We start from the raw sequence: 122,434 nt of genomic DNA, 5'->3' as shown, positions 1-122,434 counted from the left end.
AAGCTCAGCGTTCAACACCACAGTGCCCGCAAAGCTCATCACTAAGCTAAGGACCCTGGGACTAAACACCTCCCTCTGCAACTGGATCCTGGACTTCCTGACGGGCCACCCCATGTGGTAAGTGTAGGCAACAACACATCTGTCACGCTGATCCTTAACACTGGGACCCCACAGGAGTGTGTACTTAGTCCCCTCCTGTATTCCCTGTTCACCCACGACTGTGTGGCCAAACACGACTATAACACCATCATTAAGTTTTCTGACGACACAACAGTGGTAGGCCTGATCACCGACAATGATGAGACGGCCTATAGGGAGGTCAGAGAACTGTTAGTGTGGTGCCAGGACAACAACCTCTCCCTCAATGTGAGCAAGACAAAGGAGCTGATCGTGGACTACAGGAAAAGGCGGGCCGAACAGGCCCCAATTAACATTGACGGAGCTGTAATGGAGCTTCAAGTTCCTTGCTGTCCACATCACCAACGAACTATCATGTTCTAAACATACCAAGACAGTCGTGTAGAGGGCACAACAAAACCTTTTCCCCCTCAGGAGACTGAAAAGATTTGGCATGGGTCCCCAGATCCTCAAAAGGTTCTACAGCTATATAATAGGCGGTGTCAGAGGAAAGCCCATAAAATTGTCAGAGACTCCAGTCACCCAAGTTATAGACTGTTTTCTTTGCTACCGCACGGCAAGCGGTAACGAAGCGCCAAGTCTTGGACCAAAAGGCTCCTCAAGAGCTTCTACCCCAAAGCCATCAGACTGCTGAACAATTCATAAAAATCGCCACCGGACAATTTATATTGACCCCACCTCTTCTACACTGCTGCTACTCATTGTTTGTTTGTTACCTATGCATAGTCACTTCGCCCCAACCTACATGTTCAGATTTCCTCAACTAGCCTGTACCCCTGCACTCTTAGCGGTGCCCCCCTGTATATAGCCTTGTTATTATTATTCATATTGTATTACTTTTTATTTTAGCCTAGCCTTGGTAAATATTTTCTTCTTCTTGAAATAAGCATTTCACGGTGAAGTCTACACTTGTTGTATTCGGCGCATGCGGCAAATACATTTTCCTTTGTTAACTTTGCACCTGGTGCAGATGCAGAGTAAAACTGGCCCTGGAAGTTTACTTGTTTACCAAAAAAGTGTCAGGTGACCGCTTTGTTGTTGTTGTTATTGTTTGAATCCTAGATTGCCCACTTACCACAGAATGTTGGCCAAATTCAATTGGTCTGGCTATAGGCCTATAGTCAGGTAACCGTGGTCAGTGGTACGAAATAAAATACAATCCAAAAAATGCAGACAACAATCATATTTGACATAGTTTTATTTATTTTCAACAAAATTGTAATAAATGTGGCTGCATTTCTCTTATGTTCAAAAAAGATGATGACTTCGAGATGCATTATAAATTATTTCATCAAACTCTTTTGTAGAAAAAGAAAAGATAATTGCACTAAAGCATCTATCGTATGATAATATGACAATAGTAAGATAAGGTATCTGTGTTTTTTTTAAATATATTTTCATCATAATTCCCACCTTTTTCTTCATTATTTTCCTTGCACACATCTATCACACCTTTTCCCAATCTTCTCTCTCCTACTGATCTGACTTACAATGCTGTAGACAGTTCTTAACAAGGTCCAACTTCAAACGAAGTACAACATTAAAAGGCTTTATAAAGCATACATAAAGTACTCATAAGCACTACAAACTGTAGATGCTTATAAAGCCTTTACAAGTTTTAGTTTGTTTGAAGTGAGACCATTAACAGAAAATGCAACCAAAAACAAGAAAAACAAACACAAGAAGCTTTCCCTAAATAGAAAAACAGAAAAATCTCCAAGAGGTGGACATCTTGAATATCTCACTTCTCTAGGACATATTTACACCAGTAAACACTCCAGTTGTTCAACTGAAGTACAATGCATATGGCATAATATCATTCAACATAGTTTTATTTTTTTCTTCCGAAAAATAATTACACAACCATTGTGCAGACAAACTCTCTGTTGAATCACAAAAACATCAGTTGTATCACAACCATTGTGCCAAATGTGTTGTACATCAGTTGTGCAACTTGAGTATGTACGGGGCCAGACAGGGGTAGGACATCTGCATAGATCCACAAGGTTCAGATCATGTTTGGGGGAGTTTGTGGGAGGTTATTTCTACAGAGAGGGGGTTACATCCGCTGCTGTCTTTTGGGGGAATAGTGTAAAGGTGAGGGAAACAATAAATTAATGTTGTTCATTGATGGCTATAAAGAACAGTTCATTCGATGAGTGTCTGTGAGAAAATCAACTGTTACGAGAACCTAAGGGGAAAATAATGTGAATAGGCTAAAGCACATAGACTTTCAGGGTGAAGTTTTCCCTAGGTAAAGATCTAGGATCAGTTCCCCTCCCCCAATTCTAACACCTTCCATTAGTGGGTCAAATGCAGAACTGACCCAAGACCAGGGTCTTGAGGAAACTTCACCCTAATCGTCAGATTGATGTCTTCATGCCCGAGTACGATTGACTTCAGAGTTATTCCGGCAGTACTGATTATATGTACGTGTAGAAAAAACAAAGGTGCCATAATATGCGCTACTCAGTTGAACGGGAAGGATAAGACAGGGATGTCAAGGTCAAAGGTGAAAGCATAAGGAGCCTATCAGATTTCTTCCCCTATGTGCCATATCAATGAGTACCGGTTAGCAGCAGTTACACCAACGGAATGAAATGCAGTATGTAGAGCCAGCCCTTGAGAACTCCTTACCCTCACACAAATGCCTACTAGCTAAGGCCTTAGCTCTGTGTAAAGATACAAGGTGATTATCTTGGTCACAATGATAATTAGGTCAAATAGAGACAAAGAGGAGAGGGTATGTATGTATGTATGATCCATCCTGGGTTCAAATTGTGTCTGTTTTCTGTCAAGAGTGTTGAGCATTTGATTGAGCTTGTCTGGAGATGAGATGGGCAAGATTTTCAGATATACTTTTGGGACAATCCCGTTGGTTACATTGTGCCAGGCAAGCTCAATTGAGTGCAGGTAAAATATTTCAAAGAGAACAAATACTATTTGAACCCAGGTCTTGTGACACCTCTCCCACTGTGTGAAGAGAACTGGCACTAATGTACTGGTATGATGTACCAGAGCCTTATATTGAGAAATATATGAGTCAAATATAAAAGCCAAACATACGGTTCTTGGATGTCCTGCTTTAGAAAAACAGAGTCAATCTAAGCCAACAGGTCACTTGATTTGAGGTAAATTGAGCTTCGTTAATCCGACGTCCCCTTTGGGCCCATCACATACAAACACATGGACACAGGATAATGAGAGAGAAACTTATTGGCTCAAATAATATGAACTCGGAAGTACACTGAAGCCCATCGGTGGGAAAGTTTTGAATCGAAGTGACAAGACCTCCACTTCTACCCTATTCACACTACTGAGCCGAGCTAAAACGAGATGAGCTGTACTGTACTTCACTGGCCTGGTTACATGCAACCGTGTAAAGAAAATAATCCAAGCGAGCACAATACGGTTCAGGTCGGCAAAACATTTTAAAAAGGTATACTACACCTGCTCTTCACTGGCTCTGTATTAGAGTTATATGTACTGCCATGAGAGAACCCTGTTATGACTGATATGTTCTATGTATCCACCAGGACAGGGGGGATCAATTAGTGTTTACTCTTTCTGTTTACATTTACATTTACATTTTAGTCATTTAGCAGACGCTCTTATCCAGAGCGACTTACAGTAGTGAATGCATACATTTCATACAATTTCATACATTTTTTTTTTCTGTGCTGGCCCCCCGTGGGAATCGAACCCACAACCCTGGCGTTGCAAACACCATGCTCTACCAACTGAGCTACAGGGAATGCCTGTTTGTGAGTGTTTGAGTTAAGAATATTGTTAGCATATCCAAGAGCAGCTAAATGTTACTGGTTAAGAGAGGGGTGGATAAAAACACACAGGTTGGTGTTACCTTTTTCAATATTCTCTGCCTCTTATATGTTCTAAGACAACCCACTCACATTCCAACAAACTCCACAAACAACTGAACCAGGAGGACAAAAAAAAAAACGATATAGTACATCCTGAAGAAACAAGAGACTGAAAAGGTGAACTCGGGTTTAGATTGACACGGTGATATGATATTGATCCTTTGGTCTGAGATGTGTTCGCCTCACCACATGACTAAAATTCCCAGCATCCTTTGCTCCAGGTAAATTGCCCTCACTTCCTGTGGCCCAATGAGGATTCGACAGTACATACCAGGGACCTTCCAGGGTTCACTCTGAACAGAGAGCCAGAACTGGTCAGAACCGGTTTTGCAACTCACTCATTCCCAGATAAAACCTAGAGTTTTTTTTTGCAAATTTTTTCCATTATTCCTCACCGGAGGAGCTTTCCTCCAGGGGGAAAATGACTGCCACACCAACGACCCCAGTGGAATTGTGGGATGCGGTGGTAATGGTGACTACGGTGTGCAGGAGAACAAAGACCAGCAGGCACAGCTTCAGCCGGCCGCTGCTGCTGCACAGTCTGGTGGGTGTTGCGGCCGAGGTGACTGATGTCGACGCCCCCTGTTGGTGATGGCAGGAGGGAGTTGGAGTCCTTTTCAGCGTCCCACGAGAACGGTTGTCCGGTTTAGAGTCCCACCGGACGTCGCAGCACTCTGCCTGGCTGTTGGGCTGCCCATGGCTCCCCAGTAGCCCTTTGGGGGACAAAGAGAGTAGTGGGTAAACACTGATATAAGCCATAGATGCTCATGTCTCTCTGCATCCCTCTCATGCATCCCTGTGTGTCTGTATCATCCATGCCTGTGTCTGATGATGATGACAAACCCAATTTCCCCAATACCAATAAAGTGTATTCATTCATTCAGATGACCCACAATAAGCTAAATAAATGACCTAGTTCCAGCCATTCTTGCAGTGTGGTAATGCAGTGTTTTGTTGAATTGTATCACCAAAAAAAGGCAGATGACCATGTGCATGAGAGCATAAAACCAGTCAGTATGCACGTTTATCCCAGTCTTCATATGACTCAACTATCAGTATCATTATGTCATATGCTGTATCAGAACCTAACAATAATGACCCTTTATTGAACTCTAAATGAAAAAATACGTAAGGGACATTTTGTAGCGACCCCATACTGCAGCACGGTAAATATAATCTACACTGCTGCCCTCCAGGACACTTACAGAGCCCGATGTCACAGGAAGGCCAAAAAGATCATCAAGGACAACAACCACCTGAGCCACTGTCTGTTCACCCTGATACCATCTAGAAGGCGAGATCAGTACAGGTGCATCAAAGCTGGGACCAAGAGACAGAATCTATTTTTCAATCTCAAGGCCATCAGATTGTTAAACAGCCGTCACTAACACAGAGAGGCTGCTGCCTACATACAGACTTATAGATAGATCACTAGTCACTTTAATAATTCCACTTTAATCATTTTTACATATCTTGAATTACTTATCCCATATGTACAGTTGAAGTCAGAAGTTTACATACACTTAGATTGGAGTCATTAAAACTCGTTTTTCAACCACTCCACAAATTTCTTGTTAACAAACTATAGTTTTGGCAAGTCGGTAGGACATCTACTTTGTGCATGACACAAATAATTTTTCCAACAATTGTTTACAGACAGATTATTTCACTTATAATTCACTGTATCACAATTCTGGTGGGTCAGAAGTTTACATACACTAAGTTGACTGTGCCTTTAAACAGCTTGGAAAATTACAGAAAATGATGTCATGGCTTTTCTGATAGGCTAATTGACATCATTTGAGTCAATTGGAGGTGTACCTGTGGATGTATCTCAAGGTCTATCTTCAAACTCAGTGCCTCTTTGCTTGACATCATGGGAAAATCAAAGGAAATCAGCCAAGACCTCAAAATAACAATTGTAGACCTCCACAAGACTGGTTCATCCTTGGGAGCAATTTCCAAATGCCTGAAGGTACCACGTTCATCTGTACAAACAATAGTATACAAGTATAAACACCATGGGACCGCGCAGCCGTCATACCGCTCAGGAAGGAGACACGTTCTGTCTCCTAGAGATGAACGTACTTTGGTGTGAAAGGTGCAAATCAATCCCAGAACAGCAGCAAAGGAACTTGTGAAGATGCCGGAGGACACAGGTACAAAAGTATCTAAATCCACAGTAAAACAAGTCCTATATTGACATAACCTGAAAGGAAGCTCAGCAAGGAAGAAGCCACTGCTACAAAACCCCAACACAAAAGCCAGACTAAGGTTTGCAAATGCACATGGGGACAAAGATTGTTATTTTTGGAGAAATGTCCTCTGGTCTGATGAAACAAAAATATAACTGTTTGGCCAGAATGACCATCGTTATGTTTGGAGGAAAAAGGGGGAGGCTTACAAGCCGAAGAACACCATCCCAACCGTGAAGCACGGGGGTGGCAGCATCATGTTGTGGGGTGCTTTGCTGCAGGAGGAACTGGTGCACTTCACAAAATAGATGACATCATGAGGAAAGAAAATTATGTGGATATATTGAAGCAACTTCTCAAGACATCAGTCAGGAAGTTAAAGCTAGGTCGCAAATGGGTCTTCCAAATGGACAATGACCCCAAGCATACTTCCAAAGTTGTGGCAAAATGGCTTAGTCAATGTATTGGAGTGGCCATCACAAAGCCCTGACCTCAATCCCATTGACAATTTGTGGGCAGAACTGAAAAAAGCGTGTGCGAGCAAGGAGGCCTAAAAACCTGACTCAGTTACACCAGCTCTGTCAGGAGGAATGGGCCAAAATTCACCCAACTAATTGTGGGAAGCTTGTGAAAGGCTACCTGAAACGTTTGACCCAAGTTAAACAATTTAAAGGCAATGTTACCAAATACTAATTGAGTGTATGTAAACTTCTGACGCACTGGGAATGTGATGAAAGAAATAAAAGCTGAAATAAATCATTCTCTCTACTATTACTCTGACATTTCACATTCTTAAAATTAAGTGGTGATCCTAACTGACCTATGACAGGGAATTTCTACTAGGATTAAATGTCAGGAATTGTGTATTTGGCTAAGGTGTATGTAAACTTCCATCTTCAACTGTATATACTCTATTTTTATACCATCTATTGCATCTTGCCTATGCCGCTCGGTCATCGCTCATCCATATAATTATATTTATATATTCTTATTCCATCCCTGAGATTTGTGTGTATTAGGTAGTTGTTGTGGAATTGTTAGATTACTTGCTTGATATTACTGCACTCTCGGAACTAGAAGCGGAAGCATTTCGCAACACTCGCAATAACATCTGCTAACCATGTGTATGTGACCAATAAAATGTGATTTGATTTGATGTCACGACTTGTGTAATCTCTCTTCAAATCAACTGCCAGTTTACACTAAAGGAAGACATCAAATGAGCATCAGAAAATGAGGATCTCAAAAGGCAAAGCCTACCATTTAATCGCTGACGCACAAGTAATAGAAAAATATCAAAGGCTGTTCTTATTACGGTATTGAAATACTTAACATTTTTGGGGCTGGGGGAGGAAATGACAGAGCACCCCACTGAGATCAAATCAGGACAGGGCAGGTCATGTTATTCTGGTTCTGTCTTGATCACTGTGGAATATTAAAATACTACCCTGGAGTTGTACCCCATCACAGTGACTGTCTCAGCAATACACTTTACACTGAGCGGGAAGTGTCATTGATTTTACTAATGCTGCCTTATATGTCCACTAGATGTCACCAGTGACAAGTACTAGAATTCATTATTGGCTTGAGTACCAGAGTTCAAAACCATACAACTTTATCGATACCACTGAAAAGTAATTATACAAGGGATCATCAGGGGCACAAGAGCACAATTAAATATATCCTGCAACATACAATTCCATCTAAATTCCTGTCAGTGGACATAGGAGTGCAAATAAATTCCTACAATTAGTACATTTCAAAATTAATTGACCCAAGCCCATCTATCCTAGATCCATGGTGCATCTCTGCTAAACAGCATAGCCCTAAAGTAGATATATACCCACCTGTATAAGCTGTGGCTACAAATCACACTTGATCGATTGACTGACTGATTGATCAGTCCATACCACCACACCCACCTGTACATATGAAGCTGGGGCTTCCTCCGTGGATGAGATCGTCGTTGTCCGGTAGTATGAAGGGACACCTCTGCTGAACCTCCAGGCAGTACTGGAGACAAGGTACTGTCCTTCCACAATGCCTCTGTGTGGTGGGGAAATACTGTGCACACAGCCACGGTTTGTAGGCAACCTGAGAGGTAGAAGATAGAGCATGTTAGTTAAACCAAATGAAACCCATATGTAAATTCAAACAACTTAAAGGGGAAGTTCAGTTTTAGCACATCATAAATAAGCAAACTATTACTTTGACATCAAGACTAAGCTATGTCTGTTCAAAAACCAAGATCTCAGTTGTCTTCTGTTTGGCTCTGAATGTTAGTAAATAACATCCATCCTATCTTCAAAACCAGAGATTTTTCAGTACACATACAGTGGGGAGAATAATTATTTGATACACTGCCGATTTTGCAGGTTTCCCTACTTACAAAGCATGTAGAGGTCTGTAATTTTTATCATAGGTACACTTCAACTGTGAGAGACGGAATCTAAAACAAAAATCCAGAAAATCACATTGTATGATTTTTAAGTAATTAATTTGCATTTAGTTTTACCACCCATGACCAGCTTTGAAACCAGATTGCATAGCGGAGAAGGTACGGTGGGATTCGAAATGGTCGGTAATCTGTTTGTTAACTTGGCTTTCGAAGACCTTAGAAAGACAGGGTAGGATAGATATAGGTCTGTAGCAGTTTGGGTCTAGAGTGTCACCCCTTTGAAGAGGGGGATGACCACAGCAGCTTTCCAATCTCAGACGATACGAAAGAGAGGTTGAACAGGCTAGTAATAGGGGTTGCAACAATTTCGGCAGATAATTTTAGAAAGAGAGGGTCCAGATTGTCTAGCCCGGCTGATTTGTATGGGTCCAGATTTTGCAGCTCTTTCAGAACATCAGCTATCTGGATTTGGGTGAAGGAGAAATGGTGGGGGCTTTGGCGGGTTGCTGTGCCGGGCAGTTGACCGGGGTAGGGGTAGCCAGGTGGAAAGCATGGCCAGCCGTAGAGAAATGCTTATTGAAATTCTCAATTATAGTGGATTTATCGGTGGTAACAGTGTTTCCTAGCCTCAGAGCAGTGGGCAGCTGGGAGGAGGTGCTCTTATTCTCCATGGACTTTACAGTGTCCCAGAACTTTTTTGAGTTAGTACTACAGGATGCAAATTTCTGTTTGAAAAAGCTAGCCTTAGCTTTTCTAACTGCCTGTGTATATTTGTTCCTAACTTCCCTGAAAAGTTGCATATCGCAGGGGCTATTCGATGCTAATGCAGAACAGGATGTTTTTGTGCTGGTCAAGGACAGACAGGTCTTGAGTGAACCAAGGACTATATCTATTCCTAGTTCTACATTTTTTGAGTGGGGCATGCTTATTTAAGATGTTGAGGAAGGCACTTTTAAAGAATAGCCAGGCATCATCTACTGACGGGATGAGGTCAATGCCATTCCAGGATTCCCCGGCCAGGTCGATTAGAAAGGCCTGCTTGCAGAAGTGTTTTAGGGAGCGTTTGACAGTGATGAGGCGTGGTTGTTTGGTCGCAGACCCATTACGGATGCAGGCAATGAGGCAGTGATCGCTGAGATCTTGATTGAAAACAGCAGAGGTGTATTTGGAGGGCGAGTTAGTTAGGATGACATCTATGAGGGTGCCCGTGTTTACGGATTTGGGTTTGTACCTGGTAGGTTCATTGATAATTTGTGTGAGATTGAGGGCATCAAGCTTAGATTGTAGGATGGCCGGAGTGTTAAGCATGTCCCAGTTTAGGTCACCTAGTAGCACAAGCTCAGAAGATAGATGGGGGGCAATCAATTCACATATGGTTTCGAGGGCACAGCTGGGGGCAGAGGGAGGTCTATAGCAAGCGGCAACAGTGAGAGACTTGTTTCTGGAAAGGTGAATATTTAGAAGTAGAAGCTCGAATTGTTTGGGTACAGACTTGGATAGTAATACAGAACTCTGCAGGCTATCTTTGCAGTAGATTGCAACACTGCCCCCTTTGGCAATTCTATCTTGGCGGAAAATGTTATAGTTAGCGATGGAGATTGCAGGCTTTTTGTTTGTTTTCCTAAGCCAGGATTCAGACACGGCTAAGACATCCGGGTTGGCAGAGTGTACTAAAGCAGTGAGTAAAACAAACTTAGGGAATAGGCTTCTAATGTTAACATGCATGAAACCAAGGCTTTTACGGTTACAGAAGTCAACAAATGAGAGCACCTGGGGAGTGGGAGTGGAGCTAGGCACTGCAGGTCCTGGATTAACCTCCACATCACCAGAGGAACAGAGGAGAAGTAGGATAAGGGTACGGCTAAAGGCTATAAGAACTGGCCGTCTAGCACGTTTGGGACAGAGAGTAAAAGGAGCAGGTTTCTGGGCACGATAGCATAGATTCAAGGCATAGTGTACAGACAAAGGTAAGGTAGGATGTGAGTACATTGGAGGTAAACCCAGGCATTGAGTAATGATGAGAGAGATATAGTCTCTAGAGATGTTTAAACCAGGTGATGTCATCGAATTTGTAGGAGGTGGAAGAACATGGTTGGTTAAGGCATATTGAGCAGGGCTAGAGGCTCTACAGTGAAATAAGACAGTAATCACTAACCAGGACAGTAATGGACGAGGCATATTGATATTAGAGAGAGGCATGCGTAGCCAAGTGAACATATGGGTCCAGTGATTGGTTGGGCTGACTGGGGACACGGCGATTCAGACAGTTAGCAGGCCGATGTTAACAAGCTAACAGTTAGTAGGCCGGGGCTAAACAAGCTAGCAATTAGCAGACCGGGGCTGGCAAGCTAGCAGTTAGCAGACCGGGTTAGCAAGCAAGCAGTTGGCAGACCGGGGCTAGCAGTTAGCAGACCGGGGCAGGCAAGCTAGCAGTTAGCAGACCGTGGCTAGCAAGTTAGCCTTTGGGGGACGTCGCGATGGGGGTAAGTCTGTTTTTGCCTCTTCGTGCGGTGACGTCTGTAGACCAGTTGTGGAATTAGTAGGGTTCCAAGTAGCTCTAGATAGCTAGCAGGCCGGTTAGCAGAATGGGCCTTCAGCGGACGTCGCGCCTGAGGGGCCTGTTGGAATCCTCGGCCAGATTATGTCGGTATTCCAGTCGTAGAGGATCAGTGGGGTTCCATGCCCCGTACCGGCAGTAGAACGGTACAGATATTGTAGCCCAGGAGTGGGCTTCGGTGGTAGCACAGGAGCCCTGGCCGAGCTAGCTTCAGGCTAATTGGGGCTTGCTCCGGGATGGAAACGCTAGCCAGGAGTAGTCACCCGGGATTGTGGTTAGCTAGTTGCGAAGATCCAGATGAAAATGTTCAGAGTTTGTGGTAGGAATCCGGGGATGTGGGGGGGGGAAAAAATAAAAATAATAATAGGTCCGTTATGCTCTGGTTTGAGTCACGTTGTTCGAACTGGCGAGAGCTTTCCGAGCTAAAGGTTAGTTGATGACCGCTAGCAATGGTTTGCTGACTGATAGCTGGTAGGTAGTTAGCTGGCTAGCTTCAGTTGAGGGATTCCAGATCTGAAGTAAATAGAAATACTTTAGAAAAAAACAGATCCACACCATATTGGGTGATGTGATTCTACTGATGATTCTACTAATTACTGTTCAGCAGGAGAGTATTTAGAAGTTGAGGTTTAGGAAAATATTATTAAAAAGATATGCGAAGAAAAAGATGTAAAAATGTACATACAAGGGACACGACAGGACAAAGATGTCTGACTGCTACGCCATTTTGGAAATATTGTAATGTAATCCACCCATGACATGTGACTAAATCATATTTGTTGTAATTAGGAGTGCTTTGATTTAATTAAAGTATCTCGAGGAGAACAAGGAGTTGTGGCAGTGTGCCATAGCTGAGCTATTTTGGTAAGTACAGAGGCAAGGTTCCTCTCATACTACTTGTACTTATGTCCTTCGTCTTATACTACTTTCATACTTACATGATACCTAAAAGGAGTATATGAAAACAATATGAAAAGAATAGCAGAAGGTATAGAGTTACAAAATTCCAGTAACTTTCCCAAATTTTCCCAGTTTTCCCATAATACTGGTTGGAGATGATTGGTATTAGGAAGGAAAAAGCAGGAAGTAGCTTATGGCAATCCTCCTTCTGGAAAACTGGGACATTTTTGGAAAGTTACTGGAATTTTACAACCCAAGGAAGGCTGGGTGTGGTTGCTGCCACATCACTTTCAAATGTCCAATTATGCAGTATCAGAACCTAAGGAAAGGAAGAAAATTATTTTGAATTCAATGATTCTACTAATTACTGTTCAGTACATTGTATTTGGAATCACCTGGGCCTGTGTTCATAAAGCTTTCCGTTCTTCAGTTCTCCTACTCTTGCTGCTATTACCTATATACAACCAGCAGAGGAGAATGTCTCTTCCTAATTTATCCTCAGGATGAGGTTCTCTGATACCCAGCCAAGCCCCATAAAGTATGACGTTTACATTTGACATTACATTTTACATTTTAGTCATTTAGCAGACGCTCTTATCCAGAGCGACTTACAGTAGTGAATGCATACAAGTATACGTTAAGGACAGTAGGCCTATAACGTGACTCTCAGATGAGGTTAAAATTCAGTTAGAAGCATTCGATTTTGCAATGGCATAGGCCTACATTATTTTGGATTTGTGTGCCCTTGAGAACTTTTCACGCTGAAACATAATGAAATGTTACGCAGTAGAGGTCGACCGATTCTGATTTTTCAGCGCCTATACCGATTATTGGAGGACCAAATATATATATATATATATATATATACATATATACATATATACACACACACACACTTACAACAATACTGAATGAACACATTTTAACTTAATATAATACATCAATAAAATCAATTTAGTATCAAATAAATAATGAAACATGTTGAATTTGGTTTAAATAATGAAAAAACAGTGTTGGAGAAGAAAGTAAAAGTGCAATATGTGCCATGTAAAAAAGCTGATGTTTAAGTTCCTTGCTCAGAACATGAGAACATATGAAAGCTGGTGGTTCCTTTTAACTATGAGTCTTCAATATTACCAGGTAAGAAGTTTTAGGTTGTAGTTATTATAGGACTATTTCTCTCTATACCACTTGTATTTCATATACCTTTGACTATTGGATGTTCTAATAGGTACTTTAGTATTGCCAGCCTAATCTCGGGAGTTGATAGGCTTGAAGTCATAAACAGCGCAATGCTTGAAGCACAGCGAAGAGCTGCTGGCAAATGCACGAAAGTGCTGTTTGAATGAATGCTTATGAGCCTGCTGCTGCCTACCACCGCTCAGTCAGACTGCTCTATCAAATCATAGACTTAATTATAATAACACACAGAAATCCGAGCTTTAGGTCATTAATATGGTCAAATCCGGAAACAAAACGTTTATTCTTTCAGTGAAATACGGAACCATTACATATTTTATCTAACGGGTGGCATCCATGAGTCTAAATATTGCTGTTACATTACACAACCTTCAACATTATGTCATAATTATGTAAAATTCTGGCAAATTAATTACGGTCTTTGTTAGGAAGAAATGGTCTTCACATAGTTCGCAACGAGCCAGGCGGCCCAAACTGCTGCATATACCCTGACTCTGCTTGCACAGAACGCAAGAAAAGTGACACAATTTCCCGAGTTAAAAGAAATTAATGTTAGCAGGCAATATTAACTAAATATGCAGGTTTAAAAATATATACTTGTGTTTTGATTTTAAGAAAGGCATTGATGTTTATGGTTAGGTACATTGGTGCAACGACAGCTTGTTAAATCACCCGTTTGGCGAAGTAGGCTATGATTCAAGGACAAATTAACAGGCACCGCATCGATTATATGCAACGCAGGACAAGCTAGATAAACTAGTAATATCAACCATGTGTAGTTAACTAGCGATTATGTTAAGATTCATTGTTTTTATATGATAAGTTTAATGCTAGCTAGCTAGCTAGCACCTTACCATGGCTCCTTGCTACACTCGCATAACAGGTAGTCAGCCTGCCACGCAGTCTCCTCATGGAGTGCAATGCAATCGGACATAATCGGTGTCCAAAAATGCAGATTACCGATTGTTATGGAAACTTGAAATCGCCCCTAATTAAATCGGCCATTCCGATTAACCGGTCGACCTCTATTTCGCAGGCATAGTTACACTGTTACATAGTGCATTTTCCCGGATCTCCAAGATCCATGATTCGTACAGGGTTTAAGTATGTTTATTTCAAAGTTCAAGTAAATTGTTAAAAGCTTAATAATGACATAACACTGTGATAAATGTAAGGGAAGAAAGGTAGTGTTTTATGTCACGATATGTGAAGACTAAGCATTAACTCATGAATTATGGACTTTCCAGGCTACAAAAGACATCAATTTGTCTGCAAGACATCAATTAATGTAGGCCTAATCAATGGCTGAATGTCATTGGGCACACTTTTTGGTGTTTTGTAAGAGATGTCTATTTCCATTCTTCAAATGGCGTGAGTAGGCTGGCTATACAAGCAGTTTGGATGATGGAATGTTGGAGTGGACGAACACGCACAGGTAGCCTACTTTTTGAAGTGATTTATTTGACAATCAGATGAAAATATCATGACTGGCTGTGTTCATGCCACTTTAAAAAGGTAATATTTTTTATTTAAATGACGTCTATTATTAAATTCATAAATAGAGACCCCCCCCGGATGTCATTGCGTAATTCGCACACTGCCCAAATGGATCCAATCAAAAAGGGATAGTTAGGCCGAGGCCTGTTGCCTTCCTGTAGCATACATTAGGTAATTCTAGCAACATTGAAGAATACAAACATGGTGGTGCTAGCACAGATAGTACAATGAGACATATTTCAGCATCCAGTTGGCGGTTCCACTCACTGCCAAATATGGTAGTGAGAGGAAGCCCACTGGCAGGCAGTGGATTTTGGCCAACATTCTGCAAATTCTCATCAATTAAACATTTGATCTCAATAAAGTTCTGTTTCAAAACACTATAATCTGTTATAAACAGAGTGGACTATGTATTATAGACTTTACCCTTTGCAAAAGAGTTTTTTACATGTTTTTTTAAAGCAAGCTGTTTAGGAGCACAAACGCAAATTGAGTTATTGTAAACGCGCATTTCACAGTAGGCGTTCGCTAACGGAAATATGTAGATCCATACTAGAACGCGCCAATGGGATATTGCTAGCGAGTGCTTGGCTCTGCCAACCATGACTCATTTGTCCCATTGGAAACAACAACCTGTGGCCTATCTTGGTTAAGTTATAAAAAATCTTTGGTGCAAGTGCAGTATTCAAGCCTCTGTCATAGTCAGTTGATCACATCCGTGCAGGACAATTAGGTCACTGCAGACAGAGAAAAGTGAATCAAAGTATGAGAAGTCCCTAACAGCCAACAATCAAAAATTGTAATTGATTGAAATACAAAAGGCAATGTATATTTGACTCTTACGTTTACAATAGTACATACATACATTTTCATATTGGTAGTCCTAGCGGGAATTGAACCGACAACCCTGGCATTACAATTACCATTCACAACCAACTGAGCCACACAAGACCATTCATAGTGCTGCTACTGCCAATGTACTGTACAACCGACTCCGCCCTTAAACAAATCAATGGCCCCCATCCCCCAGTGCAATCTCCCTTTCTCCCAGTATACCTTCACACAAAAATGCATAATGTACCTATCAGGGACTGACGATTAAAAAAAAAGATATCACATACACATAATTAGCAGATGTTATTGCGGGTGTAGCAAAATGCTTGTGTTCCTAGTTCCAAAAGTGCAGTGGTATCTAACAATTCACAACAATACACAAACATCTAAAAGTATCACATCCAGCCGTGATTGGGAGTCCCATAGGGCAGCGCATGACTGGCCCAGTGTCGTCCGGGGTAGGCCGTCATTGTAAATAATAATTTTTCTTAACTGACTTGCCTAGTTGAATAAAGGTTACATTTAAAATATATATTTTTTAAAAGAATGGAATTAAGAAATGTATAAATATTAGGATGAGGAATGTTGAAGTGGCATTGACTAAAATACAGTAGAATAAAGTATATACATATGAAATTAGTAAAGCAGCATGCAAAGTCCAAGATCAGCTCTTTTGTTTTGTTGACGTTGAGGGAGAGGTTATTTTCCTGGCACCACTCCTCCAGGGACCTCCCCTCCTCCCTCTCGTCATTGCTGGTAATCAGACTGTTCAGTTTGTGGTTCAGTGGATCGGTCTATCTAAGCCCACACAATAGTAAAGGTCAAGGGATCAGAGCTGGCAACATTTCCTAGGAGTTGTAGTGTAAATTAGTCTTTGAGCATGCTAAACAGCGATAATGATGATATCGACCCGAACGGCCCGCGTCATTGGCTGAGAGCCAAGGTCAGAATTTAAGTGCCACTTTTTCCAATGGCTTCAGCATGGCCATGCTCCATTCAGAGGAGAAACAACAAAGAGTGAAAAAGGCATTGTATTATACATCAAGATGGAAGGATGGACTAAAGAAGTTTTTAAAAAAAATAGTTTTTCTTAACTGACTTGCCTAGAGAACAACTGGTGCAATGATATTTGTCATGTTCAGGAGTGTGCAAAACACTAAATGTTGCAGATAGAAATGCCACAAATAAAGCAGACATTATTCCTTACCCTACATATACTGTATGAGAGGCATGTCTGTTCTCATAATGTATTTCTAACTGAACATTCCATAACATTGTGCCATGCTGAATTCGGGCCTGGAGTAACCTGAACACAACTCTAACTTATAAAAGGGATAAAGAATCCTTTACCAGAGAAGAAAACATAATCACCACTCATTGTCCATCTGTGACGTAAACGCTACAGCACTCGTTTACATTACCAAACACAGGAGTTTATGAGCACAAACTGCATTTGAATGAGAAGCACATGCACACATGCACGTACCCACCCACGCACACGTGCACACACACACATACACTCACACACTCACTCATCTATTCACACACCCTCATCCTTTCACACACACCCTCAGGAACACGGTTAGATGCCTGTTTTAACTGTGAATAAATATACACCAGTTTTCCCAAGGACATCACTGTTTCAGCACCACGGACAGCATCTATCCGTTTTACATTAGACATCCACCAGACTGACTGTAAAGCGGCACTGTCCATTTCAGCATCATAGACAGCTTCGGCCAGGCCTCCCACAAAACTGTCTGTAGTGTTCATAGAGAGTATCTGTGCCATTATGGCATCTGTGACATCATGGGCAGTACCATTGTGGCTATCTTCATTTAAGGTAGTCCATTTATTTCTTACTTTGTGTTTGAAAAAGTGTAAAGCTAATATTGGTGAATCACAGGAACCTACAGGGCTGGAGTCCTGAACCAAATATTGTGTGTCATTCAATTATTGTAACCATTTGATGGTGGTCCTCTGTAGCCCATTAGGTAGAGCATGGCGCTTGCAACGTCAGGATAGTGGGTTTGATTCCTGGGACCAACAAAATGTATGCACATATGACTGTAGGTCGCTTTGGATAAAAGTGTCTGCTAAATTCCATGTATTATTATATTATGACGGTAATATAGCTTAAAGCCATACGCTTTAGTCCCGCAGCCGCTATTTTGAAACGAAAGCAAGGCTGAGGTAGGAAATCCTAGGGGAGAAGTCAAAACCACAATTGTGTGGGCTTCTCATTTTTCAAGTTTGAAGTTTTAATGTCACGTGCACATAGTTACAACTGTTGCCGGCTATAACATCGACTTATATCGATAAATGGGCAGATGAAGATGTCAGACTGCCCAAGGCAGTCCAACTAAAAGGTTACAGTAACTGGATCGGGAGTTACATTCACGATGTGCAAGGTAAGATATATACGTGTTTCTGCAGCCAGTTTGTTGCTAGCTCAGTAGCTAGCTATAGCTAACGTAACGTTGTAGGTTGAAAAAGGTGTAAAGTTTATATTTTAACATAACTTCATTGACAATATTACTGAATACTTTCAGGTATTGCTACATACAACCTTTGTAGTTAAATAGTTCATGTTCACTGTTGTTGTGGCTGTGCTTGTCATCTTGACTCGTCCAATGGTTTCACAGTCAGGAGAAGTGAGGCAGGCAGGTGTAATGTGAGGGCAAGGTCATTTCGCTCAATGCGAAAGAATGAGAATCCTTACATAATTCAGATAGTTTGCTGGTCAGTTAGGTAGGTGGGGGTGTCAATTGAGTGTGGCAATTTCTACTTGCAAGTGTGGTGGTATGCATTCTAGTCGTGCGCTGGGATGCCATGAACCACGGAATCCACATATAGAAGGTACTGCATGTATGTTAAACCTACCCAATTCCCATTTTAATTTGAATCCAGAAAAATGGAATATTAAAATAATCAATAGTCACTGAAAATGTAGCAGAAATGACATCAACTTTATATTCAGCCTGTTTCAGTTTGCAACATTATTTCAAATCTGCATGCTAAAGGCCCTGCTGAAATGTAAATGGTTTATGGATCTTCAATTATATTTAATAGACCCACATTGAATAATTTTGGCCCTACCAGTTACAATTAAAAAATATATATTTTTTAAACCTAGCACTACTGAAAATCAATGCAATAATCAAACATTTCAGCAAAGTAGCCTTTTTTGCATTGTTCTGCTTTTGGTTTCTGCTTTGTTATAGCTTATAGAATTGTATGGACAATCCATATCATTATATGTTCTTCTTTCTGTGTCCCTTATGGTGTATTAAAATAAATATTAGGTTGACTTGTCTAACTCAATTCTGTTTTTACTTTGTTTCCAGGAAAATGTCTCCCCTGAAAGTCCATTCATCATGGAGTCTAAATGGAACTGCAAAGTGCAACCATGTCGTCGGTTTACTGTACACCGTAGCTCATTACATTAAAATGGGCTACACATCTGTTCTACCAAAAGAGAGCAAAACATCCTTGCCTCAGACATGGCACATTCCCACGCATACATCAGGTCTGCAGTAAAAACCTGTAAATACAGTTCAAATATTGAAAGTAAAGCCACCAAAGAAAGACAATGCACTTGCCAACAAAGTCCGGAGGACTTGTGAGTGGATTTTGCCAAACCTCTATTGTCCAGTTCCTACACCATTACCCAGTAAAGAGTTTGCAAGAAACGTCCTGCAAAACCTTGCTGCAATTGGAAACAACTGCCAGATGTAGACCTTGCTGGCCTCAAACTCAGAGCAACAGTATGTGCCTTCTGAGTATGGTGAGCGGCCCTTTGGATCTGGTCTGACCTACAAAATACACAACAACCCCCACCCATGGCCTCCTGGAGATCAAGTGCCGAGACCAGGGCAGTTTTACTGGTTGCAAGTACCTGACCCAAAGAGCAGATGGAACCTTCAGCCTGAAGCGAAATCACGAGTAGCCCTACCAGGTCACAATTGTATTCATCACATGCTTTGTAACAACAGGTGTAGACAACAACAATGCAGAGAGAAAGAAAATAGATAAATAATAGACACGTAATAACACATAAGAATAAAAGTAATAACAAATACACCACAATGATTAACTATAACTTGGCTATATACATGGGGTACCAGTACCGAGTCGATGTGCAGGGGAATGTGTTAATTGAGGTAGATACTCTATGTACATGTAACTAGGCATAAAGTGACTAGGAAACAGGATAGATAATAAACAGCACCAAAAAAATGTAGTGCAGAAAGGGTCAATGCAGATAGTCCAGGCAGATTTTTGTTAAACCAAAATCCATCTGGCCCTGCAGCCTTGTGAATGTTGACCTGTTTAAAGGTATTACTCATCCAGAACACCTGGTGCTCTCATGCATGGTTTAGTGTTACTTGCATCGAAGCAAGCTTAGAAGGCATCTAGATCGTCTGGGCAGGTCATGGCTGGGTTTCCCTTTGCAATCAGTGATAGTTTGCAAGCCCTGCCACATCCGACAAGCGCCTGAGCCAGTGTAGTAGGATTCGATCTTAGTCCTGTATTGATGCTTTGCCTGTTTGATGGCTCGTCAGAGGTCGTAGCGGGATTTCTTATAAGCGTCAGGATTAATGTCCTGCTTCTTGAAAGCGGCAGCTCTAGCCTTTAGATCAGTGCGGATATTTCCTGTAATCCATGTCTTCTGGTTGCGATATGTATGTACGGTCACTGTGGGGATGTTGTTGTCGATGCACTTATTAATGAAGCCGGTGACTGATGTGGTAAACTCCTCAATTCCATCAGATTAATAAATGCAACAATTTCAAAGATTTTCCTGAGTTACAGTTCATATAAGGAAATCAGTCAGTTGAAATGAATTCATTAGGACCTAATGAGTACCTATCTGGGAATACAGATATGCATCTGTTGGTCATAGATACCTTTAAAAAAGGTAGGGGCGTGGATCAGAAAACAAGTCATTATCTGGAGTGACCACCATTTTCCCCATGCAGTGCAACACATCTCCTTCGCATAGAGTTGGTTAGGTTGTTGATTGTGGCCTGTTGTCCCACTCCTCTTCAATGGCTGTGTGAAGATGCTGGATATTGGTGGGAACTGGAACACACTGTTGTACCACACACTGTTGTAGATCCAGGGCATCCCAGACATGCTCAATGGGTGACATATATGGTGAGTGTGCAGGCCATTGAAGAACATGGGACATTTTCAGTTTCTAGGAACTGTGTACAGATCCTTGTGACATGGGGCCATGCATTATCATTCTGAAACATGAGGTGATGGCGGTGGAGGAATGGCATGTGTAACCTTTATTTAACTAGGCAAGTCAGTTAAGAACAAATTCTTATTTACAACGACAGACTACCCGTAACAATGGGTTAACTGTCTTGTTCAGGGGCAGAAAAGCAGATTTTTATCTTGTCAGTTCGGGGATTCGACCCAGCAACCTTTCGGTTAATGGCCCAACACTTTAACCACTAGACTGACTACATGCCGCCACATGACAATGGGCCTCAGGATCTTGTCATGGTATCTCTGTGCATCTTGCCCATCGATAAAATGCAATTGTGTTCATTGTGCAAAGCTTATGCCTGCCCATATCATAACCCCACTGCCGCCATGGGCACTCTGTTCACAACGTTGGCATCAGCAAACCGCTCGCCCGGTGCAGTTGATACCGTGATTCATCCGTGAATAACACACTTCTCCAGCGTGCCAGTGGCCATTGAAGGTGACCATTTGCCCACTGAAGTCGGTTACGACGCCGAATTGCAGTCAGGTCAAGACCACGGTGAGGACAACGAGACAGTTTCTGATGGTTTGTTGCGCAGAAATTCTTTGGTTGCGCAAACCCAAAGTTTTATCAGCTGTCTGGGTGGCTGGTCTCAGATGATCACACAGGTGAAGAAGCCGGATTTGGAGGTCCTGGGCTGGCGTGGTTACACGTCATGTGCGGTTATGAGGCCAGTTGGACGTACTGCCAAATTCTCTAAAACTACATTAAAGGCAACTTATAGTAGAGAAATTAACATTAAATTATCTGGCAACAGCTCTGGTGGACATTCCTGCAGTCAGCATGACAATTGCATGTTCCCTCAAAACTTGAGACATCTGTGGCATTGTGTTGTGTGACAAAACTGCACATTTCAGAGTGGCCTTTAATTGTCCCCAACACAAGATGCACTTGTGTAATGATAATGCTGTTTAATCAGATTCTTGATATGCCACACCTGTCAGGTGGATGGATTATCTTGGCAACGGAGAAATGCTCACTAACAGGGATGTAAACACATTTTTGCACAATATTTTTTTGCTTTTTGTACATATGGACAATTTCTGGGATGTTTTATTTCAGCTCATGAAACATGGGACCAACACTTTACATGTTGCGTTTATATTTTTGTTCAATGCATATTTCCTGAGCTTTCTTAAATCTGCTAGATATAGGACAGACACTTCAAAACCTTATTCCTTATGATTTATTTTTTGACTGTCTTTTTTGCCATTTATGAATGTGTTATTCAATGCGTTGTTATGGGCAAATTCAATATTTTATCAAATACTTGAAAAAAGAATGTGATACCTAAAGTGGTACTACATTTTTGATATCAAATAGCTAAATGATGAGGGGTTGAGGGTAGCTGAAGGATGGGACTAAAAATAAACAAAAGATAACTAATGTAAAAATACACTGTGTCCGTAAAATGTATATAGTATGTAAAGCTGGAAGTAGAAGCCTAAGTGTTGTTGTCCATTAGTTTACTCAAATTAGGGGAAGGGTGGTAAGGTTTAAAATAATTGCCAAGAAACTGAAGATATCGTACAACGCTGTGTACTACTCCCTTCACAGAACAGCGCAAACTGGCTCTAACCAGAATAGAAAGAGGAGTGGGAGGCCCCGGTGCACAACTGAGCAAGAGGACAAGAATATTATAGTGTCTAGTTTGAGAAACAAATGCCTCACAAGTCTAAACTTGCAGCTTCATTAAATAGTACCTGCAAAAAAAGAGGCGACTCCGGGATGCTGGCCTTCTAGGCAGAGTTGCAAAGAAAAAGTAATATCTCAGATTGGCCAATAAAAATAAAAGATTAAGATGGGCAAAAGAACACAGACAATGGACAGAGGAACTCTGCCTAGAAGGCCAGCATCCTGGAGTCGCCTCTTCACTGTTGACGTTGAGACTGGTATTTTGCGGGTACTATTTAATGAAGCTTCCAGTTGAGGACTTGTTTCTTTGTGTGACAGAGACCAGAAAAATATATCAGTTTACTCATCCAGTGCTAAGCTTTAGGAATGTTGCTACTTATCCATAGGATATAATGTATTTGTCATTTTCGGGAACTATCGCTTTAACAAATGTGTGATGAACATGAATTAATATATTTGATGATGTCATTAGAAAGAATGGAGGGTTTTCTCTTTATTTCACCATTAAATGTCTGTACTTTTCCATTGAAATTTAAATAATAATAAAAAAGATAGAACCTTACAGCTGAACCCAGATTGACATTTCAGGGATTGAAGGGGGTGGTCTGGCATTTGCACATGAGTTGAGTTTTCAATTGCTAGTAATCAATAAAATGTGATAAGTTTGTTCTAACCTTATGTTCTATCTGCGATTGTACCCCCCTAAAAAAATAAAGATTTACAAATGCAATTTCGGTACCTTTAAGGTGAGGACTTTAATGGGTTATGAAAGAATTCACAAAAAAACTGTTCTGAGATCTTGGATGTGAAAACTTTGATGCTCAATATCTCAGAACAATGCTTTGCGCATATCACATAACTATGCTTTGCGCAGATAGAACCTTATATTCCCATGGTCTCGCAATGCCAAAGACAACACCTCGGTCATGTTCCCAGCATAGAAATACATGGGTGGTTAATCGGTGGACTGGCAGCCATAAGTGTACCCATGAGGGTGCAGTCAAATTGCCATGGTCTGAGGGGATTTTCCCATAGAATTATATTTATATGGTTCCCATTCATTATGTGGAGAAATAACTCTGGCGGTGCACCTGTGTGTGTGTGTGTGTGTGTGTGTGTGTGTGTGTGTGTGTGTGTGTGTGTGTGTGTGTGTGTGTGATTGCATAATGGCGTGAGTAGCCTATGGGTTTCAGTATCGTTTCCAGCAACCTTTTCCAAGCGTTGATGACCATCACCGTTACCAATACAAATTCTGACCAATCAGGATCCAGATGGGATTAGTCACTATATGCACTGCTTGAACTGCCAGAGAGAGGGAGATAAAGAGGGGGGGGGGGGGGGTAAAACATGGCCAATGTAGCACCTCTACTACGTTTAAAGCCTTGCAAGTGAAGTTCCCATTTTACGCTATGCACACACACACACACACACGAACTGATACACTATACACTGCATTTGGAAAGTATTCAGACCCCTTGACTATAAAAAAAAAGTTATGTTGCAGCCTTATTCTAAAATGTATTAAAATTGTTTTATTCCTCATCAATTTACACACAATACCCCATAATAACAAGCAAAAAGAGGTTTTAAGAAATTATTGCTAATTTATTAAATATAAAAAACTTAAATATCAAATTTACATAAGTATTCAGACCCTTTACGCAGTACTTTGTTGAAGCACCTTTGGCAGCAATTACAGCCTCGAGTCTTCTTGGGTATGACTCTACAAGCTTGGCACACCAGTATTTGGGGAGTTTCTCCCATTCTCCTCTGTAGATCCTCTCAAGCTATGTCCGGTTGGATGGGGAGTGTCACTGGACAGCTGTTTTCAGGTCTCTCCAGAGAGGTTCGATCCGGTTCAAGTCTGGGCTCTGGCTGGGCCATTCAAGGACACTTCTGTGTTTTTTTTGGGCTGTGTGCTTGGAGTCGTTGTCCTGTTGGAAGGTGAACCTTCACCCCAGTCAGGTCCTGAGCGCTCTGGAGCAGGTTTTCATCAAGGATCTCTGTACTTTGCTCCGTTCATATTTGTCTCGATCCTGACTAGTCTCCTAGTCCCTGCCGCTGAAAAACATCCCCACAGCGTGGTACTGCCACCACCATGCTTCACCGTAAGGGCTGGTGGCAGGTTTCCTCCAGAAGTGACGCTTGGCATTCAGGCCAAATCAATCAATCTTGGTTTCATCAGACCAGAGAATCTTGTTTCTCATGGTCTGAGAGTCGTTAGGTGCCTTTTGGCAAACTCCAAGCTGGCTGTCATGTGCCTTTTACTGAGGAGTGTTACCAAACATTTTTTGGGTTCTCTTCCTCAGAGCTGTTCCCCGTCACAACCCTGTCTTGGAGCTCTACGAACAATTCCTTCGACCTCAAGGCTTGGTTTTTGTTCTGACATGCAATGTCAACTGTGGGACCTTATATAGACAGTTGTGTGCCTTTCCAAATAATTTACAATCAATTGTGGAAACATCTCAAGGATGATCAATGGAAACAAGATGCACCTGAGCTCAATTTTGAGTCTCATAGCAAAGTCTGTGTACTTATGTTAATGTTAATGTTCTGTTTTTTATTTTTAATACATTTGGCAAAATTTCTCTTTTTGCTTTGTCATCATGGGGTATTGTGTGTAGATTTATTTGTATTTATTTAATCTATTTTAGAATCAGGCCATAATGTAACAAAATGTGGAAAAAGTGAATACTTTCCGAAGGCACGGTATATGCAAAACTATGTGGACACCCCTTTAAACTAGTGGATTCGGCTATTTCAGCCACACCTGTTGCTGATAGGAGTATAAAATCGAGCACACAACAATGCAATCTCCATAGACAAACGTTGGCAGTCGTCATAGGATGCCACCTTTCCAACAAGTGAGTTCATCAAATTTCTGCCTTGCTAGAGCTTCCCCGGTCAACTGTAAGTGCTGATATTGTGAAGTGGAAATGTCTAAGAGCAACAGCGGCTCAGCCGTCTGTTCTTGGTAGTCTGACTGATGGATCTGGGTTTGGCGGATGCCAGGAGAACGCTACCTGCCCGAATGCATAGTACCAACTGTAAAGTGTGGTGGAGGAATAATGGTCTGGGGCTGTTTTTCATGGTTCGGGCTAGGCCCTTTAGATCCAATGAAGGGAAATCTTAATGCTACAGCATACAACGACAATCTTGACAATTCTGTGCTTCCAACTTTGTGGCAACAGTTTGGGGAAGGCCCTTTCCTGTTTAAGCATGGCAATGCCCCCATGCACAAAGCGAGGTCCATAGAGAAATTGTCTGTCGAGATCGGTGTGGAAGAACTTTACTGGCCTGCATACAGCCCTGACCTCAGCCCCATCGAACACATTTGGGATGAATTGGAATGCCGACTGCGAGCCAGACCTAATGCTGTTGTGGCTGAATGGAATCAAGTCCCCGCAGCAATGTTCCAACATCTAGTGGAAAGCCTTCCCAGAAGAGTGGAGGCTGTTCTAGCAGCAAAGGGGGGACCAACTCCATATTATTGCCCATGATTTTGGAATGAAATGTTCGACGAGCAGGTGTCCACATACCTTTGGCCATATGTACATACACAAACACATACACATACATTGAGTTGCACCCCCCCCCCTTTCCCTCAGAACAGCCTCAATTCATCGAGGCATGGACTCTACAAGGTGTCGAAAGTGTTCCACAGGGATGCTGGCCCATGTTGACTCCAATGCTTCCCACAGTTGTGTCAAGTTGGCTGGATGTCCTTTGGGTGGTGGAACATTCTTTTCACATTGTTGAGTGTGAAAAGCCAGAAGGGTTGCAGTTCTTGATACAAACCCCATTCAAAGGCACTTCAATATTTTGTTTTGCCCAGTCACCCTCTGAACGGCACACATACATAATAATCCATGTGTCAAATGTCTCAAGGCTTGAAATGTAACTAAAATAATTACCTAAAAGTAATTATTTACCACGAGAGGGCCATAAACAATAACTAGTAATGCTACATACTCCAAGAAAGGCTCAAATCTCACCTTTCTGGTAAAGATAGTTATAAATTGCTGAGGTGTAGTCACAAGCTGAGGACACAAGCTCAAGTACAGTACACAGTACAAATATGATACAAATATGAAAATATGAAATATTTTATATGATGCATTTCCTATGCAACAAAACTGTATAAGGCTTGAAATTACTTCAATTTTTTCTAAATATTTGTATAATTCATTTATTAAACGACTAACTATAAGATTTCAGCTTCCTTATAACTGTAAAATACATATTTGTAAATTTAGTGTTTCAGAAAATGTGCATATTTTTTAAAGGTCTCTCTTGATCAAAACATCTGCTCCCATCGATGTGAACGTCTCATAGAGATGTAGCTTGGCTTCCTGAACTCATTGGAAACTAGCCTTTCATCTCAAATTAATCTTGTCCGTCTATGACAAACATAATTAATTTTTAGAATACTGGCTATAAATCGATCTCTGAATGTGCGACAGCGACTCTCTCCTGCTGGGTTATGATGTAAGGATTCCAGGCATACAGTGGGGAGAACAAGTATTTGATACACTGCCGATTTTGCAGGTTTTCCTACTTACAAAGCATGTAGAGGTCTGTAATTTTTATCATAGGTACACTTCATCTGTGAGAGACGGGATCTAAAACAAAAATCCAGAAAATCACATTGTATGATTTTTAAGTAATTAATTTGCATTTTATTGCATGACATAAGTATTTGATCACCTACCAACCAGTAAGAATTCCAGCTCTCACAGACCTGTTAGTTTTTCTTTACGAAGCCCTCCTGTTCTCCACTCATTACCTGTATTAACTGCACCTGTTTGAACTCGTTACCTGAATAAAAGACACCTGTCCACACATTCAATCAAACAGACTCCAACCTCTCCACAATGGCCAAGACCAGAGAGCTGTGTAAGGACATCAGGGATAAAATTGTAGACCTGCACAAGGCTGGGATGGGCTAGAGGACAATAGGCAAGCAGCTTGGTGAGAAGGCAACAACTGTTGGCGCAATTATTCAAAAATGGAAGAAGTTCAAGATGACGGTCAATCACCCTCGGTCTGGGACTCCATGCAAGATCTCACCTCGTGGGGCATCAATGATCATGAGGAAGGTGAGGGATCAGCCCAGAACTACACGGAAGGACCTGGTCAATGACCTGAAGAGAGCTGGGACCACAGTCTCAAAGAAAACCATTAGTAACACACTACGCCGTCATGGATTAAAATCCTGCAGCGCAAGCAAGGTCCCCCCGCTCAAGGCAGCGCATGTCCAGGCCCATCTGAAGTTTGCCAATGACCATCTGGATGATCCAGAGGAGGAATGGGAGAAGGTCATGTGGTCTGATGAGACAAATAGAGCTTTTTGGTCTAAACTCCACTCGCCGTGTTTGGAGGAAGAAGGATGAGTACAACCTCAAGATTACCATCCCAACCGTGAAGCATGTAGGTGGAAACATCATTCTTTGGGGATGCTTTTCTCCAAAGGGGACAGGACGACTGCACTGTATTGAAGATGGGTCGTGGCTGGGTCTTCCAGCATGACAACGACCCGAAACACACAGCCAGGGCAACTAAGGAGTGGCTCCGTAAGAAGCATCTCAAGGCCCTGGAGTGGCCTAGCCAGTCTCCAGACCTGAACCCAGTAGAAAATCTTTGGAGGGAGCTGAAAGTCCGTATTGCCCAGCGACAGCCCCGAAACCTGAAGGATCTGGAGAAGGTCTGTATGGAGGAGTGGGCCAAAATCCCTGCTGCAGTGTGTGCAAACCTGGTCAAGAACTACAGGAAACGTATGATCTCTGTAATTACAAAGGTTTCTGTACCAAATATTAAGTTCTGCTTTTCTGATGTATCAAATACTTATGTCATGCAATAAAATGCAAATTAATTACTTAAAAATCATACAATGTGATTTTATGGATTTTTGTTTTAGATTCCGTCTCACAGTTGAAGTGTACCTATGGTAAAAATTACAGACCTCTACGTGCTTTGTAAGTAGGAAAACCTGCAAAATTGGCAGTGTATCAAATACTTGTTCTCCCCACTGTATGTGTTGTTAGAGGCTGTGAAGTAGGGTTCAGCCAGGAGTTGATGGACAGTCAGAAGGGTGAATGAAATGGTAGAAGTGGCGTAGATCGATTTATAAATGAAAAAGTCAGTCGGGAATCGGTACCAGAACCGCGCAGGTTACCTAAACAGGGGATTTACATCAGAGGTTAAAAATCCTTCCTTAACCTGTCTCCTGCCCTTCATCTACACTGATTGAAGTGGATTTAACAAGTGACATCAATAAGAGATCATAGCTTTCACCTGGATTCACCTGGTCGGTCTATGTCATGGAAAGTGTTCTTAATACTCAGTGTATTTACACATAACATGCGGTTGTAAAGGTGTTTTTAAACTCAAACTCTCTCACACAGGCAATCCATTGTGTTGAAAAAGCAGTTTGATCAATGACGAACACACACAGGACGCAAACACTATACACAATAGTAAACAAGTGTTTTTGGAGATAATATTTTTCTGTACTCCACACATTTGCATTTAGATTATAAAGAAGAACTGATGACTCACTCTCTCTCTCTCTGCCTCTCTCTACCTCCTTCTCTCACTCATCTCCATCTCACGTGCATGCCTTCCTCTCCTTTTCGCCTGGACCTAACGTGTATCCCGAGATCATTTCGCATGCAGTGCTGCTCTTCCTCCTCTCCTCACCTTTTCTGTTCTGTTCTTCTCTGCCCGGGAAAGAGAGGAAGGGCGCACACCACATCAGGGGGAGGGAATTGAGAGTTGCACACTGACACCTTCTATTGTGTGAATGCCATGAATACTATTGAGGAATATGCTATACAAAATGTCAACGTAACATGTTGGTCCTCATCTTTTGACTAAAAGTGTCTGAAGAGAGGTCAATTACTACACAACAGAGTCTGGCTTTATAACCTTGGTAATTATGATTTGTTAGGTGGCTATGCAAGGCTAAGCTATGCACTATAGGCCTACGTATAAAAACATGTTGAAGTGAAATCCTACAAAAACTGGGTAATACAAGCTAGAGAATACAGGCAGCAATGCAGAATCCAATAAAACTATTAGATTACCCAATAAAACTATTAGATTACCCAATGACACAGAGGTATAGTATTAGTTTGATGTGCTAGATAATACTAATGCAAAGTGACTGTTGCAAGGCACTGGCTAACGCTATGCTAACTGTGGAATGAAGTTTAGCTCTGGGTAGGTTGGCTGAGTTGGTGCTCACAGTTCAGCAAGTAAAGTATTGAGATAGTTTTTGTAGAAATTAGGTCCAATTCTGTTGCCTGGTATAAATCCTGTTGGGGCTAGGGGGCAGTATTTGCACGGCCGGATAAAAAATGTACCCGATTTAAACAGGTTACTACTCTTGCCCAGAAACGAGAATATGCATATAATTAGTAGATTTGGATAGAAAACACTGTAAAGTTTCTAAAACTGTTTGAGTGGTGTCTGTGAGTATAAGAGAACTCATATGGCAGGCCAAAACCTGAGAAGATGTCATACAGGAAGTGCCCTATCTGACAATTTGTTGTCCTTCTGTTGCATCTCTATCGAAAATACAGCATCTGTGCTGTAACGTGACATTTTCTAAGGCTTCCATTGGCTCTCTAAAGACGCCAGAAAGTGGAATGGGGTGTCTGCTGTCTCTGGGCGAAGAACAGCAGGAGAGTTTGTAAGTGGTCAGCCTGGGGACAGTGAGACTGAGATGCGCATTCACGAGACTACTCAATTTTTTTCTTTCAGACTTTGAATGAATACAACGTTGCCAGGTTGGAATATTATTGCTATTTTAGGAGAAAAATAGCATAAAAATTGATTTTAAACAGCGTTTGACATGCTTCTAAGTACGGTAATGGAATATTTTGAAAAAAATGTTATCACGAAATGCGCTTGCGCGTCACCCTTCGGATAGTGACCTGAACGCATGAACAAAACGGAGCTATTTGAATATAACTATGGATTATTTGGAACCAAAACAACATTTGTTGGTGAAGTAGAAGTCTTGGGAATGCATTCTGACGAAGAACAGCAAAGGTAATCCAATTTTTCTAATAGTAATTCTGAGTTTAGTGAGCCCCAAATTTGGTGGGTGTCAAAATGGCTAGCCGTGATGGCCGAGCTATGTACTCAGAATATTGCAAAATATGCTTTCGCCGAAAAGCTATTTTAAAATCTGACATATCGAGTGCATAGAGGAGTTCTGTATGTATAATTCTTAAAATAATTGTTATGTTTTTTGTGAACGTTTATCATGAGTAATTTAGTAAATTCACCGAAAATATTCGGTGGGTATGCTAGTTCTGAACATCACATGCTAATGTAAAAAGCTGGTTTTTGATATAAATATGAACTTGATTGAACAAAACATGCATGTATTGTATAACATAATGTCCTAGGAGTGTCATCTGATGAAGATCATCAAAGGTTAGTGGTGCATTTAGCTGTGGTTTTGGTTTTTGTGACATATATGCTTGCTTTGAAAATGGCTGTGTGATTATTTTTGGAAGGGTACTCTCCTGACATAATCTAATGTTTTGCTTTCGCTGTAAAGCCTTTTTGAAATCGGACAATGTGGTTAGATCAACGAGAGTCTTGTCTTTAAAATGGTGTAAAATAGTCATATGTTTGAGAAATTGAAGTTATAGCATTTTTGAGGTATTTATATTTTGCGCCACGCGATTCCACTGGCTGTTGACTAGGGTGGGACGCAAGCATCCCACCTCACCCAGACAGGATAAATAAAGAATGATTCAAAAGCTGTGATCTGCTATACAGTACATCATCGCCATTCCACATCCTAACATCACAGTAACATGCAATCCCAAATTAACCCCTGACCCCATATCCCTATATCCCCTAACCACGTATGCAGATCTGTGAGGACTGGGTAGACATGAGCAATATGGTGGAAGGTCTACAACACCTGTTGTATTCGGCGTATGTGACAAATAACATTTTATTTTATTTGAAAATATACCTAACCTATCAGATATCAAGGTGGAACTACTTCCATATTGCCTATACCCATACTATCCTCTCCAATTTACACCACTAGGAGCTAAGGGCTGATTTTGGATTGGGCAGCATAGCACGTATGTTTGTAATTATCTCTCCATCAAGCTGAGGCATGTACTTCATCGTGTCAAGTCCATTTATCCACCAAATGAGGCACAACTGAATCAGATGCGCTTCTCTTCAGTCTGAGGCTGTGGGGTGGTGTAGCAAAGCAAAGCGTATGCCCCTGATTTGGGGAGCCAGCCAAAATTCCCTGCCACACGCTGCTAGCATTAAATCTATCGGCTCCTTGAGGTAATGCCACCCGCCACAAAAAAAATAAATAAAATATTAATCACATTGTCGGTTATTGTCAGGATGACTTTCATTATGGTGCAGTCATGAAGTGCCTCTCTCCTCTGTTGGCTTGACCTGTCCTTATCAAATCAAATCAAAGTTTATTTGTCACATGCGCTGAATACAACAGGTGTAGACCTTACAGTGAAATTTTTACTTACAGGCTCTAACATATAGTGCAAAAAAGGTATTAGGTGAACAATAGGTAGGTAAAGAAATAAAACAACAGTAAAAAGACAGGCTATATACAGTAGCGATGGTACATACAGACACCGGTTAGTCAGGCTGATTGAGGTAGTATGTACATGTAGATATGGTTAAAGTGACTATGCAAATATGATGAACAGAGAGTAGCAGTAGTGTAAAAGAGGGGTTGGCGGGTGGTGGGTGGGACACAATGCAGATAGCCCGGTTAGCCAATGTGCGGGAGCACTGGTTGGTCGGGCCAATTGAGGTAGTATGTACATGAATGTGTAGTTAAAGTGACTATGCATATATGATAAACAGAGAGTAGCAGCAGTGTAAAAAGAGGGGTTGGGGTGGGGCGCACACAATGCAAATAGTCCAGGTAGCCATTTGATTACCTGTTCAGGAGTCTTATGGCTTGGGGGTAAAAACTGTTGAGAAGCCTTTTTGTCCTAGACTTGGCACTCCGGTACCGCTTGCCATGCGGTAGTAGAGAGAATAGTCTATGACTGGGCTGGCTGGGGTCTTTGACAATTCTTAGGGCCTTCCTCTGACACCGCCTGGTGTAGAGGTCCTGGATGGCAGGAAGCTTAGCCCCAGTGATGTACTGGCACATCCTGCCCTGCCCTGCCCTGCTCATGCTCCCCTCCCCGATCTCCTCAGTCTACACATCCTGGAAGCCCACTGGAGCTTTCACTGGGGGAAAGATATAGTGCATCACAAATGACACACTATTCTCTACAGATGCAGGATCTTAATTTGATCATTCTTTTGTTGCTGAGAAATTTCCTACACAGCAGGAAATGCAAAGGTGTAGTGCATTCGAGGTTTAAAAAGGCTTCTAAAGTTTGTAATTTCCACTTTAAAATGTCCGACTTGATTTGCCCTATGAAAAATATATCAACCCCTACAACAAATGTCCATTAATTATCATCCACATAATAATTCACATATCCTATTGCTGCAGTATTAGTTTCCTGCTGTAGCAAACTGGTTCAAATGAAGATCATACATCTGCATATAATGCACTGGGCCCTGGTCCAAAGTAGTTCAAGTCCTCTGAATGAGGTATAAATTACGTGATGAATAGGCTTACAGTGCCTTCAGAAATTATTCATACCCCTTGACTTATTCCACATTTTGTTGTGTTACAACCTGAATTCAATATGGATTAAATAAAAAAAATTCTCACACATCTACACACAATATCCCATATTGACGAAGTGAAAACGTGGTTTTAGAATTTTTTGCAAATGTATTGAAAATGTAATACAGAAATATCTAATTTACCTTTTGTAAGTATTCACACTCGAGTCAATACTTTGTAGAAGCAGTTTGGGCAGCGATTACAGCTATGAGTCTTTCTGGAAAAGTCTCTAAGAGCTTTCCACACCTATATTCTGCAACATTTGCCCATTATTCTTTTCAAAATTCTTCAAGCTCTGTCAAATTGGTTGTTGATCATTGCTAGACAACCATTTCAGGTCTTGCCATAGATTTTCAAATAGATTTAAGTCATAACTGAAAATCGGCCACTCAGAAACATTCACGGTCTTCTTGGTAAGCAAGTCCAGTGTAGATTATTCCAGGTTATTGTCTGATGGAAAGCACACTGAACCAGGTTTTCCTCTAGGATTTTGCCTGTGCTTAGCTCCATTCAACTTCTTTTTTATCCTGGAAATACTCCCCAGTCTTTCACAATTGCAAGCACACCCATAACATGATACAGCCACCACTACGCTTGAAAATACAGAGAGTGGTACTCAGTAATGTGTTGTATTGTATTTGCCCAAAACATTACACTTTGTATTCAGGACAAAAAGCGAATTGCTTTGCCACATTTTTGACAGTATTACTTTAGTGCCTTGTTGCAAACAGGAGGCATGTTTTGGAATATTTGTATTCTGTACAGGCTTCCTTCTTTTCACTCTGTCATTTAGGTTAGAATTGTGGAGTAACTACAATGTTGTTGATCCATCATCAGTTTTCTCCTATCCTATCAATCTCCTATCCTATCATCCTATTCTACCATTAAACTCTGTAAATGTTTTAAAGTCACCATTGGCCTCATGGTGAAATCCCTGAGTGGTTTCCTTCCTCTCCGGCATTTTAGTTAGGAAGGACACATGTATCCTAGTAGTGACTAGGTGTATTGATGCACCATCCAAAGTGTAATTAATAACTTCACCACGCTCAAAAGGATATTCAATGTCTGTTTTTTTATTTGTATCTGTAACCCTCTCACCAGGCTCGAATTTGACTCTCACGATATTACCTTACATAGAATATCTCAACCGCATGGGATGTTAGGTGAGAAGGACATCTCCAATAACAATCCCTATTGTAAACTATCTAGGGTGATGACAACTAGGGTATTAACTTCAGATAGAATGATTATAGATTTTTGTTATTGTATAAGGATATGCTTTCCCATGCGTTAAATTAAATTGAAACAGTAAATGACTCCACCTGTAAGGAGTGCGTACTGGTGGCAGAGAAGTCAGATGCAGGAGAGCAAAAACTGTGTTTCCAAACGGCGCAGTTTAATAACAAAAAACCCCACCGGAAAACAGAACAATCAAATAATGGATACATAACCCGACGCACAACAGGACAGACGTGCACAAGCACTTACAATAAACAATCACCGACAAGGACATGAGGGGGAACAGAGTGTCAAATACACAACATGTAATTGATGGGATTGGAATGATCAGTCTATAAATTTAATGGTAGGTTTATTTGAACAGTGAGAGACAGAATAACAACAACAAAATCCAGTAAAACGCATGTCAAAAATGTTATAAATTGATTTGCATTTTAATGAGGGAAATAAGTATTTGACCCCCTCTCAATCAGAAAGATTTCTGGCTCCCAGGTGTCTTTTATACAGGTAACGAGCTGAGATTAGGAGCACACTCTTAAAGGGAGTGCTCCTAATCTCAGCTTGTTACCTGTATAAAAGACACCTGTCCACAGAAGCAATCAATCAATCAGATTCCAAACTCTCCACCATGGCCAAGACCAAAGATCTCTCCAAGGATGTCAGGGACAAGATTGTAGACCAACACAAGGCTGGAATGGGCTACAAGACCATTGCCAAGCAGCTTGGTGAGAAGGTGACAACAGTTGGTGCGATTATTCGCAAATGGAAGAAACACAAAAGAACTGTCAATCTCCCTCAGCCTGGGGCTCCATGCAAGATCTCACCTTGTGGAGTTGCAATGATCATGAGAACGGTGAGGAATCATCCCAGAACGACACGGGAGGATCTTGTCAATTATCTCAAGGCAGCTGGGACCATAGTCACCAAGAAAACAATTGGTAACACACTACACCGTGAAGGACTGAAATCCTGCAGCGCCCGCAAGGTCCCCCTGCTCAAGAAAGCACATATACATGCCCGTCTGAAGTTTGCCAATGAACATCTGAATGATTCAGAGGACAACTGGGTGAAAGTGTTGTGGTCAGATGAGACCAAAATGGAGCTCTTTGGCATCAACTCAACTCGCCGTGTTTGGAGGAGGAGGAATGCTGCCTATGACCCCAAGAACACCATCCCCACCGTCAAACATGGAGGTGGAAACATTATGCTTTGGGGGTGTTTTTCTGCTAAGGGGAAAGGACAACTTCACCGCATCAAAGGGACGATGGACGGGGCCATGTACCGTCAAATCTTGGGTGAGAACCACCTTCCCTCAGCCAACAAAGGAGTGGCTCAAGAAGAAGTACATTAAGGTCCTGGAGTGGCCTAGCCAGTCTCCAGACCTTAATCCTATAGAAAATCTGTGGAAGGAGCTGAAGGTTTGAGTTGCCAAACATTAGCCTCGAAACCTTAATGACTTGGAGAAGATCTGCAAAGAGGAGTGGGACAAAATCCCTCCTGAGATGTGTGCAAACCTGGTGGCCAATTACAAGAAACATCTGACCTCTGATTGCCAACAAGGGTTTTGCCACCAAGTACTAAGTCATGTTTTGCAGAGGGGTTTTTCTGGATTTTTTGTTGTTGTTGTTATTCTGTCTCTCACTGTTCAAATAAACCTACCATTAAAATTATAGACTGATCATTTCTTTGTCAGTGGGCAAACGTACAAAATCAGCAGGGGATCAAATACTTTTTTCCCTCACTGTATCTCGTGTAATGATCTGTAATGACCAGGACATTCTCTGTGTTACTTGAGTCAGGCTCAATGGACAGGAAATCCATACACACAAGGTCCATAGGTCCATCACTTTGCATATGACCAAGCGGAGCAACTATCTTTGGAAGTGTTTTCCTCTGTACACAGCGAGCACAGGACTTCTACTTCCATCTTCATGCGTGGCCAGTAGAACCGGTCTCTGACAAGTCCATACGTCTTTTCAAATCCTAAATGACCTGAGTCATCATTCAGCAACTTGAGAACCATAGTTCTGAACTTCTCTGGAAGTAGTACCTGACCAAGACGAGTTTTGTTTGCCGGATGTGTGATCCTGTACATAACTCCATTTTTAGCTTATCCCTCTCTCTCAGGAGCAAAGAGGTGAATGGATATTTGGTCTTTGTCACCCTGGTAATATAATGTTTATTAACCTGTTAGGGCTAGGGGGCAGTATTGACACGGCTGGATAAAAAACGTACCCGATTTAATCTGGTTACTACTCCTGCCCAGTAACTAGAATATGCATATAATTATTGGCTTTGGATAGAAAACACCCTAAAGTTTCTAAAACTGTTTGAATGGTGTCTGTGACAATAACAGAACTCATATGGCAGGCTAAAACCTGAGAAGATTTCATGCAGGAAATGGCCTCTCTGACAAGGTGTCGTTCTTCTTGTCTCTGTTTATTGAAGAGTGAGGATTTTAGCTGTAACGTGACACTTCCTACGGCTACCATAGGCTCTCAGAAGGCGGCAAAATGCTGAATCGTGGCTTTGCAGGCTCTGGCTGAAAAAAAGTAGCGCGTTTGGGTAGTGGCTGGTTACAGTACTGTGAGACTCAGGCTCGTGCCCGCGTCGACCGAAAGCTTTGTTTTCTTTCCTCTGTTTAGCTAAATGGAGATTCCCGGTCGGAATATTATCGCTTTTTTACGAGAAAAATGGCATAAAAATGGATTTTAAACAGCGGTTGACATGCTTCGAAGTACGGTAATGGAATATTTAGATTTTTTTTGTCACGAATTGCGCCATCCGCGCGACCTTGATTTACCATTTCGGATAGTTTCTGGAACGCACGAACAAAACGCCGCTATTCGGATATAACGATGGATTATTTTGGACCAAACCAACATTTGTTATTGAAGTAGCAGTCCTGGGAGTGCATTCTGATGACGACAACAAAAGGTAATCAAACTTTTGTAATAGTAAATCTGATTTTGGTGAAGGCTAAACTTGCCGGGTGTCTAAATAGCTAGCCCGTGATGGCTGGGCTATGTACTTAGAATATTGCAAAATGTGCTTTCACCAAAAAGCTATTTTAAAATCGAACATATCAAGTGCATAGAGGAGTTCTGTATCTATAATTCTTAAAATAATTGTTATGCTTTTTGTGAACGTTTATCGTGAGTAATTTAGTAAATTGTTATTAAATTCCCCGGAAGTTTGTGGGGGGTATGCTAGTTCTGAACGTCACATGCCAATGTAAAAAGCTGTTTTTTGATATAAATATGAACTTGATTGAACAAAACATGCATGTATTGTATAACATAATGTCCTAGGGTTGTCATCTGATGATCATCAAAGGTTCGTGCTGCATTTAGCTGTGGTTTGGGTTTTTGTGACATTATATGCTAGCTTGAAAAATGGGTGTCTGATTATTTCTGGCTGGGTACTCTGCTGACATAATCTAATGTTTTGCTTTCGTTGTAAAGCCTTTTTGAAATCGGACAGTGTGGTTAGATTAACGAGAGTCTTGTCTTTAAATAGCTGTAAAATAGTCATATGTTTGAGAAATTGAAGTAATAGCATTTCTAAGGTATTTGAAAATCGCGCCACTGGATTAGACTGGCTGTTGCGTAGGTGGGACGAATTCGTCCCGCCTAGCCCAGAGAGGTTAACCTCTTACATCTAGACGTTCCGCTAGCAGAACACCTGCTCCAATAGCCAATGATGGGCGTGGCGCGAATTACAAATTCCTCAAAAATACAAAAACTTCCATTTTTCAAACATATGACTATTTTACACCATTTTAAAGACAAGACTCTCCTTTATCTAGATTTCCTCACAAGATCCACAGCAAGCACAGCTATCAATGCAGACGATACTCCTTATCAGTAACCGATAACCCATGGAAACATGAACTCGTTAATCTTCCCCAAGCAATTCTCTCTCGATGTCGCACGATGCTAGGCTAACCTCAAGGCTGTCAAATACCTCCACGGTGAGATGGTAACTCCTGAACATATTATGGCTTGCCATAACAAAGGGGTTGAATACTTATTGACTCAAGACATTTGAACAATTCATTTTTGTATTAATTTGTAAAAAAAATTGAAAAACATTATACCACTTTGACATTATGGGGTATTGTGTGTAGGCCAGTGTCAAACAATCTACATTTTAATAAATTTGAAATTCAGGCAGTAACACAACAACATTTGGGAAAAAACGTCAAGAATTTTGGATACTTAATGAAGGCACTATATGTTGAAAAGGCAATAGAGAAAACAATACATGTTTGACTTTGTAGGTGAGCTGTGTGTGTGTGTGTGTGTGTGTGTGTGTGTGTGTGTGTGTGTGTGTGTGTGTGTGTGTGTGTGTGTGTGCAACCAAGCTGTGTCTGTATGACTGACTGTGTGTCTTGTGTCTGTGCGTGGAAAGAGAAATGTGTCTGAGGGGAATTGAGTTATGTGTATGGCTGCAGGATGCAGACTTCTCAGACAGATTAGATCAGTCAGTGTAAATGTGCTGGCTTTCTCTCTTATTACAGGGAACACGCGCACATGCGTACACACACACATACCAGCTGGAATACATTGCAGACATTACATTGCATCGACCATTGGTTGTGTAACATCATCGTCTACGCAGTCGGGCATCAGATTGCTATATTGTGTGATTTTAAACACATATATAGGCATTGTGAGATCTGGCATGAGTCTGCAATTTAGTCAGCCTGGAACTTGGCCTTCATAACTAATTTCAGCATTACATCATGAAGTGAAAGAAAATGTACACCCTGCAACCATGCACATCTGTGGAGGGATAAATCTTCTAGGGATACTGAAGTAATAATGGCAGTAAATCATATTGTTATTTTACTGTAGTCTCTTGATTGCTGTCTTTTGGGAACAGGTCTCTCTTGTAATACAATGTAGGTTTAATCTCAATGGGATCCACCTGTATAAATGATAAAAATAATCTAAATGAAAAACAGTCCATTAAACAGAACATCATCAGCTGAGCAAGTGCTGCTCTTCTCTGGAAATTCCTCCTCCTTCACTCTTCCATAAAGAAATTGGATATTTTTTATCTCCTTTTAAAATCTGTCTCTTCCAAACAAAACACGGGTCTCCATCAGCGAAAACACGGCCAACAGAGTTAGGTCCTTTTCCTACAGTGTCATGCCCTGACCATAGAGAGCCCTTGTTTCTCTGTGGTGTAGTAGGTCAGGGCGTGACGAGGGGGTGTTCTAGTTTAACATTTCTATGTTGGTGTTTTGGTTTGGTTACCAATTGGAGGCAGCTGGTAGTCTAATTGCCTCTAATTGGGGATCATATTTAGGTAGCTATTTTCCCACCTCTGTTTGTGGGATATTGTTTTGTGTTTGTGCATGTGCACCACGTAGTCACATTTCGGTGGTCATTTATTGATTTATTTGCTTTTGCTTAAAGTTTCACTTTGTAATAAATATGTGGAACTCAACATCCGCTGCGCCTTGGTCCCGTTCTTACGACAACCGTGACATACAGAGAACCACACTTCAAAGGAAGCCTGCTGCCTTTGAGTGACAGCTCCTGTAGCTGAGGTGCCTTGACTGCCACCATCTCTTCAAAAGCAACCTTTCTTTCCCTATTCTGTTTAACACTCTCATTCAGCCTCCGCTCCTTTCACATACCTGTCGTCTGCCTGACTGATGGAGAAGAAATGAATGGAACAGAGGAAATGTGGCAGTCAGCAAAAAACGAGTGCACGGAACACTGTGAAATTCAGTTGGTTAAATACACCAAAAGGCACATACTGTATATCAGGTGGGTGTGATTACAACCATGTAAAAATATTTGTATTTTCGCAAAACAATTGCATCCTTCTGCAACCAGTACACAACCACATCAAGTCACAATAAACACCAACAAGATCTTGATGGCATCTAGGGGTGGCAGGTAGCCTAGTGGTTAGTGCATTGGACCAGTAACCGAAAAGTTGCTAGATTGAATCCCCAAGCTGACAAGGTAAAAATCTGTGGTTCTGTCCCTGAACGAGGCAGTTAACCCACTGTTCCTAGGCCGTTATTGTAAATAGAATTTGTTCTTAATTAACTGACTTGCCTAGTTAAAAAAAATAAAATGACATTCAAAATCTTTCATTGTGCATTCATTTTGCTGGGAGACATCTTTCGCCACACAACCATTGATCCAAAATATAAGTTTACTGTGAAATATAATGAAAACATTGGTTTAATCACCAAAACACAACATAATGATACATTCTCAATGTGGTAGTTTTAAGAATCAGTTAAACCATTAGCAAAAACATGAAAGATAGTCCTACGTGCTAGTCCTACGTGCAGAATTGCCCTTTTAAGTGCTGAAAATAATATGCGACAGTACTGTAAATTACAGTACTTTACACATTAGGCTATTCACTTGCACTACCCATCAAAATTGACAGAAAATCTAATTTTCATCTTTTCTATCCCATGTGTGGTCAAAGGTGTGATCATTGAATACCTCTTCCACAATCATGTATTGTTTTTTTACACTAAAGTATTGTAAATGGTCCTTTGTGTCTCAGTTTTAAGTAAATGGCACTAGCAACACCATGGATGTGGGTTTGATTCCCACTGGGGTGAAAATGTATGGACTTACTGTTGTCACTTTGGATAAAAGCATCTGCTATGTAAATTACAGTACTCTATTGGCCAATGGAGTTTTAGTAAAGCAGTGTAAAAAGACACCAGCAACTTCATTTTGGATACATGCTTACTGTAAGTCAGTGGTTCCCAAACTTTTTCGGTTCCTGTACCACCAACTAACTACCGAGTGACTTCTCACAAGGTGGAGTGTGGGTGAAGGGCAACCCCGTCTACGACCAGTGCCAGGGGTATAGGGTGAAGTTGCCTCCAGATGCTAATTTTGGGTCAGTTTTGTATTTTCCACACTAATGGTTACGGTTAGGATTCGGGGAATGGGAACTGATCCTAGATTTGACTTCAGCAGTGCCAAAAGTGAGTCTTTTGATTGCCTACACCTGTCGACAGAGGTGGGTAAAATCAGAATTTGGACAACGGACGCATGTTCAAACCAGGTATGAACTGGGCTCTAGACAGGCCAACACAAACACACACCACTCTCTGCCTGTCAGCAAGGCTGATGAGAGAGCTGGGACATCAAGCACAAGATCAGACTGTTTGTACTACTATACTGGCTCAGAAAGTAGAGTACACCCATGTTTGAAACCCAGTCGCTCACTTTGGTGCCGTGACCCTGATGGCTCTATGCAAAGGAGGTCAAAGGCAGGTAAAGTATAACAGAGGTTGAACCATGCTCACTTGATGAGTACCGATTCCTGAGACCAGAAGACTCACGTTAACTCCCCGAGCTAATGTCTAGGCTTTAGCTCAGTGGGCTTAAATGGTTTTGTTGCACACAGGAAACCTAGGTTTGAACCAGTCAGTACGGGGGGAGCCCCAGTGAGTGAGCGACAGTTGAGGCCTCCCTGTTGGATCTCTGTAGAGAGCCTGCACGTGACCAGCATCACAAAGAAAACACAGCAGCAACCCCCCAGTCCTACACACACCATGTGCCTAGACAGCCAGCCCTGCAATCTGCAGAGTATAGAGGCTAATGTCACCAGATATGCTAAATGCTTAAGGTCTACAATATACAGACCGATGAAACACCTCAAATACAGGACGTAGGGTGGTAACTGCCAGAATTTGTATCTATATGGTATCTATATGATTCTTATTATTCAACCCTCTTATTGTAACTAAGCACTGATTATGACTCCAAATATAAAAGTGCTAGAATGCGTTTAGAAAAAAAAATGCTGAACAGGATTGTAAAATACAGATGGGTTGTTTACCTTACAATACCCTAAAGTAAATATCTGAACATAAAACCATTTTGTTAACTGCTGGACTGTATAATTTGACTTCCATGTACTCCCTCCTTTGCCATTGATCCATAGAGAAGCAGATTGGAATTATGTCTGTGTTGTGCCAGGTTGTTCATTGCAGCACTGGGTTTAGCTTCGGATGCTACATTAAAATTCCAGTCACAGTTGTTCATTCATAAAAGCCTGCCATGGAGTTCTAGGCTGCCAGGCTCACTGTATGGGTCAAAGCCTTGCCAAGGTCAATGTCCTCAAGCACTGCAGAGAGGCATCACAGCACACACACACACACACACACATATGAATGTGTGAGTGGGATGTGTGAGACATGCACACACACACACACACAAATACACACACAAACACATAGACGGATGCACTCGATCGAGGGAAAGTCAGTTGTAAAAGCTCCTCTAATGCTGTAGCAGCATAAACAGATAAACATAAACAAATATCATAAGCAGATGATCATACACTATCAAAAGTCAGTGTCATGTATGTCACACAGGCTTCTATTGCCACAGACAGTGAGATGAAGAGGAAATGGTGCTGTGAGTGAGGCTAGCATGAGTAGTGTCCCTCTGTGCTAGGCTAATTCACCCTTCCATTGCACAATGGTAAGAGCCCTAAATGATAGTAAAAATACCAACAAGGGATAAGAAAGACACACACCTCTTTTCTTTTCCGCTTTAAGGCAGACACCTACTATTAGCACTACTCTTAGCAAGAACTCCTGGCGCAGGTGTGGAGAGCCAAGGGACCTGCAGGTCTCATATACAGTAAACATACACATGCCCAAGTACTGGTCCTAGATTAGCACTCCTATTCTGAGACGCTTTGTGCATGCAGATCTTGATCCGTCACATTACATACAAACATCTATAAGGCAAAAAGACCCTAGACAACTATTTTACAGAATACACACAGGAAACCAGCCACAGCTAAGTAATACACACACACAGTTATCGCACTGCAGACAGAGAAGTTAGATGTAAAGGTCGAGAGGGATTCTGGAAACACAGAATCCCTGATTGTGAAGCTGAGGTACGAGGAGTCATTGATATCTGCTGATGTAAAGGGGCTATATAAATACATTTGATTGATTGATTGATTGATTGATTGATTGATTGATTGATTGATTGATTGATTGATTGATTGATTGATTGATTGATTGATTGATTGGAAGTATCCGATTTCAAAGCGTTAGTGGTACATCACATTACGCCGCAATGATCAAAAGTACTGCAGGTGCTTAGTGTCAATCTCAGAGGTGGACTCAAAGTAGGCCTTAATAAAAGTCTTAAGAGTAGGTCTTAGTACAGCAGTTTTAAGACCTTGACCAACTAGTCTTAATAAGAGTTATTTTGCCCCATTATCTCACAAACCCATCTATACAAACACAGGTTAAATGTTGTTGTGTGACATTTGCATGGCAGTCTATGGTGATTTACAGGATGAATCCTGGTCTTGATGTTACAGTTTAACAACATCGTTCAAACTCCTAAGGCTATACTGTACAATAAATACCAAAAAGTGTGCCTGAATTAGTCCAATGACAATGAACTGAACGTATGCTGTTACTTAGACACATTCCCATGACTTAACTACAAGCACATACAGCCAATCAAATGATTATTTCCCTACAAAAGGGCTTTATTGCATTCTCTCAACACTCTTGGCATTCTCTCAACCAGTTCATCTGGTAGTCACCTTGAATGCATTTCAATGAACAGGCATGCCTTCTTAAGAATTAATTTGAGGAATGTATTTCCTTCTTAATGCGTTTGAGTCAATTAGTTTTGTTGTGCCAAGGTAGAAGGGTATACAGAAGATTGTCTTTTACCAAATAGGGCTGTCCATATTATGGCAACAACAGCTCAAATAAGCAAAGAGAAATGACAGTCCATCATTACTTTAAGACATGAAGGTCAGTCAATACGGAAAATGTCAAGAACTTTGAAAGTTTCTTCAAGTGCAGTCGCAAAAAACATCAAGCACTATGATGAAACTGGCTCTCATGAGGACCGCCACAGGAATGGAAGAGCCAGAGTTACCTCTTCTGCAGAGGATAAGTTCATTAGAGTTACAAGCCTCAGAAATTGCATCCCAAATAAATGCTTCACAGAGTTCAAGTAACAGACACATCTCAACATCAACTGTTCAGAGGAGACTGTGTGAATCAGGCCTTCATGGTCAAATTGCTGCAAAGAAACCACTACTAAAGGACACCAATAAGAAGAAGAGACCTGCTTGGGCCAAGAAACACTAGCAATGGACATTAGAGTCCAAATTCAAGATTTTTGGTTCCAACCGCCGTGTCTTTGTGAGACACGGTGTGGGTGAACGGATGTTCTCTGCATGTGTATTTATCACCATAAAGCATGGAGGAGGAGTGATGGTGTGGGGGTGCTTTGCTGGTGACACTGTCAAGGATTTAATTAGAATTCAAGGCACACGTAACCAGCATGGCTACTGCAGCATTCTGCAGCGATACACCATCCCATCTGGTTTGCGCTTAGTGGGACTTTCATTGGTTTTTCAACAGAAAAATGATCCAACACACCTCCAGGCTGTGTAAGGGCTATTTTACCAAGAAGGAGAGTGATGGAGGGCTGCATCAGATGACCTGGCCTCCACAATCCCCCAACCTCAACCAAATTGAGATGGTTTGGGATGAGTCGGACCACAGAGTGAAGGAAAAGCAGCCAACAAGTGCTCAGCATATGTGGAAACTCCTTCAAGACTGTTGGAAAAGCATTCCAGGTGAAGCTGGTTGAAAGAATGCCAAGAGTGTGCAAAGCTGTCATCAAGGCAAAGGGTGGCTATTTAAAGAATCTCAAACATAAAATATATTGATTTGTTTAACATTTTTGTGGTTACTACATGATTCCATATATGTTATTTCATAGTTTTGATATCTACACTATAATTCTACAATGTAGAAAATAGTAAAAATAAAGAAAAACCCATGAATGAGTGGTTGTACTAAAACTTTTGACAGGTAGTGTAAGTATTCAGACCCTTTACTCAGTACTTTGTTGAAGCACATTTGGCATCGATTACAGCCTTGAGTCTTCTTGGGTATGACGCTACAAGCTTGGCACACCTGTATATGGGGAGCTTCTCCCATTCTTCTCCACAAATCCTTTCAAGCTCTGTCAGGTTGGATGGGGAGCGTCACTGCACAGCTATTTTCAGGTCTCTCCAGAGATGTTTGATCCGGCTCTGGCTAGTCCACTCAAGAACATTCAGAGACTTGTCCCAAAGCCACTCCTGCGTTGTCTTGGCTGTGTGCTTAGGGTTGTTGTCCTGTTGGAAGGTGAAGAATTGCTCCAGTCAGGTCCTGAGCGCAAGGGAGCAGGTTTTCATCAAGGATCTCTTTGTACTTTGCTCCGTTCATCTTTCCCACTATCCTAACTAGTCTCCCAGTCTCTACCGCTGAAAAACATCCCCACACCATGATGCTGTCACCACCATGCTGCACTGTAGGGATGTTAGCCAGGTTTCCTCCAGATGTGACACTTGGCATTCGGACCAAAGAGTTCAATCTTGGTTTCATCAGAACAGAGAATCTTGTTTTTCATGGTCTGAGAGTCCTTTAGGTGCCTTTTGGCAAACTACATGCAGGCTGTCATGTGCTTTTTACTGAGGAGTGGCTTTGGTGAAGTGCTGCAGAGATGTTTGTCCTTCTGGAAGGTTATCCCATCTCCACAGAGGAACTCCGGTGCTCTGTCAGTCACCATTGGGTTCTTGGTCACCTCCCTGACCAAGGCCCTTCTCCTCCTATTGCTCAGTTTGGCCGGGCGGCCAGCTCTAGGAAGAGTCTTGGTGGTCCCAAACTTCTTCCATTTAAGAATGATGGGGGACCTTCAATGCTGCAGAAATGTTTTGGTTCACCTCCCCAGATATGTGCCTCAACACAATACTGTCTCGGAGCTCTACGGACAATTCCCTTCAACCTCAAGGCTTGGTTTTGTGGGACCTTATATAGACAGGTACAATCAGGTACAATCAATTGAATTTACCAAAGGTGGATTCCCATCAAGTTGTAGAAACATCTCAATGATGATCAATGTTAAACAGGATGCATCTGAGCTCAATTTCGAGTCTCATAGACAAGGGTCTGAATACTGATGTAAGGTATTTCTGTTTTTTATCTTTAAGAATATAGCAATAATTTCTAAACACCTGTTTTCACGTTGTCATTATGGGGTATTGTGTGTAGATTTATGACGAAAATTATTTATTTAATCAATTTTAGAATAGCTCTGTAACATACCAAAATGTGGAAAAAATTAAAGGGTCTGAACATTTTCCGAATGCTTTGGTCAGATACCACACCTCCTCGGGTCTTATTGCTCATCCTATATAACTACTGCTGCACACAACTTTTGTATTCATATACTGTCCATAATGTCCACACACACCATCATATACATATACCTGAGTACACAAAATGTTAAGAACACCTGCTCTTTCCATGACATAGACTGACCAGGTGAATCCAGGTAAGAGAGAATACAGTATTCGGCATGTGTCAAAAAGTGATTTATGAGGTATTTTATGTGTCACGTGGTTATGCCCATATATGTACATCCTGTCCGGAAGTTCTCACGCTATCGAGTGAGTGTTCATGTAACCTGATAGTGCAGCTGTTCCTTTGAAGTAAAGCCTGTGTTTGCACTACAGCTGTCATGGTGATTGATGTGTAGTGACCTTGTTGAACTGTGGAATGTGTTTGAACATTTGAAAGAGTAGGTCAATGTTGTAGTGAACTTATGGCTCTGCTGTTTAGGGATCTTGTATATGAAACAATAATTTCTGGGGTACATCAGCCAGAGTATAAGTAAGATCTGTGAACACTACGAGCGCCAAGAAACCTCAAGAGAGCTAAACCACAGAACACTCTAAAGAAGAAAGAAATAAAACATGGATTTTTTTATTACTGACACACACGTGACAACCTTAACATCGGAAGCAGGACCCCGGATAAAACAGAGAAAGGAAAGAGTATAAAGCCTCAATATACGATGCGCCAAAAAAGCGTTTTCTAAATTTGTATAGAACCCAAATACCGCCTGCAACTGTGCTGAAGGATCAAGTGTTGATGTCTAATGGACAACTATGGGGGTATATGTTTGATTACCCGGCCTGTAGAGTGAAACTCTATACCATAGCCAAAGGAGAAGAATATACAGACCAGACCTTAGGAGTGGACTACAGGCTTAAAGACTGGCATGTGTTTCGCAAGGTGGTGTGTCCCGAACTGAGAGTTATCACAAAGGGGTATAGCTTGTTCACGGGCTACGAGGCCCATTGGGAAGGTGCCTCTGACTCCTCAGGAAGAATATTTCATAGGGTGAAAATACAAACAAAGAATGGACTTACATGTGGGTGCGTGGAGTTCTATATCAGCAATGAGAAAATCCGCAACTGTAACATCCGTGATGGTGGACTGACTGGGGATTTTAAGTTGCGTATGTTTATTCCTTTTAAAAGTTGGGATATAATGGAATTTAAAATGTTAGAGCTAGCGGATACTTTTTTGTACAGAGCCAATGCCGGCAGAGTATTGTTAAACTAAGGAAGTGCATTATACATATGAATCCTAAGGATCATGATTCAAAGAAACCCCAGAAGGGTCATCCCCTTAAAAAAACATCATCAGGAGGGTGTTCCCAATGTTTGGTATACTCAGTGTATATTTATATTCCGGATTCTGATATTGCTCGTTCTAATATTTCTTAATTCCTTTCTTAATCTGTGTGTATTATTTTGCATTGTTAGATATTACTGCACTGTTGGAGCTAGGAACTTAAGCATTTCGCTATACCCGCAATAACATCTGCAAAATATTTGTACTCGACCAATAGAAAATTATTTGGTTTATTTGGAAGCTAAGCTCGAACTATAGAAATCTGGAGCGTATGCAGCCATTATGCAGAATTGCATTGAACACCTTAGTGTAGGTTAGCATCTGCTCTCTGGTAGGGATGAGTTAGGTTGTGTCCCAAAGCACCCAATTATTTACATAGTGCACTACTTTTGACCAGAGCTTTATGGGTCCTGGTTAAATATAGTCCACTATATAGGGAATAAGGTTCTATTTGGGATGCAGCCTTAGAGGGCACTCTTGGCTAAGCTGCATGCATCCCATCAGGATGATTAAAATGGCCAGGATGATGACATGGCCAAGCCAGCATGCTAATTGAATTGAATATGTCAGTGGAGTGAGGGACTTGACTGTGAATAGACAGATAGAGGCATAGTGGATATCAAGATGCAAGTGGAGGGAAGGGAGACGTTCATCAACACACACACACACTTACTGTACACTTACATACATACACACACATATACAGTACGTACACACACACACACACACACACACACACACACACACACACACACACACACACACACACACACACACACACACACACACACACACATACATACATACATACATACATACATACATACATACATATACATACACACACACACACAACATAACATTTGGTTGTAAAGGTGTGTTTAAACTCAAATTATCTCACACACACACATGCAACGCTACATATGTTTATACAGCAGTTTGATCAATGAAGAAACATAGAAAGACTGAGAATATATGCCTTCACTTAGTAATAGCCTACAGTGTATTACTGAGCATACAGGCAAATCTACACAAATGCATGACTTTTGGACAGTCATTAATAGCACAATGCTGGCCACTGTCCAAAGTTTAATGACCTTTGTTAGACAATTATAAGAATGGTTAAGAGTTATATAACAACCATTGACACTGATTTATAGTTGCATTTTGCCCCAAGATCTGACCTGCTTATACGTACGTAAAATGTGTTTGTCTCTCTCATGCAGGGTGACTAGTCACTCTCTGGCCCCATACACACTCAGGCTGTACAACTGATGTACATCACATTTGACACAATGGTTGTGATACAACACATTTTTTATAGCTTTTTAGTTAATACAACATTGAAGTAACAAGACAATATACTGATATTTATGAGATAAAAAAGGTTTGGCTGCATAACATTTTGAAAGAAACCCAGCTACTGTATATCACAAACATTGTGTCGAATATATTGTACATCAGTTTTGTACATAGCCTCTCACAGGGATCATGTTTCAAGAGAAACAAAATGGACACAACACCTACAGTGAGGGAAAAAAAGTATTTGATCCCCTGCTGATTTTGTACATTTGCCCACTGACAAAAAATGATCAGTCTATAATTTTAATAGTAGGTTTATTTGAACAGTGAGAGACAGAATAACAACAAAAAAATCCAGAAAAACACGTCAAAAATGTTATAAAATGATTTGCATTTTAATGAGGGAAATACATATTTGACCCCTCTGCAAAACATGACTTAGTACTTGGTGGCAAAACCCTGGTTGGCAATCACAGAGGTCAGACATTTCTAGTAGTTGGCCAGCAGGTTTGCACACATCTCAGGAGGGATTTTGTCCCACTCCTCTTTGCAGATCTTCTCCAAGTCATTAAGGTTTCGAGGCTGACGTTTGGCAACTCAAACCTTCAGCTCCCTCCACAGATTTTCTATGGGATTAAGGTCTGGAGACTGGCTTGGCCACTCCAGGACCTTAAATGTGTTTCTTCTTGAGCCACTCCTTTGTTGCCTTGGCTGTGTGTTTTGCCATTGTCATGCTGGAATACCCATCCACGACCCATTTTCAATGCCCTGGCTGAGGGAAGGAGGTTCTCACCCAAGATTTGACGGTACATGGCCCTGTCCATCGTCCCTTTGATGCGGTGAAGTTGTCCTCTCCCCATAGCAGAAAAACACCCCCAAAGCATAATGTTTCCACCTCCATGTTTGACGGTGGGGATGGTGTTCTTGGGGTCATAGGCAGCATTCCTCCTCCTCCAAACATGGCAAGTTGAGTTGATGCCAAAGAGCTCCATTTTGGTCTCATCTGACCACAACACTTTCACCCAGTTGTCCTCTGAATCATTCAGATGTTCATTGGCCAACTTCAGACGGGCATGTATATGTACTTTCTTGAGCAGGGGGACCTTGCGGGCGCTGCAGGATTTCAGTCCTTCACAGCGTAGTGTGTTACCAATTGGTGACTATGGTCCCAGCTGCCTTGAGATCATTGACAAGATCCTCCCGTGTCGTTCTGGGATGATTCCTCACCGTTCTCATGATCATTGCAACTCCACGAGGTGAGATCTTGCATGGAGCCCCAGGCCGAGGGAGATTGACAGTTCTTTTGTGTTTCTTCCATTTGCGAATAATCGCACCAACTGTTGTCACCTTCTCACCAAGCTGCTTGGTAATGGTCTTGTAGCCCATTCCAGCCTTGTGTTAGTCTACAATATTGTCCCTGACATCCTTGGAGAGCTCTTTGGTCTTGGCCATGGTGGAGAGTTTGGAATCTGATTGATTGCTTCTGTGGACAGGTGTCTTTTATACAAGTAACAAGCTGAGATTAGGAGCACTCCCTTTAAGAGTGTGCTCCTAATCTCAGCTCGTTACCTGTATAAAAGACACCTGGGAGCCAGAAATCTTTCTGATTGAGAGGGGGTCAAATACTTATGTCCCTCATTAAAATGCAAATCAATTTATAACATTTTTGACATGCGTTTTTCTGGATTTTTTTGTTGTTATTCTGTCTCTCACTGTTCAAATAAACCTACCATTAAAGTTATAGACTGATAATTTCTGGGCAAACGTACAAAATCAGCAGGGCATCAAATACTTTTTTCCCTCACTGTAAGTGTCAACAGTATGACTGTATCAACCCGAAGAGTGGTGTATCAATACACCCAGTCACTATAAAGATACAGGCGTCCTTCCTAACTAAGTTGCCGGAGTGTCACGTCCTGACCAGTAAAGGGGTTATTTGTTATTTTAGTTTGGTCAGGACGTAGCAGGGGGTGTTTGTTTTATGTGGTTTGGGGTTTGTTGGGATATGAGTTATGTAGAGGGGTGTTTATTTAGAGTGTCCCGGGGTTTATGGGTTATGTTCTAGGTTAGTGTATTTCTATGTTAGATCTAGGGTGTTTAGTTCTATGTTTAGTTAATTGGGATTGGCCTTCAATTGGAGGCAGCTGTTTCTCGTTGCCTCTGATTGAAGTTCCTATGTATAGGGGTGTGTTTGTAATGGGAAGTGTGGGAAGTTGTTTTTGCACTGCTGTGTGTGTAGCCTGCATTACTGTTCATTCGTTCGTTTTCTTGTTTTGTTATTAAGTGTTCTAATAAACGTTATAATGAGCACTCAACCCGCTGCGCCTTGGTCCACTATATACGACAGCCGTTACAGAACTTCCCACCACAAATGGACCAAGCAGGTAAGGAGCAACAGAGGAATTATGTGGACTATCTGGAAACTTAACCATGGGAGGAGATCCTGGACGGGGCTGGACCATGGCACCAGGCTGGTGAATATCGTCGCCCACCGGAGGAGATAGAGGCAGCCAAGGCAGAGCGGCACCGGTATGAGGCTCTATAAGCGCTGATTGGGAAGCACGAGAGGCACCCCCAAGAAATGTTTTGGGGGGGCACACGGGTAGTTTGGCTGGGCCAAGGGTGAGCCCTAAGCCAACTCCCCGTGCTTATTATGGGGAGCAGAGGATCAGAAGAGCACCATGCTATGCGGAAGTGCACACGATCTCGCCCATACGTGCGTCAGCCCAGTCCAGCTCGTCCTGCTCCTGCTCCTCGTACTAGCCCTGTGGTGCATGTCCTTAGTCTGGCGCGTCCTAAGCCAGCCCCACGCATCAGGCCTTCCGACAACAGTGCCTCGTCCAGAGTGTCCGGCGACAGTGCCTCGTCCAGAGTGTCCGGCGACAGTGCCTCGTCCAGAGTGTCCGGCGACAGTGCCTCGTCCAGAGTGTCCGGCGACAGTGCCTCGTCCAGAGTGTCCGGCGACAGTGCCTCGTCCAGAGTGTCCGGTGACAGTGCCTCGTCCAGAGTGTCCGGCGACAGTGCCTCGTCCAGAGTGTCCGGCGACAGTGCCCCGTCCAGAGCTTCCGGCGACAGTGCCCCGTAGAGAGACGGCCCACAGTCCGGAACCGAGAGAGACGGCCCACAGTCCGGAACCGAGAGAGACGGCCCACAGTCCGGAACCGAGAGAGACGGCCCACAGTCCGGAACCGAGTGAGACGGCCCACAGTCCGGAACCGAGTGAGACGGCCCACAGTCCGGAACCGAGTGAGACGGCCCACAGTCCGGAACCGAGTGAGACGGCCCACAGTCCGGAACCGAGAGAGACGGCCTACAGTCCGGAGCTCCCAGAGTCGCCCTACAACCCGGAGCTCCCAGAGTCGCCCTACAGTCCGGAGCTCCCAGAGTCGCCCTTCAGCCCGAGGTCTACAGCGAAGCGCTTCAGCCCAAGGTCTACAGCGACGCGCTTCAGCCCGAGGTATTCAGCAGGGGTGGTTAGGTGGGGGACTAAGGCCAGAGCCTGAGCCACCTCCACAGTAGGAGGATTGGGGAGGGGGGGTGTAGCACGGGAACCGTCGGTGACGGTAGCCACCCTATCTTCCCTCCCTTTAGTTTGGGGGTTTATTTTTGTGGATATTTTTTGTAAGGAGCATCCGGGGTCTGCACCTTTGGGGGGGTTACTGTCACATCCTGATCAGTAAAGGGGTTATTTGTTATTGTAGTTTGGTCAGGACGTGGCAGGGAGTGTTTGTTTTATGTGGTTCAGGGTTTGTTGGGATATGTGTTATGTAGAGGGGTGTTCGTTTAGAGTGTTCCGGGGTTTATGGGTTATGTTCTAGGTTAGTGTATTTCTATGTTAGATCTAGGGTGTTTAGTTCTATGTTTAGTTAATTGGGATTGGCCTTCAATTGGAGGCAGCTGTTTCTCGTTGCCTCTGATTGAAGGTCCTATGTATAGGGGTGTGTTTGTAATGGGAAGTGTGGGAAGTTGTTTTTGCACTGCTGTGTGTGTAGCCTGCATTGCTGTTCGTTCGTTCGTTTTCTTGTTTTGTTATTAAGTGTTCTAATAAATGTTATAATGAGCACTCAACCCGCTGCGCCTTGGTCCACTATATACGACAGCCGTTACACGGAGAGGGAGGAAACCGCAAAGGGATTTCACAAATGTAAATGTAAATGAGGCCAATGGTGACTTTAAAACAGTTACAGAGTTTAATGGCTGTGATAGGAGAAAACTGACGATGAATCAACAACATTGTAGTTATTCCACAATACTAACCTAACATGGAAACATTACCTTAAATGTAAATCGTCCTACAACTCTGATCTTCTGTGCTACTGATTGAATTGAGCCATATTGTAATGAATCATAGAAGCCCACAACCTGTGTACTTAAAATCTAGGGAAATCTAAGGTTATTTACTGTTTTCCGGTTTGCTTGAGGGGTTCTGGTTGTATGATTAGCACATTTTTTCCACATGGGTTTAACAATATTGGAAACTCCCTTCGCTTTCACAAGTCAGGTGCTTTTCAATATATGAAGGAGAGTGTGTAAGTGCACACTTCTGGAAAGGCCCTGCAAAAGACTAGCGTCCTGTTCAGGGCAGTGGTGTACTTGTATGTCAAGTTGCCTCATGTTACAGAAACAGTAGATAGGCTCCTGCCCTTATTGACCGTTCTGGCTCCGACAATGCTATTTATACGCCTGGAAAATGATTGAGGATCCGGAACGCAGCCAAAATATCCTCTCCCCAGAAGCTTCAAGTGTGTACCTGAAACTAATTAGCACCAAACATGGTCAGCCCTTGAGAACAATGCAGGTAGGGGAGTGGATCAGACAACCAGTCAATATCTGGTGTGACCACGATTTACCTCATGCAGCGTGACACATCTCCTTTGCATAGAGTTGATCATGATGTTGATTGTGTCCTTTGGAATGATGTCCCACAACTCTTCAATAGCTGTGCGAAATTGCTGGATATTGACGGGAACTGGAACATGCTATCTTTGTGCTTTCAAATTCCCATCGATAAAATGCAATTTTGTTTGTTGTCTGTAGCTTATGCCTGCCCATACCAAAACCCCACCGCTAACATGGGCCACTCTGGTAACAACCTTGACATCAGCAAACCGCTTCGCCCACACGATTCCATACACACAGTCTGCCATCTGCCCAGTAGGAACCGGGATTCATCCAAGAAGAGCGCACTTCTCCAGAGTGCCAGTGGCCATCGAAGGTGAGCATTTTGCCCACTGAAGTCAGGTACGATGCCAAAGTGAAGTCAGGTCAAGACCCTGGTGAGGACGATGAGCACTTAGATGAGCTTCCCAGAGACGGTTTCTGATAGCTTGTGCAGAAATTCTTTGTGTTGTGCAAACCCAGTTTGAAATTAACATTCAATTCTCGGGCAACAGCTCTGGTGGACATTCCTGCAGTCAGCATGCCAATTGAACACTCCCTCAAAACTTGAGGGTTCTGTGGCATTATGTTGTGTGACAAAACTGTTAATTTTACAGTGACCTTTTATTGTCCCCAACACAAGGTGCACCTGTGTAACGATTATGCTGTTTAATCAGCTTCTTGATATGCAACACATGTTAAGTGGATGGATTATCTTGGCAAAGAGAAATGCTCACGAACACGGAAGTAAAGAAATTTGTGCACAACATTTGAGAGAAATAAGTTTTATGTGCAAATAGGATCTTTTATTTCAGCTCATGAAACATGGGACCAACACGTTACATGTTGCGCTTATATTTTTGTTCATTGGAGATCTACTCAGAGTTTTCTTCAACTAACCAACTTCAGTTAGCTTCACATTCCAGCTCAGGCTTCATTTGTTCCGCTACGGTGGATATTGCTTGTCCGCCTGCCACTAACTCTGGCGGGCTTGTAACTGCGCATGCTGTTCGTACATGGCTAGTTGAATGACAAACCCTTCATTGAGACAATGCTAAAACATCAATCCATAGGTGAGTCAGTGCCACCTTTTCATTTGTGCCAAAATCAAAATGAAAGAAAAGTTATTTTTCAAATTCAGAAAGCTATAGTGTGAAATAGGCTTTTTGAAGTGATGTCTTTATTATTTATCGTTAATGCTGACTTTGTTGTGCTTTGGTGTGCTTATCAATCCCACTCCTGTTGATAAAATAATTGTATTAAGTCGTACAAAAGTGTGTGAAGTTTAAAATGCATTATGTCATTACTAAATTTGTAATGTGATATATTTTAACATAAAAAGAATGTAAAACACAAATAAAATGTTGACTCTGTCGTCTTTCTCAAATGAAGGTGATGATGATGCAATCTTTGCAAGAGGGATGGAATCGGATTTCATTGGTCCTCAACTCGTGGCTCAGCAGTAACAGTGCGTGGGTAAAATCACTGGCGAAGCCAATCCCGAATAAAATCCATATAACAACCTGTCTGTTGTGATAATTGCTTTGTAACCTGTTAGTTCATATGCCTTGACAGCGTGATCTGTAGGCCTAACTCCCGCCAGGCCAGCTAGATAACATTAGCTTATGACATTTATCTACATGTTGAACTTCCTTCCTATCAGGCCAGGGTCGCAATGTATGAATTTATGATTGGATCAGAATCACTATTATAATCATTGGCCAGTACGGAGAATTAAGTAAAACTGCAAGTCCAAATCCCTATCTCCATCCATGGCTAATTTAGGAAAGGACGGTTTTAGCTACCTAGCTAGCCACTGGAGGCCAACAACACAACAAGATGCAACAATTCAAGTGTTTTTCTGTCAATAATGATGTTTGGCTTGTGATGTGATTGGTCTGAAGCTAAATTCAAACTGCCTTCCATTAACACCTTATTATAGATGACTAGGAGCATTCACAGCTGAGCTCGCATAGTTTAGCTCAAAGCTGTGTCGTGTCTGTGACTATCATTAAATGTGAAGACATATTTTATCAAATCAATTTTCTATGTGTAATTATTAATACGTGATTAAACTAATCATGTAAACTTTAATTAACTAGGAAGTCGGGGCACCACAGGAAAATGTTTAACGATTCTCTATTTCCCGAATCGACTCTTTTTCATATCTTATTGATTAGTCTTCTATTAATCTATCATTATTACCTCATCAGTTCTCATTACTGAACATCGCAAACCCTTGAATATCTGCACAAACCCTAGCGAAAATGATGAATCAGCAATATACAACTTGGCTTAATTATTTATTTACTAACTAAATAAATCACAGAAATATATAACAAACAAACAGTAGATCTTGGTTACTAACACAATGCATTGATAAGTCCCTAGTGGGCTAAACCGGTATGACGGCTTGGTAGACAATGGAAAAGGGTGGAGACTGGAAAAGAGTGGGAGAGACAAACTGGATTCACTACACACAGTTGATAATTATATTCATTAAAATGCTAATCCTTTGCATATGAACGGCCCCTCATTCGAGAATAATTGCAATGTATACATTTACGCCTGTATTTCGTTGTTGTCATCTCTGTTGTAATCAAAGGTCCGTCTGCTAGAGAGTCAGTTCATCAGAAAGTCTCGGGTTAACTTCCCCAGAAGTCACAATGTCTTTCGTAGTTGTCACTTTCTCAGCGGCTCTGGATAGTGTCTGTTGTAATGGATATGTCAGGCATACAGATGGTTGTGCATAGATAGATGGTTCCGCGGTTGTCGGTATTCTCGTACTAGATTTACATAATTTCCAGCTGCAGACTAGTAATTATATGTCCAGGATTTTCTCTTATTCTGTAGTGATCGATAGTCTCAGAGTTTAACCATTTCCAGCTGTGTAGCCAACACTACAGCTGTATGGTCTCCGTGGCCTATAGAGTTCATATTTACAGCTCCATATTCTCTGGTCTTATGGTCTATAGTTCTCTGTTCTCTGACTTAATGTACATTTAGTAGGAAGTGTATTTTATACACTTCTGATAAAAGGGCGGTCCATGACGTCGACGTAATGTCTATGCTCACGTGGGCGTGGCCATTGATTTGATTAACTTTATATGAAATCCATATTTTCTCATTTAGAAGGTTACCATCACATTACATCTTTTCACAAATAGTTTAATGTTTAATCACATACGTTTCACAATATTTAGATGGAAACCTGACAGCTGGGAAATGTACACTTCAAGAGATACAGTTATGTGTGTTTCCTGTCCTTCATGAGATCACCAAATGAAACACACTTGACATGTCCCTTAAGTGTCCACAGATTACTCCCACATTCTCAAAAATATAAATATTGTTTAATTATTACAACTTCTTATGTCCAAGGGTTTCACTGTGTTCCACAGTTTACATTCCAACCTCAAACACTACAGAGCATAGAGGCAGCGTATTTTATGACCGACCATAAAACAGCCGACTTCCCGCTCTCCCCCTCTACGAGAGAGAGCACGCTGTAGAGCGGACCCACTGTTACCTGATCCTTCAGATCGTCACAGGAGAGTTTTGACAGCTGATTGGCTATTATTTTATATTTGTTTCTAACAAGGGAGGCCAAATGCTCGCTGGCTTCCCTTGCATTTAATGGTATGGGCGGGAAGAATGTCATACTCTTTCTGACCAGAAAGCATCAGATTGATACGCTACACATACTGACACACAGGGCTACTGTTTAGTTTGCTTGGATGCTTTCTAGGGTGGGATACATTCAGCCTCTTGCGAACTGAAGGACAGTTATGAAACACATGAAAGATAAATTGTATTTTTTAGGGGGGTTTTGTACATTCTTTGGAGAAGCCTGGCTTCCCTTAGCAGCCATGAATACACGTCAAATTTCATTCAGGGTAAGTGGAGTTAGCCTGCCCCAGAGCAGGGTAGGTCTGAAGGATTCGTTGCCCTAGAATTTTACCTGGCTAAAAGGTTTGCCACTTTTGTATGACCGGTTATCCCGAGTTGAACTCAGAGTTGACCAAAGTTACCTCACTACCTCCTCAAACCTGTTTCGTAGGATACCCATTGCTCAATAATCCAACTAAGTGACCCAACTGGCTGCGTCAAAATAACCCAATGTGTGTTCTGTCCAATATTTACCCAAACTGGGTTGTTTTTAACACAGTATTTTTTGAGTGAACCAGAGAGAGATCGAGAGAGAAAGTGGGAGCAAAGAAAGAGAGACCGAGAGAGCTCACTGCTCCTCCAGCCAGGCCCTAGAAGACGATAGCATTGGCGCTAATGAGAGACACAAAGGCCCCTGTGCGCACCTGTGAAACAGAGACCCCTCCATTCATGAACATAATTATAAATTAATTTGCATTTTCTCTCTCGCCATCTCTCTCTCTCTCTCCCTCTCACTGCTAATACTCATTCGTAATGTCCGGGCCTGAGCCAACTCCCCGTGCTTATTATGGGGAGCGACGGATCAAGCAAGCACCTTGTTATGCGGAGATACGCACTGTATGCACCATACGCACGCACAGGCCGGTGCGGTCAATAAGGGCTCCGCAGCGTTGCCGGGCGAGAGTTGGCCGGCAGCCAGGGAGATGTGCGCCGGCGCAGCGCATCTGGCCACCAGTGCATCTCCTCGGTCCGGTTTACCCTGTTCCTGCTCCCTGCACTAGCCCTGAGGTGCGTGTTACTAGTCTGGCGCCTCCAAAGCCAGCCCCACGCACCAGGCCTCTAATGCGCCTGCCCAGTCCAGTACGTCCTGTTCCTGCTCCCTGCACTAGCCCTGATCGGCCTCCTAAGCCAGCCATGCCAGTCGCCTGCCCAGTCCAGTACGTCCTGTTCCTGCTCCCTGCACTAGCCCTGAGGTGCGTGTTACTATTCTGGCACCTCCAAAGCCAGCCCCACGCATCAGGCCTCTAGTGCACCTGCCCAGTCAGTACGTCCTGTTCCTGCTCCTCGCACTAGCCCTGAGGTGCGTGTTACTAGTCTGGCGCCTCCAAAGCCAGCCCCACGCACCAGGCCTCCAGTGCGCCTGCCCAGTCCAGGACGTCCTGTTCCTGCTCCCCGCACTCACCCTCCAGTGGGCCTCCATAACCCGGTACAGCCAGTGCCTGCTGTGAGCACTCGACCATTAGTACGTCCTGTACCTGCTCCCCGCACTCACCCTCCAGTGCGCCTCCATAACCCGGTACAGCCAGTGCCTGCTGTGAGCACTCGGCCTCCAGCGACGCTCCTCAGCCCTGAGCCTCCAGCGACGCTCCTCAACCCTGAGCCTCCAGCGACGCTCCTCAGCCCTGAGCCTCCAGCGACGCTCCTCAGCCCTGAGCCTCCAGCGACGCTCCTCAGACCTGAGCCTCCAGCGACGCTCCTCAGCCCTGAGTCTCCAGCGACGCTCCTCAGCCCTGAGTCTCCAGCGACGCTCCTCAGCCCCTGAGCCTCCAGCGACGCTCCTCAGCCCTGAGCCTCCAGCGACGCTCCTCAGCCCTGAGCCTCCAGCGACGCTCCTCAACCCTGAGCCTCCAGCGACGCTCCTCAGCCCTGAGCCTCCAGCGACGCTCCTCAGCCCTGAGCCTCCAGCGACGCTCCTCAGACCTGAGCCTCCAGCGACGCTCCTCAGCCCTGAGTCTCCAGCGACGCTCCTCAGCCCTGAGTCTCCAGCGACGCTCCTCAGCCCTGAGCCTCCAGCGACGCTCCTCAGCCCTGAGCCTCCAGCGACGCTCCTCAGCCCTGAGCCTCCAGCGATGCTCCTCAGCCCTGAGCCTCCAGCGACGCTCCTCAGCCGAGTCTCCAGCGACGCTCCTCAGGCCTGAGTCTCCAGCGACGCTCCCCAGCCAGGAGTCTCCAGCGACGCTCCCCAGCCCGGAGTCTCCAGCGACGCTCCCCAGCCCGGAGTCTCCAGGGACGCTCCTCAGCCTAGAGTCTTCTGAACGGGAGCTACGCCCAGAGCCAGAGCCACCTCCGTAGTGGGAGGATTGGGAGGGGGGGTGTAGCACAGGTACCGTTGTTGACGGTGGCCACCCTCCCTTCCCTCCCTTTAAGTTTGGGTTTGTCTTTGTGGGGTTTTTGTTTTTGAGGTGCATTCGGGGTCTGCACCTTTGTGGGGGGGGGTACTGTCACATCCTGACCAGTAAAAGGGGTTATTTGTCATTGTAGTTTGGTCAGGGCGTGGCAGGGAGTGTTTGTTTTGTGTGTTTCGGTGTTTTTGGTTTAGGTTCTATGTTTTCTATTTCTATGTTTATATCTAGTTTTCTATTTCTATGTTGGGTTTTTGGCAATGACCTCCAATTAGAGCCAGCTGGTTGTCGTTGTCTCTAATTGGAGGCCATATTTAGTTGTGTTTGTTTCACTTGTGTTTTGTGGATGGTTATTTTCTGTATAGTCTGTGTGCCTTATGGAACTGGTTTTTCCATCGTACGTTTATTTTGTTTAAGTGTTTTCATCAAATAAATTAAGTATGAGCACTTTACCCGCTGCGCCTTAGTCCAATCCTTACGACGTCTATGACAGACAGTCCATCATTACTTTATGACATGAAGGTCAGTCAATGCGGAACATTTCAAGAACTTTGAAAGTTTCTTCAAGTGCAGCCTCAAAAACCATCAAGCGTTATGATGAAACTGGGTCTCATGAGGACCACCACAGGAAAGGAAGACCCAGAGTTACCTCTACTGCAGAGGATAAGTTCATTAGAGTTAACAGCACTTCAGATTGCAGCCCCAAAAAATGCTTCACAGAGTTCAAGTACCAGACACATCTCAACATCAACTGTTCAGAGGTGACTGCATGAATCAGGCCTTCATGGTCGAATTGCTGCCAAGAAACTACTACTAAAGGACACCAATAAGAAGAAGAGACTTGCTTGGGCCAAGAAACACGAACAACGAACATTAGACCGGTGTAAATCTGTCATTGGGTCTGATGAGACCAAATTGGAGATTTTTGGTTCCAACTGCTGTGTCTTTGTGAGACGCAAAGTAGGTGAATGGATGATCTCCGCATGTGTTGTTCCCACCATGAAGCATGGAGGAGGATGTGTGATGGTGTGGGAGTGCTTAACCAGCATAGCTACCACAGCATTCTGCAGCAATTCGCCATCCCATCTGGATTGCACTTAGTGGGACTATCATTTGTTTTTCAACAGGACAATGACCAAAACACACCTCCAGGCTGTTTAAGGGCTATTTGACCAAGAAGGAGAGTGATGAAGTGCTGCATCAAATGACCTGGCCTCCACAATCACCTGACCTCAACCCAATTGAGATGGTTTGCGATGAGTTGGACCGCAGTGTGAAGAAAAAGCAGCCAACAAGTGCTCAGCATCTGTGGGAAATCCTTCAAGACTGTTGGAAAAGCGTTCCTCATGAAGCTGGTTGATAGAATGCCAAGAGTGTGCAAAGCTGTCATTAAGGCAAAGGGTGTCAACTTTGAAGAATCTGAAAAATATTTAGAATTGTTTAAGACTTTTTTGGTTACTACATGTCTTCACTATTATTCTACAATGTAGAAAATAGTACAAATAAAGAAAAACCCTTGTATGAATAGGTGTGTCTAAACTTTTGACTGGCATTTTGAAAGTATTCAAACCAGTTTACTTTTTCCACATTTTGTTACGTTAAAGCCTTATTCTAAAATTGATTCAATTGTTTTTTTCTTCATCAAGCTACATGCATTGCCCCATAATGTCAAAGCAAAAACATATTTTTAGACATTTTTGATCATTTATAAATAAAAAACCTCTTAAATATCACATTTACAGTGCATAGGTATTCAACCGCTTTACTCAGTACTTTGTTGAAGCATCTTTGGCAGTGATTACAGCCATGAGTCATCCTTGGGTATGACGCTACATGCTTGGCAAACCTGTATTTGGGGAGTTTCTCCAATTCTTCTCTGCAGATCCTCTCAAGCTCTGTCAGGTTGGATGGGGGAGCGTTGCTGCACAGCTATTTTCAGGTCTCTCCAGAGATGTTCGATCTGATTCAAGTCCGGGCTCTGGCTGGGCCACTCAGAGACATATCCCAAAGACACTCCTGCATTGTCTTGGCTGTGTGCTTTGTCCTGTTGGAAGGTGAACTTTTGCCCCAGTCTGAGGTCCTGAGCACTCTGGAGCAGGTTTCATCAAGGATCTATCTGTACTTTGCTCCATTCATCTTTGCTTCAATCGGGACTAGTCTCGAAGTCCTTGCCGCTGAAAAACATCCCCATAGCATGATGCTGCCACCACCATGCTTCACCGTAGGAATGGTGCCAGGTTTCCTCCAGCCGTAAAGCTTGGCATTCAGGCCAAATAGTTCAATATTGGTTTCATCAGACCAGAGAATCTTGTTTCTCATGGTCTGAGAGTCTTTAGGTGCCTTTTGGCAAACTCCAAGCGAGCTGTGATGTGCCTTTTATTGAGGAGTGGCTTCCGTCTGGCCACTCTACCATAAAGGTCTGATTGGGGGAGTGCTGCAGAAATGGTTGTCCTTCTGTAAGGTTCTCCCATCTCCACAGAGGAACTCTAGAGCTCTGTCAGAGTGACCATCACGTTCTTGGTCACCTCACTGACCAAGGCCCTTCTCCCCCATTTGCTCAGATTGGCCAGCCAGCCAGCTCTTGGAAGAGTCTTGGTATTTCCAAACTTCTTCCATTTAAGAGTGATGGAGGCCACTGTGTTCTTGGGGACCTTCAATGCTGCAGAAATGTTTTGGTACACTTCCCCAGATCTGTGCCTCGACACAATCCTGTCTCGGTGCTCTACGCTCAATTCCTTCGACCTCATGACTTGGTTTTTGCTCTGACATGCACTGTCAACTGTGGGACCTTATGTAGACAGGTGTGTGCCTTTCCAAACCATGTACAATCAATTTAATTAACTACAGGTGGACTCCAGTCATGTTGTTGAACATCTCAAGGATGATCAATGGAAAGAGGATGCACCTGAGCTCAGTTTCGAGTCTCATAACAAAGGGGCTAAACATCAAATCAAATAAATTCAAATTTTATTTGTCACATGCCGAATACAACAGTGGTAGACCTTACAGTAAAATGCTTACTTACAAGCCCTTAACCAACAATGCAGTTCTAAGAAAAATAAGTGTTAAGTACAATTTTTAAATAAAAGTAACAAGTAATTAAAGAACAGCAGTAAAATAACAATAGCGAGGCTATATACAGGGGGTACCGGTACAGAGTCAATGTGCGGGGGCACCGGTTAGTCCAGGTAATTTAGGTCATATGTACATGTAGGTAGAGTTAAAGTGACTATACATAGATAATAAACAGAGAGTAGCAGCAGCGTAAAAGAAGGTGGGCAATGCAAATAGTCTGAGTAGCCATTTGATTAGATGTTCATGAGTCTTATGGCTTGGGGGTACAAGCTGTTAAGAATCCTTTTGGACCTAGACTTGTCACTCTGGTACCGCTTATCAAATACTTGTGTAAATAAGGTATTTCTGATTTAAAAAATATATATTTAACAAAACTTTCTAAAAACCTGTTTTCAATTTGTCATTATGGGGTATTGTGTGTAGATTACTGAGGAAAATTTAGATTTTATCCATTTTAGAATAAGGCTGTAACGTAACAAATGTGGGAAATTTCAAGGGGTCTGAATCCTTTCCAAAGGCCCTGTGTATGCACCTTATACAGTACACCACACTGACAATGAAGACACTGATGACAACTACCGTATACATAACTTCCTTTAGTCATATTTATTTCCTGTTGTAATCCTACACAACCACACACACACATATCCTGAGACATCATTCATTGCCTTTCACTAAGTCACAGTATCTTTATCCGCCCCCCTCGTGGGAGACACCTGTCAAGTCCTCCTCCTCCTCCTCCTGAGTTTCCCTCTCACTCATCACAGTTTCCTGCGGCTGTTGTTGTTCTGTCTCTCTCTCTCTCTCTCTCTCACTCTCTCCCCCAAACACACAGAATATTTTTTCTCTCTCCTTCTCTATAATATAATAATATATCTCACACACAAACACATTCATAATCTATATTTTTCCCTCGCTCCCTCATTCTTTCTCTCTCTCCCTGCCTTTCCCTCTCTTTACACACACATACACAGAACCACATACAGAATCTCTCCCCCTCTCTCTCTCCCTCTTTCCTCCCTCATTCAGGAAAATAAACATACTGTAGCTGTGATTGAATTGGGCTGTATCTCATTCAGGGATGGTGGGAGGAAATGAGGGAGGGAGCGAGTGATGGTGCCCACCACGGTGCGGGTGGGTGATGAATGGGGAACTGCCAGGCAACTGTCAAGGGTGTCTGGCAGGGTGTACCCACAGCACGTAGTATAGCACATCACACACACAGAGGAGAGGAGAGGAGAGGAGAGGAGAGGAGAGAACGAGAGAGAGGAGAGGAGAGGAGAGGAGAGGAGAGGAGAGGAGAGGAGAGGAGAGGAGAGGAGAGGAGAGGAGAGGAGAGGAGAGGAGAACCTTATCATCCTAGGAGACACACACACAGCCACAATGCTATTCCATCGCCAGGCTCCCTTCATTGAGATTACCATGCTTAGGGATATAGAACAAGACAATGAATCTTAGACTGTCATTCAATTTCCTAAGGATGGGGTTGGGTTTGGGGTCACACACACAACAGAGCACACACACTGGAGAGGAGATTCTGGGAGGGTGTACCCACAGGCACACACACAGTGAGGTGAGGTGAATTCTGTAAAGGTATCAGAAGGTTTCAATATCTCACCCACTCTCACTAGTGGAGAGAATTTTACTGCTGCTGTAAAGCACGAAGCAACAACAAAGTCAATTAGGAAACGCAAGTCAGTAGGTGCCAAACTATTGCCTCTCGCTGCTGCTCTAACGGCCCTCCCTCTCAGCGGTCAGGTCGAGAAACAGAACGAGAGAAGGAGGGGGGAGAGGGAGAGAGAGACCCTTGGGGATTTAAAATAAATATTTCCTAGGTTACAAGGTCAAACTCCCACGGCAGCGAGGGGGGGGTGTTACGGTGGCGGTGCTGACATGCTGACTCAATCAGTGGCCAGTCGATTCAGAAGCCAGCCCTCAGCCCTGGGAACCGAACTGTAGCTATATGGCTCCTATTACAGGCTGGTCACTAGAAACACACATCAATTTTCGATATTTGAAAAGGTTCTGAGGACTTCGATTTATGCCGTCCTTGGCGCTCACCATAAAAACAAAGACATTATGGCATAGCACTGGGCTCAAACTCACAGAGCCAGACGATGCTGCATAAACCAGTTCACAATTGTCTAGCAAGCAGGGAGAGCACTTGATGATACTATGATACTATGTATTTTTTATTTAATTTTATGCTTTCCCCAAACCATAGCCATAACCTTAACCACTCGGAATTAATACCTAAACTTAACCCTTTGAGTTGTTTCTGTTTTAACCCTGTAACCACGCAGATTGAACCCTGTAACCACGCAGAACCCCGTTCACACTCAAGTTGTACAACTGATGTACAACACATTTGACCAAATGGTTGTGATACAACGAAGATCTTCTCTGCACAAAACTAGTTACACAAGCATTGTGAAGTTCCAATAGTTCTGTAAATATTTTTGTGCAGACAAACTCTCCATTGTATCACGGAAATATCTGTTGTATCACAACCTTTGTGTCAAATGAGTTGTAGATCAGTTGTAAAACTTGAGTGTGTACAGGGCCATAGACCTGAGATCACACCTGGTCTGAAAAAAACACAACAGTAGAATTGGTGTAGATGCTAAAACACAGCATAGGTTTTGATCTTAGTATGCTACTGTAATCCTGACACTAACAAGGTCATTATGAAATATTTATTGTAGACAATAAACCACGGCATCAGCATAGACTTTCAAATTGAGATGGTAAGTGTGAAAGTGTTATTAATAAACAAACAGTACATAGACACACACAAAAACAGACATTTGACACACAGAAATTCCACTCATAAACCCTCCGCCACAGTTTCTTTGCAGTAGAAAAAAAAACTCCTACAAAGTGGTACTAAAGACCAGAATTTCCCGATAGTGATTAAACTTAAGCTAGCTAGCTAACCAACAATTGTAATGATGTATTTGAGAGACACCAACTGCTTATTGTGCAAATGTATTTATGCTTTCAATAAATATTTGGGGGAGAAATATAGTTTACATGTTGTCAACAATCCTTTGATTCTAAACCAACCCTGCCTGTTTTGCTCCACGGTTGAGCACACATCGCTTTAGTTGCTAAACAACCTACCCATGAGTGAGTGAGCGAGCAAGCGTGTGTGTGCGAGCATTTGTGTGTGTGTGTGTTTGACTGAATGAGAAGGTTTTTTTCACACAGAAAGTTTCACGTCACCCTTCACCTCTCAGCACCAGTTCTGTCCCGCTCGATCAACACACACACACACACACACACACACACACACACACACACACACACACACACACACACACACACACATTCCTTTGCTGGGTTAATGTTACCAGCAAAAATATTGTAATCAGATTACAGATACTTTTGAAAAACTAGATGATTACTTTGAGGATTACTTTTAAATTCAGAAAGGATGTTTTCGAAGAAAAAAAATATTTGACACTTCTCTGTTTTCTCAATTACATTCAAATCAGCATTGAAAAAGGGCGCAAGTTTGTTCCACCTGAGCGAGTCTGACCACAAGTCAGAGACCGCTATGATGACAAACCAAATGTGTTTGATGGATCGCGAGAAAAGAGCAGGAATAGGCTTTTGTAGGCTACAGTCAAAGCTATGTCTTCCAATGGTGCGACTGCTGTCGGCATTCAAAGATTATCCAACTTGAATAAACGCTTGGAGGTAAGGATGACAGCAGAGTGTTGTCTACGGCCATACGGATATCACTTATTATTGATATCTACATAGCGCATTGATGTGAATCACTGCTGCTCTCTCATTTAGCTATTTGTGCCTCACGGTTTGTGGTTGTTGTGAATTGATGTTCACAAAACGAAATGTGTATTTGAACCTAATAATGGTTGAATTCAAGAAGTTGAACCTGCCTATCATTCATTGTTTTTGAAACCAGTGGACAGCCAGTGAAACATGTGCTCTTGCAACAGCTGCATAGTGCGGGTCCAAGCCTATGGAATAAATGTGGGGCTTGAATTGCTCCATCAAAATCATGCTGATAAAAAAAAAAAAAAAACACAGGCCTAATGGACATGCTCAAGCTTGCACCATTTTGGGATTTTTATATATATATATATATATATATATATATATATATATATATATAAAGACAGTTAAAGTCCGAAGTTTACATACACCTTAGCCAAATACATTTAAACTCAGTTTTTCACAATTCCTGACATTTAATCCTAGTAAAGATTCACTGTATTAGGTCAGTTAGGATCACCACTTTATTTTAAGAATGTGAAATGTCAGAATAATAGTAGAGAGAATTATTTATTTCAGCTTTTATTTCTTTCATCACATTCCCAGTGGGTCAGAAGTTTACATACACTAAATTAGAATTTGGTAGCATCGCCTTTAAATTGTTTAACTTGGGTCAAACATTTCGGGTAGCCTTTGACAAGCTTCCCACAATAAGTTGGGTTCATTTTGACCCATTCCTCCTGACAGAGCTGGTGAAACTGAGTCAGGTTTGTAGGCTTCTTTGCTCGCACACGCTTTTTTAGTTCTACCCACAAATGTTCTATAGGATTGAGGTCAGGGCTTTGTGATGGCCACTCCAATACCTTGACTTTGTTGTCCTTAAGCCATTTTGCCATTTTTCCAGTAATCTTCCAACCAGGATTTCTGGAAAACCTGGGAAATTTACTAGAATATTGAAATATTGAATATTGAAACACTAATTGTAAATGGCATTATGCTGGCTTGCAAAGTGATAATTCCTATTGGAATCTAGCCTGCATTAGGCTATCCAACAGTTGAGATTTGTATTCACCCGCAACCTGCATTCACAATGGCTGTGTAGCATAACATTGAATCAATCAATCACTCAATGTACATGCCAAAACACATGCCAAAACACAACATGCTGGAAAAAATGTTAATTTGTTATCATTGTGTCTTTAAAAAAAATGTTGCTGTGACTTCTCATTTAGTTTCGAGTCAGTGCCACATTAACATTTTAAGTAATAATAACTTTTCATTGACTTTGAGTACAACTTACTAGATGTATTTGAGTAAAACATGCTTTGGGGTTTACAGTGATGCCCTCAACATCCATCATCTGCCTGTCAAAACCAGGGATGGAGGGAGTACTGGAGGAGAGGATGAGACAGCATGAGATAGACAGAAAAAGAAGATGAAAGTCAAAAGAAAAAATGTACAAATCAACTGAAAATACTGATAAGACAGAAAACGAATCTTTAGTTGTGATGGAGATATCCCTTGATAATTATCAAACAAATATGAGCATGTAGGCCAATGTTTTTGTTTTGTTATCTCATCATTATCGAACCACAATAAGCTCCACATGGATGAAAGCAGCATGCCAAAAGTATCCTGCCAAAATCATCCAAAAATAGTGTGGCTATTACTGCATCCTCATCACAGTGATTCCTGGCCTATTGGTGGGAGGCTGGGAGCTGTCTTTCAGCACCACACACACACACACACACACACACACACACTATTATCATGACTTATGTGTCGGGTTTACAAACACCTGTGTTCATGGAGCACTTCAGGTGGTGCCCAATTCCCCCCACCCCCAATCCTAGCCTTAACCATTAGTGGGAGAAATGCAAAATTGACCGAAGATCAGTGTCTAGGAGCAACTCGACCCCACACCGTGTTTGTTTGTCTGTTTGTTTTCACTGACTGGTTTATGAATACTGACCGCATGGCTGCCATTCGCTTGGAGCGTCGGCTTTCTATAGATTGATTTCAGAACCATGGACAGCTCTCATCCGCGTCCATAGTGGCGGATTTTAAAGAATCAAATAGAAAATATTAAAAAATGATTTACTGAACCTATAAAAGCACAGAAAATCTCACACCAAAAACCCTGAATGCAGAATAAACGATATTTTCCAAGCAGGCTACTCGTGAATGTTGCATATGATTACCGAATAGAGATGGCAAGGGCACACTGAAACATAGGCCTCTTTTATAATGGCTCATGATAAACCTGTCGGTGAAGTGTAAAACAAAACTACAGGGTCGGAGCTTCCTCCAGGCCACATGGTCATATTTGAGGTAAAAATGATGTGATAAAAAGAGAGCAGCTGTCGTAATTCTGTGTCAACGTCATTGTCGAGTTTACGACTGAAAAAATACTGCCCTAGGCTACAGCAGGCGAATAACGAGCAAACAGTGCCAAATGCGACGTGGGGAAGGCCATTCCAGCGGATTAGGCATGGAAGCCTCCGGTTCCCTAATAACGTTATTGAAATGTACTCAATGTGGAGTGGAGTGGCCATGGCGGAACACCTGGCACCGAGTGGCCACTACACAGCATGCGCATCAGACTACTGAAAAAAGACCATCACCGGTGCGGGATGATGCATGAATAGGAAAATAGTAGCAGCTACTGTAGTCTTTGCCATATACTAGCCTAGCACTAAAAGAAAATATCATAATTTACAGAAAGAATTAACATGTAAAGCTGGCTGATATTTGCTTGGAAATAATAGCCTACTTCTGGTGATATTGTGAAGCCTGTGGAAGGAAAGTTATGACACGTCAAGGCCTGGCCCTTTCTCCATTCCACAACCGATTTAAAACTCCTCAATTGGGGGGAAAGCAACCAAAGACACACACATGCAAGACCTTAGAGTACAAGGCCATATGCTTCTCATCCTGCTTGAACCTTCTGATAAGAGAGCAGAGGATCTCCTTGAATCTGCCATCCGTTACCATGACGATTGACGACTGTATGGGACCAAATTGCATCTATTTAGCCAAAATCAACAGATTGGGGCACGATCCCCGTCAGCCTACCTTGCATTCATCCATGCATGTTCTCACTGAATATGCATCCGTTTCATATTTCTGAGTCATAACCTCAAATTCCTCATATTTCTCCAGGGCGTGTTGGTCGTAGCGCTGGTACGCCTGGACGCACAGGCTGCACCTCGCCACATCGCCACCAATAAGCACGTCAAGACTGCAGTTCAAATTGTCCGGACTTTTAGACCCGTAAAACAAATCCAAAAGAGAATAAGAATTACAAAAGGAAAGGTACAAATCACTTATATTTACTGTCCGGGTCCGTTCTTTTTCCAAAAGGTCCTTGCACAAATGATCGGCGTCATCAAAAGTAAAGCCGTTTTTAGATAAACTATCGTGGTGGCAAGTTTCAAGTCGCCACAAAGGTTTGGTAGAATTCCCTATAAAAATAGCATATTCTTTTTCTCTGAGGCTACTGTGTGCTAAATGGAGGCTGGATGATGGTATGGGGTTTGTAGACGGGTAAACTCCCATGTCCGTCAATGCAAACTTATCACGGGTCCTTGTCAATTTCGCCTCGGCGCAGAACCATAAGTGATCAGAGAGCAGAATGGTTAGAAACAAGAGCGAAGCCAAGGACAGTCGCCATCTCTGGGCCCTCTCTGAGTCGGTGAATGGCTTTTCGTTCTCGCGGGGTTCTAGCCAGATTTTGAAGCCGTCTTCTTGCTGCAGACACGTCCAAGCACCCCAGGTCATATTTTGGGAACGTGCTTCTTCACCGGCCGACTCCACCGTGGGGGTTTCTCTGCCGCAACATTCATTGACTTGGGGTCTAATTTGCGTTTTTCACCTCTTAAATGTTGGGTCGTAGGTAGTGCTGCTGGTTTACCACCGCGATTATCTGTAATTCATATTCAATTAATGTGTTGGAGGAGATGAAGCCTTGATTTGATGGGGCCGCGTTCTCCATGGCTCTCCGATGAAGATGCTAGTTTTCTGTAGCAACATGTCTCGCTCCTCTCCTCTAGCCTGCGCTCAGCACTGGTCCTTTGCGTAGACCCGTTTTACGGCAACCTGCATTTACGTTCGACTTGAATCCGCCGGTCGTGGCTCTCGGATGAGGGCTGGGTTCTATGTCAGCCCAGTGATTTTCGCTTCCGTGTCTGCTAGGCGGTAAAATGCCTGAGAAGTTGTATTTTGATGTCCACTGTCATCTTGGTCCTGGGTTAGTTGCCGCCATCATGTTCTTCTTGGAACACTTTTTTTGTATCGTGCGCGACATCTTTAGAGCTGCGACCGTTCCATTCTGACGCACCTGGAGGGTCTGTTTTCAGAAGGTGCAGCATCAGTTGCCATCCAGCTACTCTGAAAGCTAAAACATAGTATAGCAAATAGTGTGGACTCGAGAGACAGGAGAGTCTGCTCAACAAGTAGCCTAACGGATGACAAAATTGAATATGAAATATTTAGCATCAGTCACAAAACGCAGCCATAGCGTTCGGGTGATAGCTGTCCATGATCCTGAAACCCGGGAATGATTTCATTTCTGTAAGGGTTCTTCTCCCACTAGTGGAGTTGAATACAAAAAAAATACACTTAGTCTGATCTGACCCATAGGGGTTGATGTGTGTTCTGTATGTATAGCATGCATGCATTATTTTAGAATTATTACTGAATTATGGCCATGTGAATACTTCCATCAAGGTCAAAAGAAAGAAAAATACAAACACTCCTTTCATTTGCTTTGTCTGACATGTTCATCAGGTGCATGTCATTATACAATCATTATAACATTTATATAACAACAATATAACATTTAATCATGGCACAATCAATCATTCAGGGTGACATGGGTTCAGGATTGTATCCAAGGCCACTGATCATGTATTGTGTGGTTTGTTTGGCTGTGGACCTTGTTTTTTGTTTGTTTCTCTTTTATCCCACAGGCTTATCTTGCAACAGTCCTTCAAAGACAAAACAAGTAGTATAGCCTATACACTGCAATAAAAGCAAAGATACATTTGAAACACACCATTTAAAAACAAAACAAAAACATGTCTTTCTCATTTAAATAGTTAAATAACTGACGATCCAGAGTGGTATAGATTGCATAAAACTGGTGAATAGCTAGATGAGCTTTGGTAAAGTTTCCTGGCAACAAATCTCCTTGAACTAATTTCAGTTTCGCTTCCTTCTCTCCTGTAGAATACTTGTTAGTTCCTTCTCTATTCTCCATACAAATGTCTTTACTACTCCTTCACAGATCCTTTGTAAATACCCAGTTGACCCAAAGTAAAGCCTGAGAGAAGGTCAGTGGAAAGAAACAACCCATCATGCATTTGGAATTATTCTGCATCACTTTGTGTCCTTCCCATTGATGACTGCAATCTATAGGCAATTGGCCACAGATGAGAAACTGAACTGAGGTCAGGGGTCATATTTATAAAGCTTCTCAGAGTGGGAGTGCTGATCTAGGATCAGGTCCCCGTTGTCCATGTGATCTTTTTCATTATGATCAAAAGTTAACACTGAAGCTACATCAGCACTCTTACTAAGAGATGCTTTAAGAATATGGGCCCAGTTGTCTGAGAGCTAGCTGGTCTGAGAGCTGTGCTATATACAGTAGAGTGTAGTGTAGATGATGCAGACATATAAGTTGATCAGAGGTTTGCTGTAGAGGCAATAGAGCAAATTCTTTTTTATTTATTTCTGTCTGCCTGTCTTAATGAATTTCCTTCTTTATAAATCTCTCTTTCTTTCTCTCTCTCTCTCTCTCTCTCTCTCTCACACACACACACACACACAAAGACATATATGCAGCTGAAAGTAATATAAACACTCAAAAACCCAAATACACCACAGAAACACAATCAAACACTAATGTATACGCACATACTGTATATACACAAATCCAATGACCACATGCGTACACACATACAGTATGCATGCAAAGACAATGACACGCAAACACACTTGACATGGCGGGTTAACAGGAGGGACGGATTGAAGATTTTCAGGATTTACAGAAAATTGGTTATGCAAACATAGATGCATTCCAGGAAACAATTATTGATAATAGAGTATGCACACGAGCTTCTGGATATCAGGACAGCGATTACTCACCTCGTACTGGACAAAGATTTTTTTCTTTAACGAGTCGGACGCAAAGGATTTACTTCAGACACCTGGCAATGCCCTCATCCCCGTCATTCACATTAGAAAGAGATGGAGATATTGGGGACATAGGTAATGGGTAATGGGATGGCGAGTGGGAAATGTGCATCTAGCATCAGTCCTATTAGCTAACGTACAAACATTGGATAACAAAATAGACAAGCTACGATCACGAATATCCTACCAACGGCACATCAGAAACTATAATATCTGAGGCCTCCCTCCTGGCGCAGTGGTCTGCATTGCAGTTGTGCCACTAGAGATCCTGGTTCGAGTCCAGGCTCTGTCGCAGCTGGCCGGGACCGGGAGACCCATGGGGCGGCGCACAATTGGCCTAGCGTCGTCTGGATTAGGAGAGGGTTTGGCAGGCAGGAATGTCCTTGTACCATTGTGCTCTAGCGACTCCTGTGGCTGCCGGGTGCATGCACGCTGACACGGTCACCAGGTGTACGGTGTTTCCTCTGACACATTGGTGTGGCTGGCTTCCGGGTTAAGTAGGAATTGTGTCAAGAAGCAGTGCGGCTTGGTTGGGTCATGTTTCAGACAACGCATGGCTCTTGACCTTTGCCTCTCCCGAGTCAGATGATAACAGCGGTTTGGAGCGAGCAGCCGCACCACGCTTCGCTCCACAGGTAATATTACACTTCACTACATTACAACGGCTTGATTTGTTTGATCTGAGCAATTCTTCTTAGCTAGCTACATAGCCGTCTTTGTATCAAAGATAATTGTGTAGTTTAGAGTAACTGAGTAATTATCGAGGCTAGCTATCTTCGTCCTCCTAACGTAGTCAACACTGCTAGCTGCTAGCTAGCTAGTCATCACTGCTAGCTAGCCAACTTCTACCGACTAGCAGCACTGCAGAAACTATTACATCGTAACGACTTGATTAGTGTGGTGTTAGTGTTAGTTAGCCAGCTACATAGTTGTCTTTGCTGTCTCTGTATCTAAGATAATTGTGTAGTTTGAGTTTGAGTATTATCGAGGTGAGCCAGCCGCGACGCGGCGCCAGACTTACTCAACACACCTAGTCATCATTAACCCACTGCCAGATAGCCATCCGTTACCGACTAGCAGCGCTGTAGTTACTAATACTTCACAACGGAACGATTCGACTAGTGCAGTGTTACCTAGCGAGCTACCTAGTTGTCTTTGTCATAGCTTGATAATTGTTAATTGATAATTGTTAGCTAGCCAGCCATCGAGGTTAGCTAGCCAGCTATTTCCGTCCCCCGCGACGCCATTTTTCCTAACCTAGCCAACTATTACCGACGAGCAGCATTGTTGAAACTAAATACACTACAAGGAACGTCTTGATTAGTGTTATGTTAGCTAGCTAGCTACAAAGTTGCTTTGTATCATGACAAGGTGTAGTACTGAAACTACCGAGGTTACCTAGCCAGCTACACGTTCAAAGTCAACAACGCAGCCACTGCTAGCTAGCCTACTCCACCAGCCAGCAGTACTGTATCATTTTAGTCAATAACATTTTTGCAACGTAAGCTTAACTTCCTGAACATTCGAGACGTGTAGTCCACTTGTCACTCCAATCTCATTTGCATTAGCGTAGCCTCTTCTGTAGCTTGTCTACTATGTGTCTGCCTATCCCTGTTCTCTCTCCTCTGCACAGGCCATACAAACGCTCCACACCGCGTGGCCGCTGCCGCTCTAACCTGGTGGTCCCAGCGCGCACGACCCACGTGGAGTTCCAGGTCTCCGGCAGCCTCTGGAACTGCCGGTCTGCGGCCAACAAGGCTGAGTTCATCTCAGCCTATGCTACCCTCCAGTCCCTAGACTTCCTGGCGCTGACGGAAACATGGATCACCACAGATAACACTGCTACTCCTACTGCTCTCTCCTCGTCTGACTACGTGTTCTCGCATACCCCTAGAGCATCGAGCCAGCGGGGTGGTGGCACTGGAATCCTCATCTCTCCCAAGTGGACATTCTCTCTTTCTCCCCTGACCCATCTGTCTATCTCCTCATTTGAATTCCATGCTGTCACAGTTACCAGCCCTTTCAAGCTTAACATCCTTATCATTTATCGCCCTCCAGGTTCCCTTGGAGAGTTCATCAATGAGCTTGACGCCTTGATAAGTTCCATTCCTGAGGATGGCTCACCTCTCACAGTTCTGGGTGACTTTAACCTCCCCACGTCTACCTTCGACTCATTCCTCTCTGCCTCCTTCTTTCCACTCCTCTCCTCTTTCGACCTCACCCTCTCACCTTCCCCCCTACTCATAAGGCAGGCAATACGCTTGACCTCATCTTTACTAGATGCTGTTCTTCCACTAATCTCATTGCAACTCCCCTCCAAGTCTCCGACCACTACCTTGTATCCTTTTCCCTCTCGCTCTCATCCAACACTTCTCACTCTCCCCCTACTCGGATGGTATTGCGCCGTCCCAACCTTCGCTCTCTCTCTCCCGCTACTCTCTCCTCTTCCATCCTATCATCTCTTCCCTCTGCTCAAACCTTCTCCAACCTATCTCCTGATTCTGCCTCCTCAACCCTCCTCTCCTCCCTCTCTGCATCCTTTGATTTCCTCTGTCCCCTATCCTCCAGGCCGGCTCGGTCCTCCCCTCCTGCTCCGTGGCTCGACGACTCACTGCGAGCTCACAGAACAGGGCTCCGGGCAGCCGAGCGGAAATGGAGGAAAACTCGCCTCCCTGCGGACCTGGCATCCTTTCACTCCCTCCTCTCTACATTTTCCTCTTCTGTCTCTGCTGCTAAAGCCACTTTCTACCACTCTAAACTCCAAGCATCTGCCTCTAACCCTAGGAAGCTCTTTGCTACCTTCTCCTCCCTCCTGAATCCTCCTCCCCCTCCCCCCCTCCTCCCTCTCTGCGGATGACTTCGTCAACCATTTTGAAAAGAAGGTTGACGACATCCGATCCTCGTTTGCTAAGTCAAACGACACTGCTGGTCCTGCTCACACTGCCCTACCCTGTGCTTTGACCTCTTTCTCCCCTCTCTCTCCAGATGAACTCTCGCGTCTTGTGACGGCCGGCCGCCCAACAACCTGCCCACTTGACCCTATCCCCTCCTCTCTTCTCCAGACCATTTCCGGAGACCTTCTCCCCTACCTCACCTCGCTCATCAACTCATCCTTGACCGCTGGCTACGTCCCTTCCGTCTTCAAGAGAGCGAGAGTTGCACCCCTTCTGAAAAAAACCTACACTCGATCCCTCCGATGTCAACAACTACAGGCCAGTATCCCTTCTTTCCTTTCTCTCCAAAACTCTTGAACGCGCCGTGCTTGGCCAGCTCTCTTGCTATCTCTCTCAGAATGACCTTCTTGATCCTAATCAGTCAGGTTTCAAGACTGGGCATTCAACTGAGACTGCTCTTCTCTGTGTCACGGAGGCTCTCCGCACTGCTAAAGCTAACTCTCTCTCCTCTGCTCTCATCCTTCTAGACCTATCTGCTGCCTTTGATACCGTGAACCATCAGATCCTCCTCTCCACCCTCTCCGAGCTGGGCATCTCCGGCACCGCGCACGCTTGGATTGCGTCCTACCTGACAGGTCGCTCCTACCAGGTGGCGTGGCGAGAATCTGTCTCTGCACCACGTGCTCTCACCACTGGTGTCCCCCAGGGCTCTGTTCTTGGCCCACTCCTATTCTCGCTATACACCAAGTCACTTGGCTCTGTCATATCCTCACATGGTCTCTCATATCATTGCTATGCAGATGACACACAATTAATCTTCTCCTTTCCCCCTTCTGACAACCAGGTGGCGAATCGCATCTCTGCATGTCTGGCAGACATATCAGTGTGGATGACGGATCACCACCTCAAGCTGAACCTCGGCAAGACGGAGCTGCTCTTCCTCCCGGGGAAGGACTGCCCGTTCCATGATCTCGCCATCACGGTTGACAACTCCCTTGTGTCCTCCTCCCAGAGTGCTAAGAGCCTTGGCGTGACCCTGGACAACACCCTGTCGTTCTCCACCAACATCAAGGCGGTGACCCGATCCTGTAGGTTCATGCTCTACAACATTCGCAGAGTACGACCCTGCCTCACACAGGAAGCGGCGCAGGTCCTAATCCAGGCACTTGTCATCTCCCGTCTGGATTACTGCAACTCGCTGTTGGCTGGGCTCCCTGCCTGTGCCATTAAACCCCTACAACTCATCCAGAACGCCGCAGCCCGTCTGGTGTTCAACCTTCCCAAGTTCTCTCACGTCACCCCGCTCCTCCGCTCTCTCCACTGGCTTCCAGTCGAAGCTCGCATCCGCTACAAGACCATGGTGCTTGCCTACGGAGCTGTGAGGGGAACGGCACCTCCGTACCTTCAGGCTCTGATCAGGCCCTACACCCAAACAAGGGCACTCCGTTCATCCACCTCTGGCCTGCTCGCCTCCCTACCTCTGAGGAAGCACAGTTCCCGCTCAGCCCAGTCAAAACTGTTCGCTGCTCTGGCACCCCAATGGTGGAACAAGCTCCCTCACGACGCCAGGACAGCGGAGTCAATCACCACCTTCCGGAGACACCTGAAACCCCACCTCTTCAAGGAATACCTGGGATAGGATAAAGTAATCCTTCTAACCCCCCCCTTAAAAGATTTAGATGCACTATTGTAAAGTGGTTGTTCCACTGGATATTATAGGTGAATGCACCAATTTGTAAGTCGCTCTGGATAAGAGCGTCTGCTAAATGACTAAAATGTAAAAATGTAAATGTAAATGTAAATGTAAATGTAAATACTAATACTTTACAACGGAACGATTTGACTAGTGCAGTGTTACCTAGCTAGCTACTTAGTTGTCTTTGTCATAGCTTGATAATTGTTAGCTAGCCAGCCATCGAGGTTAGCTAGCCAGCTATTTCCGTCCCCCGCGACGCCATTTTTCCTAACCCAGCCAACTATTACCGACGAGCAGCATTGTTGAAACTAAATACACTACAAGGAACGTCTTGATTAGTGTTATGTTAGCTAGCTAGCTACAAAGTTGCTTTGTATCATGACAAGGTGTAGTACTGAAACTACTGAGGTTACCTAGCCAGCTACACGTTCAAAGTCAACAACGCAGCCACTGCTAGCTAGCCTACTCCACCAGCCAGCAGTACTGTATCATTTTAGTCAATAAGATTTTTGCAACGTAAGCTTAACTTCCTGAACATTCGAGACGTGTAGTCCACTTGTCATTCCAATCTCCTTTGCATTAGCGTAGCCTCTTCTGTAGCTTGTCTACTATGTGTCTGTCTATCCCTGTTCTCTCTCCTCTGCACAGGCCATACAAACGCTCCACACCGCGTGGCCGCTGCCGCTCTAACCTGGTGGTCCCAGTGCACACGACCCACGTGGAGTTCCAGGTCTCCGGCAGCCTATGGAACTGCCGGTCTGCGGCCAACAAGGCTGAGTTCATCTCAGCCTATGCTACCCTCCAGTCCCTAGACTTCCTGGCGCTGACGGAAACATGGATTACCACAGATAACACTGCTACTCCTACTGCTCTCTCCTCGTCTGACTACGTGTTCTCGCATACCCCTAGAGCATCGAGCCAGCGGGGTGGTGGCACTGGAATCCTCATCTCTCCCAAGTGGACATTCTCTCTTTCTCCCCTGACCCATCTGTCTATCTCCTCATTTGAATTCCATGCTGTCACAGTTACCAGCCCTTTCAAGCTTAACATCCTTATCATTTATCGCCCTCCAGGTTCCCTTGGAGAGTTCATCAATGAGCTTGACGCCTTGATAAGTTCCTTTCCTGAGGATGGCTCACCTCTCACAGTTCTGGGTGACTTTAACCTCCCCACGTCTACCTTCGACTCATTCCTCTCTGCCTCCTTCTTTCCACTCCTCTCCTCTTTCGACCTCACCCTCTCACCTTCCCCCCTACTCATAAGGCAGGCAATACGCTTGACCTCATCTTTACTAGATGCTGTTCTTCCACTAATCTCATTGCAACTCCCCTCCAAGTCTCCGACCACTACCTTGTATCCTTTTCCCTCTCGCTCTCATCCAACACTTCTCACTCTGCCCCTACTCGGATGGTATTGCGCCGTCCCAACCTTCGCTCTCTCTCTCCCGCTACTCTCTCCTCTTCCATCCTATCATCTCTTCCCTCTGCTCAAACCTTCTCCAACCTATCTCCTGATTCTGCCTCCTCAACCCTCCTCTCCTCCCTCTCTGCATCCTTTGATTTCCTCTGTCCCCTATCCTCCAGGCCGGCTCGGTCCTCCCCTCCTGCTCCGTGGCTCGACGACTCACTGCGAGCTCACAGAACAGGGCTCCGGGCAGCCGAGCGGAAATGGAGGAAAACTCGCCTCCCTGCGGACCTGGCATCCTTTCACTCCCTCCTCTCTACATTTTCCTCTTCTGTCTCTGCAGCTAAAGCTACTTTCTACCACTCTAAACTCCAAGCATCTGCCTCTAACCCTAGGAAGCTCTTTGCTACCTTCTCCTCCCTCCTGAATCCTCCTCCCCCTCCCCCCTCCTCCCTCTCTGCGGATGACTTCGTCAACCATTTTGAAAAGAAGGTTGACGACATCCGATCCTCGTTTGCTAAGTCAAACGACACTGCTGGTCCTGCTCACACTGCCCTACCCTGTGCTTTGACCTCTTTCTCCCCTCTCTCTCCAGATGAAATCTCGCGTCTTGTGACGGCCGGCCGCCCAACAACCTGCCCACTTGACCCTATCCCCTCCTCTCTTCTCCAGACCATTTCCGGAGACCTTCTCCCCTACCTCACCTCGCTCATCAACTCATCCTTGACCGCTGGCTACGTCCCTTCCGTCTTCAAGAGAGCGAGAGTTGCACCCCTTCTGAAAAAACCTACACTCGATCCCTCCGATGTCAACAACTACAGACCAGTATCCCTTCTTTCCTTTCTCTCCAAAACTCTTGAACGCGCCGTCCTTGGCCAGCTCTCTTGCTATCTCTCTCAGAATGACCTTCTTGATCCTAATCAGTCAGGTTTCAAGACTGGGCATTCAACTGAGACTGCTCTTCTCTGTGTCACGGAGGCTCTCCGCACTGCTAAAGCTAACTCTCTCTCCTCTGCTCTCATCCTTCTAGACCTATCTGCTGCCTTTGATACCGTGAACCATCAGATCCTCCTCTCCACCCTCTCCGAGCTGGGCATCTCCGGCGCCGCCCACGCTTGGATTGCGTCCTACCTGACAGGTCGCTCCTACCAGGTGGCGTGGCGAGAATCTGTCTCCGCACCACATGCTCTCACCACTGGTGTCCCCCAGGGCTCTGTTCTTGGCCCACTCCTATTCTCGCTATACACCAAGTCACTTGGCTCTGTCATATCCTCACATGGTCTCTCATATCATTGCTATGCAGATGACACACAATTAATCTTCTCCTTTCCCCCTTCTGACAACCAGGTGGCGAATCGCATCTCTGCATGTCTGGCAGACATATCAGTGTGGATGACGGATCACCACCTCAAGCTGAACCTCGGCAAGACGGAGCTGCTCTTCCTCCCGGGGAAGGACTGCCCGTTCCATGATCTCGCCATCACGGTTGACAACTCCCTTGTGTCCTCCTCCCAGAGTGCTAAGAGCCTTGGCGTGACCCTGGACAACACCCTGTCGTTCTCCACCAACATCAAGGCGGTGACCCGATCCTGTAGGTTCATGCTCTACAACATTCGCAGAGTACGACCCTGCCTCACACAGGAAGCGGCGCAGGTCCTAATCCAGGCACTTGTCATCTCCCGTCTGGATTATTGCAACTCGCTGTTGGCTGGGCTCCCTGCCTGTGCCATTAAACCCCTACAACTCATCCAGAACGCCGCAGCCCGTCTGGTGTTCAACCTTCCCAAGTTCTCTCACGTCACCCCGCTCCTCCGCTCTCTCCACTGGCTTCCAGTCGAAGCTCGCATCCGCTACAAGACCATGGTGCTTGCCTACGGAGCTGTGAGGGGAACGGCACCTCCGTACCTTCAGGCTCTGATCAGGCCCTACACCCAAACAAGGGCACTCCGTTCATCCACCTCTGGCCTGCTCGCCTCCCTACCTCTGAGGAAGCACAGTTCCCGCTCAGCCCAGTCAAAACTGTTCGCTGCTCTGGCACCCCAATGGTGGAACAAGCTCCCTCACGACGCCAGGACAGCGGAGTCAATCACCACCTTCCGGAGACATCTGAAACCCCACCTCTTCAAGGAATACCTGGGATAGGATAAAGTAATCCTTCTAACCCCCCCCCTTAAAAGATTTAGATGCACTATTGTAAAGTGGTTGTTCCACTGGATATTATAAGGTGAATGCACCAATTTGTAAGTCGCTCTGGATAAGAGCGTCTGCTAAATGACTTAAATGTAAATGTAAATGTCTGTACGGGAGTTGCAGTGATTAGACCAGACTGTAACTACCATTTAGATACAATGAAATTGGAGAGAAAAAGGGGTAAAATAACTAAAAATGTAATATCTTATGTTTCACCGAATCGTGGCTGAACAACGACATGGTTAAAATACAGCTGGCGGGGTTTACACTGCATCGGCAAGATAGAACAGCTGCCTCCATTGTGTATATTTGTAAACAACAGCTGCTGCACGAAATCTAACATTAAGGAAGTCTCACGGTTTTGCTCGCCAGAGGTAGAGTATCTCAGGATAAGCTGTAAACCACACTATTTACCAAGACAGTTTTCATCTATATTTTTTGTAGCTGTCTATTTACTACCACAAACCGATGCTAGCACTAACTTCGCACGGAGCTCCTAGTGGCCGGGGACTTTAATGCAGGGAAACTTAAATCCATTTTACCCAATTTCTACCAGCAACCTTTACTCCACACACAGAGACAAAGGTCTCCCTTCGCCCTCCATTTGGCAAATCTGACCATAATTATATCCTCCTGATTCCTGCTTACAAGCAACAACTAAATCAGGAAGCACCAGTGACTCTGTAAATAAACAAGTGGTCAGATGATGCAGATGCTAAGCTACAGGACTGTTTTGCTAGCACAGACTGGAATATGTTCCGGGATTCTTCCGATGGCATTGAGGAGTACACCACATCAGTCACTAGCTTCATCAATGAATGCATCGATGACGTCATCCCACAGTGACCGTACGTACATACCCCAACCAGAAGCCATTGATTACAGGCAACATCTGCACTGAGCTAAAAGGTAGAGCTGCCGCTTTCAGGGAGCAGAACTCAAACCCGGACGCTTATATGAAATCCAACTATGCTGAATCGTAGTACTACACCGGCTCCGACACTCGTCGGATGTGGCAGGGCTTGCAAACTATTACAGACTACAAAGGGAAGCACAGCAGCGAGCTGCCCAGTGACACGAGCCTACCAGACAAGCTAAATTACTTCTATGCTCGCTTCAAGGCAAGGAACACTAAAGCATGCATTAGAGCCAGTGGTGATTTTAGCATGTAAATCTTGGTGGGGACAAAAAAATAGTAGGATGCATGCCAGCAAAGCCACTACACAACACTAAACAATAAATTAATTGCACTACAACAGTGACAAATGGTGCCCACAAACTGTTAGGGCCTACATAAAGCTGTCCCAACAGCAGAGTCCCAACAGCTTACCACTGCTACACCTGGCTTCCAGCGGAGCCTTGTCTGGCATCGAAACAGTTAATTCAGCCTCATTTACTGCCTTTTAAAAAAACATAGCTGATATGGCAGACTTGCTTAAACAAATGTGGTTTCTACTGACAATTGAGATGTACAAACTATGGCATAAGGGGACGACAAGCGGATAAGAGGCAATCCATACTTTCGATTAAGACATTAATGAGCAAGTGAAGACAGACGTAGTCAATATAACTATTTGTTCAGCACTTTTGAAATGTACAGCGACAGAATTCAGAACATGGGCCGTTCTTACAGTGTACAAGTTAAAACCGTAGGATAAATAAATGGAGCAGATAAACAGACAATGAAAGGTCTTACAATATTTGATGATTACATTTCTCTAAAACAGGTTATAGGCTATTTGTGACCACCAAGTTAGAACCGTATAAGAGGTGAAAATAGACCAAATTATTATGGTGAGGCACATTGAACGCCATTTGGGTCTTTACGTGTCAAAAAAGATACACGTCATATAACACTATTTGACGCGTTAAATAAGCTTTTAATTTGACACGTCAAATAACACAATTCTATCATAGAATGTGCAAGCCAAGTACCACCAGTACTATCAGTAGCACTGTCAAAGCTGTACAAAATAGTAGCCAAACAAGCACACACCGGGCCACGAATGATGTGTTTACAATATCGCGTTGGTGAGGCTCATAGGCTACTAACAGCTTACTACACAATATACACTTCGTATTACTTTCTTAGCTACAGTGTACATTTCTCCCTTGCATAATACATCATTTATGCAGCAGCATACAATACATTTTTTTTGGGCTCACCTTGCGAAGGTGGTGCAGTGGCCCTTTGTGGGCCAATTTTGTCATCCAACTTTGTCATCAAAGTCTGGCATTCTCTGGATTTATGGTGGAAACTCCACAGAGCCACTCCATTGAATAGCAGGCTAGCGTTAGTGGTTTCTTTGCAACGCTTGCAGTTAGCCACTTATTCCTTACAAACGATTCATTGTTAAATTTGCGATTTCCAACTTGTGTAATCTTTATGTACAATGGCTGATGAGCACAGATACGTTTTATCTATAATTTCTCTTCATTATTTCTCTTCATATGACAAGGATTAAAAAGGATTTGCCAGTCGATTTTCAACTTGATGACAACTGATGACGACTGCTAGCTAAGACTTTGAAAGTAAGACGTTGACATGATCACTCCAATCAAAGCTACTGTAGATATAACGTGATTTGATGTCGTTCTATCTGTGGCCATTGACCTTGAGCCTTCTTGGATCGGCACTTCTAATATAACTCTATAACATTTTTGAGCCCTTAGCTTAGAATTGGCGATGACGTACTGTCTCATAAGAAACAGAAAACTGAGCCAATCAGGCGCAACGCTCTGTATTTTCTGCAGGCTAGCCCCACCGCCACAGAAAGCACTGAGCTAGGCTGAAACATCTGCATTTGGAGCTGCCTTACTCAAGAAAGCAAAAAAGAGACCATATTTGTTTGCGGCTTTATTAACTCAATGACTTTTTTTACATTGTTTGCAAACTGATATGTGATGTGTATTAATACCAAAATAAGGGTTACTGGAGTGCCAAGTCTAGGTCCAAAAGCTTCTTAACAGCTTCTACCCCCAAGCCATAAGACTCCTGAACAGCTAATCAAATTACTACCCAGACTATTTGCAAAATTGACTATGAAGTGTAAATAGGATAATTTCGGTCATCAAGTCAGTCTCGTCCAAAATGAGATTTCAAAGTAAGTGCATCGCAAAGGGTATGAATGGGTCTGGTATGGATGACTTACATGCCCACTTTTGCCAATGATGTCCAAACGCCCAGAGACAGACAGATGTGGTCCGCCCCCAGCTGCCATGTGTTGTGGACATGTTGTCAAGTCTGCAGTGCACTCACTCTTGCTTGGTCCAGGAGTGAAAATGGGCTTCCATAAAGTTGGTGCAAAGTTTTAATGCATTCAGCAATATTGTGCAAGATGGCAAGTAATGGATAGCATACAACAAACAACATGATGGCTATGACTGGTGTGTGGTGAGTAGCTAGCTAACTATGATACTGTGATGTATCTATACTGCATATAGGGTATACCATTTTGAGATCATACACTGAACAAAAATAAAAACGCAATGTGCAACAATTTCAAAGTTTTTACTGAGTTAAAGCTAATATACGGGACTCAGTCAATTTAAATAAATTAATTAGGCCCTAGTCTATGGATTTTGTTTGACTGGGAATACAGATATGCATCTGTTTGTCACAGATACAGTTGAAGACGGAAGTTTACATACACCTTAGCTAAATACATTTAAACTCAGTTTTTCACAATTCCTGACAGTTAGTCCTACTAAAAATTCCCTGTCTTAGGTCAGTTAGGATCCCCACTTTATTTTAAGAATGTGAAATGTCAGAATAATAGTAGAGAGAATTATTTATTTCAGCTTTTACTTCTTTCATCACATTTCCAGTGTGTCAGAAGTTTACATACACTAAATTAGTATTTGGTAGCATTGCCTTTAAATTGTTTAACTTGGTTCAAACATTTCGGGTAGCCTTCCACAAGCTTCCCACAATGAGTTGGGTGAATTTTGGCCCATTCCTCCTGACAGAGCTGGTGTAAATGAGTCAGGTTTGTAGGCCTCCTGGCTCGCACACACTTTCTCAGTTCTGCTAACAAATTTTCTATAGGATTGAGGTCAGGGCTTTGTGATGGCCACTCCAATACCTTGACTTTGTTGTCCTTAACCTGTTAGGGCTAGGGGGCAGTATTGACACGGCCGGATAAAAAACGTACCCGATTTAATCTGGTTACTACTCCTGCCCAGTAACTAGAATATGCATATAATTATTGGCTTTGGATAGAAAACACCCTAAAGTTTCTAAAAATGTTTGAATGGTGTCTGTGAGTATAACAGAACTCATATGGCAGGCAAAAAACCTGAGAAGATTCCAAACAGGAAGCGCCCTCTCTGACAAGTTGTTGTTCATCTTGGCTCTTTTTATTGAAGACTGAGGATCTTTGCCATAACGTGACACTTCCTACGGCTCCCATAGGCTCTCAGAACCCGGGAAAAAGCTGAATGATATCGAGGCAGCCTCTGGCTGAAACACATTATCGCGTTTGGATAGTGGCTGGTCAGAGTACTCTGAGACTCACGCTCGTGCACGAGGGCACGAGATGTATTTATTTTCTCTCTCTTTGTACGTATACAGACTTTCCCGGTCGGAATATTATCGCTTTTTTACGAGAAAAATGGCATAAAAATTGATTTTAAACAGCGGTTGACATGCTTCGAAGTACGGTAATGGAATATTTAGAATTTTTTTGTCACGAAATGCGCCATGCTCGTCACCCTTATTTAGGATGAAACAGTCAGAGGTCACCAAGCGCAACATAGCTTCAGCATGTAAATCAGCTAGAAAGATGTGTCAGCATCGAGTAATTGTCTCTGGCCCCCTCCCAGTTAGGGGGAGTGATGAGCTCTACAGCAGAGTCTCACAACTCAATCGCTGGTTGAAAACTGTTTTCTGCCCCTCACAAAAGATAGAATTTGTAGATAATTGGCCCTCTTTCTGGGACTCACCCACAAACAGGACCAAGCCTGGCCTGTTGAGGAGTGACGGACTCCATCCTAGCTGGAGGGGTGCTCTCATCTTATCTACGAACATAGACAGGGCTCTAACTCCCCTAGCTCCACAATGAAATAGGGTGCAGGCCAGGCAGCAGGCTGTTAGCCAGCCTGCCAGCTTAGTGAAGTCTGCCACTAGCACAGTCAGTGTAGTCAGCTCAGCTATCCCCATTGAGACCGTGTCTGTGCCTCGACCTAGGTTGGGCAAAACTAAACATGGCGGTGTTCGCCTTAGCAATCTCACTAGAATAAAGACCTTCTCCACTCCTGCCATTATTGAAAGAGATCGTGATACCTCACATCTCAAAATAGGGCTACTTAATGTTAGATCCCTCACTTCCAAGGCAGTTATAGTCAATGAACTAATCACTGATCATAATCTTGATGTGATTGGCCTGATTGAAACATGTCTTAAGCCTGATTAATTTACTGTGTTAAATGAGGCCTCACCTCCTGGTTACACTAGTGACCATATCCCCCGTGCATCCCACAAAGGCGGAAGTGTTGCTAACATTTACGATAGCAAATTTCAATTTACAAAAAAAAACAACGATGTTTTCGTCTTTTGAGCTTCTAGTCATGAAATCTATGCAGCCTACTCAATCACTTTTTATAGCTACTGTTTACAGGCCTCCTGGGCCATATACAGCGTTCCTCACTGAGTTCCCTGAATTCCTATCGGACATTGTAGTCATAGCAGATAATTTTCAAATTTTTGGTGACTTTAACCTCTTATGGCTAGGGGGCAGTATTTTCACGGCTGGATAAAAAACGTACCCGATTTAATCTGGTTACTAATCCTACCCAGTAACTAGAATATGCATATACTTATTATATATGGATAGAAAACACCCTAAAGTTTCTAAAACTGTTTGAATGGTGTCTGTGAGTATAACAGAACTTAAATGGCAGGTCAAAACCTGAGAGATTCCTTTACAGGAAGTGGCCTGTCTGACCATTTCTGGAACTTCTTTGCCATCTCTATCTTTTACTAAGGATCTCTGCTCTAACGTGACACTTCCTACGTCGTCCATAGGCGCTCAGAGCCCGGGAAAAACCTGAATGTCGTCATCCCAGCCCCAGGCTGAAACACATTATCGCCTTTCTCAAGTGGCCGATCAAGGGACTGTGGGCTTAGGCGTGTGACCTGGCCGCCCCCGTCTTTGTGATTTTTTCCTCTGTTTGCCGAAAAGGAGATTCCCGGTCGGAATATTATCGCTTTTCTACGAGAAAAATGGCATAAAAATTGATTTTAAACAGCGGTTGACATGCTTCGAAGTACGGTAATGGAATATTTAGAATTTTTTTGTCACGAATTGCGCCATGCGCACGACCCTTCTTTACCATTTCGGATAGTGTCTGGGACGCACGAACAAAACGCCGCTATTCGGATATAACGATGGATTATTTTGGACCAAACCAACATTTGTTATTGAAGTAGCAGTCCTGGGAGTGCATTCTGACGAAGACAACAAAGGTAATGAAACTTTTGTAATAGTAAATCGGAGTTTGATCAGGGCTAAACTTGGTCGGTGTCTAAATGGCTAGCCGTGATGGCTGGGCTATCTACTGAGAATATTGCAAAATGTGCTTTCACCGAAAAGCTATTTTAAAATCAGACATATCGAGTGCATAGAGGAGTTCTGTATCTATAATTCTTAAAATAATTGTTATGTTTTTTGTGAACGTTTATCGTGAGTAATTTAGTAAATTCACCGGATGTTTGCGGGGGGTATGCTAGTTCTGAACGTCACATGCCAATGTAAAAAGCTGGTTTTTGATATAAATATGAACTTGATTGAACAAAACATGCATGCATTGTATAACATAATGTCCTAGGGTTGTCATCTGATGAAGATCATCAAAGGTTAGTGCTGCATTTAGCTGTCTTCTGGTTTTTTGTGACATTATATGCTAGCTTGAAAAATGGGTGTCTGATTATTTCTGGCTTGGTACTCTGCTGACATAATCTAATGTTTTGCTTTCGCTGTAAAGCCTTTTTGAAATAGGACAGTGTGGTTAGATAAAGGAGAGTCTTGTCTTTAAAATGCTGTGAAATAGTCATATGTTTGAAAAATTTAAGTTTTTGTATTTTTGAGGAATTTGTAATTCGCGCCACGCCTATCATTGGATATTGGAGCAGGTGTTCCGCTAGCGGAACGTCTAGATGTAATTAATATTCACATGGAAAAGTCCACAGACCCACTCCAAAAGGCTTTCGGACCCATCATCGACTCAATGGGTTTTGTCCAACATGTCTCTGGACCTACTCACTGCCACAGTCATACTCTGGACCTAGTTTTGTCCCGTGGAATAAATGTTGTGGATCTTAATGTTTTTCCCCATAATCATGGACTATCGGACCACCATTTTATTACGTTTGCAATCGCAACAAATAATCTGCTCAGATCCCAACCAAGGAGCATCAAAAGTCGTGCTATAAATTCTCAGACAACCCAAAGATTCCTTGATGGCCTTCCAGACTCCCTCTGCCTACCCAAGGACGTCAGAGGACAAAAATCAGTTAACCACCTAACTGAGGAACTCAATTTAACCTTGCGCAATACCCTAGATGCAGTTGCACACCTAAAAACTAAAAACATTTGTCATAAGAAACTAGCTCCCTGGTATACAGAAAATACACGAGCTCTGAAGCAAGCTTCCAGAAAATTGGAACGGAAATGGCGCCACAGTCTTCCGACTAGCTTGGAAAGGCAGTACCGAGCCCTCACTGCTGCTCTATCATCCTATTTTTACAACTTAATTGAGGAAAAACAATGCAACATTTCTTTTTGATGCTGTTGCAAAGCTAACTAAAAAGCAGCATTCCCCAAGAGAGGATGGCTTTCACTTCAGCAGTAATAAATTCATGAACTTCTTTGTGATGGAAAAGATCATGATCATTAGAAAGCAAATTACGGAGTCCTCTTTAAATCTGCATATTCCTCCAAAGCTCCGTTGTCCTGAGTCTGCACAACTCTGCAAGGACTTAGGATCAAGGGAGACACTAAAGTGTTTTAGAACTATATCTCTTGACACAATTATGAAAATAATCATGGCCTCTAAACCTTCAAGCTGCATACTGGACCCTATTCCAACTAAACTACTGAAAGAGCTGCTTCCTGTGCTTGGCCCCCCTATGTTGAACATAATAAAAGGCTCTCTATCCACTGGATGTGTACCCAACTCACTAAAAGTGGCAGTAATAAAGCCTCTCTTGAAAAAGCCAAATCTTGACCCAGAAAATATAAAAAACTATCGGCCTATATCGAATCTTCCATTCCTCTCTAAACTTTTAGAGAAAGCTGTTGCATAAACAATGTTTACGAAACGCTTCAGTCTGGTTTTAGACCCCATCATAGCACAGAGACTGCACTTGTGAAGGTGGTAAATTACCTTTTAACCACTGTGCGGCCTCGACATCCAGCGAAAAATCATATCGCCATTAGCATAACCAAATTTAATACATTTTTTTTCCCACATTTTTTTTCAAATTATATTGTTTTATAGATACACCTCTCCTGAATCGAACCACGTTGTCAGATTTCAAAAAGGCTTTACAGCAAAAGCAAAACATTAGATTATGTTAGAGGAGTATATCGTAAAAGTAGCCACCTAGCCATTTTCCAACCAACCACATTCATCACAAATAACCAAAAAACAGCTAAATGCAGCACTAACCTTTGACAATCTTCATCAGATGACACACCTAGGACATCATGTTACACAATACATGCATTCTTTTGTTCGATAAAGTTCATATTTATATATAAAAACAGCATTTTACATCGGTGCGTAACGTTGACTAACTATTTTCCCTCAAATGCATCCGATGAAACAGAGCTACAATTTACTAAATTACTATTCGAAAACATTTTTAAAATGTAATATTGTCATTCTAAGATTTATAGATGAATATCTCTTGAAAGCACCTGTAATGCCAGATTTAAAAATAACTTTACTGCGTAATCACACTTTGCGATAAAAGGGGATGCGATACTCCCCAGGGCCTTCCCTGTGGCTCAGTTGGTAGAGCATGGTGTTTGCAACGCCAGGGTTGTGGGTTCGATTCCCATGGGGGGCCAGTACCAAAAAAAAAAAAAAATGCATGAAATGTATGCATTCACTACTGTAAGTCGCTCTGGATAAAAGCGTCTGCTAAATGACTAAAATGTAAAATGTAAATACTCAGAACAATAGGCTAGCAATAGCAATAGGCTAGCCATCTTGGAACAATCGCATATCACATCTAGTCTTGTATACTATTGTCAATAATCCCTTACCTTTGGTTGTCTTCATCAGAAAGCACTTCCAGGAATCCCAGGTCCACAACAAATGTATTTTCGTTCGAAAAAATGACTCCTTTATGTTCCAAGAGCTTGTTCTTGTTAGCGCGTCTGAAGGCTGCTCCAAAACTTCCGTCGGCCACGGGACAGCCATTTCGAGAAAATGCATTTTTTTCCCATTTAGGTTCGTTCAAACATGTCAAACGTTGTATAACATAAATCTTCAGGGTGTTTTTCAACAAGAGAGTCAATAAGATTCGAGGGGGACGATTGCATTGTGTTTCAAAACGTTTCGAAAGGGGAGGGTAACCAGGGGCGCCGGCATCATAATGGTGATGGCCCTCTCCGTGTGACTACGTTCCACAGCGTCTCATTCATTCAGTTTTAACAGTAGAAGGCTCTAACCAATTTGTGAAGACTGGGGACACGTAGTGGAAGCAATAGGAAGTGCTCAATGAACCATAGCTCACGGTGTGATTAATAGGCAACGTGATGAAGTTGAGTTCACAATTCAGAATTCCACTTACTGTTTCCATCTGTCTCGGGGTTTTGACTGCCATATGAGTTCTGTTATACTCACAGACACCATTCAAACAGTTTTAGAAACTTTAGGGTGTTTTCTATCCACAAGTATTAATTATATGCATATCCTAGCTTCTGAGTTGGAGTAGGAGGCCGTTTAAAATGGGCACGAATTATTTTCAAAAATCGCTTTAGCGCCCCCTATCCTAGGGGAACGCCAAGAGGTTTTAATGGCATCAGACCGAGGGTCTGCATCTGTCCTCGTGCTCCTAGATCTTAGTGCTGCTTTTGATACCATCGATCACCACATTCTTTTGGAGAGATTGGAAACCCAAATTGGTCTACACGGACAAGTTCTGGCCGGTTTAGATCTTATTTGTCGGAAAGATATCAGTTTGTCTCTATGGTTTGTCCCCTGACAAATCAACTGTAAATTTCGTTGTTCATCAAGGTTCCGTTTTAGGACCACTATATATTTCACTATATATTTTATGTCTTGGGGATGTCATTCAAAAACACAATGTTAAATTTCACTTCCATGCGGATGACACACAGCTGTACATTTCAATGAAACATGGTGAAGCCCCAAAATTGCCCTCGCTAGAAGCCTGTGTTTCAGACATAAGGAAGTGGATGGCTGCAAACTTTCTACTTTTAAACTCGGACAAAACAGAGATGCTTGTTCTAGGTCCCAAGAAACAAAGAGATCTTCTGTTGAATCTGACAATTAATCTTGATGGTTGTACAGTCGTCTCAAATAAAACTGAAGGACCTCGGCGTTACTCTGGACCCAGATCTCTCTTTTGAAGAACATATCAAGACCGTTTCAAGGACAGCTTTTTTCCATCTACGTAACATTGCAAAAATCAGAAACTTTCTGTCCAAAAATGATGCAGAAAAATGTATCCATGCTTTTGTTACTTCTAGGTTGGACTACTGCAATGCTCTACTTTCCGGCTACCCAGATAAAGCACTAAATAAACTTCAGTTAGTGCTAAATACGGCTGCTAGAATCCTGACTAGAACCAAAAAATTTGATCATATTACTCCAGTGCTAGCCTCCCTACACTGGCTTCCTGTTAAGGCAAGGGCTGATTTCAAGGTTTTACTGCTAACCTACAAAGCAATACATGGGCTTGCTCCTACCTACCTTTCCGATTTGGTCCTGCTGTACATACCTACACGTACGCTACGGTCACAAGACGCAGGCCTCCTAATTGTCCCTAGAATTTCTAAGCAAACAGCTGGAGGCAGGGCTTTCTCCTATAGAGTTCAATTTTTATGGAATGGTCTGCCTACCCATGTGTGAGATGCAAACTCGGTCTCAACCTTTAAGTCTTTACTGAAGACTCATCTCTTCAGTAGGTCCTATGATTGAGTGTAGTCTGGCCCAGGAGTGTGAAGGTGAACGGAAAGGCTCTGGAGCAACGAACCGCCCTTGCTGTCTCTGCCTGGCCGGTTCCCCTCTCTCCACTGGGATTCTCTGCCTCTAACCCTATTACAGGGGCTGAGTCACTGGCTTACTGGTGTTCTTCCATGCCATCCCTAGGAGGGGTGCGTCACTTGAGTGGTTTGAGTCACTGACGTGGTCTTCCTGTCTGAGTTGGCGCCCCCCCTTGGGTTGTGCCGTGGCGGAGATCTTTGTGGGCTATACTCGGCCTTGTCTCAGGATGGTAAGTTGGTGGTTGAAGATATCCCTCTAGTGGTGTGGTGGCTGTGCTTTGGCAAAGTGGGTGGGGTTATATCCTGCCTGTTTGGCCCTGTCCGGGGGTATCATTGGATGGGGCCACAGTGTCTCCTGACCCCTCCTGTCTCAGCCTCCAGTATTTATGCTGCAGTAGTTTATGTGTCGGGGGCTAGGGTCAGTCTGTTATATCTGGAGTATTTCTCCTGTCTTATCCGGTGTCCTGTGTGAATTTAAATATGCTCTCTCTAATTCTCTCTTTCTCTCTTTCTTTCACTCTCTCGGAGGACATGAGCCCTAGGACCATGCCTCAGGACTACCTGGCATGATGACTCCTTGCTGTCCCCAGTCCACCTGGCTGTGCTGCTGCTCCAGTTTCAACTGTTCTGCCTGCGGCTTTGGAAACCTGACCTGTTCACCGGACATGCTACCTGTCCCAGACCTGTGGTTTCAACTCTCTAGAGACAGCAAGAGCAGTAGAGATACTCTCAATGATCGGCTATGAAAAGCCAACTGACATTTACTCTTGAGGTGCTGAGTTGTTGCACACTCAACAACTACTGTGATTATTATTATTTGACCATGCTGGTCATTTAACAAAATTTGAACATCTTGGCCATGTTCTGTTATAATCTCCACCCAGCACAGCCAGAAGAGGACTGGCCACCCCTCATAGCCTGGTTCCTCTCTAGGTTTCTTCCTAGGTTTTGGCCTTTCTAGGGAGTTTTTCCTAGCCACCGTGCTTCTACACCTGCATTACTTGCTGTTTGGGGTTTTAGGCTGGGTTACTGTACAGCACTTTGAGATATCAGCTGATGTAAGAAGGGCTATATAAATACATTTGATTTGATTTGATTTGATTCCTTGCTGAGTGGCCATTCAGATTATGTCGATATAGGACTCGTTTTACTGTGGATATAGATACTTTTGTACCTGTTTCCTCCAGCATCTTCACAAGGTCCTTTGCTGTTGTTGTTCTGGGATGGATTTGCACTTTTCGCACCAAAGTACGTTCATCTCTAGGAGACAGAATGCATCTCCTTCCTGATCGGTATGACAGCTGCTTGGTCCCGTGGTGTTTAAACTTGCGTGCTATTGTTTGTACAGATGAACATGGAAATTGCTCCCAAGGATGAACCAGACTTTTGGAGGTCTACAATTTTCTTCTGAGGTCTTGGCTGATTTCTTTTGATTTTCCCATGATGTCAATCAAAGAGGCACTGAGTTTGAAGGTAGGCCTTGAAATACATCTACAGGTACACCTCCAATTGACTCAAGTGATGTCAGTTAGCCTATCAGAAGCTTCTAAAGCCATGACATCGTTTTCTGAAATGTATGACTCCAACCTAAGTGTATGTAAACTTCTGACTTCAACTGGCAATGGACCTTGTCAACTTGCAGAAGAGCATGTTCACACTGACAATATAGCATATGTGTAATAGACACTGTCATTGGTGTTGATTTGAGCCTGTCCATTTGGTGATGGTAAATCCCACATTAAATACATTCGAAATGTACATTTGTAGACTGTTCATTTGCAATGTATTACAATGGGCATTTACCATCAAGAATTGGACATGCTCTAATATACTGCAGAAATACCCAATTGACTGGCTTGTTGAATTTGGGATGGCCGAGCAGTGATAGTGGTTCCTCTCCATCGCTCGTTGGTGTTGATTTCAGCCTGTCCATTTGTTGATGTAAATCCCTCATTAAATACATTGGAAATGCACACTGTCCATTTGCATAGAAAATGTACAATGCCAATATATCATACTGCCATCAAGTCAGCCATCAGTCAATAAGATATCATACTGACACCAAACATATACATACTGACACCAAACTCACTTTGTCCAACTCTATTAGAAGCCAACTATCACATATTTCAGAGCCGGCCCACAATTCATAGCACCTTCTGTTTGAGCTGTGCATCCAGTTCTGACATTATGTGTAGGCCTAGCTGAGGCGACCCTGAATCCCGAGGTTCAGGTTGATAGGTAATTCAGAGCCCGAGCAGCGACCTTAATTATTGCTGAAAATTCACTTATTTTGGGGGTTGCTACGGGGTCCCTGGACGAGCTATCGGTCAGAAACATGTAGGGTCAGTCTCTATGGGATGAGGCGGTACCTAGTCTTGTGATTCTGTGACTTTTCTAAATGTCATCATTTTCGCGATGTTAACAATGAATTGAATACATTGCAAATGGACAAAGCTGTTTCTCGGCGTCAGAACCTTCTGAAGCCACATAACTCACCATGCACTACCGACTTAAGCTCTAGAATAGGTTTATAAAGTTTCAGAGCTCTAGGTCTAACTGTTCTTTGATGGTTAAAATGCCAGTATCTATTGCAGGCTCTGTGTGTCTGTGTGTCACGACAGTGACGGATGGTGGCGCCCCTCCTCGGCCGGGCGGAGCTCGGCGGTCGTCGTCGCCGGCCTACTAGCTACCATCGATCCCTTTTTGTTCCACTTTCTGTTGGTTAGGTCTAGGTAGGCACGCACCTGTTTTTGGTTAGTCATTAGTAAGGGGGGGTTATTTAGTTTAGCGTAGGATGTATGTGTTTGTACGTGATTGTGTTGCTTGTCCGGGTTTTTGTGCTAGAGGAACGTGTACTGGGTTTTTCCCTCTGCCTGTGGTTTATGTTCATTGTGTACACCACCGCAGAATAATTTAAGGGCTGCGCCCCTATACTTTTGGCGACCACATCCAGTTGCTTTTAATAAAGAAGTGTGGTCAAGAACTCTCTGTCTCCTGCGCCTGCGTTGTTCTCTTGTTTCTCCTGGACATCTGAAAAAAAACTGATCTACGACCTGTTGAGCACTGAAATGTACACTCATGGCTTCAGCAAAGAGAGAACTGTGGGGACTGTCATCTGCAGCACCTCTTTAGCCTCTGACTGCATTCCCCATTAGCTCAACAGGTCGTAGATCTGTTTTTTTTCAGATGTCCAGGAGAAACAAGAGAACAACGCTTTCAATACATTTGTATTTTGTCTGAAATTGATTTTATTTTGTCTGTGAACTTGAGCCATATGCGGGGTTGTGGAGGGGAGATGCTGCACATGCACAAGAAAGTTTTAGTTTTGTCTGAGTTCAATCAGTAGCACACATAATCTACATTTTCCATTGTGTGTGTGTGTGTGTGTGCGTGCGTGCGTGCGTGCGTGTGTGTGTGTGTGTGTGTGTGTGTGTGTGTGTGTGTGTGTGTGTGTGTCTGTGTGTGTGTGTCTGTGTTTTTTTTGTGGTGTGTAAATTATTTTATAAGTGCCTGGTCAGAAATGACCTTAAGACAATCTTTGTACCCAGGTGGTGTACAGCTTTCATGGAAATATGAACAAAGGCAGTGTTTCAATGATTCTAATGTTGGGGTCACTAGGAAAAGTCATCAAATTTCAAATTTAAAAAATATCATTTAGGGGGTTTTCTCTGCTGTTAAACAGAGTAACCCTTAAGACAACACAGGGGTTAAGCCTGCCCATTTCTGGACTTCAGCCATATTCAATGGTAAAGTTCATACTTACCCTTTAGGATATGAAGGAGACCATTCAATCTTTTCATGTTGAAATCACTGCTAGTCAGGCTTCATTTCAAGCCTACTTTTTGCACGGTCGCTGCGGTCAGACCGAGCGAGCTACGGTCAAGTGGGGTATTTCCTTGAACTTGGCACAGCCTAGAGATTATGGTGATGCCATTTGTTACCCTTTCTGTGATGATTTAAGCCTACACATTTCTGGATTTCAGCCCTATTTGATGGTAAAGTTCATACTTCCCCTTTAGGATATGAAGGGGACCATTCAATCTTTTCATGTTGATATCCGTAGAGGTACAGGTGACCCTGAACATGTGACAAAAGGAATTTTGAAAATGTCCTGCACAGAAGCAGAGTTAGAGCGTAACCCGTAAACCCCTGTTATCCTTAGGGGGAAACTCGTATGTGTCAGACTACATGAACTGGCGAGCGCAGCAAGAATAACTCAGTGGCTTATCCACCCCAACCTCCCACGATGAGCCCATCGAAAACAGCGTCTCTCTCTGTGTGACCCAGAGGCCGCAATATGTCCAAAGCATGTTGAAATCACTACTAGTCAGGCTTCATTCCGGCCTACTTTTTTCACGGTCGCTGCGGTCAGACCGAGCGAGCTACTGTCAAGTGGGGCACCTCGTTGAACTCGACACGACCTAGAGACTACGGGGATGCCATTTGCCAACACTTTCAGTGTTGATTTCAGCCTGCCCATTTGGTGTTGGTTCATCACTATTTAAACTTATTAGAAATGGACAATGGACAAGTCAGCCATCAAGTCAACCATCCATCAGTCAATAAAATATCATACTGACACCAAACCCACTTTGTCCAACTCGTTTAGAAGCCAACTATCACATATAACTATTGCAGGTAACTATTGCAGGCTCTGCGTGCCTGTAAGCCCCACACTGCGTCACTCCATATTGACTGTGTGTGTGTGTGTGTGTGTGTGTGTGTGTGTGTGTGTGTGTGTGTGTGTGTGTGTGTGTGTGTGTGTGTGTGTGTGTGTGTGTGTGTGTGTGTGTGTGAGTACAGAAAATCACAGAAATCACTTAGAGCTCCAAAACCCGCCTGATCAGATTCGCCTTAACCTGTTAGGGCTAGGGGGCAGTATTGACACGGCTGGATAAAAAACGTACCCGATTTAATCTGGTTACTACTCCTGCCCAGTAACTAGAATATGCATATAATTATTGGCTTTGGATAGAAAACACCCTAAAGTTTCTAAAACTGTTTGAATGGTGTCTGTGAGTATAACAGAACTCATATGGCAGGCCAAAACCTGAGAAGATTCCATGCAGGAAGTGGCCTGTCTGACAATTTCTTCCCCTACTTGATTATCTCTATCCATTACAGAGGATCTCTGCTGTTACGTGACACTTCCTACGGGTCCCATGGGCTCTCAGAAGGCGGCAAAAAGCTGAATCGTGGCTTTGCAGGCTCTGGCTGAAAAAAAGTAGCGCGTTTGGGTAGTGGCTGGTTACAGTACTGTGAGACTCAGGCGCGTGCCCGCGTCGACCGAATGCTTTGTTTTCTTTCCTCTGTTTACTTAAACGCAGATTCCAGGTCGGAATATTATCGCTTTTTTACGAGAAAAATGGCATAAAAATGGATTTTAAACAGCGGTTGACATGCTTCGAAGTACGGTAATGGAATATTTAGAAATGTTTTGTCACGAATTGCGCCATGCTCGTGACCCTTATTTACACTTCGGATAGTGTCTTGAACGCACGAACCAAACGCCAGAGAGGCTAACACACCTCAACTGGATATTTAACTTTTTGGTCAAAAAAAATTAATTGTTAACCTGTCTGGGAACGTGGGACGCAAGCCTCCCACCCCTGGTACACCCTATCAACAGCAGGTGAAATATCAAGGGCGCCAAATTTGAAAACAATTAAATGTCATAATTCAAATTTCTCAAACATACAACTATCTTACACCCTTTGAAAGATAAACATCTCCTTAACCTGTTATGGCTAGGGGGCAGTATTTTCACGGCTGGATAAAAAACGTACCCGATTTAATCTGATTATTACTCCTGCCCAGAAACTAGAATATGCATATAATTATTAGCTTTGGATAGAAAACACTCCAAAGTTTCTAAAACTGTTTGAATGGTGTCTGTGAGTATAACAGAACTCATTTGGCAGGCCAAAACCTGAGAAGATTCTGTACAGGAAGTACCCTGTCTGACCATTTCTTGGCCTTCTTTGTCATCTCTATCCATTACAAAGGATCTCTGCTGTTACGTGACACTTCCTACGGCTTCCATGGGCGCTCAGAGCCCGGGAAAAAGCTGAATGACGTTATTCAAAGCCCTGGCTGAAACGAGCGCTTTTGCTAAGTGGTCTATCAGAGGACAAAGGGCTTAGGCGCATGCAATGGCCGCCCCCGTCTTTCTTTTTTTCCCTCTATTTACCGAAACGCAGATTCCCGGTCGGAATATTATCGCTTTTTTACGAGAAAAATGGCATAAAAATTGATTTTAAACAGTGGTTGACATGCTTCGAAGTACGGTAATGAAATATTTAGAAATCTTTTGTCACAAAACCATAAAACCAGCTAAAATGATGCACTAACCTTTGACAATCTCCATCAGATGACACTCCTAGGACATTATGTTAGACAATGCATGCATTTTTAGTTCTATCAAGTTCATATTTATATCCAAAAACAGCGTTTCCCTTCAATAACCGGCAGTCAAGTCAGCACCACAAATTAAATAATTAAAATGAGAAAACATTGGTAAAATATTATATTGTCATTTAAAGAATTATAGATTTACATCTCTTGAACGCAATCGACTTGCCAGATTTAAAAATAACCTTACTGGGAAATCACACTTTGCAATAATCTGAGCACTGCGCCCAGAAAAATACGCTTTGCGATACAGACAAACGGCCATGTTGGAGAGATCTAAAATCGAAAATACTATGTAAATAATCCATTACCTTTGATTCTCTTCATCAGATGTCACTTCCAGGAATCCCAGGTCCATAACGAATGTAGTTTTGTTCAAAAAAGCTCATCATTTATGTCCAAAAAGCTCCGTGAGGTTAGCACATGATCTAAGCCCGCCGGACTTCACTTCATGAACGAGGGGAAAAAATATATTTACGTTCGTTCAAACATGTCAAACGTTGTATAGCATAAATCATTAGTGCCTTTTTTAACCAGAACATGAATAATATTCAAGGTGGACGAATGCATTCTCTTTTAAAACGTATTGGAACGAGGGTATCTAACATGACCTCGCGCGCCAGAGTCTAATCGGCCATCACCGTTCCAAGGCTCTTGTTCGGTCAGATCTCATAGTAGAAGATTCAAAACACTTTGTAAAGGCTGGTGACATCTAGTGGAAGCAATAGGAAGTGCCAAAACATTAATCAGCCCCTGTGTGTTTCAATGGCATAGGCTTAAAGGTAATTCAACACATCAGGTATCCACTTCCTGTCAGAAAATGTCTCAGGGTTTTGCCTGCCAAATGAGTTCTGTTAAACTCACAGACACCATTCAAACAGTTTTAGAAACTTTAGGGTGTTTTCTATCCATATATAATAAGTATATGCATATTCTAGTTACTGGGTAGGATTAGTAACCAGATTAAATCGGGTACGTTTTTTTATCCAGCCGTGAAAATACTGCCCCCTAGCCCTAACAGGTTAATCTATAATTCTTTAAATGACAATATTGTATTTTACCAATGTTTTCGAGTAGTAATTTTGTAAATTGTAGCGCAGTATCACCGGAAGCATTTGAGGGAAAATATTTTCTGAACATCACGCCGATGTAAAATGCTGTTTTTATATAAAAATATGAACTTTATCGAACAAAAGAATGCATGTATTGTGTAACATGATGTCCTAGGAGTGTCATCTGATGAAGATTGTCAAAGGTTAGTGCTTCATTTAGCTGTGTTTTGGTTATTTGTGATGCATGTGGTTGGTCGGAAAATGGCGGTGTACTCTCCTAACATAATCTAATGTTTTGCTTTCGCTGTAAAGTCTTTTGGAAATCGGACAACGTGGTTCGATTCAGGAGAAGTGTATCTATAAAATGGTGTAAAATAGTCCTATCTTTGAGAACTTTGAATTATGACATTTTGTGGTTTTAATTCTGGCGCTCTGATTTTTCACTGGCTGTTGAATAGTGTGGGACGATTTCGTCCCACTACCCTAGAGAAGTTTTAACAAATTTGTGCAGACAATTTGAGAGAAATTCACTTTTTGTGCATATAGAACCTTTGTGGGATCTTTAATTTCATCTCTTGAAATGTGCGACCAACACTTTACATGTTGCGTTTATATTTTTGTTCAGTGTAGTTAAATACATACTCTCTACCTAATGTGTAATGTGATGTAATGTAATATAGACTAATGTTTGCTAACGTTGCACCTCACAATTAGGTTTTATATGATGTAACGTTAGCCAGCTTGCTATAGATAATGTTTCAACTCAAACTGGCTAGCTAGATCTCTATTAGCTAACGTTAGCTAGTTAGTGAATTAATTTAAACTTGGACAAAGGTACAGTGCCTTGCAAAAGTATTCACTCCCCTTGGCGTTTTTCCTATTTTGTTGCATTACAACCTGTAATTTAAATTGATTTTTATTTGGATTTCATGTAATGAACATACACAAAATAGTCAAAATTGGTGAAATGAAATGAAAAAAATAACTGGTGCGCGCATATGTATTCACCACCTTTGCTATGAATCCCCTAAATAAGATCTGGTGAAACCAATTACCTTCAGAAATCACATAATTAGTTAAGTAAAGTCCACCTGTGTGCAATCTAAGTGTCACATGATCTGTCACATGATCTCAGTATATATACACATGTTCTGAAAAGCCCCAGAATCTGCAACACCACTAAGCAAGGGGCACCACCAAGCAAGCAGCACTGTGAAGACCAAGGAGCTCTCCAAACAGCTCAGGGACAAAGTTGTGGAGAAGTACAGATCAGAGTTGGGTTATAAAAAATATCCGAAACTTTGAACATCCCATGGAGCACCATTAAATCCATTATAAAAAATGGAAAGAATGTGGCACCGCAACAAACCTGCTAAGAGAGGGCCGCTCACCAAAACTCACGGACCAGGTAAGGAAAGCATTAATCAGAGAGGCAACAAAGAGACCAAAGATAACCCTGAAGGAACTGCAAAGCTCCACAGCGGAAATTAGAGTATCTGTTCATAGCACCACTTTAGGCCGTACACTCCATAGAGATGGGCTTTATGGAAAAGTGGCCAGAAAAAAATAATCAAACATGTTTGGTGATCGCCAAAAGGCATGTGGGAGACTCCCCAAACAAATGGAAGAATGTACTCTGGTCAGATGAGACTAAAATTTTGCTTTTTGGCCATCAAGGAAAACGCTATGTCTGGCGCAAACCCAACACCTCTCATCACCCCGAGAAAACCATCCCTATGTTTTCCATCAGCAGGGACTGGGAAACTGCTCAGAATTGAAGGAATGATGGATGGCGCTAAGTACAGGGAAATTCTTGAGGGAAACCTGTTTCAGTCTTCAAGAGATTTGAGACTTGGGATGGAGATTCACCTTCCAGCAGGACAATGACCCTAAGCATACTGCTAAAGCAACACTCAAGTGGTTTAAGAGGAAACATTTAAATGTCTTGGAATGGCCTAGCCAAAGCCCAGACATCAATCCAATTAAGAATCTGTGGTATGACTTAAAGATTGCTGCAAATCAGCGGAACTCAACCAACTTGAAGGAGCTGGAGCAGTTTTGCCTTGAAGAATGGGCAAAGATCCCAGTGGCTAGATGTGCCAAGCTTATGGAGACATACCCCAAGATACTTGCAGCTGTAATTGCTGCAAAAGGTGGCTCTACAAAGTATTGACTTTGGGGGGGTGAATAGTTATGTACGCTCAAGTTTTCTGTTTTTGTCTTATTTATTGTTTGTTTCACAATAAAAAAATATTTAGCATCTTCAAAGTGGTTGGCGTGTTGTGTAAATCAAATGATACAACCCCCCCCAAAATCCGTTTTAATTCCAGGTTGTAAGGCAACAAAATAGGAAAAATGCCAAGGGGGGTGAATAAGCCATTGTATTGATAACTACCCCGGATTTGCAGGTTAGTAGCTAGCTTCTACTAGTAGCTAGCTACTTTTATGAGAACAGGCATGTTGTTTGGGTTAGCACTAGCTCTCGATAAACATTCTGCCTTTCCAGCTGTCCGGAGCACTGTACCGGCACTTCTAATTTTGGGGGAATTGCATACTGGCTCCTCTATTAAACAAAGTAACCTATTGCCAGCCCAGAGTCACACTCCAAGGCAAAAAAGTTTGAACAAAGCGGAATGAAGGCACGATCTTCATTGAATAGCGATGTGGGCATTCATTTCCTGATTCTGCTTTGTTCAAGTTTATTTGCCGCTAGTCTGTGAATCTATGCCTGACAGTAGGCTGTTCGAGATAGTGCAGATTGAAAATGCACCAATGTGAATGCACATGATGCAGTGTTCCAAGTTGTCAAATTAGGGTTTGTAAGGTAATGACAATTTGTTTTATAATTTGTTAATGTAAACCATGAAGGAACACTTTTAAATATTATCAATCACTTAAAATATGCATATCAGCCATTATCAGAATAACCCTTCAGTGTGTCTGTGTGCTGCTTGTGTGCCAGAGGGGGCCATTGCCCAAGGAGAGAGAGCACAACATTTCAGCAGCTGGTATAAAATAATGACAGACAGACTAACTAGTTAGCAAATTCAAAACATAACTTGTAGCAGTTATCTCGCTAGTTAACTATAGCTAACTAAGTATTAATGTCGTTGTCACCTTTCCACCGGCACTAGATAGCCTAAATAAATCTGCACCATTGGAAAGCTGGGATATCCCTCTATTAAACAGTAGCTATGTAATTGCGTCAATGTTACAAATATTAAAAAAATAGCCTGATTGACAAATAACATAGATCTCCCCTGAAACATTAATATGCTTTTGTTCAAGCCCTGGTCTAACCACATTGTAGGCTAAACATCAGCTCCTCAACAGGACCTTGATAAGCAGACTTGGGTGTTTCAGGGCTGGATCAAAAGCCAACCCTCTCCAGATAGAGGGTTGACCACATGTTGACAACATGTGATTAACAGTTCTACTTTCTGGGGCGTTAAGTGCCTTGATCAAGGGCACAATGGCTAGAGATGGTAGGCCATGGGAGCAGACACATCAGCCTTCCAGTATCAGTAATGCTTTCTTTTTGGAAAATATGTATGAACCCTTAACAATGAATAATAAGATGTATCTGTACATGTATAGCATAATGTAATTTGTGAATTTCGGTGAACATAGTCTAATGGACAGACTTAGAAAAAGACAGCTCCTACACTTCTTTCATCCCAAGCACTGTCAGCAAGCACTACATAGCTGGTTGCATAGTAACTGCGTTATTTTACATGGAACTGTTACACTTGCAAGTTATCAAAACACTGTTTAGAATATCACAATAAGTTCAGCAGTTTCACTCTGCTCATATTACTCTGTAGACTACTGAACGATTGAAAACTTCCTCCTGGAAGAATATTGGTCAGTTGCTGCAGAGTGCTATGAGAAGAATGCCATCTTCCTGCATCTCACACCTGCCTGTATTTATTGAACTCTGCCTGCTGGACCCATGGGTTGAAGCAAACTCTATCATATCCAGGATGGAGTGTCACCCCTTCTGCCACCTGACTGCACCTATCCATAAACTGTGATACATTACATAGATGGAAGGGACTTCATGACCCACTGGAGACTTGAAAACAGAGAGCTGTGCATGTCAGTGTGTGGTTAGACAGCCAAACCCATTGAATAGATCATAGAAATAGAATGGAATGCCATTCTAGTTCTGGGACAGCTGAAGTTGTACCAAGGATTGTTATGCTCCTTGTTCTACCTGTGGTTGTACTCTACACACAACTTATTTTAATTTGCTAGGTAGGCATACTGTCTTTATAAGAAAATCAATATGATAGCCTATTTACAGCAGACACTGTTTTGTCTTTGTAACACAAACACACCCATTGATTTTTAGTTGATAAATGTATCTACATTCAAGCTGGCCATGTTTGTGCAATGTCCACATGTAGCTACACCTGTAGGGATATTAGTTCTGGGATTTGTCCGACGGGAAAGATATAACAGCAGACATAAAGAATGATGAGACGAGACAAAACTAGCCAGTTATAGAATATCATGTTGACAGCTGAGCTGACTGAAGACTGGGCAACTAGCAGTTGTTGATATAGTTTCCATGGTAACGTATCTTTACATGATGTGATAAAACTTGTTGCAAGCTACTTCGTAGCAAGTTCTTATAGAATGAGTGTCTCAAGAAACACATTCCAGACACTGGTACTTCTTGCAATCTTGGCATAACTGTGATTTGACAGCTGTAGCTATACCCAAGCTAAGCTAGCTAGCTGCTGTCAAGCTGGCTAAAGGTCAATGCAGGCTTTAGCCTACACATAGAACTCAATTAGCAGATCCTCTTGAGATGGTGAGTCAGTCAGGACTCAGGAAGGGAGAAGTCCTCAACTTCAAAACTTCTCTCCATAGCAAAGCTAGCTTAGCTTACCTCGCTATCACTAAGTTACTCTCTACTGCTCTTGTTTGTTTGCTGTGATGGCAAAGACACACCCAAGAAATACCCACATTAAACCACACCCCAAAGACAACTCTTGTTTGTGCATCAGTAATGGCCGATGCATTTCTTAATGAGCACCAGAAGAAACACATGCGCAATCGGTGAGTGCAGTCAAAGTTGTTGGGATGTCAAGTGTCCTACTTATATCAGTACAGTCATAAAATCTTAAGTATTACGAAACTTATATTCAATCAAATAAACCTCACGTAGCAAATAAGCCAGACATTTTTTTGTTGACCAAATTCGACACTCTCTCTTTGACCTCCATACAAAACTCCTTGCTTGGTAGGCGAAACAATGGGCCTGTCTCTCAGTGTTGCCAACTCCTCAGTAAGGAAAGTAGCTATTGGCTGTCCTAAAAGTTGCTAGAAGTCGCTAAATGATGTCATCACCTAATTTGCATAATTGGCAATGTGCATGTAATTGTGATGGATACTGTTGGAGAGAGTAATAACGTCATGGGAGAGAGAAAAAGTGAGTAAAAAACACCCTAAATATGTTTAGAACTACAAATGAGCAAGCTGCAGAGAGTGGCACACACAGTGAATAAGAAGCAGATATTTGAGGCCATACTCCTCCTTCAGCACTTTATGGACCCCATTGTTAATCCTCGTCATAACAGAGGCATTGTCAGTCCCTATACCCAGGAGTTTCTCTTTTTTAAGACAACACTTCTCGAGGAAAGCCACAACAGCACGGGCTATAGATTTGGCATCTCCTCCCTCCAACTCAACAAGCCCCAGAAATGTTGATACAATTGTCTGCTTGGTGTCACTAAAGTACCTTATCACAACCCCCAGGTACTTAGAAACACTTACATCTGTGGACTCATCAAGGAGGAGGCTGAAACGCTGGTCACCCACATCTGCAACCAACTTTTTCAGAAAGTATGGTGCTAGAACATCATTAATCATTTCTGTGCACTTTGTCCTGTGCATTTTGAAGTGGGTAGCAGCAGTGGAGTCTGAGAAAGCAGCTCTACATGCTTCTCCAATGTGATCACATGCCAGCATGGAACAGTGTTCAGCGATAGCTAATGCCATGGTGGCCTCAGCCTTTTTTGCAGAGTCAATTTTTTTTTAACCATAAATGTCAGCTTGTTTTGGGTGGAACTGTTATAAGGCTGTCTCTTGAGTATGTTTTTGAGTTGTCATGTGTTTTTTTTACATCACTAAGTTTGGCTTAGAAATCAGCCTTACAATACAGGCAGTATGCCCGTGTATCATCTCCAATAAACGGCTTCAACCAGCCTTTGAATTCAGGGTTTGATTCCCACTCTTTTCTGTATTTTTGAGTGTACAGTTTAGACTGAGACATGATGAGCTAGCCAGCTAGATGTTTAGCTTATGTCACAGAGAGGCACACACACAGTGGACAAGGTGAGTAAGTGAATGAGGCTGTTTGAGTCAAATGCAGTGATTTATTTTTGTGCAGTGATTTATTTTAGACAAAGAACATTTTACATTTACATCCCGTCCTGAATGTAAGCCAATGCGGGATCAGCCAGTCTGGACGCTGAGGGGTGAACATCTCCTGCTCTGACTGCAGCTGGGAGGGACTGCTGTGCGTGAGTGCTTTTGGATGGGGGTGGGGCCCACGGCAGCACCCGCTGCTCGTTGAGAAGAGTAAGAACGATACATGCTTTCACGTCAGTCTCCAAAAGTCTCCAATAACACCAGAAAAAGTCGCTAGATTTGTCGCCAGTCGATTTTTTGAAAATGTGTTGCTAGAGGGGTCTGAATGCTCGCTATATATAGAGACATAGTCGCTAAGTTGGCAACACTGCTCTCTCTTCCTCTTCCTTTCTGGTGTAGTTCACCTTTAAAGCCCTTCCTGATAGAGGTTCATACAAATCCTGATCGTTTTGCAATTGTTAGAAAGGCAGGTGTCATATTCTTTTAACAGTTTACACACATGCAGTAGTACAACGTATGTGATTATTATTTACACATAATTAAAGGTTTTACTGATTTTCAGGGCAGATTACCAGATCTTCTCACCTTTTTTCTATTTACTGTAGGAATACCTTTAAAAAAAAGCTATTATAATAGGTTTTGTGTATTTAAAGAATCTTACAAATAATTGTAATCCTGAAAACATTATCTAAATTATCTTATCTATTTTTATTGTACCAACTTGATTGAGGCTGGGGAGGATGAGGAGCAACATCAGCTTGAGAGAGGGGGAAAGCTACCACATCTTCTTCAGCTACAGAAGCACTGACTGGCGCTGGGCCCACTCCCTGGTCAGTCCTACAGGCCGTAGGACTGACCAAGGAGTGGGCCCAGCGCCAGTCAGCGCTTCTGTAGCAGGTCTGCTACCGTGAGAGGAACTTTGTCCCCAGCTGTACCGTGTTGGAGAACATGTTCGACTGCAACCAGGAGAGTCAGAAGGTGCTGCTGGTCCTTAGCCATGAGTTTGTGAGGAGCCGCTGGTGTCTGCTGGAGGCCAACATGTCCATGTTCAGAGACTGTCTGGAGCGGAAGCCCGTGCTGCCTGTGCTACTGTAGCGAAGAGTACCCGTCCCTCTGTACCTCTGTCACCTCACTTACCTGGAGGTCAGAGACTCAGACTTCCTCAGTAAAGTGCTCAAGGTGCTCTGTACTCCCAACCTGCAGCTCCGGGGTTAATCTGTGATGCCCTTCCAGCCTCTTTCCAACTACAACGGGAAGGCCCGCAGCCTCTGAGTAACATCAACAAGGAAGGGCTCCACAAATGGGAGGCACTTGGTCATTGAGGACCAGGAGAAGAATAGCAAGGCTGTACAGATGATCAACAGTGTCTTTCAGACCAAAGTGTGGCTGTGTCCTCTGTGGCTTCGGAATTCTGATCGTTATTTCCTTTTAATTTGTGTCCAATTAAGACACCCAGTAACATAATAAAAAAATCCCCATTAAAATATGTCAATTTAAGCTAGATCAACAACCAATTTCACAGAGCTTGTAGAATTCAAAGAATAATAGGCAATTGTTGCACAATCCTGGTGTGGAAAGCTCTTAGAGACTTACCCAGAAAGACGCACAGCTGTAATTACTGCCAAAGGTGCTTCTACAAAGTATTGACTAGGAGGTGTGAATACTTATGTAAATTCGATATTTCTATATTCCATTTTCAAGAAATTTGCAAAAATGTCTAAAAACATGTTTTTACTTTGTCATTATTATGTATTGTGTATACATGGGTGAGAGAAGAAAATATATTTAATACATTTTGAATTCAGGTATTAATATTTTCTGAAGGCACTGTACATAACAGAACCGAATATAATAGCATAGTATAACGTTACAGTAAGACTAAAAACACCACCTATTTTTTTATGAGATTTTAGGATGATTTTGCAAATGGTCACATTTTTCTCTAATGCAGCCAAAAAGTTGATTGTAAAATAACACAAGTATGTTACAATTTATTAACACCATCTGCTCTAAAATTCGTTCACTGTACGTAATTCAGAACAACACTGTACTTCAGAACCACACTGTACATAACTCAAGAAAATCTAAATGCATATTCCAATGAAATTGACTGCGATCAAATGATTGGCATGCAGATGCTGTATGGACATTTCACTGGTAAAACTTGAAAAACTATCATTCACAATTGACAGTGAGAAATGTGAAGGGAGGGTGACAAAAAAGGTGTGCATAAAGTAGACGTAAAGAATCACATGTGCAGAATGTGATACAGATTTTGGACTCTGGGGAAGAGGCTCCCATGGGGGTGGGATGGGGGCAAAACGGGGTGGTTACCTTTGGAAATGCAGCTACAGCCACATATAAACTCAACTGAAGACAAAACTCTATGAAAATGTATAAAGCAAACAAATGTATTTTCATAACATTGAAACGCAGGGCTACCAACTTTTGAAGAAAGCTTGGAGTGAGATTTGCTATGTGAATTTCATTTCCCCCTAGCAACACCCCTAAACAGATCATTATACTGTTTTAAAGCTAATTTCCTGCAATTCTACATATTTTGACATGGCTTAGGCCTATGACAAGGGTGGGGGGAAAAAATGTAACCACCCAGGTGTATTCAGGATACTTTGAACATTAAATGAACACTCAAAATTCTACGACTTTGTTACTCTGAGATTTTGGGGGATGAAACTTTAACAACTTTAACTTTAAACCTTTTTAGGAGGTTTGACACTTTATTTAGACAGTAATGAAGTGGGGAGAAAGGCAAATGCTAGAAACAGTGGGAAGGTTGGAAGCAGGGATCCCTGCTCCCAGGTGGAAAGTTGTATGCGCAGGGGTGTGTTATCACTACACCAAGGCTTTGCACAGGAAATAATAATATTAATGGTTGATGGCAGTGGGTAACCAAATCATAGATTGTAGTATCGTTGTCCATAGACTGCTTTCAAGGTAAGGACACAAACATTTTGTATTTTGCAATTTGGGTGAACTCTCTCTTTAAAATAGGTCTCGAAGAAAATCCTGCTTGCTCCCCAGGAGGGTTGGCCATCCCTGATCTATGTTTCCCAAGTGCTGGGTGTTTGAAAATGTTCTTGTTATAACAATAATTTCTCAAAATCACCCAACCTTCAAGAAAAATAGAATGAATATCAATATTCAGGTGGTTTATGCCCATTAGTTGAAGATCCTTGCCATCCTCTGACTCTACATAGACAAAATGTGAGTTTATGAGTTGAGTCCCCTTACCATTTCTGTCAAGCATGTGCACAACACTAAAATGTCAAAAATTACATTTGATTCCTGGAGCATTTAATAGCCATGCTTATTTGTATGACTTATTCAAAACTGTCCATGAATGGCTGCAATAATACATAGCTTCATATAATACATTTTCAAAGACACAAGTACAAGTAGGCATATCAGATTAAACTGGCAAAATTGGGAAGAAGTGGAATAATAAAATAAGTATAGTAAGAATAATCTCAAACATAAAACCTATTTTGAATTGTTTAAAAACCTCTTGACGCGCTGATCCCGTATTCAGGATCAACATCCAGCGAAAAATCAGAGCGCCATATTCATAACCAAATCTAATAATTTCTGTTTCTCAAACATAGGACTATTTTACACCATTTTATAGATACACTTCTCCTAAATCAAACCACATTGTCCGATTTCAAAAAGGCTTTACAGCGAAAGGAAAACATTACATTATGTTAGGAGAGTACATCGACACAATAGCCACACCGCCATTTTCCGACCAACCACATGCATCACAAATAACCAAAACACAGCTAAATGAAGCACTAACCTTTGACAATCTTCATCAGATGACACTCCTAGGACATCATGTTACACAATACATGCATTCTTTTGTTCGATAAAGTTCATAATTATATATAAAAACAGCATTTTACATCGGCGCGTGATGTTCAGAAAATATGGGAAACCTCAAATGCTTCCGGTGAATCAGCGCTACAATTTACAAAATTACTATTCAAAAACATTGGTAAAATATAATATTGTCATTCAAAGAATTATAGATTAACATCTCGTGAATGCAACCGCATTGCCAGATTTAAAAATAACTTTACTGGGAAATCACACTTTGCAATAAACGAGGTGCTATGCTCAGAAAAATAGGCTAGGCGATACAGGTTAGCGCCATCTTGGAACCATCTAAAATCAAATATACTATTGTAAATATTCCCTTACCTTTGATTATCTTCATCAGAAGGCACTTCCAGGAATCCCAGGTCCAAAACAAATGTAGTTTTGTTAGAAAAAGTTAATAATTTATGTCCCAATAGCTCCTTCTTGTTAGCGCGTTCCGAAGGCTACTCAAAATGTACGAAGCGCGCGGGACTTGTCCTCACGAATGTGCAATTTTTTATTTATTTACGTTCGTTCAAACATGTCAAATGTTGTATAACATAAATCTTTAGGGCCTTTTTCAATCAGAACTTCAATAATATTCAAGGTGGACGATTGCATTGTCTTACTAAACGTTTCGGGACGAGAGAGTACCCACATCATAGTAGTAATGGCCCTCCCCCTATGACAAACTTTCCAGGCCTCTCGTTCGGTCAGTTTTTACAGGAGAAGACTCAAACCATTTTGTAAAGACTGTTGACATCTAGTGGAAGCCTTAGGAAGTGCTAAATGAATCCTAACCCACGGTGTGTTTCATAGGCAAAGGCTTGAAAGTGATTCCACAAATCAGATTTCCACTTCATGTTAGGATTTGTCTCAGGGTTTTGACTGCCATATGAGTTCTGTTATACTCACAGACACCATTCAAACAGTTTTAGAAACTTTAGAGTGTTTTCTATCCAAATCTACAAATTATATGCATATCCTAGCTTCTGAGTTTGAGTAGGAGGCCGTTTAAAATGGGTACGTATTTTTTTCAAAATTCGCAATGGCCTTAAGGTGCGTCAAGAGGTTAACACTTTTTTGGTTACTACATGATTCCATATGTGTTATTTCATAGTTTTGATGTCTTCACTATTATTCTACAATGTAGAAAATAGTAGAAATAAAGAAACCTGGCACCATCCCTATGGTGAAGCATAGTGGTGGCAGCATCATGTTTTGGGGATGTTTTTCAGAGGCAGGGACTGGGAGACTAGTCAGGATTGAGGCAAATATGAACGGAGTAAAGTACAGAAATGAAAACCTGCTCCAGAGCGCTCAGGACCACAGAGTGGGGCGAAGGTTCACCTTCCAACAGGACAACAACCCTAAGCACAAAATCACTTCCAAAAATGCTTCAACAAAGTACTGAGTAAAGGGTCTGAATACTTATGGAAATGTGCTATTTCACTTTTTGGGGGGGGGCAAAAAATGTTAACCTGTTTTTGCTTTGACATTATGGGGTATTGTGTGTAGATTGATTAGGGAAAAAACACAATTTAATCAATTTTAGAATAAGGCTGTTACGTATCAAAATGTGGAAAAAGTCAAGGGGTCTGAATACTTTCCGAAGGCACTGTATGTGGCACTTATTCAAATAAAATGTTCCACCTACTTTACAGGTTGCTGTCAATGTGGACCCCAATAACTCTTAAGACTCAATTTAATTAAACCACACTGTTAATTAAACCAACTTGGTTGAGATAAAAAAAAAAGCTCTAAAACTCATGGCCTGCATCTCAAATTGCACCTTATTCCCTATATAGTGCACTACTTTTGACCGGAGCCTTATGGGTACTGGTCAAAAGTAGTACACTTTTTATATGGAATAGAGTGCCATTTGAGACAAATCCATACACTCAACAGGGACTGGTTGGGATGAGAACAACAACAGACATTCAGTCCCATGGTACCTCTGTGACCTTTTCTCGAGAGGGAACATCTTTGCCGAGAGCCCCAGGAGGATCCTATTTTGGAGGACTCCCGTGGCTTGCCCATCTCTCTGACAAGACTCATCGTTCCCCTCAATAACCCCACACGGCTCACTGATTCTCTCTACTCAAAGCACGTCCAGTCAGTGCACTCTATCTCCTCTCACTCAACAGGAATGGCTACTGGAGGTGGATTGTAAAGGTACAAACATGAAAAAAAACAGCACACCAGTAAAGACAGATGACCATTCTTGACTTTGTTCAAGGTCAATTGTCTGCCTTTACTAGTGTGCTGTTTTTCATGTTATGTACAGTTCCATGTCTTCACTATTATTCTACAATGTAGAAAATAGTACAAATAAAGAAAAGCCCTTGAATGAGTAGGTGTGTCCAAACGTTTGACTGGTACTGTAAATCTATACTGGCATATCAAGAAGCTGATTAAACAGCATGATCATTACACAGGTGTACCTTGTGATGGGGACAATAAAAGACAACTGCCATTTTGTCACACATCCCAATGCCACTGATGCCTCAGAGCTGTTGCCAGAGAATTTAATTTCTCTACCATAACCCACCTCCAACATTTTATAGACTTTGGCAGAACGTCCAACCGGCCTCACAACCACAGACCACGTGTATGACATCGTGTTAGCGAGCGATTTGCTGATGTCAACTGTCAACGTTGTGAACAGAGTGCCCCATGGTGACGGTAGGGTTATGGTATGAGCAGGCATAAGCTACAGGCAACGAACACAATTGCATTTTATTGATGGCAATTTGAATGCAGAGATATAGTGACGAGATCCTGAGGCCCATTGTCGTGCCATTCATCCACCCCATCACCTCATGAGAAATCCATAGGTTAGGACCTAATGAATTTATTTCAATTGACTGATTTCCTTATATGAACTGTAACTCAGTAAAATCATAGAAATTGTTGCGTATACCGTAATTTCCGGACTATTAAGCGCACCTGAATATAAGCCGCACCCACTGAATTTAATTATTATTATTTATTTAACATAAATAAACCGCACATGTCTATAAGCCGCAGGTGCCTACCGGTACATTGAAACAAAGGAACTTTACACAGGCTTTAACGAAACACGGCTTGTAACAAAAATAAATAGGCTTTAACGAAATACGGCTTGTAACAAAAATAAATAGACTTTAATGTAACATGGCTTGTAACAAAACAATTTAAATTAGCAGTAAGCTTTAGTTGTCTTTTTGCACTGAGTCAATTCCTCACGCTGCTGTTTCCAACGTCTTATCATCGACTCATTAAGACCAAGTTCCCGTGCAGCAGCTCTATTTCCTTTTCCAACAGCCAGATCAATCGCCTTCAACTTGAAAGCTGCATCATATGCATTTCTCCGTGTCTTTGCCATGATGAGGGTGACAAAATGACTACCGTAATCAAAATGATGGGAAGTTTGAGAGCCCTCGATTTAATTTAAACAGTAAACAAAAAAGTTGGTCTAATGAAAGCTTCATGCCGCCAAAAAACTGAGCACGTCACAGAATGTGTTTTTTTGGAGAAAAAAATTTGAAAGCGGGAAAAATCCATATATTAGCCGCGTCATTGTTTAAGCCGCGAGGTTCAAAGCTGGGAAAAAAGTTGCGGCTTATAGTCCGGAATTTACGGTAGATGTAATTTAATTACCAGCTCTGACGAATGCCTTGAGGCCGATAAGTAAAGCTTAATAAAGAGCAGTGATACTAGGAAGAGAAGTGTGCAGGTTTCTTCTTTTTTTCTCTCAAATTAACAGCTATATAAAAAGCACTTTTTCTTTCATTCAAGTCAGTTAATTTACTGAAGTTAACATCGTAACAACTGTTTAAATATTTAGATACCTGGATAATACATAAAGACCATCTTCTAATACCAATGCCAATATTTGTTAAAAATATTTATTTTAGTTCCAAAACATGAGAATTGAAAAGATAGTTTTTTAAGTTATACAGTATAATATAATTTGCATTAAATGTAACAAATAGTTTAGGGGATAAACCAGGGTTTTCCAAACTCGGTCCTCGGGACCCCAAGGGTTGGAGTTTTGGTTTTTGCCCTAGCACTACACAGCTGATTGAAATAATCAACTAATCATCAAGCTTTGATCATTTGAATCAGCTGTGTAGTGTGAGGGCAAAAACCAAAACATTTAACCCTTGGTGTCTCGCTGTCAGTTTGGGAAACGATGGGATAGACAGTCTTCAAATATCTTAACACAATAGTCTGCATTGGTAAGGACATTAAAATAGCTTACCTCAATTATAGTAGATACACCATTAGATATAGGCCTACACTATATCCTTGAGTTCCCTTAATCCATATTCAAATGTGTAGAAAAACACTGCATAACGTTACCTTCTGATTCAGAAAACCCTTTAAAACAAACATTTATTTACACTCTAAAATGGATTAAAACAAAATATTACAATCCCAGAGATATGTCAATCATAATGTGCTGAGTGTCCAGTGCTTGCATTAGATAACTTAATGGATTGGCTTTAACCATCACACTAGTAGTCATTGTCATTCCGCAAAAACCCTCCTTTGGTAGACTCTGTTACCCATGACTCTAACAATCTTAAACCTTTTGGTAAATAGTCGTCTGAGGGTTCTTAAAGCCGACACTCTTGTTTCCTCCACCACTATGACATGAGAGACCGCGAGCTTCTCCACTACTGTCCCTCCGTGGAAGCGGAATTCCAGAGCCCATGTGTCCAGACAGGTGCTTTTAGGGTCTCCTATGTCTGCATACCTGTCCTGGTAGACCCTGAAAGGTCCAAACATGCTAGTGGGGAGGTCATCCCAACCATAGCATTCCTCCACCTTAGCGATGCACTGTGCCGTCAAAGTGTCCACGCTACAAATCCGACCGAAGACTTCCCTCAGCTGCTGCTCGTCCGTGTCCACGAAGTAGCTGTCTCCGTAGCAGTCGTATTCCTTGGCAAAGTGCTCCTTGGTGGAGGGCGACATGTGTATCATGTGACACGGTTTCCATGGCACCACCTGCTTCCTGTGTAGGCACTCCAGCAGCCAGGCAGCCCACACCACGTCGTGCTGGTCTGAAGAGATCAGGTTCTTCACATGTATGTTCTCCACAGCGGCGATCACACAGTAGGTGTCCAGTCCCGGGTTCTGGACCACAATACCGCTACATCGGGCCACTGCTTTCTCTAGCTCCGCCTTGGGGTGCGCCTCGTTACCGTCCATAACACAGAACTCCACGTCCTCGAACATGTTTGTCTCTTTGGTGACGCCAGATAGGTCCTGGGACTTGAAGTGGTTGATTACGCCGACAGACTTCTTGGGCTTGGCCGCTGCCGGCGCCTTTCACTTCTTCTTTTCGGGCTCATCATTGTCATTGATGCGGAGGTAGCGCGAGAACAACTTCCCAGACGGCTTATTGTGAAACTGATCGAGCTCAGTTAGGGTCATGCACTGGTGCCACTCTGTCCTCCCGGATCTTCTCGATTCTGGGGAAGCGTAGCGTGCAGTTGGTTTTGTACATGTCACTATTGACTATTTCTGCTGTCTTCACCTGGATGATGACCGAGTTGCACGGGTCAATATAGACTTCCGGTCTCTCCCTCCCACACAGGAAAGAGGCCAGAGGGTCGTTCTTCCGGTAGACTTTCCAGTGCTTGGCCAGCTTCAGCCCCAAGTTGTAGAGCTCCTTCACGGTGTAGCCAGAGCCGATGCTACAGAGCTTGTGGAAGACGGAGGGTTTCTCTCCAGGCTTCGGAGCTTTGGCCACCGCGACAAGGAAATGAGACATCATGCCACCTCGCCTTCCTTTTCCCCAGTAGCCTCCAACAATCAACAGGTCGGGCTCATCCATCAAGCAATCAACGTACTCCGGCTTGAGCCAGCCCTCACCTCGCTTATCGGGCTTGTAGATGGATGAGGGATCTTTCACCATGATGCCCTCCTCCCTGTTGTCAATGGCTTTGTTGAGGGGAGTTCACCACCTCTTGCATGGTTTTGGCCTCCATTTTCGGCACCACATGTATCCTCCCTTTAACAGGAGTGAAGACAGTCTGAAGGTTGTCGTGTCGCTCCTTCAACATCTCATTGCCAAACTTGTGGTTGTTCACAAGCTCGGAGTCATCCACTAGCCTCTTGAAGTGAAACTTGCTTCCTTTTTGCATGAAGGTGTCGGCGGTGGGGTTGTACACCATCATCTCCCCATCCAGGATGCAGTTGACCACATGGGGCTTGAAGACATTGTGGATGAAAGGCGTCAGGGAGCCCTCTAGCGGCAATGCACCAAATTGCTGGGTGTACTCGAAGGAGTTCCGCATGAAGTACTTGTAGACGTCGCCATCGTTGTGCAGCTGAATGTGTTCTGCATCCAGCTTGGTCTCTATGAAGAAGGTGCTGTTGCCCATCTGCTTCTCCACCTGGTGCATGTTGGCCACGGTGGCTAGCATAGGTTTGAAGGCAGAGAACAGGCCAATGGACACTTCGCTGAGGGACAGAGGGGTCATGGAGCTGCCGGCACACCTTGTTTAGGTCTGTGGTGATGTTGTAGAGCTCAGCAGCATCTGAGTGGAACACCTGGAGCACGGTCTCTTTGCTGACCCCCAGCTTCATGTCCTTCAGGATCATGCGGATAAGCCATTTCTGATCCAGTGTCATGCTCTTTGTGATAAGGTGCAGCAGGCTCTTCTTCACCAAGTCCTTCTGCTTACTGGCGTTGTTGATGTCCACCGAGTCCAGAAAGTCATTGACTTCTCTGATGGTGAGGTTGCCCTGGCTTGTGCAGCGTTTCTTCAACACAAAGTAGGCCATAAGGGCGAAGTCTCCCGCCTCCCCCTGAGATGTGTTGGGGGAGTGTGGTAATTCAACAGTTTGTTGACCTCCGGTCCTTTCTTGGGGAGACCCAAGACGTCTATGTAGAGCTTGGCTGACATGCTCTCTTTAATGCCATAGGCCATACGCTCCCTTTCGAACGGGGGCACTATGAGACGCATGGCCGGGTAGAAAGAGTCTGTGGTGGTAGGGTTGTCTTTGTGGAGAGCCGCATGGAACCTCCTCTAGGAGTTCATGAAGTCACAGAGAAACTTTGATTTGTCTGGTCGGCGTTTGGTCTTCTGTATTTTTTCAAGCGTGGTGCACAGGTGAAGAAATGGAACTTGAGCAGCGACAGAGCTCTTGGGGAGCAGCAACTTCGCTTTTTGAGGTTCCCTCCATTGTGAAAGCAAAAAATTAAAAATAAAAGAACAAACATTAATGACCTGCAGATTCTAAGGGTGGCTCTTAGTTTTCATCCAGGTGTGTATGTAATTGTTTTATTGATTGAAAAATATGATACTGTACTTTAGTAGTGTTCTACAGTGCCTACTTCATTTGCAACGTATAGTGCTGGAGCCTGTCCGTTATATGCAGCACAGTACATACAGTATAACAACATTTCCCAAATTTCCAAGTTTTGTAGCTAATGACTACTCAATAAACAAAACATAACTTGAGAAGTATGTGTTTTAAAAAGCCGTATGACCTAATCCATCACACCAGCCACGTTTAGAAACTAGTTAGTGAGAATGTACACTATACAATGCATAGCCTAAATATTTATTGAAAACATCTCAAGTTAGCTACCTATCTTACCTCAAAGCAACCAGCCAACTCGTCAGTGTCTTGCAACTCTTTGGGGATCCCTCCTCTACAACATGCTGTGACAAGCCCGGGTTATGACTGCATCACACATTTCCTGAGGAACCTGAAACAAACCAGACAGTAGTTGAATACTTGAATACTAAGCCCAGCTAGCTAGCATTGTTGTGCCAGAGGTTGTGCAATGGCACATGGAAATGCAGTTGGGGCCACTTCGGTAGGCTATGCTAGTTAGCATGCAATCTATAGACACAGCTGTTCGATACTAACGTTATATAAATTAATGTTGTCATGTTGTGTGATACGATTACAAACTCAACAAATAATGTATCAAACTACATGATTACTTCTTCTCGGTCTCAAAACAGGTGATAGGATAACATTTATTTTAACAATGTTTCTGTAAAACATTTCATTTTGATACATATTCATTGATGCAGATACAGTACATGGTCACAATACCTTTGGTTACATGTAGATAAATAATCATTAAGCAATAATCATTTTGTAAACACACCTCTATAATAGCTTTGAATTTGATCAAACTCATGTTCCAATGTCCATAAAAATTGGTTAAGTCATTTAAGTCCTGACACAGTATGCAACACACACAGATTCCTCAAGACTGTATTAACCTATATAGTCTGTAAATTCATTCAAATTCCTCACTGTGCACTGCCCTGCCTGCCCTGAATATAACACACAACATAGACCTACAATCAACCAACAGATTTACTTGAGGTCAAGAGTCCCCGCACCAAGCAAAACATGAAGATAAAGATGTATATGAACTGTGGTGCTTAAGTTACCCAAAAAGTATTGTACACTACAGATCATTGAAAGTACTGTAGACTGGAGATTGTGTGCACATACAAAACATTTGTTCTTGCTTACTCTTTACACGTATAGTGAATTCTATACACAGTACCAGTAAACAGTTTGGACGCATCTACTCATTCAAGGGTTTTTCTTTATTTTTTGCTATTTTCTACATTGTAGAATAGTGAAGACATTAACCTGTTAGGGCTAGGGGGCAGCATTGACACGGCTGGATAAAAAACATACCCGATTTAATCTGGTTACCACTCCTACTCAGTAACTAGAATATGCATATACTTATTACATATGGATAGAAAACACCCTACATTTTCTAAAACTGTTTGAATGGTGTCTGTGAGTATAACAGAACTCAAATGGCAGGTCAAAACCTGAGAGATTCCTTTACAGGAAGTGGCCTGTCTGACCATTTCTGGAACTTCTTTGCCATCTCTATCATTTACTAAGGATCTCTGCTCTAACGTGACACTTCCCACGTCGTCCATAGGCTCTCAGAGCCCGGGAAAAAAGAGAATGTCGTCATTCCAGCCCCAGGCTGAAACACATTATCGCCTTTCTCAAGTGGCCCATCAAGAGACACTAGCTTATGCGCGCGTGACCCCGACCGCCCCCGCCTTTGGGATTTTTTCCTCTGTTTGCCGAAAAGGAGATTCCCTGTCGGAATTTTATCGCTTTTCTACGAGAAAAATGACGTAAAAATTGATTTTAAACAGCGGTTGACATGCTTCGACGTACGGCAATTGAATACTTTGAATTTTATTGTCAGGAATTGCGCAAGCGCGACACTTCTTTACTATTTCGGATAGTGTCTGGAACGCAACGAACAAAACGCCGCTATTCGGATATAACGATGGATTATTTTGGACCAAACCAACATTTGTTATTGAAGTAGACGTCCTGGGTGTGCATTCTGACGAAGACAACAAAAGGTAATGACATTTTTATAATAGTAAATATGATTATGGTGAGTGCTAAACTTGCCGGGTGTCTAAATAGCGAGCCCGTGATGCCTGGGCTATATACTTAGAATATTGCAAAATGTGCTTTCACCAAAAAGCTATTTTAAAATCGGACATATCGAGTGCATAGAGGAGGTCTGTATCTATAATTCTTAAAATAATTGTTATGCTTTTTGTGAACGTTTATTGTGAGTAATTTAGTAAAATGTTAGCGAATTCCCCGTAAGTTTGCGGGGGGTATGCTAGTTCTGAACGTCACATGCTAATGTAAAAAGCTGGTTTTTGATATAAATATGAACTTGATTGAACAAAACATGCATGTATTGTATAACATAATGTCCTAGGGTTGTCATCTGATGAAGATCATCAAAGGTGAGTGCTGCATTTAGCTGTCTTCTGGGTTTTGGTGACATTATATGCTGGCTTGAAAAATGGGTGTCTGATTATTTCTGGCTTGGTACTCTGCTGACATAATCTAATGTTTTGCTTTCGTTGTAAAGCCTTTTTGAAATCGGATAGTGTGGTTAGATTAACGAGAGTCTTATCTTTAAATGGCTGTAAAATAGTCATATGTTTGAGAAATTGAAGTAATATGATTTTGAAGATTTTGAAAATCGCGCCACAGGATGGCAGTGGCTGTTACGTAGGTGGGACGAATTCGTCCCGCCGGTCCCATAGAGGTTAAACCTCTTCAGCGTCTCATCCCGTCACCGGGATCGAAATCCAGCGAAAAATCATATCGCCAATTAGCATAAAAAAAATCATAATTAAAAATAAAAAGAAATTAATATATATATATTTTTTTTATAGATACACCTCTCCTGAATCGACCCACGTCGTCCGATTTCAAAAAGGTTTTATAGGAAAAGCAAATCATTAGATTATGTTAGATGAGTCCATCGTAAAAAGCAGCTTCATAGCCATTTTCCGACCAACCACTTGCATCACATATAATCAAAAAACAGCTAAATGCAGCACTAACCTTTTACAAACTTCATCAGATGGCACCCCTAGGACATCATGTTATACAATGCATGCATTCTTTTGTTCAATAAAGGTCATATTTATATATAAAAACAGCATTTTACATCTCTGTTTGAGGTTGACTACATAATTTCCCCTCAAAAGCGTCCCGGTAAACAATGCTACATTTCCCTAAATTACTATCCTATAACGATTTTTTAAATGTATATTGTCAATCTAACATTTATAGATGAATATCTCTTGAGAACACCCGTCATACCAGATTTTAAATTAACTTTACTGGGTAATCACACTTTGCGATAAAAGGAGATGCGATACTCAGAAAATGAGCTAATATACAGAGCTCGGCGCCATCTTGGAAACAATCGCATGTCACATCTCATCTTGTATAATATTGTCAATAATCGCCTACCTTTAGTTGTCTTCATCAGAAAGCATCCCAGGTCCACAACAGATGTATTTTCGGTCAAAAAGTCCATACTTCACGTTCCATTAGCCTGATGTTGGTAGCGCGTCCTATGGCTCTCTCCAAGCGCAGGGCTGAAGTTCCGGATAAAATGCTATTCTCCCGCATGTAGGTTCGTTCAAACATGTCAAACGTTGTAAAACGTTCATCTTCAGGGCCTGTAACACCAAGAGAGCCAATAAGATTCGAGGGGGATGATGTCATGGCCTTTAAAACCGTTTCCAAAGGTGGGGGCAGACATGGCCGCCGGCGTCATAATGATGATGGCCCATCCCCTGTGACCAATTTCATACTCGTCTCATTCACTGAGTTTTGACTCTATAAGGCTCAAACCACTGTGAAAAGACTGGCGACATCTAGTGGAAGCAATAGGAAGTACTCACTGAACCATGGTTAACGGTGTTATTTATAGGGAAAGATGAGAAGTCGAGTCCACAATTCAGAATTCCACTTCCTGTTTCAATCGGTCTCGGGGTTTTGACTGCCATTTGAGTTCTGTTATACTCACAGACACCATTCAAACAGTTTTAGAAACTTTAGAGTGTTTTCTATCCATATATAATAAGTATATGCATGCCCTAGCTTCTGAGTTTGATTAGTAGGCCGTTGAAAATGGGAACGATTTTTTTTCAAAATGCGCTGTGGCGCCCCCTATCCTACGGTATCCTCAAGAGGTTTTAAGACAGTCGTGAAGAGAGCACGACAGAGCCTATTCCCCCTCAGGAGACTGAAATATTGGGCATGGGTCCTCAGAGCCTCAAAAAGTTATACAGCTGCACCATCGAGAGTATCCTGACTGGTTGCATCACTGCCTGGTATGGCAACTGCTCAGCCTCCGATCGCAAGGTACTACAAAGGGTAGTGCGTATGGCCCAGTACATCACTGGGGCCAAGCTTCCTGCCATCCAGGACCTCTATACCACGTGGTGTCAGAGGAAGGCCCTAAAAATTGTCAGACTCCAGCCACCCTAGTCATAGACTGTTCTCTCTACTACTGCATGGCAAGCGGTACCAAAGCACCATGTCTAGGTCCAAAAGGCTTCTTAACAGCTTCTACCCCCAAGCCATAAGACTCCTGAACAGCTAATCAAATGGCAACCCAGACTATATGCATTGACCCCCCCCACCTCTCTTTTACGCTGCTGCTACTCTCAGTTTTTTTATCTATGCGTAGTCACTTTAATGCTACATACATGTACATATTACCTCGACTAACCGGTGCCCCCGCACATTGACTATTGTTGTT

At 42.7% G+C, this 122,434-nt stretch overlaps 1 protein-coding gene and 1 pseudogene across 1 annotated transcript; both read right to left on the bottom strand.

Moving 5' to 3' along the window:
• Nucleotides 1-1,373: 1,373 nt before the first annotated feature.
• LOC106574339 (transmembrane protein FAM155A) lies at nt 1,374-71,463 on the bottom strand. Its single transcript, XM_014150201.2, has 3 exons — nt 70,068-71,463; nt 8,137-8,308; nt 1,374-4,732 (listed from the first exon to the last, which is right to left on the bottom strand). Exons 1-3 carry the CDS (start codon nt 70,770-70,772, stop codon nt 4,404-4,406), a joined length of 1,206 nt encoding a protein of 401 aa, XP_014005676.1. The 5' UTR covers nt 70,773-71,463; the 3' UTR covers nt 1,374-4,403.
• Nucleotides 71,464-114,839: 43,376 nt separating this feature from the next.
• LOC106574368 (DNA ligase 4-like) lies at nt 114,840-117,482 on the bottom strand (annotated as a pseudogene).
• Between the last annotated feature and the right edge of the window lie 4,952 nt (nt 117,483-122,434).

The sequence above is a fragment of the Salmo salar genome, chromosome ssa16 (genome assembly GCF_905237065.1).
Source record: "Salmo salar chromosome ssa16, Ssal_v3.1, whole genome shotgun sequence".
Taxonomy (NCBI): domain Eukaryota; kingdom Metazoa; phylum Chordata; class Actinopteri; order Salmoniformes; family Salmonidae; genus Salmo; species Salmo salar.
This window is presented reverse-complemented; position numbering and strand designations above follow the sequence as displayed.

What these genes read in the sequence shown, in the direction of transcription:
- LOC106574339 (XM_014150201.2), bottom strand. Translation starts at nt 70,772, where the DNA reads ATGACCTGGGGTGCTTGGACGTGTCTGCAGCAAGAAGACGGCTTCAAA. An exon ending in CATGCATGGATGAATGCAAG is followed by an intron (nt 8,309 to 70,067) that starts GTAGGCTGACGG and finishes TCTACCTCTCAG; the next exon opens with GTTGCCTACAAACCGTGGCT. An exon ending in CCCCAGCTTCATATGTACAG is followed by an intron (nt 4,733 to 8,136) that starts GTGGGTGTGGTG and finishes TGTCCCCCAAAG; the next exon opens with GGCTACTGGGGAGCCATGGG.